Below are 144,179 nucleotides of genomic sequence, written 5' to 3'. Positions count from 1 at the left end.
CACATTCATTTGAGCATGAGAGTCAGGCCCTGTAATCACCTCAGGAGTGAGTATACTGCAATCAGTCCGCCTCTCGTTTTAACCTGCCTCGCTTTTTAGAGCGCTTTGTCAATTAGAATCGGCTTGATGCGAAAACCTTATTTTGTATTGAATTTCAGCATGAAAGAGATAATATTGACTAAGTGTGATTAAATAAGCCTGGTCACTTTTTGTGCTAATGGGCTATTCTCTGCATGCGTTGGCTTTTCAGTCCCTGGGGAAATTGAAACGTTTGTATTACATTCAAAACATGAATTTAAATTGCTCCCAAGAGGATGTTGTATATAAATCAAGTTTAGATGCACATTTTTGCAAAATAACACGTGTATTTGAAGATATATTATGTTTTTAAGATAATTTAATAATTTTCCTGCCAGAGATGTGCGTTTCCCATCACCTTAATCAAATTCTGTCATAAACAAATTTTGACAAAATCAGCTGTCTTTATTAAATAAATTAAATAAATCCTCTTTTGTCTTAAATATGTTTATTTTATTATGCTAGTGACAGTTTTAACAAATTATTCCAACCAACTATGACATCAATTTCCCGATGTGACATCACATTTCAAGAGAAATTAAACTATCAATCTCGACACTACTTGAAAGATGTTAAATGAAAGTTCAGTATCAGCCTTTGTCTTTTGCACAATGACACACCACAGATCTATAATTTAGTTTTTAAAGGAGCTCTATGTAAGTTTTTGATTGTACTAAAGCATAAAAATACCATAGATATTTATTAAACATGCAGATATTTATTAAACCTGCTCAGTTCACATATTCGTTTCTCTGAAAACCATTGCTACAGCCAGTTATTTAACTTTGAAATTTGTCAGAATTTTTGTTTCGGTCTGTGCAAGATTGCCAATTTACCCAATAGTATTTCGCCACCCCGGGTTGCCAGTTAGCGGAAAACACATGCAGCGAATTGCAGCCATGGAAGCCAGCGAACAGACTGGGTCAGAGATCGCAGATTCTACCCGACCTAAAAAGCCTCAGCATCCATCTAAAAATCTCTATGAACGGGAGCATATTAAAACGTGACATCAACTCATCATAAATTAATAAATCAACTAATTATCTTACAGTGTGTAAGTCCTCCTCACCTTCCAATGTCAATTGAGCTCGCTCCTGTTGCGTGTCTTCAAACTGGCAACCAAAACTCTCCTCCTTGAGGAGGAGAGGGCAGGGCAAACTATATTTTGAATTTGGACTGCAGTACCCATTTCGACCACTAGCTGTCATTCTTACATGGAGCACCTTTAAATTTAGACATCAAGGTTGAATGTGTAGTGGACCCAAAAGCTTTTGCACCCTCAAGACTTTTGCACACGTTGCTTAACATTCAACCAGTGTTGTTTTCTGTACAATAAACATCCCAATGCAATGTTATCTGACAAGGCGTGAGCACTGTTGGGGGTAACACATTACAAGTAAAGTTACGTAATCAGATGACTTTTTCAAGTAACTAGTAAAGTAACACATTACCTTTAAATTTACAACAATATATCTGAGTTACTTCTTCAAATAAGTAACGCATATTACTTTATTTTCCCATCACACATCTCCTGTCCCCATGTGGAGAGAAATAGGAAGTAAGTGCAGAGGAGTGTGTGTGCTGTGTGAACATGACAGTTATCATAGTTTTAGACAAAATGTGAACATGCATTTCACTTGCACACATTTGTTTCATTATTCCTCAAAATGAATAAAAACAGTGAAATGCAAACACAAAAAATTACGCAAACCTGCAATATAGAGTAGTCAACATTTCAAGGATCAAAACCTTTCAGCAAAACCTTCTTCTTAGACAACTTAGTTCTTAGGACAAGTTTGATGAACTTTTTTGATCCACTTCAAATGTTGACTACTGTACAGGTGCTGGTCATATAATTAGAATATCATCAAAAAGTTTATTTATTTCACTAATTCCATTCAAAAAGTGAAACATGTATATTATATTAATTCATTACACACAGACTGATATATTTCAAATGTTTATTTCTTTTAATTTTGATGATTATAACTGACAACTAAGGAAAATCCCAAATTCAGTATCTCAGATACTGATTAGAATATTAGAATATTAAATTACAAATTAGAATATTACTAGCCTGACGTGGTCATACTCAATTCTAGTTTGAATATGAGTCTGATGCTGCTCCATTGGGCTTTGATTATGGGGGCGTATTTCAACCGATCCAGGAAAGACCTCAATTGGATAGACCTACAACCAATCAGAGCTACAGAGTAAGTGATGTATGTTGAGCGACGCATAGTTGTCAACAGAACTCAACTGCACACATGCTGGAACTAGTAGAAGATGAGCGTAAACAATCTTTGCCGGTGTTGTAAAAAGAATAAGTATACACGGAGTACTTGCCAATTAATGAGCTGTCGATATCTTCTATAACGGACGTGATTGCGGAATCTACACATCTCAGTTCTTCAACAACAGCCATCATTGTTGTAAACTAATTCAACCCAAGCGCTCTTTGATGACGTGGCTGATTACGTTTCTGGTGATAATCTGTCAATCATCGCCCTGACAAATGTGATTGGTCCGAACAGTTTCTGTTCGGGCATAATTACTCCTCTACGGATCGAGTCCAGACCGAACTCCCCGACCTCAAAATGTTGTGGGCGGGGCTAAGTTCGGCTGGCATCCAGGCTAGAATATTACTATTACTACTAAAGTTTTCTCAACTTGTTTTTGTAGAAGATTTTTGAGTTCTCAAATTTTTGTTTTATAAACTGAATACAAGAAGTAGAGAAAACTCAAAAATCTGCTGAAGTTTGTTGCCTTAAACTTTTAAGTTTTCTCAACTTTTTATTTTTTACAGTGCATCATTGAATTATTATGTTCCTGTTTATCCCTATAAAATTGCTTTAAAAACAATTTGTATTGTATAAAAACGAAATAAATAAAGGTGAATTGACTTGACTTTCCATAACAAGTAACTAAGTAATGCAATTAGTTACTTTTTAGGGAGAAACACAATATTGTAACACATTACTTTTAAAAAACACAGGTCATGAGGTCAAAACAGCAGTACACAGAAAGAATGATCTGGATGGGGTTGTTGTTGCTTTACATGGATCTCTAGCATAATAAAACTAATTACAGAAATTTGTTGCTCTGTCCAGTTATGAAATATAAAAGTGTTTTTCATACACACACACACACACACACACACACACACACACAGGATGAATACCAAATTAGCCTATATTTAAAGCCCTGTTTTGATCATTAATGCATTACATTGAAGACAGTTGCACAGTAATTTAAATCAACAGCCCTACCACAACAATTTCCTCAAATGCATGCAAATAAAGCAGAGAAAGTGTGAATGAGAGAACGAAAGAAAGAGAGTTCGGGTGTAGCGAACAATGTCAACCTCAGACGCGCCGGGTTGTGCGTCTACAAATAAGCCTTGGTCCCAGTCACACTCAAGAGTGTATTATCATTGTTATTAACATGTTTCGCACAAAGCGGATCTTATTTCTGCCCAGGTTTCCCTGCACACACCACGCACACATACACACTGCTCCAATTAGGAGGGAGTGTTGTGTAGCGTCAGTGTCGAGGGATTCAACTTTCTTCTGCGCTGTCAGGTCCCATCAGAAAGGCGGCTCATTAGTGTCAGGTTCAGCACTGCCACCGACTTTCCCTTCTCTCTTGCTCTCTGTCACTCTCACACTCTCTCTCTCTTCCTTTTTCATTTTCGCACAAACATTTCAAATGAGCCTCCCGTACTCTTTCATATCTATATCATCAGAGCATGGTCTTCAGCCTCCCCTAAATGATATCTTGTCCACCGGTCCAACAGGAAGAGGTGAAACGCATCCAAATCAAACCACAAGAGTGCGAACAAGGGTTCAAAACGATCACATGATGTCTGTTAAAAATGGTTTAACAATACCTCACAAAGATGTCTCTCACAAAACCTGTCAAGAACATGTCCCAGACATATTCACCCAAAAATCAAACACATATGTCTAGAATACTTGATTCTGATTGGTCAATCACAGCAATCTGAAGTCAAACGGATCCTAATAATGATGCTAAACGGCACAATTGACCATTGTGCCTGGTAACCAATCTCCTACACTGTTTCACCATTTCATTTCAATAGTTTCCTTATTCTCACATAATAAAATAATTTCAACTCAAATCAATAATTCATGTCCATCCATCAACCTATCCATCTATTTGTATATCTGTCAAGTTGCTACATAAGTAAGCAATAAGGTATGAGGGGCTGTGTATAATTCACGGCTGAAGGGCATTGTTACCCCTTCAGCCGTGACTTATTCATGATACAGCACTAGCTTCAAGTACCTTATTGCTTTTATAAAAAGTTTACCACACAATACAAATATTAAAGCCAAAAATATGTAACAATGCAACTTTTATGAAGTAAACTCTTACTAAAAGCCTTCCTTCCGCCGGAAAATAATAGTCCCTGGCCGCGAACAGCAACAGAAGTTACATTATTATGCCATTAGATGGCGGCAAATACTGTCTTTATGAGTGTGTCAGTCAGTAGCGAAGACTTTTACATTGAAAAGACTGAATTGTTGTGAACACTGAACAAGACGCAACTGACTAATGCTTTGACTAGTGCTGTCAGTCACGGGAAAACCAATTAACTGTTAAAAGGACAAGATAATACATTGGACATTTAAACAGATTTTTTATTAAGAACATAAGACTGACCTGAAGGAAAATGCTAAATCTGAATGCAGGTAATAAACTCGCTCAATCGATCTCTTTCTCCCAATACTCTACATAATACAGTAAGCTTCAATGAACAATATCAATTGAGAACAAACAGTTTACATGCTAAGGGTGTTGTGTAGTGATACACAGAACTGTTGGGCGAAGTGGTCATAGCTGTGTTTTAATAAAACACAGCTATTGACCAATCAGAATGGAGGACCGGAACTAACCATTTTATAATAAGCAGGGCAACTTACAAACATTTATTATCAAAAAATAAATACATTTATTATACGTGTCAAGATCCTGATCACACTTTCATAATTTATGTTGCAATAATAATAGAAACATAATATAATACATTCTGCATTACATATTTTGCTTATAAGGAAAATCAGGAATATTTTTAAGGACCATTAGATTATTGGTATTGTGACATGAATTCTCATTAGCATAAAATATAGTATTTAAATTGCAAAGTGTTATATGTCAGGGTAGCATTGCATAAATAAATGTGTAAATAATAAAAAAAAAAATTTTATTACAGTAATAATTCTATGGAATATTATTATTATTGTATTGTATTGTATGTGTGTGTGTGTATGTATTTGTTTATTTATTCACTTATTTATTTATAAAGCGTCACTGTAGAATAGTGATGCATTGCAGTAATTAAAAATGATAAAACGTGAAATGTGCTTAATTGTCATAAAAATAATGTGACTATGCAAAACAAATCGTAACATTTTCCTTATGCAAGATATCCCCTCTTCTTTTTCTTATGTGAGACTTGCGCTTATATTTTCATAACTAACGTTACAGAGCCTTACAGATGGGCGAACCGTGGGTTTTAAAACAGAAAGCGCTGGCATTAGGCATCACGGAGTATTTTTACTCTCGTCAGCAGGAGAGGTGGCAGAGGCAGACTGGCAGTGAGAGTAGAAGGAAAACAGCACTAATGGTCTCAATGTGTCAACAGGTTTTCGCCAAGGACTCCATCTGCAGCCACACACACACACAGGCGCATGGTTGAGCGTGTAACTCCACACACATAGCTCTATACCTAAAGAAATCTTCAGGATGAATTTACACTCCACACACTAGATAATTAATCCTAATCTGTTTATTTTTGAATCTCTGTTATGCCTACAGTGGTTTAAATGAGTCTATTATTGCTGTATACACATCACTGCACGCTTGTCAACGTTGTGTATAGTATAAACCAGGTCGGAGCCATACTCAGAACTTGTATTCCGAATTTCACAAAAAGAAAAAGAGAGAGCAGTTAAAAGGTGGCAATATGAGAGAGATTATTGTGGTGTTACACTTAAAAAGCAAAGCTACTTATCTTAATACCGCTGCCATCTGAAGCTGCACCAAAATATCATTTCAATCACATGCCAAAAATAAGTGGCCGACTTGAAAATGTAGCACAAATGAACACAGCAAATATTCCAAAACTTATCTAAGCAAGGCAAAGATAAAAAAAAAAAACAGAACTTTTGTTTATCTCAAGTCTCATCTTCCCCATCGCCTATCGCCCATAATCCTCTCTCTCTCTCTCTCTCTCGTTCTCTCTTCAGGCAGCACAACCCCATTCCTATTAAACCCTTTAATTAAGAAAACAGGCTTTGAATTCAACTGTGCAACCCCATCTCCGGATGCCATGTTGGGGAACATTCAAAACTCCCCTTTCCACCGCCATCTCTTTCCCATTCCATACGTTTTTTTTTTTTGTTTTTTTTTTTCAACTTCTTTCTTTCTCTCATGCCCTGAGCCCCCTTCACTCTCTTTCATTCTCTCGCTCCGTCTGCACACTTCCACTATCAAAGACATGATAATTAGTCACAGAGGTTCATCTGGAATCTATTATACTCCTTTTCTTTAATTAATTGTGCATTATAATTATAGAGGCGCTCCTCGGTACCATGCACTCGTGCACCCGCATGCATGCTTGCAACTTTGAAGCGTACTCTGGAAATGCCACATAGATAAAAGCCGGCAAGTGTCAAAAAGCAAGCAAACTTTTTCTTCCCTCCTCTCCCCTCCACTTTCCCCTCTCCTCTTCCCTTCTCTGCGGCGTGCGTCTTTTCATGCCATTTGTAGCGACCTAATGAGGACATTTCTGTCAAAAAAATCAATCAAAGGCACGGCTGGGAGCGTGTTATAAGTCACAGGTATCTGAGGTGCCTCTTTTCCGGCGGATGAATAATAATAAAAATAAAATAAAATAAATAAATAAGGAGTGTGTTTAATTCTGTGACACGGGGGGCTGCTGGCGAGGAGGGGGGAGTTGAAAGAGGACATGCTGGGGGAACAGAAGCTGGTTGAATTCCCTAATCTCCGAGATGGCATAAAGCGAACATGCCAAACACCTTCGAATTGTAAAGAGAAAAGTGTGACTCATTTTTTCCCTTCCTGCCATTTCTTTTTTAGCTCCATTAAAAGGCTTTAAGACAAAGTGTTTGTGCATGTAATAAACATAAGGAGGAGATGCACCACAATGGGCAGTCCTCCAGCCTTCCCAGAATGCCTCGCTCCGTGCACATTTTAACTTATCTCCAGCGAACAAAGATGGATGTGTCTCGGTGCTTATTAAACCATGCTTTTTAAGCTCTTGCATGCCTTGTTTTGAAAAGCAAATCTCTTTATGCTTCAGATTGACGGAGCAAACGCGCGAGAAAATACATGTAAGGGAGAAGAAAAATTCTCATTTAACTTCAGCATCGTGCACATGATGATTACTTGTTTTAATGCGGATGCTTTGAGCCCGAGCAGGATCCTGGGTTGCCTCTCATGTAGGGCTTAGCACTGTATTCTCTCAAAGGGGTGCTGATCTCTTAATTATTTAGCAGGCTTGTCCCTCTCTGATCAAACAATGGCGTGACAGAATGTTTCCACACAACCTGAAAGTGGCTTATAATCTCACTGTTCCGAACCTGAGTGAAAAGGGATGAAATCCAGCCCTGACAGGTGGCCGATTGTTAGCGCACTCAGAATGTGCAAAACAGTTTGGCTCCAGCACATCCGCATTATGAAAATGATGCAGAGGAAATTGAAAAGACACTTCACAACGAGAAGTCCCCGAGGACACCGCTAACATAATGTTGATATTTAATTTATTAAATTAAGGCAATGAAATAGCGGATATTGCATGAAGTACAGGATCGCGCAGTGCAATCTCAGTTTCCAAATTAAGAATGCTTAATTATTTATCATAAAGGACGATTGAGAATATTGAGGTCTAAATGTGCTGCACTGAATAGTTTGAGTAAATTACTCTATAATTATACTAAATTATAGTTTAGTACATAGGGGCTTATGAAAAAAATGTTAAATTAGTCGTATCACTGTTAAACATGCTGTGAAGTAGCATTCTGAAAAAAGGACATTTGTAGCTTATGCTGTGAAAAATAAGTGCCATATTATTTTTGCACATCTATTAAACCAGCTAATTAGTTTGAAACATTTGGATAAATTTCGAAATATTCTGGAAATAGTTATTCGTTTTAAACTAAATAAATCAAAATAATTATAAGACATTTTTTTAGATTTTGAAATTGTATTTTTGCTTGCTGATTGCTAAGCGCTACGTAAAAGCCCACTCCCAAGTCTGTGTCCCAGTTCACCTATACTATGTCCTAAAAGTATGTACTGTTTTGTGAGGAAAAAGTAGATACTTTTGAGTGTGTACCAGAATATTAGGCAAGCTTTGGGACATACTACTTCGTCATAGTTGGGTCTTTAACAGACTGTTCTGTCGCTTAGTTATGTGCATCCTATCACCGTTTAAACTGTCAGTTAAAATCCTTCACATTCAGTTAAATTTAATTTCCTACCATTTCAGAGATAAATGTAGTAGCACGTTGATCTGTCAATCGTGTGTCTTTCATGCGGAGAACTCTCCACATGTGTTTGCATTTAAAAGTTCATGACCAAACGCATCTTTATAAAAGCTCATAATACTGTTGCAGATGATATATAATGTTGGTAACATTGAATAAATATTCTTTTTCAGCAGGTTAGACACTGATAATTAACTACGAGTCAAACCCCCCTCTACTTAACCGTTGGACTCGCACATCTGCCATTTTTGTAGTCATTAATACCTTTTATTTGTGTTTGTAGTTCTAATCGAATCCTCGTCCAACACGCAATGGGTTGTGGGCAATATTAGCCGTTAGAGTATGCATGGATCTACACTTCGGATTCTAACCTGGAAAAAGTAGACTATTCATGTCTTCGAAATACTCATTTCAACATACTATAATTCGGTACACACTAATTCTAATTTCGAATACTATTTAGGATGGATAGCATGCGAATTGGGATGGAGGTCACGCAGCATATGACTTTCTTTTCTCTAGATGCTTCGGGTCCCTACTTTAGGGCATTTCTTATATTGTTAATCATCAGTTATGTGAAAATCATAGGTCCAACTGCTTTGACAAGCCACAGGATTACAGATATTAAATCAGTAGCACGAATGGTGCATGACACTAAATTCAATATTTTAGATAAGAAGTTTGTTCAAATCCATAACCGTAAACTGCTAATGTACATATATATGTACAGTACTGTGCAAAAATCTTAGGCACATCAGTATTTACACCAAAAATGGTTTTAAGATGGTTATTTATATCATTTGCTGTAGTGTATCAGTAGGAAATACCAGTTTACATTTCAAAACATTCATTTTGCCATTAATTGTAATAATCCAGTGAGATTTTTGTCTGACAACAGCCAGTGCTCCACACAGTGATCTGATCTCCCCGTCATCGAATCAGTCTGTGATTACCAAGCGGCAACCTCCCCGTTTCTTGTGAAGCCAATACAGAAGTGAATTAAACTGCAATTCATCGACTGGCCACTAGGGACTGGCTGCAGAAGTGAGCAGAATCTCATTGACCATCATGTTAAATTAGCCAAGTTTACAGCAGAAAAAAACATGTTTACAGTCTGGTTCATATTGTGGTTTTGGTCTATACTGCGAATTTTGCCCTTCATGACAACTCTGAGGGGGGTGAATTTTTTTATAGCTCATCTGTTTAAATTATATTAAGCCTTAAAGTTCTGCATAATTAAGGGCGTGGTCACTTGAGTGACAGGTATGCCGCTGTCTGTGAGCGTCATGTTACCTCAGCAGCTCATTTCAGCCACTGAAATTGGCATCTCAGACGTATTTGTGCCTTTTTTCTGGATTATTTTATACAATATATGGCTTGCTGCATACTCGAGACAGATGTCAGTCTGTGTACATGTGCTCGCATGCGGAACACACATTGTTGGATCGTCGTGGCATTGGCTAAAAGTTTTGTTTCTGAGATTTACTACAATCCAGGAGGATATACAACTCCGACAGCACTGCTTGGATATAACTAAAACTGCTGCACTATTTTGAAAAAATTATACTTTGGATACGTGCTCATTAGTTTGAGAGAACATTTGAGATATATACATCTGGTACATATATATATATATATATATATATATATATATATATATATATATATATATATATATATTTTACCCAAGTGCCACGGATTGGATTCATCTCGCGATCTCTATTTCATTATAAAGGTATGAAATCCCATTTGATTTGTGTTATTTGCGCACCCCACACAAATGAATTAGCCTATTGGTGTTGGAGCATCTATAACGTTATCGTAAAAAAAATCACCGTAGATTGACAGTAATCCTTTAGTACTTTCTAATGATATTGCTATCTTTATTAATATTTTAGATAGTATCTAAGATAGATAGCTAGAGCAGGCGTGGTTTCAGCAACAAGTCGCATGGGCTCCAACTTCGTCCCGCCTCTTTGCCCATTTTCAGTTGTCCGTGAGTGACGTGCGGTCACGTGCAGCTAAGATGGCCGCGGCCTCATTTACGCGTCAAAACTGCTGTTCAGAACTCTTTGGGTGACGTCACGGACACTACGTCCATATTTTTTTACAGTCTATGGTGATTACATGAAGAAACAGATGAAACTGAGACAAACTAAATCCGGAAGAACTGTGACCGTGTCTCCAAGACGCTTGAAGAAAGCAACCTGCAAAGATACAGTACTGTGAAGAGTTTTAGGCACTTGTGTAAAAATGCTGCAAAGTGAGGATGCTTTCAAAAAATATTATCATAAATAGATTGTATTTATCAATTAACTTCTATTAAACAAATCAAATCAATATTTGGTGTGACCACCCTTTGTGTTTAAAACAGCTTTTGTCCAGGTACACTTGCGCATTGTTTTTCAGGTAGCTTTGCAGGTCGGTTAAAATACTGACATGCCTACTTTTGCACAGTACTGTGTATACTGTATATATATAAATATATATATATATATATATATATATATAAAATTAATTATTTGTGAAATGTACTTTCAATTTCAGACTGAAAATTGTTTCCTAGCTTTTTTCAGGTATTTTGTTGTTCAGTGTAGATAATGGAGAAAGTGAAATAGTGATGTGAACTAAAAGTGTGGTTACATTTACTGCGAAATTTAGTGAATTTTTGCAGACAAAATCCAATAGGAATCTACTAAAAATATCCAGATCCAGATTTCCCCATGCAGATTTTGCAAAAGGGTTCAAGCTGATTCAACGCTTTGACCAACAGAAAGCTGCTTGGTTTGTAAGCGACTTCTGTGTGTACATTATTTTCCTGTGAAATTTCACCAAAATTTCACTGAATAATAATGGAAGACACAAACAAAAATGGTTGAATAAATAACAAAAAAAACTTTAAAACATTGTTGTAAACGCCTTTGTTTTTCTCTGTCTGTGTTCCCTCATTATGGTGAGAGGCTGATGTTTGCTTAAACATATCTCCACAGCAGCACTCTCGAACCCTCTGGGTCAATTACCTAATCTTAATAACCGTAATTGCTGAGCTTGGAAAGTAGCTGAGCTATTAATTCTAGTGTGGACCACTGGAGAATCGAGGGCCGCTGCCAGACATGACATATTCAAACACACACACACATAAGCACATTGATGTCAAAGCCGACGGTTAACAAACACATCAGAGAGCGAGTTTAACTACAAGACAGACCACACAGACCACATTGTCATATATATATATATATATATATATATATATATATATATATATATATATATATATATATATATATATATATATATATATATATATATATGTTCGTTATTCATCAGCCCCCTGCCAGCGACGGGGGCTTCTTGGATAATTAGCAACACATCGCACCCCCCTCTGCCTTCTTTACTCTGTTAACAGGTCGAGCACAGAGGAATCCCCAGCACACAGGGGAGAATCAATCGATCCCTGTGCGAGAAGATTGATCCAGGAACCATCCCACTGCCTTTAATGAAGCTGTCTGCCTGGGAATACAGCTCTCACACCATTACCCAGCAGCCCTTTCACCACAGGAGGCCCATATCAGACTACAGCTACTATGCGAATTACAATGTGAGCGAGGAAGGGGGCATACTGCCACATCACATATTAACACACTCACACAATCATCTCAACATGATGAGGAGGGGTCGGATCTGAGAGCAGACATCGGAGGTGACCTGAAATCAATAGTGTTGAACTAAAAATAGGCAGGAGGGAAATGTCAGCTGTCATTCTGATACTTAAGACCAATTCCTGGTGTAGTGCTGAAAAACGATCCGTGCAGAGAAACTATTCGTCAAACCTGCGTGAAAACTAGACTTGCGATCCATCACTGAAAAAGATAAAAGACTTGTGTGGTTATGTACTGCAAGATAAAATGAAGAATTACAAGTTCTTGTCATGTAGCTGCCATAACTGTCTTTTCATGCCCTGACTGAATCACATGCCCGTTTTGACTCAAATTAGTTCAGCTACAGTAATATCACCAGATCCAAAACACAGACAATTGGGCAGATTTCAAGTACTGTAATCAAGTCTTGTAATCTTTAATGAAAATAATTTTTCCTCTCTCTTATCAGATGATGTGTTTACTGGCGCGAGGGCGGGACAACCTGTCACTCACATCAGATCCACCATTACAGTAGCAAACCACAACCATCCAATCAATTCATGGACAAAATCAAGTCCCGCCCTACATTTGTTCTTGTTCAAGAAGCCATTTCACTCGGATATACATCACAATAGGGAAGAAAAACTATTGCAACTTCAATTTCATGCCAAATTTAAAGGTGCACTAAATGATCTGGGAAATGCTAATGTTAGCCTGCTAGCATTGAAAGCATACAATCCCACCCTCCCAAAGCCACGCCAAAACACATGAACGCACACACACACAGCTGCTCTCGGCAAAGCGTCACAAGAGACGGCATTAAACTACCTATTGTCTCAAAGTACATAACATTACAATAATAATAAACGTAAACAACTTCGAGAGCTTGTACCTGAATGCTACAGATTTCTGTGTTTTGATACTGTTGACATGGATACACATAATTCTGAGACTCCAGTTAGAACGTCACAGGTTGCCATCTCTCATAGTCAGTGTGGTTCTTTACACCTCTGGTTACTCTGCTGGACTCCTGTGGGAAATTGAGGAGAAATTACTTCATACATCTACTAAAATCACCTTGGCACCAAGGTTAAAACACCACCTGGTTAAAAGTCTTTGCAATAGCTGTGAAGTTAGTTCTGAGAAAACACATCATTGTATCATTTGTTTCCAGATGCACTTGATTTTTTTTATACTAAGAGGTGTAAAGAGTACCTGAAAACCACATTTGAGTGAAGTACAGATACCTTACAGTGAAAATTACTTCATTACAAGTAACAAGTCACCAATTCCTGTACAACTTGAGTAAAAGTCTTAGGCATGGTTCACAGATAGGGCTTAGATTAGGGCATTTAGAATTTTTTTTTTACTGGTGTGCACGTTGAGACAAAACAATGGTTACTTTCAGTTAAAACAGCTCAAACATGTAGTGTGGGACTACCTTACCTGTGAAACCGGGGTTAGAGTATCTGATTTTAACAGTATAAGTATTTTACTCATACTGGATGTAGACTGGATGTAGCTCAAAGATGTGCTAGTACATCTTTGAGACATGCCAATAAAAAACAAGAAACAGTTGATTTGTGAGAAGAGGAATCATATGTTCTTTTTCTAAAATCAAAATAAACCTCAACACCTTAATATTGCAGTATATCAAGGTCGACAAACAGACTCTTAAACGTCTACAGACACTCAAGTCTCAGTTAAGCTCAAGTGCTCAAAAAGAGCATAAGTAAACCAATATCCTTCAAAAACTTCTCTTCAATATAACAAATAATTAAAAAAAAAAGTTAAGTAAAATGAAAAAGCCAAAGCATATTTGTCATCAGCCTCATCACTGAGTGCAGCCATCCTCATCTCGTATATGTGACACCTGTGATTCAGTAACTAGCGAATGTAATATGTCCAAATTACATTCATACAACACACATTCATACTATTTTAAGCGATCATTTAAATCTCAAAATAAGTACTTACTCAAGAGAGTATGCGATTTCAGACGCATTACTCATCACAAATGTATTGGAGTAAAGAGTACATATATTTATTCAAAACTGTAGTCAAGTAGAGAGTAAAATTTGCTTATATCTTTTATACTTATATAGTCAAACTACACAATAGTCAAAAGATACTTCAGCACAGAAACTAATTACATTTATTCAAATACTTTTCATCACTGCATGGTTATCTGTTATCTAATGCAATATTTAGTATGGCCTAAGTGCTAAAATAAGCAAGTTTTGGGGTCATTCAGTGTTGCCAAGTCCACGGTTTTCCCGCGGAATTGGGCTACTATAAAGGTGCAATGTGTAAAATTTGGGAGGATCTATTGACAGAAATGCAATATAATATACATAATTATGTTTTCAGTGTTGTATAAAGACCTTACATAATGAACCGTTATGTTTTTATGACCTTAGAATGAGCCATTTCTATCTACATACACCACGGGTTCCCCCTCCATGTCAAGTCGCCATTATGCGCCAGCATGTTTCTACAGTAGCCCTAAATGGACAAACACTCCATAGAGCGTGTTTAGTCACTATGTTGTTATTCTTCTAAATCGTTCGTGTTTTTAAAGGCAGCTTGCATCGTCGCTACATTGAATAAGCACAAAGTAGTAGTAGTAGTAGCAGTAGTCGTTGTCTGGTTTATTAGAAGCAGAAACCGTTCTTTGTTAGAAATAAAAAGAAACCTCATTGCTTCACACAGGCTCTGCTGTCTCAGATGACGACATATATTTGTCTTGTGTCGACCAGACGGCCACTGTAGCTTCTCCGAAAGGGAGGGGTGTGAGGGGTGTGTGCCGTTAGTTGCAGTTCGCAACCTTACCGCTAGATGGCGTTAAAATTGACATATTTCACCTTTAACACTGTTGCTGCAGGTTGTTTTACATGTCTGCTGGTTGAAGTGACACCAAATTACATGATGTTTAGCCCCTGGAATGCAAATTTTACCAGAAGAACCCCATCAAAAAAAACAAACAAAAAAAACAGATTTTTACTAAGGGATCCACCCTGAAACGTGATTGAGCTAGTCTTGAGTAGCAGTTGACCCTTCTCCAGGAGTTTGATTGACAGGCGATCTAACCAATCATAACGCTGAATCTGCCATTTTGTCCGACAAAGCAGTAAGGGTAGTTAGCAGATTAACGTAGGTTGACTTGAACTTGAAAATGGTGTTGACGCCTTTCTGCGATTGAAACAACATTATATGATGAACATAATATATGATGTTCATTTGTTTATAAATTAACTAGTAGGAAAAGATGATCGTTTCACGAGGCGCTACAGCAATCTGTCGCGACACATTAACACATTCTTTAAAAATGACAAAATTTGAAATTGAGACTTTGTTTCACATCAAAAGTAACCTGCTCTGTCTTGTCTGTCACTATCCTCTTTGCTCCGCGATGTATTTTTCACTGCGTGAGAACATGATGTGTGGCGTGAGAGCGGCACTGCTTGTCGGACGTAGCAACGGTAACTAAAGGGGGCGGGTCTTTGCGAACAGTCAATCAGGTGGGTTTCATTATGAAAACCTGGCAACCCTGGGGTCACTGTATAAAACACTGCATCTTTTAGAGTTCAATGCTGCTCTTGATATACTCAGGTACAGTATACTAAAACACAGTCTAGATAAGTATATCTCTGAATCATTGCGCTATGTAACCCCCAGTCTCTCTGTGAGCCCATTTATTAGACATGTCAGTATATAATGGTGCTCTTTAGTTCTTAAGTATATAGAGTCTGTTCACAGGCTGGGGCATTTGTCATCTTAATGACAGTAATTTCCTCTTCTGTTATCTTGCCTGCTCCAGCCTCAAGTGATCCCGACACCCGATACTGACTTCGGGCCAACTCCGCTAGTGGACATCTGTCACTCTGACCTGCGTCACAACACATCTCGTCTCATTGGAAACTCATGTCTGGCACGCGGCGACACAGGCACGTCAGCGTTAATGCCGGCATCTCGTTCTTGGCAAGATTTACAAATTTACAGACACATTGACCTATTCCTTTAGCTTTAGCATCAATGTCAGCGTATGCCCGCGTCGCACAACAATGACACGCTGATGTCAAGAGTCGTATCGAGCTGACATTGAAACGACGGCCCTCCAAAACTTCCAGCTGTGGCCTCCGGATATGACGTTTTAACCCTTGGAGCGGGAAGACTCCCAACATGGCTGGAGGCGGGAAGCACTAGCACATGAGAGAGAGAGAGGAAGAGAGAGAAAGAGAGAGCGCGAGCGGCTCACGCTCGGGCTGCAGTGGTTGCCATAGAGACAGATGAGGAGCGAAAGTGAAGCAAAAGCACTAAAATAAGAAATGGCCACAGGTAATCAGCGGCGAGCTGTCGCAATAATGTTGACATCTTGCTCATAACTAGTGACTGAGGCAAGAGCTGAAAAGTCAGTGTCTTATTTTGTAATGACAGAGGTATAGAATCACAAAATGGGATAAAATTAAAGTTTGTTGGAGTTCAGGCTTGGGAAGTTTGTTGCAATGAGCTAGTTTCAAACTATTACAAACTATTATTGTACTTTAAGAGCATTAAAACAAACTATTGTTTCTGCAGCGACTTTCAGCATGTTTCCTATAACAACGTCTGACGTTTACGTTTTACATGGCATGAGAAAGTCACATAAATCATGTGAAATAGAATCAGAGCATTGAGACTGAAATGGATTTCAAGAAATGGATTTGAATAGGATTTCAAACAACATATAAATGTAGCTTGAAATGGATTTGTAAAAATCACATTTCATGTGATTTTTGGCCGTTCACACATGCTAAATCTGATCGGATTTCAATTGGATTTGGACTGACAGTATGAACGTAGGCCATGTCATTTATTCAACTAATTTGTTCAAACGGTTCAAACTGATTCATTCAGGAACGAAGCAAGAGACTTGCATCCGAAATCATGTACTGAGTAGGTACTACATTTGAACTTGAAATTGAATGAATATGGGCAGGGCCAGATTGGGACTCATTTTCAGCCCAGTTTAATTCATGACTATTAAAATAATGTAATTAAAACCTCAGTATATAAGTCTGCAAAAGTGCACTGTTCTCTACAGCCTTGTAATGAAATTGAGAAATTTAGATCTTTATTAAAGTGGATTTAACATAAAATTTTGCTATTTTATATAAATGTAAATACTTAAATTATTACCAATTGAGGCAAATAAATAACAGAAAATACCATAAATCCCCCAAAGTTGCACAAATTTACAGTAAAATATTAAAGTATTACGTTTGTTTAAAAAAAAGTTACATTATGTTACAAAAATCACGCTTGGGGGTGGCCTTTGCGTTCATTAGCCCAGGGCCCCGCGAAGGCTTAACGCGGCACTGTCTATATACCATGCTATATGAAAATGGTAATCAAACAGCACCATGGCTTTATCATCACTGCATCATGGTACACCGTAGTGCTTTTTTGTAAGGGGAGAAAAAAATGAGAACCCAAGTGGTTGCTATGGCGAATAAAACTTTTTCATCATGAACAGCAAAACAGAGGGATGAAATTAAGAGAGAGAGATGGACATGAGGGAGATGTATAATATTGAGCGCAATATCAGGGGCACAATAAAATCAGCTCTCAGGAGAAAGCGCTGCAGTCAACAGCTCTTATGAGCCACTCAAGACACTTTTGTTGTACAGGTATTGTGTGGGCAAAACTTATTCAATGAAGCGATGACGTTTAGTCCATTTTAATCCAAACCATTTCTGACCTAAACTGCACTCTTAAATAGAGCATAATATCAGTTTACAATGCCAGCCAGAGGTTTTAAAAAGATGACACGTTATCCAGGAAGAGCTGCAACGGAGTCACGGATTAATCCTCAAGCCTCATTTACATGGACAAAACCTAAACTTACAAAAGAGAGTGATTTTGGATCACTTATTTATAGCTCCCACCTTTGAGCTGTGTGCACTTCACTGGTGAAAGGGTGTTTGTGGGTGTTTGTGTAGATATTTGATCATGTCTGAATGGTAAGAAGTAGGCGGACGCCTGAGGGTTTTGCTGTCTCTCCCTCTCTTTATTTTCCTCCACTGCTCCTTCATCCCAGAGCAGTGGTTAAGCCCGTATTATCCCGCCTTACCCGGGCTTACATTATCATTATCATCCCTGTGTACCAACACTATTGTTACCACAGGGCAGCACTCCAACGTGTTAAGAGGCAAGCTTAAAATCTCTTAAAGAGCCAGTAGATTAACACCATTCAATATTTCTCAACGTTTTCATTTCTACACTTATATTTCCAGGGCTGCGCTTCACTGGTAAATAGCACTTGGGTCATTTTGAGCCTGTTTATTCCTGAATGTTTTTATACTTGTGTTAAAAGAAACAACTGCACATTATCTATAAGTGTTAAACTCTAGTCGCAGCTTGTGTTTGTGCTAAAGACATGAATGATTCCTCAGATCATGTGGTTGTGCTAACTTTTCTAAGTAATAAGACAAGGCCGATGAAAAACATGAGCTAAAAAATCCCATAGACTTGCATTGAAAGAGAGACAGTGATGTTTAAAGGTAGGGTAGGCAATTTTTATATAAACACTTTTTGTTATACTGGTTGAAACTCTCTTCACATCTTGATACATCAATCCAATCATCCAATCATTGAATTCAGTCCGAATTAGAGCTGCACGATTCTGGATAAAATGAGAATCATGATTTTGTGGTTTCAAATAGAGATCACGATTCTCCCACGATTCTGAATATACAACTAAACAAAATAACAGGTAATTTACTAGAGGTTCTGACAAAATATTAATTGCTGGAAAAATGTTTAATTAATTTGAATGAATTATTTAAAATAATGGGTTTGAATGAATTGTATGACTCATTAATAAATAATTGTTTAGATACTAGATGAATCAATGTTTTTGAACGAATCTTTGGAATGAATGATTCGATGACAAATACACTTGTCGCCACCTAGTGGCGTAAGATGTAATTGCTAGAACTGTTATTTGAAGCGCCATGCTAATTTCAAAAGGTGGTTTGCTCTATTTTGATCGTTAGACATCAGTGTTTATAACTGTAAACTTTTATCTCAGTACTTCTGTGAAAATTTAAATATTTGTAACACAGAAATAACTACTATGTGGTTCAAAACTGCTCTCTGGCTCAGCGCAGCAGCACGAACACAGATTTGAATGTTCCGATATTAGCGCTGGGACAATGCATCGTATCTCGATTCGCGATACGAAGAATCTGGAGCGATTCTGATATTTTCCGATGTATCACGATTCTCTCTCGAATCGATTCTGAGCTTAGTTTTTAAACAGCAGATGGCACTACTATACCTGCTTTAGAAACATTTGTACACTGCCTGCTTTCAGTTCCTTTACACCCACCACTTAAACCTAAAATAATCATTAATAAAGTTCGAAAAGCAAATTACAAATCTCACATCATAAAAGCATTCTGAGCCGAGGTGCAAGTATATTTAACCACTTACATGACTCATGAGCGCAATGACAACGAGCGCTGTCCAGCAGTCTTCTTTGTGAGTGTTTGAGAGTATGCAGTTAAAAACTAGCCTAGAGCGCCATCTGCTGTTAAAACTAAGCTCAGAGTCGATTTGGGAGAGAAAATATCAAGATCGATCCAGATTCTTTGTATCAATCGAAAATCGATTTATAGTCCCAGCCCTACCCAATATAATTGTGTCAAAGGTTTAATTGACACGGGTGAATTGTTGTCATTAATAAAATAAGATTGCATGGGTGTTTGAATCAAGATCCTGATCTTTTTATAATTAATCATGCAGCTCTAGTCCAAATGCAATGACACAGCGTCCTATCTGCCTGTCAACATATGCATTTCCATACCTCTGTGCATCTGCTCGCACAGCTCATTCCATAACACTATGCAGAGTTGTAAACAGACAGTCACTGAGCACCAATAACAAACAGTAGCTTTCCTCCTGAACCAAAACAACGAGCTTATGCTGTTCACACCATGTCGTAACCGTAATTACGAGATGGCAACCTGTGATGTACACGTCCTCAGACTCGGATTTATGCATTTCTATGTCAACACTATCAACGTTGAAATGAATCTGCAGCAGTCAGGTGGTACAAGTAAGAGCTCTGATTGTGTGCATGAGGTAATTTAATGCCGTCTCTCGTCTCGTGATGCTTTGCAGACTCTGCTGTGAGCGTCCATGTGTTTTGGAGGAGGATTGGCTTTGGAGACACTCTGAAGGGAGGGTGGGATCTCATGCTTTCAAAGCTAACTAGCTATTGCTAACCTCTACAAAATTGCCTACCCTACATTTAAAAAACAGAATATTAAGGAGAATTGGCTATGGCTTATTTTGACTTAGTAGACAACCAGCTAGCTTCCATTCAAAACATAGTTAGCAACCATCCAAGACACCCTTGTAACTAACCACACAGAACACCCAAACAAAAGTATAGCATTGTGTTAAAACCTGTTCAGAACATTCACTGAGCAACACCATAGCAAACAACTTGGCAAAATGCTAAAAACCATTCAGCAACCACATAGCACAGTTCTGACAAGCACCCATAACACCCTATCATTATAGAAGTGAGTTTCACATACACAAACACACACACTTTCTTGAAATGTACAAATGTTTTTATTTATTTTTTCTATTTACTAGCTCTATACCGTAGCTTATGCAACAGACCTTATGACTTATGACAGACACAGATCATGCAGAAAACGAACGCTTAGTAAATGTTGCACTTGTAACACTTTCGCCTTCCCTGAACTGCATGTTCCATATCCTGCTAAGGAAACCTTTGCAGCTTTGTTCTGAGTACCCAACTATCCTCATATTAATACAGCCGGCTGCAGGTGGAGGGGAGAGAGACCAACTCTCATGCCATTTACAGCTAATATGATTTTCACCACAGAGCAGCAGGCACAAAACTCTGAGGTTAAAGAGCGTGTTTATATATATAAAAAAAAGCACATACGTGCTTAACTTTGAGCTTTTTACACCCTTTCTGGCCAAAAAAACTCATTGCAGCTGTTTTTTCTGTGAATCTACAGCCTGCAATGCTATTGTCAGGGCACCAAGGGCAACAGAGAAAAATACAAGTTACGTATGAAGCTGAAAGAGAAAAAGAGGAAAAAGCAACAGTAACATAACCTTGATAATAAAGGTTCAGGTTTATTGCATCAATGGTTCCATGAAGAGCCTTCAAAGGGGACCTATTTTGCCCCTTTTTACAAGATGTAACATAAATCTCAGGTGTCCCCAGAATGTGTCTGTGAATTTTCAGCTCAAAATACCCCACAGATCATTTATTATTAATTAAGATATTTTTTATAAAATCCAATGGTTCGTGAGGCCTGCATTTATACTGGGTAAACCCAGCCTGATCTGCCGGCGATTTGATTTCGCCCGGCAACTCAGTCTGGAAACCCGTACATTCATTTCTACTGCTTCTGTTACACTTTTGCGGGAACCAATCACAGACTGGCTTATCCACCTTGCTTGCTATTGGCTTGTATAACACGATGAGTCGATGACGATAGAGAAGTGACGGCAAGCACGACCGCCAATCCAATTTCTTTTAACCTCTCGATGATGCTGAATGACTTCTTTAGTTTAGCAAACAAATCGCTCGAGTGGGTGAAAATACCACTCATTTTCATGTTTGTTTTTTTTTTTTTTTTTGCACAACCTGCAAAAATCGCTCGATGCCATTGCTATATATTGCCATTGCTACAAACCAATACAAACTAAACCTGTCTGGAGTTTTCGCGTCGCTCTGCGTCACCCGGATCGTTGATCTGATTGGTTGAAGGACTATCCAATTGCGTGAATAATGCTCACTGATCATGCCTCTTGTGCAGTAGAAAATACATACAGACTCCCCAGACCAATGTTCAATTTTAAATTGAGCTTGGTCTAGTGATAGCCAGATAAGCCTGCATTGAGAGTTAACATAGACTTTCAAACGCCCAGAAAAGGTACTAAAAATATATTTAAAAACAGTTCATGTGACTACAATGATATGAAGCGATGAGAATACTTTTTGTCTGCCAAAAAAAAACTAAATAATGACTTTATTCAACAATATCTAGCACTCGTCACTGAACTAAACACTGCTTCATGAAGCTTCGAAGCTTTACTAATCTTTTGTTTCAAATCAATGGTTCGGAGCACTGCCAAAGTCACGTGAACCATTGAAATGTCAAAACACTTACGACACAATGAAGCCTTGTTTACTGAAATCACGTGACTTTGGCAGTTTGAGATTGTTTGATACATGCTCTGAACCACTGATATGAAACAAAAGATTTGTATAGCTTCAAAGCTTCATGAAGCAGTGTTTAGTTCAGTGATGAGTTTAAAAGTCTAAGTTAACTTGCTCTCAGTGCAGGCCTCAAATATTTTTAATTTTATCAAAAATATCTTAATTTGTATTCCGAAGATGAACAAAGGTCTTACGGGAGTGGAATGACATTAAAGTGAGTAATTAAAGACAGAATTTTTATTTACATTCAAAGGCGTAGCTTGATGAAAGCAAGTTTGAGCGCAGAATATTGGGACATGTGGTCTTCACATCACAGCCGGTGCAAAAGAATAGGGATACCACTCGGGAAGAAAACATGTTCATGGATGCGATTATTAATGTTACTGTAGTAATTAAGCAGAGCAGGACCGAGTGTTGTGGGAGCTGAACGGAGCCACTGGAGCGATCGAGCAACACATGCCACGAGCAGCAGAACTTTTATTATGCCACAGTCGCCGGCGCTGTTTCCGCTTTTCCGGTCATGAGTATGAGGTAACGCAGCTCTGTTTATCATATAAGATACATTTGAGAGGGTTGAAAATTATGTTATAACGTTACTATGTGCGTTCGCTCGGCGGCTGCTGTGAGACACTGTTGCACACTGCAGATCGATTTTAGAATATCACATTAAATGATGGATGGCTTGTGTTGATAAATGGCATGCAATTAATTTTAAAACGTATTGTGTGATGGAGAAAATTCTGTATTACTGTTACTAAAAATAAAACTGCATCTGATTATGCTATGTTAGCTACTTGACAAAATAGTGTTTTTCTCTGAGGCATGGGAAAGCACGGTACTCGCAAAAAAAATCAAGAAAATTAGATTTAAAAAATAAGACTAAACGTGTTGAGCTATATAACAATAATTAGTTCTGTCTATAAACGTAACCAAACATACAACAGATATATTAAAGCATTGTTTCCATGGTTTTTACAAAATAAAACCGGAAACTGAGGGTAACGCGGGTATGACGCAATTGACAGGCGACTCCTCACACGTCCCAGAGAGCCTTGGTTAAAATTGCAATTTTCTCACTATTTACAAATAGTTGGAAACATTTGGGATATTGTGAATACTCAAGTGAACAAAATATATAACACTGGCCTAGTGGTTTTTGAATATTTTACTGCAAAAATATTACATATTGCACCTTTAAGTAGCTTTAATAAGAATACATTTCTTACTTGATTGCTGCTGTTAAATGCTCTGGTGACGAGATAAACATGGCAGACTGTGTACAGTTAATTCAGGAAGGAGGTAAGCTAATAGGGCAGATTCCATTGCCAGTCATGGACGGGGCCTGTTCCGCTATGACATCACATTGGAGTACATCCCTGAATGGCTCATTTTGAGACACTTTCAGATTTATGGGGAAAATAACAAATGGAGTTTTACCACAATAGGGCGGTTTTGTTCACAAACTGCAGGCACATAATTCTGTTTGAAAACAATATAAAAGTGAATTTTGCGTAATAGGTCCCCTTTTAATATCCATGGAACCTCCATGCACAAACGATTGGTTCTTTATAGTGAAAAACAGTTCATTAGATTACTAAAATGTTTTTCACACTAAGACAAAATGGTTCTTTTAAGAACTGTTCACTAAGCCAAAATGGTTCTTCTATGGCATCACTGTGAAAACCCCCTTTTGGAATCTTAATTTTTAATACAGAGTATTATGTAATAATATGTAATAATATTTTAGCCTTTTATAGGACAGAAACTGGAAGCACATGCGCTACTTAACAGGCTACGTCTCCAACATAATGAAAGCATTTAAAGATATACATTTGTCCCAGTCATGAGCGATCCCATCACATATAACATGAATGGTACTGGGAGCACAGAGGAACATTCAGTGCTTTCATGCAGGTTTCAACCTGTGGAGCAGAGGCTTTATTGGTAGGTGGAAAGGTTGTCCCTGGACTGGGATCGGGGGCGGAGGTGGAGGTGGAGGGGACTTTCTCCTAACAACAGGCTGGGGAGATGGAAAGCTCCATCACCAGCAGCGGCCATCCCAAATCGCCCCCTCAGCAGCGCTCCGGAGCTGTAACGGGAGAGCCAGCAGCCTCCTACGCCAGTGACACACACACACACATACACAAACTAGCGCTACTCCTTTCAAAGTGAATGCTTTTGGCTCAGCTTTGAAGATCGATACTTTCTAACCTTCTTTTCATTTATTTTAAAAACAGTACGTGCCCTTTTCTTCCTCTGTGTAGGCATATGTAGCAAAAGGAGTCCATTAAAAGTCTTTCCAATAGAATTGTTCCACTCAGGAGGATTTAGCTTGGATACAAAGCGATGGTTATTATTATCAGGTTAGGTCAGCTTTGACTCAAACTTTCTTTCCTTGTACATTAATGCGGTTTATGGTACATTTCTCCCTCGCAGTGTGAATTACGGGTCTTTTTTCACCTGCGCGCAACAATCTCTGCTGCTGCTTTCACTTGTAAGGCATTTCACAAGTCATTTCAAAGCCAGGTGTTGATGACACACTCCGCAAGCGGCTTCTCAAGGACAATGCGCTGCGCTCGGACAACATCTCCAAATATTGAATCCGCCACAATAGTGACAGAGCGTATGTCTGAGAATAACTCTCAGGCGCCATCGCAACTCTGAATCTCCCGTGTTTCGCTGTGCAAGCGTGCAGCCCATGGATGATTCATTCTGCAATCTCTCTGTGCATATCAGAGATATTGACTGCTGGAGAAAAGCTTTCAGACGTAATGGAGATTCATTTTTCCGATGGCATTAAGAGGAACATATAGCTCATATTTGCACTGGCCTTCTCCGCTGTGAGCTATGAGATTTCAAAGAGCGAAAGAACAAGTCAAAAGGAGACGGAAATATGACACAGGCATTGATCTGAAAAATTCGAAAGAGAGAAATGTTCAGAGAATGCAGGTTGGATTTTACTGCCTCAACCTTAATGTGCTTTGTCAGGATCTATGTATTAGATGCAACAGTTACACTGTATAATCTAAAAAAGTTGGAGTCCAAATCATGTTCCACTGCACTGTTACTGGCCTGTTCTTAGTAATGGAAGACTACAGGCATATAAACAATTCCATGAGTGCTGTAGCTCTGTCGTCCATGACAACACTGAGTGGGACGAGTTATAGCCTTCAGGCTCTCCACGGCAACCAGCGGCACAATTAAAAAAAAAAGCAAACAAACACAAAATGAAACACCCACCCTCCATCTCACCTCCACCCGCTACTCAACTGTGCAAGCTATTCTTCTCAAAACAAAATGCACAGGGAAGTCGACACACACCAGGGGAAGAACATCTATTATTTACTAACATTCAACATAATACATGAAGGTAGTCCTTAATGTTACAGGAGATGTGTGAGAGTTTCAATGTCCCTTGTTGAGCTACGAACCTGGATTTCACACTCCTTTACATGAGAGAAGTTCCTTTTAAAGAGACAGTCGACACTTATGCACTTATACAATGGAAGTCCATTGTGAGCACATTTTTGTATACATTTTTAGCGCTTTTAATACAGATGGGGACACATTAATTCATTAAAAATGAATTATATAAACAAATAATTATATAAAAATTGTTATAATTGTTTTTCATTAAAACATGGATCTTTTGGTGTGATGCAATACAATGGCCAAATTCATTAATATACATAAAACAAAAAATGCTTTGACTTGTTGTCTATTCAATGCTTTCATCTACAATGATTGATAAATATATATACTTGAATTGCTCCTGAAATATTCTATTAATAAACACTTCAATAAATAATTTAGCTCATAAACATTGCAACCACAATGCCTTAGGACTTTTCATCATAGATCTGGATTTATTGCTTGACCATAAAAGTTTACATGCATTTTTCTCAAACACATATACTTAGAACATTAGTTTATAACTTGTATCAGAGGGCAGGTTGGTTTGGAGACTATGTGGAGCGAATGCGCATGCTGTTTAGGAAACTATAACTTGGGGAAAACATTAGCGTCAGATTATTGATGTAATATTTATGAAGTAATATCAGGAGGCTGTTGTTCCATTATTTAGAGCGATGGAGGGAGCAAGGAGTGGAGGAGGAAACAAACGGCTGGTGTTAAAAGACTCATGCGCCAAACTGCAGGTGGGTGGAAAAGGGCTTCCCCGGTATTACTGACGCACAGCTTACATAAACACTCACACACACATCCTCACTTCTACAATGTGACCACTTATTGCAGAACACAGTTAAACTACAACAAAAGCCCCATCTGATAAAGACAACACATATAAATATGAGATTTGAGAAGGTAGGTGCGGCCTCAAAATGTTTGGGGGGATGTGGGTGTGGCCACAGTGTTGTTTTTGGTAAAAAAATGTTATCACTGTAATATACAGGTGCTGGTCATATAATTAGAATATCGTAAAAATGTTCATTTTTTTATTGTAAATTATTTTTAAAAATTAAACTTTCATTTATTCTAGATTCCCTACATGTAAAGTAAAACATTTCAAAAGTTGTTGTTTTTTTTGAAAATTTGTTGATTAGAGCGTACAGCTAATGAAAGTCCAAAATCCAGTATCTCAAATTATTAGAATATTTACATTTGAGTTTCATTAAATGACCATCCCTAATTCTGGGTATCTCTTGTTCTTTGAAACCACACTAATGGGGAAGACTGCTGACTTGGCCATGGTCCAGGAGACAATCATTGACACCCTCCACAAAGAGAGTAAGTCACAGGAGGTCATTACTGAATGGGGTGGCTGTTTACAGAGTGATGTATCAAAGCATATTAAATGCAAAGTTGACTAGAAGGAAGAAATTGGGTAAGCAAAGGTGCACAAGCAACAGGGATGACCACAAGCTTGAGAATACTGTCAAGTAAAGCCGATTCAAACACTTGGGAGAGCTTCACAATGAGTCGAATGAAGCCGAAGTCAGCGCATCAAGAGTCACCACACTCAGACATCTTCAGGAAAAGGACTACCAAGCCACTTCTGAAACAGAAACAATGTCAGAAGCATCTTACCTTATCTTACCACTTCCAAGTGGTTTGCTGACCATGATATTTCTGTGCTTTATTGGCCAGCCAACATGCCTGACCTGAATCTATGGGATATTTTCAAAAGAAAGATGAGAAACAGTCAATCCAACAATATACAGATGATCTTGAAGTAGGGCTGGGCGATATATCGAATGCTTTTGTCACGCGCATTTCGTCAGTAAAGCCGGTTCCCTGATTACCACTAAATCGCCATCACCTGGCGTAGTTCACTGACAAGCCACACAATATCGCGTTCAATATCGACGGCGATTCATCTGCGATATGAACACGATATTGCGTGGCTTGTAAGTGATCTACGGCTCTGTCTATTAAATGCCACTCCATTTGAAGGCAGGTGATGGCGATTTAGTGGTTATCAGGGAACCGGCTTTACTGACGAAATGCGCGTGACAAAAGCATTCGATATATCGCCCAGCCCTATCTTGAAGGCTCAATAGTGACTCAGCAGTGCCACAGGCTGATCACTTCCATGCCACACTTCACTGATGCTGTAATTTGTGCTAGAGCAAGTCATTTGCTGTAATATGTGCTGCCCACCAAGTATTGAGTGCACAAATGAACATACTTTAAAGAACTTGAACTTTTCTGTTTGGCAAATCCATTTTTTGATTGATCTTAGGAAATATTCTAATATTTTGAGATACCAGATTTTGGACTTTCATGAGCTGTATGCTCTAATCATCAAAATAAAAAAATAAACTTTTGAAATGTTTTACTTTACATGTAGGGAATCTAGAATATATGAAAGTTTCGTTTTTAAAAATAATTTACAATAAAAAAAATTAACTTTTTGATGATATTCTAATTATATGACCAGCACCTGTATATTTAAACTTACAATCCACCCTTCTTTATGTCATTTTTCACTGTTGATTCTGGGATTTTCAAGTATTTACTTCATTTTAACACAATAGTAACAAGCGATGGCTGTGCAGAAGTGGTCCGTGTAAACTCCAAATCCCGCTATTGCGCATGCTCAGTTTTTTTTTCTCCACTGTGCGTGTCGACTTTTACACCTAAATGTAACAACAGATATTTCAGCAAAATTAATATTTTTGCGCTGAATATTAATTGTCTCCCTCTTTATGCGTCCTGTCTGTTTAACATGCACGAGCATGCTCTCATTCGGTAGTCTAAAGTTTAATGCAGACTGTCAGGACGAGGCTTCGTGCTAAATGGAAATACACGCATGAATTTGTAACACTTACAGATAAGGATATAACCGTAAAATGAAATTTTGTGCTGAGGAAACATATCACACATTAAACAGCACACGCATCTCTCAAAGCTAATGCATTAGCTTGAAGCTAAAGAATTCTCATGTTTTGAGCAGCTTGAATCACGTACCTTTCCCACAGCAGTCTCCTCCACTATTTTGAGAAGCATTTTTATCCATAGAAATACGTTATTCAGTGCTGTAATTTGACACGACTGGCGGAAATTTTCCATGCACGGCGGGCAGACGCTACTTATCGATAATGACATTCGTTGTCGATTATTTTTATTATTATTTATTATTTTACCGATTAGTTGATGCAGAAGCATGTGGGTTTTTTTTTTTTTTTCAGCACAAAGCCAATAGGGCCCAGAGATGTTCACAAGTCTTTTATCTGGAGTCCAAGTCAAGTCTGGAGTACGGTGTTCATATTAGGACTTCCTCACGCCTCAGTCATACAACGAAAAGGCGTCATGCCTCAGACTAAAAGGCTTCAGTCATCGGACAAAACGGCATCGCGCCTCAGACTGAAAGGCTTCAGGTCTCAGGAAAAACAACGTCAGGTGTCAGGTCTCATACAATTAGGCATCGAACTAAACAGCCTCAGACCAAAAGGCTTCAGACGAAACGGCCTCAGACTAAAAGGCATCAAACTCAAAGGCATCAGACGAAACGGACTTAGAAAGAAGCGAATTGCCCCGCCTCAATGTGATGTCACGTGCACGCAGTTTTCAGTTAAATATTACACTGAGTTGTATAAAACATATCCCACTGAGATTATTTTGTAAATTTGTATTATTCACTAGTTTTATTTGCATGTAGGCTATAAAAAGTTAGCAAAACAACACATTGCAACTAGCTTGCATTGCGAACACATATGACAATTAACCATGGTTAAAAGTGTGTTAACTATGATTTTTTTTTTTTTTTTTTGGATTGATAGGCTATTTGTATAACAATAATTTTACTACAAATACCTTAAACTATAGTATAACAAAACCATGGTTAATTTGTGGTTACCATGGTTAACTACAATAACCATTTTGTTTTATTTCATTTTTATAAGACAGGTAAAAAAAAAATATATTTTGAGCTATTTGAATGCGTAGTTATAAGTTAAGCTGCTTTGTGTACGTAGATTACCAAGGAAACGGCTTTATTTCTGCTGTTCCAGCGGCACCTACTGTCAGAGAATCGATTAGGCAAGGCGATTTTATTTATTTAGCACATTTCATACACAATGGTAATTCAAAGTGCTTTACATAAAAAGGAAACAAATACATAAAAATAAAAATGGAATGCATAAAAGATTACAATAAAAACAGAATACCACTATCTTTGGAAGAGTCACATTTTCATTCAGCCCGTTGCTGTTTTTCTGCAGACCAATGTGAAAATCGGCATGTTCTTTTCTGTTCTTTTCTTTTCTTATTCACATGAATACCATCAACAGATAGATTCTACATAATTAACATGCACACATACACACCTTAAATTAATTTGGGAATAGTAACAGTAAAGAAAAAGACAACTGAAGGACGACATATGATGGGATAAAAGCCAACAGAAAGTTAGGCTATACAAAAAAAAAAAAAAAAAAAATGATGCCTTTTGGTCTGAAGCCTTTTGGTCTGAGGCTGTTTAGTTCGATGCCTAATTGTACGAGACCTGACACCTGACGTCGTTTTTCCTGAGACCTGAAGCCTTTAAGTCTGAGGCGCGATGCCGTTTTGTCCGATGATTGAAGCCTTTTAGTCTGAGGCATGACGCCTTTTCGTTGTATGACTGAGGTGTGAGGAAGTCCTAATATGAACACCGTACTGGAGTCTTTTGTCACGAGTCCGAGTCGAGTCTCGAGTCATTAAAAAAAAAAAAAAATCTCATAATCAAATCCTATTTTTTTATCCTAGTTGTATTATATAGACAAAATAATATGATCTTTTTATCACCTGTTTTATTTGAAATTAAGGTCCTATGATGTAGAGATAATGTACATCCAGCTTATTTTATAATCCATTACAATGTACAAAACAGTCGTCTTGGCAACATGAGTATTCATTTTCAATACAGTCGCTAAGTGGACGCAAGATGGCGCCAGTGAGTCACGGTTTGTTATACAGCTTCGTTGTTATTGACAACAGTCATTATCAGAAAATATCAAACCTCGTAATGTTTAAAAATGTCGATAGAAAACTCTACACATGCTGATTATGATACGTTAAAATATGATCTTTAAGTAATAAATTGATTAACATCTCTTTCTATCTCTCTCTCTTATGGACACACAAAGAGAAAAGCTGCACATACTACGAAAAGATTGATAAAACATAGTGGTACATTTAAGATCTAGATTTTTTTTTTTTTTTTTTTTTTTTTTCATATTTTAACAGGCTGGCAATTCAAATTAACCATGCAGCTACACCACAGTATACTAGCTAGCTGCGTGAGTTAATGTGACTAACCTTGTGGATGCGATGTCTCATAAAATTTGATGGTGTTGTTGCGGTGTCTTTAATTGTTTTCCCACATTCTATGCGTCTAGCTGATCTGACGTGATAATAAACAAACGAAAGAACATATGGCACGGTGGCTCCCGTCATGTTTCATGGGACTCTTATGACATTACGGAGTTTATGCGCACGCACATCAAATTCTATGACAAGAGTCCGATTTACCATAACACGTAAGGAAATAGCCTATATGTGACGCAGATATTATAAAACTATGTAAACACAACACAAATTCTTTATTTAGTATATGTAGTTAAGGGTAAAAGACTTGAGTCGTTTTTAAAATATTCCGAGTCTTTTGTGCCGAGTCGAGTCAAGTCTGGAGTCATTTCAGGTCGAGTCCGAGTCTGAAGTCTGTAAAAATGCGACTCGAGTGCGACCCGAGTGCCCATCTCTGATAGGGACTATAATCATCATCTATACACGTCTATGGAAAGATTCAAGTTTTTTTTTTCCATTAGCCAAAAGTACAGATACAGTTAAAGGTGCTAAAGAGGATGTTTTGTTTTATACATTTTTGCAATATTACTTGAAACTGTCTTTACTAACTGATAAAAGACTATTTATTAGGTGCACTAAAAGGAATAATATTAATATACATCATCTGTGCACGAGGTAGGGCCTTAAACACATCAGCCAATCGTTTACGCGATTGGCCCTCTGGCTTGTCAATCACTGCCGTGACGTTCCTTGTGAGAGACGAGCGCGGCTGTGCGCTCCAGTAACTTTCCACACTCCACAGGCGCCGCATGCAATGTTTTTGTCCGGAGACAGGAGTAACAACTGCAGATTATGAGTTACCTGCGGTGAGTCCGACATAATGAATCCACTAACACAACACAGCGAATGCCGGTGGTAAACACTCGTGTTCCAATACGAGTGTTTACGAGTTTTGGGAGGCGTTCCTTCGAAGGAGGGGGGTTGTTCTTACTCATGCGCTCATTTCAAAAACTCAGTAACAGTCTTTGGTTTCTCAGTGGATGAAAAGATCCTCTTTAGAACCTTTAAAGATAAACTGTCCAACCTGATGTAGGCCTATGTAACAAATGCAGAGCATCAAACATGAAAACAACATGCTTTTCACACTAAACCCCAGCACTACTCAGGACACACATCACTACCTGAACCTCAGCTATTTGTAGCCACCCAACATTTTATGCTTTTCATAAAGTTGAGCATTTCTGAATTTTTCAACTCTTGGAGCTAAACAGTGGCTCTCGAGGAGCAGGATTGGACACCTCTGCCATAAGCCCTTGCTCACTTGTGGGTAAATTAAGTGCAAACACTGTGAGGTGCTGTTGTGATGTCACAATCATGTTGCATTGTGGTCTATGGATCTTTCTGAAGTGTACATATGAGGAAACTCCCTCTCTTGGTCAAAATCGAGGGGTCGAGGGTCAGTCCAAATAAACTTCCCTCATCCACTTGAAGTTGAACACAGTTCAAAGGGAAGTGCTTAAGTTTGCGAGTGTGTTTAAAAGTGGAGTTAAGCACAGCCAAAAACATGAGGACTTTTTAAAACTTTATGGATACAGTTATTGTTATTGATGTGAATTAACCTTAAGTAAAAATTAAAAATTGTTTTATGAGTTTGAGTGCCCATATAATCTTAGCATAAGTGATATGGCTTGCTGTCTGCTAGAGAGACTCGGAGAGGATATTCTACTCAAGCTCTGATTGCCCCCTATAACAGGCAAAATTGTACAAAAGGAGGAGAAGGGGAGGAGGAGGGATGCCGAAAGAACTAACAGGAAGAGGTAAGATGCTGGTTCTATACCTTGATATTAATTGGAAGATTAGAGGGGCGTACTCCTCACAAAATTATATTTATTAAGTACACATAAATAGGGTTGCAAAGGGGCGGAAAGTTTCCGGAAACTTTCCACGGGAACTTAACCTGGGAAATTTTGGAAATATTCCAATTTGGAAACTTAACAGGAATTTATGGTAATTTATGGAAATTAATTGGAAATTTGGGGAAATTTATATACATTTATAATATTTATATAAAATGTATCATATAAAAACAAATAAACATTTTGTTTGGTCATAACATGAAATAACAGTTATTTATTTTTCACATTCAATTAATTCTAATTTAGTAAATATTTAAAATAAATGTATATTTATTGCAGCAATTGTTATTTATTTAAGTGTCACATGTTCCTTCAGAAATCATTCTATGATTTGATATTCAGTTATTATCACTGTTGGAAACAGTTGTGCTGCTGAATATTTTTTTGGAACCTGTAATACTATTTTCAGGATTCACTGATGAATAAAAAGTTAAAAAGAACAGAATTTATTCAAAATAGAAATCTTTTCTAACAATATCACTTTTTATCAATTTCACACATCCTTGCTGAATAAAAGTATTCATTTCTTTCAAAAAAAAGAAAGAAAAAAATAACTGACCCCAACATTTTGAACAGTAGTGCATATTGTTATAAAGATTTCTATTTTAAATAAATGTTGTTCTTTAAATTTTTATTCATCAGAGAATCCTGAAAAAGTATCACAGGTTATAAAAAATATGCTGAAAATTCAGCTTTGCATTAGAGAAATACATTTATGTATATTTGTATAAATTGTAGTTGTTTCACAATATTACTATTTTTTTCTGTATTTTTGATCAAATGTTGATGTTATGGACTGGGGTAATGCACAGTGCACGCAGGGGGTGTTGCCTCAATAGCCGTTTAGTAAGTAGTGTGCTGTGTGAATGTGATTGAGGAATGTGCAGGGTAAAAATTCAACTAAAACTACATTAAATATGGTTGTTTTAACCAAAATTTTGCAGGAAGATGTTTTTTCAACTACCCTGTTATAGGCTAACCTGCAATTTTGCAAATTCCCTGTTTAATTCCCATTAATTCCCATGGAAAGTTTCCAGCTCCATTTTGCAACTCTACACATAAAATGTTTTGCTGCACAAAAGTGTCACATGATACTCCAAATGAGGTTGTGCGATTAGGAGTGATGCCGATGTTAACGCCATAAAGGTTTTGACCATGTTGTCTACATCTTTTCAACTATATGTCTCCATGTACATAAAGTTTCAGATGACATTTTCATTCAGTAAGCTGTTGTGTTACTTATGATTTCTCTTTTGAATATCCTAATTTAGCTTACTTATGTCAATCTGCTTTTGAAATACATTTATCCCTAAGAAAATGAAATAACCCTTAAAATAATTAACGGAAAATGAAAAACCTTTGTTTTTCCAATGCAATTAAAAAGCTGTCGACAGGGTTTCCCGCGGCCATAATAATAAAAATAATAAACCCAAGTGCTAGATTTATTGAATAATTTTTGTCTCCTTTACTGATTTTCTGTAGGATGCTTGTGTTGCCATGCAGAATGTTCTCTGTTTGGTTCATTCACATGTAACCGACCCCTCTCATGTAATGAGATCCGAAATGAACACAAACAAGGCAAGCACAACAGCTTCCTAACCTCTCCAGATCTCTTTCCTTTACATGACCAGCATGTTGGTGAGAAACTCTGCACCACTATCAAGCCTGCTTATATGGATGGGGATTTGTGTATTTATAAAGTTTGGATCCATCCAGCTAGTTCCATCATGACATCGCTGGAGGGGAGACGAGAATTGCCGCTGTATTGTAGTGACACCACAACACGCTATACAACAATGTGCCACAGGGACTCTCTCTCTCTCTCTCCTGCTGTCTGTTTTCCTGCGTTTACTTCTCTCCTCCTCATTGTTTCCTGTTTTCCCTCCATCCCTGCTTTCTTTCTCTCTTTCATTTTTCTAGCATACCCCTCTCCTCCGTTTCTGTGCTTGCCCACAGACCTGCTGCTGTCAGTTTGGTAAAGCGTGGCCTCAATGAGCCATGGTGACTCACTGCGTGTGTGTGCGCGTGCTCATCAATCTAGAATGGAGAAACAAATAGTTTTTTTTTTTTTTTTTACTGATCTCCCTCCTGCCCTGTGAGATCTTCCAGGCGACTGTCAGAACACTCCTGTGTCATTCATGCACCCTTAAGCAAACACACGGCTGTATGTGTGTGTGTATGTTGACATGTTTCCAAGTGCATGTTCTCATGTGTGAATTGTTCATTGGGGAGAGACAATGAATTTTGTCATGTCTCTGTATGGATGAGTGTGTGTGTGTGTGTGTGTGTGTGTCTGTGGTAAGTGAAACACTTTGAATTAGATCAGTAATGAGCAGCGTATGATGCGACTACACGGAGTTACAGACAAATGTTGCATTGCTGCACAACCACATATTACAAACTGCTCTGACATTTGTTTACTTCTCAGAAACGGCATGTGAAACAAACTTTCTTGCTCATCATCTATTAATTCAGTTCTCACTCTCACTGTGGCTGTAGTATCACTCCCTCTATGACCATGTACACACAAGCCTCTTTTTGCGGAGGTGAATCCTCTATCAAGGGTAAATCAAGGGTTCCCAACTTTTGCTGAACCCATATAACCTAAATTATGAACTGAATTACCTACTGAGATTTTAAGTAAGGTTTAAGTAATGTCTTAAATATAATGGATATAATTATAAATGTAATGTATATATATATATATAAATAATATAACTGAATAAAATAAAATAAATATTAAATCTGCAAGCAGCATTGATCGTGGCAGTTCATGTCATCAGTAGGTGGTACTATGACCATGTGATCAGCCCCTATAAACAAACATACAGCTCAAGTTTCTAAATCAGTCAGTCAATGCACACTGAAGCCTTTTCCTGTTTCTCTTTTATGGCATTGAATTGACTCCTCACTATGACACCAACCTTTGTTATATTAAACTTTCATCTTTAATCTCTTAGCATGTTGGCCAAGTTTGATGCAAATCACACGAATCCCCTTGGAAGAGCAGGATAGCCGACCGAGCAGAGGACCATGGTGGAGCTGGCAGAGATGTTAACCAACAGTTGAGGACCAGGGTGGAGCAGATGAAACCAGAAGAGGAGGGACTGTGGCTACTTTGGCTGTGATGAAGTCGTGATGTCCCTCCCAACCAATATGAGGGGGCAAAGATGGGCCTCTGTGGCCAAGACGAGGGAGTGAGGAGCTGTTTTCTGACCGAGACAAGTAAGCGAGAAGCGGCATCCGTGGTGGAAAAGAAAGGAGAGAAGGATGGCCCCAATGGCCGAGATGAATGAGAGAAAGGCGGCCGAGATGAAAGATGAAAGTCTCCTTGGTCGATATAAGGAAGGGGGCGAGGAGCAGCCTCAGTGGCCAAGATGAGAGAGTGAGCAAGGAGCAGCCTGAAACGAAGGAGCGAGAAGTGGCCTCCATGGAGATGACAAAGGACAGAAGAACAGCTTCCACGACCAAGAAGCGAGGAGTGGCCTCATATCCGATACAAGGGAAGAAGTGGGGAGCAGCCATGTGGCCAAGATGGAGGAGCAAGAAGAGGCCTCTGTGGCCGAGACAAAGGACAGAAGGAAGGCCTCCAAAGCTTTAGTGGTCAACATGAGGGAAATCTGAAGCAGACTCTGGAGGTTCTGGGATGATTGGAGTGGATTGAGGAGGCCAGGGTTGGATTTATGCATAGGCATTCTAGGTACATGCCTATGCTCCAACATCCAGAGGGGGCAATTACAATGAGAAGAAACCATGTGTATTTAGTCCTTTTTTTCATAACTCATTACTGTTGGTCACCCTTTACGCCAGTTTTGCAAATATTTAACCAATGAAAAGTTTTAACCTCTATCACAAGTGAAAGGGTTAGTTCACCCAAAAATGAAATTTCTGTCATTACATACTCACGCTCGTGTCATTCCAAACCCGTAAGACCTTCGAAATCTTCGAAAGAGGTTTTTTTTTTATCCCCTACAGATTGCAACATAATTGCCATCATTCAAGGTCCAGAAAGGTATTAAAGACATTGTTGAAACAGTCCATGTGACCTCAGTGGTTCAACCTTAATGTTATGAAGTGATGAGAATTTCATCTCTACTCTGTCAGACTTGTTCGCAGTTGATGCGGTGAATGCAGTTCAGTGCTTCCATGTTTATGTCAGAGTGTCTTAGTCTGGCATTTGTCATCGAGTCATAGCCGGTACTGTCTTAAATATCATGTGTGAAGCACTTCATCTTTTTATAACATGAGATTTTGGCCAAATGACAGAAAAACTGAGCACCCATATTTTAAGTTTCCTGAAAAGTAGCAGTTTTGGTACAAGATTTCCATCCAATAGCAGGCCAGGGGGCCCAAAAATTACTTTTGCCTATGTTACAATATGAGGTAAATCCAGCCCTCGTGGAGGCCCACCTCCACTTCTCAAAGGGTTAAAGGGAATACACTCAATTGAAGGGCCAGATCCAGAAACTGGCAGAGCATCCCTTAAGGACCATTAGCAGGCAGCAGCAATCTGAGGGGTTCTTTAATTCTGGCTCTGAAGAAACAAATGAGAGCCTCATCCTCATAATTTACTGCATTAGCCAAATGTAAAAACTCATGAACGTGTTTCTCGAGGGAACGATTGTCTTGGGTGAGGTTGATGAGGCTGAATTCTGTGAAATACATCCCCGCTGAGATCAGTGTGTGTGTGTGTGTGTGTGTGTGTGTGGTCTGGTCTTCTGTCATGGGACTCAGAGGCAGAGACAGAAGATAAACTCAAATGCAGGATTGAAGGGTTAGTGAGTGACAGGAATACAGGTGAGTAAACAGGTGAATATGGAACCAAGGATGCACTTAACTCAGAGTTGTATCAGACTTTTCATTGCAGATGCTGACAGACATTCAGATACCACACAAGGGAGGAGGACAACAGAGATACAACAGACAGTCAATGGAGATCAACACTGGAAAACTGACGAAAAAGAAACAACAAATGATGGAGAACAGTGGGTAAGTAATCCACAGGTAAGATTCACAGGAGTGAACAATGTCAATGTGCATCTCAAACAACTCCCTAGCTTATGCCGTGAACCATTATATTGTGTGCACAAATTCGGGCACTGGTAAGGACAGTAAAGGACCCTGGCTCACTACACATTGAGACACTTATGACTCACTTATGGTGTCATGACAACGTCCTCATTGTACAACATCACTACTGGTATTTACAACTGATATCTTTATTATATTATTATTTTTTTAATGTTATTTAAAGTACATTATGATAAAATATTTGCTTGTTACATATATGTGCAACATTTCAGCTGTAAATAAATTCTGTTATCTAGATTGTGTTCATTACCTGTCTAGCGATGTATGTTTATGCTGACATATAATTCAATAATAGTCAAATAAAAAAAATGTCACATCAATAACATGTCATTATGTGTAGACATCTCACATGATTTCTTATTTTGTACTTTAGTGGAACATAGTGAGCATCAATGCTCCCTGGTTTTTACAGTGCATTGTGCGACTTTTAAGAGGGGGAACGTTTCAGTTCAGATTTTGCGATTGAGACGGATCTTAAAATGGCCGACTCCCTGATCATCAGTGCCCTGACTACTAAACTAGGGAGCTGATTGAGATGAGCTCTGTTTCGCTGACTGTAGCTGTCTCATTTTGAAGGCTGCGCCCTCTGGAGGTCGCATTTTTCAGCCCCATGCGTCACTGAGGCTGCCTCATTTCAGTAAAGCAAATACTACATTTGAAAGTCATAAAGAAATTACGACAATTTGCACTTAATAAGGAGTAAAGGTTAATTTTATAATGGTTTCTTTTCTAAAATGAGACATTCTTGATTATGTATGCAGCTTAAAAAATGTGACCTGCGGAGGACGTAGCCTTCGAAATGAGACAGCTTGTGAGGAAGGTGAGGGAGCGCTGGGTGCACCCGTGAAAATTAGCAATTACTGACAAATTATCATTTGGCAATCGTTAGCATACTTTCTCTAGTCTAAAATGTATCATATTAGGATTAGGAGAAAGTATAGTATAGGGCTTCTAATTAAGTCACTGTATTATCATGTTCAGTTCGGATGAACATACTACGCAGATTTAATTTAACTGCTGAAGTGAATTTATTTTGTAGAAAGCAGTCATAAATCTGAAATTAACCAAACCCTTGGACATTATTTATGAAACAGAACAACAGATCAAATTTTTTAATAATTTACAAGACCATTCTTACATTAATTTAAAAAACAGTGGTTTGTAAAGCAATTCTTTCATTAATTGGGTTAGCAAATTACTTAACACTCACAATTTGACAGTCCACATGTTCTCAAGCCTATTTGCAAAAATTCAGATTGATATTCTGAGGCAGGGGTTTTAAAAATCAGTTCCTGGAGGGCCACAATCCTAGAGTTTATTCCCAACCCTGCTCCAATACACATACCTATAAGCTGTGTCCCAGTTCAAGGGCTGTGTCCTCCAGAGGTCACATTCGTCATCGAAGCAGTCACATTTAAGAAAAGTAACCATTAGTTTGCAAAGTAATAAAGAAATTACAGTATTTTACACCTTTACAAGGAATAACAGTCAATTTTAATACAGTTACTTCTCTTAAATAAGACATCCTTGATGACATATGCAGCCTTCAAATGCAACCTGCGGAGGACGCAGCCCCTGAATTGCGACACAGCTATAGGCAGCGCCCGAATACTGGAAAATGCTGCCTCTGGAGGACAAATTTCAAGGTAGGAAGGCATCAAGGCATGTCCGAATCCAGTGTTAGCTTTACTTCCTGTCTCATGAGATACCTTCATCTGATCGATTTTTGAAGTCAACACAGATGTTTCCTTCACTGCCTTTGATATCCCACAATCCTGTGCATTCCATTCTGTGACAGTTGAGCTAGAAAAATAAAGATGGCATCCGAAAGTTGCGTTTGCTGGTCAGTTTGTGTGTAAATGTACAATTTTGCCCAAAATTTTCCACTTTTGATATCATTTATAGAGAGAAATTACTATTGTAGTAATTAAATATTTGTTTAAATATTTCTCACCAAAGCTCATGTTATATTGCGGTAGATCATTAAGCTGTTATGCTGCCTCAGAAGTCTGTCCCAAATCAGTTTCGTAAGGTGCTTTCATGCACAAACACTGCCTTACAAGTCATTGCCTGATAAGGCAACAAGTCAGCTGCCTATGTTTTTGGATGCAGCCATGTGGTGCGTTCCAAACGGGATATATCGCCATCCGAAGGGCACTTCGGAGTGAAAACAATCATGGCCGCCGTATTGAAGGGTCCTTCCAATGCAGTGTTATAAAGTGCTTCTAGCAGTGCTCAAAACTGGCCACTTCAAAGGGCCCTTGGGAATGAAGGATTTTGAAGGATTTTGAAGGGTACAACTGATGGACACTTCGGGCCCCATGATCCTTTGCACAAGGAAGCATCACAGAATGGGTTTGCATCCCAGAATGGGTTCAGGAGGCTCAGAGTTCGATTTTACCTATAAATGTATGTATTTTTTTATACTACTGTAATATTTATATGAGTTACATTATTATGGTCAAAACGACATTGTAACCTTTATCAGTCCATTCAAATGTTTCAAATACATAGACACAATATACATTATATTTAACATAAAAGGCTTTGGTGCGATAAAACAAATATAAATAAATAAACTAACGTTAAACAAAAGGTTTAGCTTCCACAATCTACTCATCGTTCAGAGCTTGTTTTTTGGGGGATCAACTAGCATACAAAATGTGCGCCTCCTTGATTGTCTTGTTAAGATGATGCAGAAGTGCGTTCCAAAAAAAGTTTTTTGACCTCTACACCCTTCATCCCTTCCAAGCTCTCACTCCGGAGGGTAAACCCCTTGAAGGGATTAGGACATAGGGATAAGCCTTTCTGAATGAAACACAGGGATAGTTTTCAAAAAAGCCTGAAGGACTTGATTAGCTGGAACAGGTGTGTTTAATTAAGATTGAAGCTAAACTCTGCTGGACTGTGGCCCTCCAGTTTGACACCCCTGCTGTAAAGTATCTTACTTCAGTGCTTGTCTAATTTGAATATTCACATTTCTGAATGTCTCTACACTATGCAAATACCACAGGTGTGTCCATGTTTAAACCAGAGGATAGCACAGAAATTCAATTGAACCTATTTTTAAGCACATTTAAATACAACACATGTTGGCTGCGTCCGAAAACCTAGGTAGCTGTCTTGCTGCCTCACTATCTTATAAGAGAATGATTTGTACGGCAGCATTGTGCATGAAGGTACCTCACGAAATTGATTTCGGACAGACTTCTGAGGCAGCGTAACAGTTTAATGATCTACAGCAATATAGCGCGAGCTTTGGTGAGAACTAAAGAAATATTTAATTATTACAGTAGTAATTTCTCGATAGAAATTATATCAAAATTTAAATATGTTGATCAAAATCTTATGTTTATACACAAACTGAGCAGCAAACGCAAATTTCGGATGCCATCTTTATTTTTCTAGCTCAACTGTCACAGAATGGAAAGCACAGGATTGTGGGATATCAAAGGCAGCTAAGGATACATCTATGCTTCCTTCAAAAATCGATCTGAGGAAGGTATCTCATGAGAGAGGAAGTGATGCTAACATTGGATTCGGATGTGCCTTGATGCCTTACTACCTTGAAATGTGTCCTCGGAAGGCAGCATTTTCCAGTTTTCGGACGCAGCCGTTGTCATGTTGGGGAGTAGTTAACTACATGTAGCGGCGCTACTAGTTTAACTACATTTTTCAGTAGCTTGTATGTAGTTCAGCTACTTTTAAAACAATGTAGCTTTTCCAGTAGTTAACTACTTTTTCCAGCAAGTAGCGGTGTAACGCGACCGAAAGCTACAAGCTACATTCCGTTTTGCATTCTGTGATGCATCGAAGCAGCACAGCGTCTTCAGATCACAAACTAAAACCATGCATTACTGCCATCTATTGTTATATCACGCATCTTGCGGCTTGATCAGTTCATCAGCAGTTCATCGAGAAGAGAACAGTCTGATGATTATGTAAAGGACAGGAGTGGGTTCAAACTGGACGAATCGATTAGTAAAGGGTACGTTTATTTTTTAAACAAATGATTAAAACGCTTTCTATGTCGAAGCACATTCAGGCGAATAATAGCCTTTTTAAAATTGATTGTCCTGCTTTATTGCAGTCTATATCAAATTTATGCAAACTATTTTATTACAGTGGTGACCCGCCATAGTCTATCTGTCCCGCCATAGTTTTAATGAACCTAATTCATTAACGCTGTGTTTTGCATTGCTAAAGCATCCGTCAATTGAACAGAAAACAAAATTGCAATATAGCTTAGTGCGCTTGTCACACAGCTGATCTAATAAATAGGTTGCTCGGGTTTCAGAATGTTCACGCGAGAAGCGCATGATTAGCGTCTGCATGTGCATATTTTGCATATTTTTGTCCCATGTTATGGTTATGGTTGCAATTTTGAGCGTGAATCCTGTATTTATATATAGATATCACTTCTGAAACTGCAGAGTGCAATTGGTCGTTGGCCCTCTCATAGAATGAAAAACAAAACTTATATTAAAATTCTGAATGTATAATATAAAGCGTGCAAAGAGCGCTTCCTTTATAAATCACTAAAAAGTCATAACTCATCTCAGTTATAGCTGTCTACACTGCACAATGAGTTTCTTACATCGTGTCTACACTTTGTTAATGAGAGGCTTCACGAGCGTGCAAACTCAGTGCTGAATAAAAACTCTGGCGTTTCTTCCGGTGATTCTATCTAACTTAAACACCCCTGATTGGCCATTGCGTTCAAGAGATCAACAGTTGTGTCTGTGATTGGCTTGCTCAACGCTGCAAAAACATTTGAAATTCTCCAGGGCATAAACACAAATACGCACTGGAGCCTTTGCCAAATCTGTTCCGCCAATATGATATTCTTACAGTATCAACTGAGGGTGCTCTTGCTTGTGTTTGAGGGTGCTTAGGTGTGTAGAACCGGGCCTGCATTGGTGTGACATTTGAAGCAGTTTTGCACTTTGACAGTCAGGTGTGAGATATTTGAGTACTGTATCTTTTGATATACATTACAAAATAAAATGGTACGCTTTGAAATCATAATTGTAGTGCATTGCGTTGTTTTAAACTTTAACATTCTTCATTAACAGTTATTCAGTTATTTGTAATTGGCTACGTCATTTAAAAAAAAGATCTAAGTAGTTTCAGTGTAGCTAGCTACTTTTTGTTAGTAACTTGTAGTGTAGCTAACTACTTTTTCAAAAGGGTAGCTTGACTGTAGTTTAACTACTTTAATTTATGAGTAGCTTGTAGTTTGTCAAACTACAGTTTCAGAGTAGCTTCCCCAACACTGCATGTTGTTCCAAAGTGCTGTACAGGTTCAGTAAACCAATAAATAAAAGGACAAATTCACAAAACATCAATCAATGATAAAATTCAGGACCCTAGACACTATTAAATGCTAAAGAATAATAGTATGTTTCAAAGGGTTAGTTCACCCAAAAATGAGAATTCTGTCATTAATTACTCACCCTCATGTCGTTCCACACCCGGGAGACCTTCATTCATCTTCGGAACACAAATTTATTACAAAGATATTTTTGATAAAATCCGATGGCTTGTGAGGGCTGCATTGCCAGCAAGATAATTAACACTTTCAAATGCCCAGAAGATGCATTTAAAATAGTTCATGTGACTACAGTTGTTCAACCTTAATAATATGAAGCGATGAGAATACTTTGTGTGCCAAAAAAACAAAGTATCGACTTTATTCAACAATATCTGATGGGCGATTTCAAAACACTGCTTCATGAAGCTTCAAAGCTTTACGAATCTTTTGTTTTGAATCAGTGGTTCGGAGCGTGTATCAAACTGCCAAAGTCACCCCCCAGTGGTGAACCATTGAAATTTCGAAACACTTATGATGTAACAAAGCCTCATTTACTGAAATCACGTGACTTTGGCAGTTTAATACGTCCCCTCGAACCACTGATTTAAAACAAAAGATTAGTAAAGCTTCGAAGCTTCATGAAGCAGTGTTTTGAAATCGTCCATCACTAGATATTGTTGAATAAAGTCGTTATTTCGTTTTTGAATTTTCGTTTTTAGTTGCTTTCTGGGCATCTGAAAGTGTTAATTATCTTGTTGTCAGTGGACGCCTCACTGAGCCATCGGATTTTATCAAAAATATCTTAATTTGTGTTCCGAAGATGAACGAAGGTCTTACGGATGTGGAACGACATGAGGGTGAGTAATTAATGACAGAATTCTCATTTTTGGGTGAACTAACCCTTTAAGAGCTGATTTAAAACTGGACAGAGAAGGAGCAGCTCTGACATGCAACGGGAGACTCTGCCACAAACACGAGGCTGAAATCGCAAAAGCTCAATCTCACTTAGATTTGTATTTAGAACGGGGGCCACCTAACAGAAAATGATTGAAGGATCTTGACTGTTTTGATGGTGAATAGGGAGACAAAAGATTGCAGATATACACAGAAAGTGCATTTGATTGTATATATTTAGAAGAAAAATGTAGAAATGCCCAACTGACACTTGTCATCATCATACACTTCTGATCTATCTAAACAAGCACTTATTAATAAAAAATGAAGCCTGTTTTAAATATAGCACTTCACTCCTGTCTCTCTCTCTTTCTCTTTCTAAGTGCTTGTGGATTACAGAGAGGTTTCAGCACCATGGAGAGCTCTAGCAGCCACAATGAAACAAGAGAGGCATCTGATTATGAAGTGTTTCCAACGATGCCTTCTATCACCTGCTTTTGTATGTGTGCGTGCACATATCGTGTGTCAGTGTAGAACTGAGTGTATATCCTATAGTTTATGCTTGTATCTCAGTGTGTTTGCATGTCCGAGTATGTGTGGTGGATGATGACAGCACACCAGGTGTCCCCTCAGCAGGGGCTCCACGGTAAACATCAGTAAACAGCGGACCTGCTGACGAGCTCTGACCTTATCCACTCCTCTAAACTCCATCCATCCCTCCATCCCTCCGTCTCCCTGTATGCATGTATGCTCCACATCTGTCTCTCCTCTGCAGGGCAACTCTAATATTCATCTGCCCTCATTTGTCAAAGGTAGGGTAGGATGAATCTTTAAGCAGAGGAGAGGAAACGTGTGTGTGTGAGTGTTTCTGGTATTCCCTACATTATGGGGACCGAATGTCCCCACAAGGAATACCAGTAATAGTAATACCATATTTTGTCCAATAGTAACACCAGTAAATTTGAAACTTACGAGGACATGCTTTTGGTCCCCATGAGGAAAACAGCTTATAAATCTATAACTAAATTAAGTGTTTTGGAAATGTAAAAATGTATAAAGTTTTCTGTTTAGGTTTAGGGGTATGGTTAGTGCAGGAGGATAGAATATACAGTATGTGCAGTATAAAAATCATTACGTCGATGGGAAGTCCCCATAAAACCAGTGTGTGTGTGTCTTATCGGTCATAATGTGAATCAATATCAATGAAACAATATGAATGAGTGAACGGTAAAAAAATAATAATAATTTGAAAGAAAGAAAGAAAGAAAGAACTGAAAGCACACTGAAAAACTCAAGTTTAGAATACTCAAAACCTTTGAAGAAACTTATTACCTCAAAAAATTTAAGTAAACTAACTCATTTTTTAAGTTAATAGGACTTAAAAAAATTTCTGACAAATGGAGCGGGGACAAGAGCAGTGTGGTGCACATGTGTCTCTCATCATTAATAATCACCTCAGAGGCACATATAGCTCGATATGCTAATCTTGTGCAAAAACATACAAAATAACACTTTTTTAACATTTAAAAAATCAGACGCAAAGCATGCCGAGAATGAGAAATCTGCTGCAACACAACTCAATCATATTAAGTTCAGCTTACTACAATTTTGATTTCACACAACTTTTTCTCTAATAAGTACAATAAACTTTCATTATTATTTGAGTGAAACAAACTCATTTAATTAATTTCATTGTTCAGTTTTACAGTGAGGTGAGGTTTTTAGTTATCTAATAAAACATAGTTATTGGATTATAAAGTATCTAATAAAACATAGTTATTTAGTTTAATATTGCTATTTTTGCTGAACATTCAAATCCAAAATGTTTTAAATATTACATAACAAGTACTTTCTTTCTCATGGTATGTAAGATTTTTCATTTGTTTTTTAGAAATAAATACTTTTTTTCAAGAAGGGAGCATTAAATTGACCAAAAGTAAATTTGTAATGTTAAAAAAAATATTAAGCAGTGCATTTTTTTTCAAAAGTATATGTTTATAATAGTTTAAATGTCTTGTTTTTTTAATAAAACTATAAAATAGAGTGTAAATAGTAATTTGTTATGTTATGGTATATTATATATTTTTTAGATATGATACCATGGTATACCATGTTTTTTCGGGACATGGTAGCATGTTAAAGGGTTTTTTTTGGGGGGGGGGGGGATCTGTACTATACATGTAACATGGAAATTTTATTTATTTTTTATCTGGCACCACGTTCATAACATGTTTTTCATTTTATCATGGAAATACCATAGACTTTTGGACATCACTGTACCTTAGCACTGATACAATACTTTTTTTATCAGGGAACAGAAAAGGAGAGCAGTGTAAGCAGAGGTGCTGCAGAAGAGAATGAACATGTGATGCTGGAGACATATAGAACATGGCAACAAGAACGTGTGAGAAATAAAAAGAGAGCAAGAGACAGAACGATAGATAGAAGTCCTCCCAGCAGAGACAAGGTAATCTTGGCTGACCAACCTCGACCAAATTAGATAAATTGACCCTCACCTTTGTAGAGATTCATTTGTCTGTTTACTCGGATGCTGAGAGAGCCTGGAGAGCAGGAAGGTCAAACCCTCAACCCCTGTGTGGATGCCAGCTGTCTGATAGAGCGAGACAGACAGACAGAGAAAGAGAGAGAGACAGCTTCTCTCGGAGGGGCTGGGGAAGTTTAGGCTAAAGGTAAAGGTAAAGGATGGATGGAGCAATGGAAGGATGGATAGATCAGCAGGTCCACTTGACCCCCCGATTAGCTGAGCTCGCTTTAATTAGCGCTGAGCTAAGTGCCAGTAATTAGCCGCATTGTGTCACCTGCCAGAGGCCCTGCACCATCGCAGCACACGTTGCTATGGCTACCAGAGGACAAGAATGGAGGGGCAGAGGAAAGAAAGCTAGAGGAGAGAAAGAGAGCGAGAAAGCGACAACATTAGACGTGATCCAAACAAAAACAGCATGCAACAGGGAGACGGATAAAGAGTTGTTTTCATGTGAGAAAGTCCATTGCGATGAAATACTAAGGATAAATGACATAAAAATCAGTCATGCATGAAAGGCCATATAAAAAAAAATATTTTTTACTGATGCTTGATGTTAAAATAAAAGTGTATGGTGCTTAAAAATGCTTTAAAGTTTTGACATAATTTATGATTCAGGAATGACACAATTGTAATTAAGCACAAAATTCCAAACATCATCTTTTGATACTTAATCACATGGCAACAAACTTCCCTGAATAGCTGCATGCGCTATTGAATTTTTCAATAATCATTTCAAAAAATGTACAAGGTCTAGCTAGATTCCTGAAGGAAGTATCCTTGTTTGCAAAGCAGAGGTTCAAGTTAAAGGTAAGTTTAGATTTTAGGTTTTGGTTCTGTTTAACTGAAATACTGCTTCCAGTCACCATTGCTGTTATATCACTCAGTACAAAGAAATATCAATCAGCAAGACCTCACATATTTTAGTACGCAAATAGCGTATATACAATAACATCTGTTAGATTTTGAATGTTGGACATTATAACAATGTTAGATTTACAAAAAACTAATTTAAAATTGAGAAAGTATAAAGTTTGATGTATTATAGTGTACTATATTAAACTATACCACCGTTACTAAAAGTGAAAAAACAAAGTAATGAGTACACAAAAACAAACAAGTTATTTACGCTGGTGTATGTAACAGTACAGAGCTGCAGTGGTGTTGTACTTCAGTTCTACATATATTAAAAATGACGCTGTTCCTCAACAAATTTACCAATGAGATATCGTTTGTTTTCGTAAAAACTACGAAGACCAAAATATCAAAACTAGTGGGAGGAAAAATTCTTGTTTGTACTCATACCTGACCACAACATTCACGTTTCTGAAGGACGAAAATGGCAGGAGCTGCTAAATAAACAAGCTGAAAACGGTGTTTTGGGAGCTGTTCTGGAGACCGCCATCACTGTCTTTCTTGATCAAACAAGGCCCTCTGCTGGTCATACAGGATCATTCAATCCATTAAACTTTTTGATCCCCCGAAAATCTAGTCACTTAATTAACAATTAAAAATGTATGAATTTCATTTGAGATTCTGTATATATATATGCATGTGTGTATATATACATATATAAACATAATCTATAACTAGCTCTAAAACTAACTACCACTAAGTTTTGACAACCATAAAGTGTGTGCGTGTGTGTGTGTGTGTGTGTGTGTGTGTGTGTGTGTGTGTGTGTGTGTGTGTGTGTGTGTGTGTGTGTGTGTGTTGATTTTGAATAGTATATCTATTGTTTTAACATTTAAGTCTTCACAGACTTCATTGTGTGCAATGTTTTGCTTTAGGAGAGCATCTCAAATATATTTCTTTAAAAATACTACTGTTCAAATGTAGGATTTGTTTCTCCTATGTTCACCAAGGCTGCATTTATTTGATCAAAGAATACAGTAATATTGTGAAATATTATTACAATTTAAAATAACTGCTTTCTATTGTAATATATTTTAAAATGTAATTTATTCCTGTGACGCAAAGCTGAATTTTCAGCATCATTTCTCAAGTCTTCAGTGTCACATGATCCTTCAGAAATCATTCTAATATGATGTTTTGATGCTCAAGGAACATTTCTCCTTATTATCAATGTTGAAAACAGTTGTGCTGCTTCATATTTTTGTGGAAACCGATAATCTTTTTCAGTGTACTTTGATAAATATAAAGAATCTGAATAGAACGAACAGAATTGAACAGCATTTATTTGCAATAGAAAAATTTTGTAACATTATAAATGTCTTTACTGTCACTTTCGATTCATTTAATGCACCCTTCCTAAATAAAAGTATTAATTTCTTTAAAAAAAAAAAATACTGAGCAAAACTTTTTCTATATTTTTTTTACAATGGAAACATTCATAAAGGGATAGTTCACCCAAAAATGAAAATTCTATCATCATTTACTCACCCTTAAGTTGTTCAAAATCTGTATAATTTACTTTGTTCTGCTGAACACAAAGGAAGATATTTTGAAGAAAGTTTGTAACCAGGCCGCTTAGTTTGGGGCACCATTGACTTCCATAGTAGGAAAAAAAACTACTATGGAAGTCAGTGGTGCCCCAAAACTTTTCAGTTTAACACATTCTTCAAAATATCTTCCTTTGTGTTCAACAGAACAAAGTAAATTATACAGATTTTGAACAACTTAAGGGTGAGTAAATGATGATAGAATTTTCATTTTTGGGTGAACTATCCCTTTAAGCAACAGAATGCATGTATCTAAACTTTCTATTCGATTTGAGCTCTGAGATGGAAGACTATCTCTACACTCCTCTGAGCCAAATCTATAGCCAAAATAGACATCGCACTTGTTGTACATGCACACACACCTCCTCAAAAATAAATATAAATTCATGGCAATGAATGTACAGGGTGGATGGAGGAGAAAAACAAAAACTGTGAGCTGGTTAAAATGCAGCCAGAAATGTGCTTTTTCATTGCAGTGGGAGAGAGCTGTTATGTGGGCCTCTTCGTAGCCCAGCTGATGCAGTGTAACAGGGTTTCTCCTGCTGACGTCAGAACAGTCCGTGCAAACCCCGCAGTCTCTGGGGAAGCAAACAGAGAGAGCGAAAAACAGCGAGAGAGCCGGCCACCTAGCAACCCCTCGTCCTGCTGCCATGGAGAGGTGGGCAGAGAGCGGAAGAGACAAACCTATGAGAGAGGGAGATGATGCAAGCACCAAGCAAACTCAGGGATTCCCTCATCTGGGGTTCACATCAGCCCACGTCCCAGGAATCACCCCACACACCACGGGACTTCGGCAGTAATGAGATTCAATTACTGCAGAGCCTTATGTAACCAGCTAACTTTCACCAGTGTCACCAGTTTCACGCAAATGCATGACGGATACGGTGAAACACGAGCACTTTTGCTGAAAGTAGAGTTGGCGGATCTAATCGTAAAAAGACTTTGTAGGCATAAAAACTGTTGTTGGAATTAATGCTGAATTTATAGCCCTCAATATTCTGTAAAATAAGCTGCTATCTTGCACACAGAATTAGTGTAGCATATAATGTGGCATTTGAAGCTAATGTGTGCACTTGTGAGATAGACATGGCTTGAAATGTGATTGACTGAAAGTATAATTATTTCACATTCATTCTGCTTCTTTGTTTATTTGCACAGTTAAACTGGTTTTAATTGGTAAAGATAATTAGCTTTCTCATTACAGAGATTTGAGATACACACCATCAATAACATTCATTACTGCTCAATAAAGCTCTGTTTGTTTGTCATTATCCATCTATTAACTCCCTCAGTTTACAAACTGATAGAATTGGATTTTCTTGCTCCACCTAGTGACTGCTTAGAATTGGTCTGTGATCATGTTTCTATTAAAACTCTCACTTTAATATAGCCTTCAACTTGATCTTATGACAAATAACATGACTATTGCTTCCTTTAACAATTACTCTCTCAGAGGTCTATTGCATCATCGGATGTCATGAAAAGTATTTGCCCATTTCTGATGACCTTCATAATTGCATCTTTATTAAATTCAATTAAAATGATGGTTCCGGTCATGGATGCCGATACACAGTTTCGCTAGAGTCGTAACAGCCAGGATCCTAGAATTGTCCCCTTTCACCTCACCAGCGAATGACACATCTGCATTAACTGGCTTGAAAAGCCCCCAAAAGGAAATTTTACTTCTTAAAAGACTGGTTTTACTTTTTTAAAACTATGTTCCCTTTCAAAATGGTCCATCGACGTTGTGTAGCTAGCAGACAGTATGGGGAAACACCTTTATTTTAGAAATACTGAAGCCTGATTCGCTTAACACCATTGCCCTGCTTAAAGCAGAACTAAGTAACTTTTTTTACCTTAAAAAAAGTCCTTACGATGGTTAATTGACTTGTAGTGGTTTGAGGCGAGCACTAACCCCCTCTGGCACGTCTACGCCAGAAAACAGCACTTGCAAGTTGAGCTGCGCCGACCCGACACAATCTCGCCTCATGTTCACGTTCACGCGAGAGTGACAAAATGCTTTACGGTAATTCAAAAACAATGTATATATTATGACTTTATAAGACAATTTCGAAAATTACCCACCTTCATCGAGATTTCTTGTACTGTATTTGCAAAACTACTGCGCTGGTGAGCATTGTAGTCGTTGTGATCCAGAGCTGCGCTTGGAGGATTTACGACAGTGTGATTCACTGAAGGAACCTGTAGGGGGAGCTTCGCAAATCTTACTGAGTTCCAGAGTGTGAAAAGGAGTCAGAGCGACACTCCTCAGAATCTTTCTCCTTCTAATTGCAAGTCAGAAGCCTTCCCATATTTTATAAGCGTTCCGGTGGGATCTACATTATGGCTTGATGATCCACAGACCATCGTGGACTTAAGTGCCATGAAGGCTGCTTTCCAGTTCCCACTGGATTTCATCCTCCGCATATAAGCTTAATTAAGCCTGAACCTTGCTACCTGATTGCCTAATCCTAACCACATCCCCCAACCCTAATCCTAAACATACCAATACTAGGAGGGTAATAATTTGGCGGGGGTCAGAATTCAGCAAAACACTGGCGCCAGGACACATGACTTTTATAATTCTCACGGGTAACGGGGGGAGGGGGTTGGGGTTGTGCTCTAGCTGAGCCCGAACATATCATTTCCATTTTACTAAATACCCCAAGCCCCCTCCCCCCTTTATGCCGGGCCTGAAAATTAAATGCTGCGTGGAGTAAACCAAATAAAATGCTGCATGAACTCTCACCCCCGAAAGTTCCTGAAATTTGAAAAAGTACCTGGCGACTTTCTGGGAGAGGACATTTTTCCTCTGAACTTCATTTAGACCCGGATTCCCACCGTTGAACCACACCTAGTACCACCCCAAAGTCCCTATTTCCTGGAGAAAGGAACCCTTTGTGCCCCTTTTAAAATTTAATTTAGTTGCCATTTTGCTAAAATTGAAAAGGTGCTTTTTAGACATTGTTGCCCAAGATGAAGGTCAAACGATTATTTCCTTGAATAGGCCTATTGTAAAATCATAAGTTCTGCTAGAATGCCAAATACAGTTTTGTCAACTTTTAAGTTTTAACACATACAGATGACCTCAAAGCAAGAGACTAGGCCTGGTTTCACAGACAGGGCTTAGATTAAGCCAGGATTTGGCTTTAGTTCAGTAAGAGCATCTAAGTAGCTTTTATGAATGTGCCCTAGAAAAAAAAAACATTACTGGCACTGACATTTTTTAAGACATATCAGGACAAGTTACTTTCAGTTAAAACAGCTCAAACATGCATTTTAGTCTAGCTTAAACCTTGTCTGTGAAACCGGGGGTTAGATTTTTGTGGGCTTTGGTCCAATTTTATGGAGTCCTTAGTTTATATGTTAGCAACTAAGGGCACAGAATGTTCTCAGAACTTGGCTCATGTTCTGGCAAGGTTCTCTTAAAGTTATGAACAAACTTTCTTCCAGTATCATTGATAGAACGTTTGTTTAAAGTTATCTGGTTTAATGTTTAATGGTTTAAAATTTAATGTTCGAGAAACATTAGCACATATACGTCATTTGTGGAACATTTATTCTAAAATGTTTTAGTCATCTAACATTTTTACTTATTTCAGAATGTTCAAAGAACATTAAAAATAGATGTTCCCATAATGTTTGCAGAATGATCAAATGGAATATTCCCTTGATATTTGCATAACCAAGAAAAAGCATTTTAAAACATTTTTAAAACCTAGACATTTTGAACATTCAGAGAACATTTTTTTTATAACTTAATGGGAATGTTAGCAAAACATTCTTGGAACATGTTTTTGTTAGCTGGGAAGATGCTCTCTGGGCAAGATTCAATCTTCCATTTTGCTAATTTGCTCTTATGACATTTCTTCATTTAAAATAAGGGGCAAAGCTTTGTTTATCACCAGTTATTCTCATTTTGCCAAAACACAATTTTAAATAGGATAGCTAATTTAGCTGGTTTTAAAATTTGGGCATTAAAAAGGTTTGAATAAGGTTGTAGATTTATTCAGCAATAAAACTATGCTCAGTTTTCAGGATTTAAGACAAAAGTGTGAGTTACCTAAAACTCATTTCGTTTTAAATATCTTCAAATTAGGAATTTTACTAATAAGGCACAGAATGACTCCCTTGCCTTACCCAATCTGGCTCCTTTAGGGAAAAAAAAGACTTTAAACCACCTTAATTGTGGTAAACAAATTTCCGTGTTTTATAGACTAATCTCCACTGACTGCAGGTAATGGTGCCAAGATATAAATGAGAATATAACAGGATGAATGGCAGAGTATTTGCCTCAAGGCCCAGACCCAGACAATTAATATGAGGTTTAAACAACTACAATATAAATGGATTATGAGAGTATACATAACTATAGAATACACATTTAATCCCAACATTCTCGATCAATGTATAAAATGCAACCTAAACATTATATAGTGTTCTCCAGTTTTGGGAATAGGTTTTAAACTTTTTATCACTGGTTTTGAAACAAAAGGTTCCTAAATGTCCTAAATTCTGTATACTAAATATTTTCCCTGTAACTTGCACAGTTCTGGTTAGAAAATGTTGATTTTCTGTTTATTACAAGCTAAAATCACAGTAGCACATCATTGGAAAAATACAGAAAGCCCTCATTTTAAACAATGGTTACAGGAATTGTCTTATTGTTTGGCTTTCAAAAGTATAGAATCCTTTTATGATATTTTTGAAGGAAACTGTTTTCAGTGTAAACTGGCTTAATATGCATCATGTTATATTGATTTTTTTTTGTGCTTTGTTATGTTTCTGGTGGTAATGTTTCAAAATCAAAGACAGTGTTGGGAAAAAAAATTAAGCTAATTAAGTATTTTACATTAATGACACGTTATATGAAAATATATGTATAGGAATTATATCAAAAGTTGCATTCTGTAAAAGTTTGGCGGGGGGGGGCTGATGCATCCTCATCATCATCATCATCATCATCATCATCATCCTGCACATGCTAAACTTATATTTAAATAGGTTACAATTTAGGAGTAAAAGCACATTTCTTCATCATCCCTTATCTTACTCTAAATCTCGTCATACCTCCTATGTAATTACAGCTTTTTGCAATTCTTTTTAAATCAACAAAAATGTAATATTAGAACCTAACGGAAATGCAGCATCACCCGAAACAAGCAGTTTAAGCTTAAGAATTTACAGCTCCCAAACCATCACAAAACAGTTCTTTCTCCTCCAATGAAAAACTAAAGGCAGATATTAAATTACAGGAATGGTTGCTGTTTATGCAGCTAAAGGTGGTACAGTTATTACTCTCGTACAGAGGGGATAAAGTTATTCCATAACGTTATGAAACATCCTTATGATGTGCTTCAAAACCACTGGATGTGCTGGACTAGAAAATAAAGAATGGAGCTCTCCGGAACTGCTGCAGGTTTGCCAGGTTTATGATGAACAAAGTTCAAAAAAGAAAGAAGAAAAAGAAGAAGAAAAAAAAAAGATATAGATAGAAATAGCTAAAACCACATACTAAATGAGTTAAATGAATAATCCATTAGGGATGTAATTGCATTTTTATTGAATAATAATTCAAGGTCAGTTAGTACACACTTAGCAGCAATCTCTTTCTTTTCATTCTTTTAATATATTAAGAGCATTGAGAATTGGCACAAACAATATATTAATGTTGACTATGCTCTCACAGTTCAAATCTATGCAATAACACCAATTTCCAACACACTAGAGAAAATATAAAAGAAAAACTGAATACGTTCAATTTGTCACATCTCGCTCAGTGCAGACATCGGTGAATTAAAAACAAGTTATTGTCATTTTTGATTATGCAAATAAGAAATACTGAACAAAAGGGTGGGGGCGAAAAATAGGAACAAAGAAAAGAGTGCGACTGACTTGTCATTTTTGTGTGGGCTGGTGAGAACCAACCACACATAGAATTTAATTAAAAAGAAAAAAAAAAAACTTTTGTTTCTTTTTTAAAAACCGAATTACTCAAGAGACAGACAGAAAATGTCAAGTTGCCAATCAGCAACACTGAATTAAAGATCATGATGATAGTTAAGACAGCAATGTGTCATGACAACAGATGCATTACTGTATGTTATTTCTGAACCGTGTTTCTACAGAAACATCTATCTGCTATTAACTACATGTTTGAGTGTCTAATGCAAGACTGATGCATGTTTTGCACTTGTAAAACCATCATTAGTTGTTCTCAAACGCAACTGCCCCCATGTTTCATTTCTCTACAAAATAAGGCAGAGAGAAAACACTAAATTAAAACACCACACCCATGCACAAAACAAAGAGCACTTTTTACAAGAAATGTTTCTGTACATCCTACCCTACAAAAGTGACAACTTAAACGTAAACAAAGAAAGGAAAAATAACTTAAAAAGCCTATCACAGTAAGGCAGAAATTTTGTACAGTCAATAGTATTATACAAATGAACATTTTCAAATAAATTTCAGCTAAAATAACCGACTGATTTAAACAATTCCCCATCCATGTGTAATCATTCAATCTGACAGGCAGAGCGCTGTGCTCTTTTCCTGTACAGCAGCGCCCCCTACCAGCTCTAAGTAGGATTGCAAGTTGTAATTTCTGAACTCAAGATCAGTAACAAACACCAAATCCTTCATATCTGAACAGCTGTGCTGGGAAACACAACTGCCCACATTTGGATTTAGGGCTACATGCAATTTCAAATTAATATGGTTCACAGGGTCCAATACAAAAAAAACAAAAAACAAATTAATAGATGTCTTTAAAAATGGACCAGAGGGTTTTACGCCAGCATAATTTATAAAAGCACCTATGATTTTCAACAATGACCACATTGAACCATTTGCCAACTCTCAGGTGATGCCATATTTTGTGCTGCGCCGACCAAATCTGACAAACTGATATGAGTATGAGTTTCCTAAGCAAGTCACAACAACAAAAAAAACAACACTGAAAGGCAGATTATTCAAGACAGAGGGATGTTGCTCTTTTCTGTGGCCAACATGTGATTGTTTTCATCTTGCTCCCTACCAGATGACACCTGCAATCTGATCTACCAGATAATATAAATGTCTTACAATACTTTCAAAATGCGGAACATCACGCTATGCGAGTGTAAAATTAGCACAAGGGTCTGCTTATGCGAGCTGAACGCCTCCAGCCCCAGCTGACAAAAGCACTATTAATGGCAAGAGCGTTTGAGAGCCTGCAGCTTCCAGTAGACATCTGACCTCTTTGATCATGAATATTCACAACAAAACGCTGGATGTTCGGTGACCCGGAATAAGAACAGAACTGCTCTGGGCGCCTCCACAACTCTCTATGGATGCAAGTAAATCAAGTTTGTTGCTATTCATTTAATAGCCCAATTTTTCTGTTCTCAATTCTTGTTCGTCCCATAGCGCGTGTCCTACATGCTAAAAAAAAAAAAAGGGCGATCCGGCCTCTATTATGGAAAACATGGAGTTCTGGTATGGAATCTGTGGTTATAAGAGACAGAAGTGTTGATGAATGATCATGTGCAGGCGCTGCTTCCTGGTCTGATGCTTTACAAGGCTGCTCTCTAATAATAAGGCCTACAGAGAATAAGACAAGACCCAGCCTTACTTAGCACACGCACAGGAGTGATAACGTGGAAAATGGAAAACGCACGAAGCCTGATGTCTAAACATACTCACGCATTAAACCTACTAGATAAAAACAGCCTCAGGCGATGTTTATGTGTGCATCTGCGGGTGTCAGTACGTATCTATAGTGAAGAGCGCTAATATTTGGTTGTTAGTATGAGAAAGCATGTGATGTTTGTGTGTTGTCCAGGGATGGATGAACTCTGCGACTCATGGTGATTCAGCATTGTTGTTGGTCGTGGGTGTGGCTTTCTTCTTTGGCGGTTTCTTCACTGTCTTGGTGGTCGGCTGGAGATGACAGAAGGAAATGGTGGTTAACAAAAAAAAAAAAAAAAAAAAAAAAAAAAGAGCATTAATACCTTTTATGGTTAAAACAATTTATGAACAATTTAGTGAAGGCATGTGCTCACAACCGCTCACACACAAAGTCATGGAAAATGTAGGTTGATGTGACAGACTAGAGTGCATTCAGAAAGCATTGATACACCTTCATTTTGCTTTGATGCAGACTTAAAGGGTTAGTTTACCCAAAATGTCATCATTTACTCGCCCTCATGATGTTCCAAACCTGTAAGACTTTTTTTGAACTTCGAAACACAAACTAAGATCTTTTTGATGAAATCGGAGAGCTTACCGTTCCTCAATTGACAGTTAATCTACTACTTTGATGCTTCAAGAAGTTCATAAAAAGATTGTGAAACTAATCCATATGAATTAAGCAGTTTAGTCCAAATTTTCTGAAGGGATACAATTGCTTTATATGATGAATAGATTGAATTTAGGCTTTTATTCACAGAAAAACGTCAGCGAACATAAACAGAAGCTAAACCGTACATGCTTGACACGTGAGAACAAACCTCACTGGTTCTTGCGAAAACTCAAACATGCTGCGTAACACATGAGAATGAACCTCATTGTAGGGCTGGGACAACAAATCAATGCATAGTGATTTGTAGACTGATTCTGAGCTTAGTTTTGAACAGCAGATGGCGCTCTAGGCTAGTTTTTAACTGCACGCTCAAATGCTCATAAAGAAGATCACTGAAGAGCACTTGTGCGTTTGGCCAAAGAATGTACAATAACAAGAAGTGAAACGCAATAGAATGTTCCATTGCAACACCGCCGCCCAGCAGCAGCCCTGCGTTTCCGCCATTTTGGGGTGAAAGCGACTCGTCGGTCCACTAGTTTCTATGGCTGCTTTGGTTATAAAAAAAAATAAATAAATAAAAAACGTACTACATTAAAGCTAAAATTTAACCTGAATGATGACAACACAATAAAATACTATCACTAGTGATCATCAAATCCTTTTTACAGTTTATTTTACAGACTGTGGGTCTCATTCATGAAACACGAGCAGAACAAATTTTTGTGTAAATCGTGTGTAAAGTGGTTCTGGCGTAAATTTTCGGATTCATTAAATTGTTCGTATTTTCCAAATGTTAGTTGGTACGAAAGAAATCTACACCTGCTCCCAGCCACGCGTAAATAGTGCGTTTAACATCCGAACGTTTTGCTCATTAATAAGGCTGCATTTTAATTCACTTTAATAAGGTACATATTTACACAGCATTTTGAAAAAATATTATATATAGTAATTACATAAGTTTTTTTTTTACTTTTATTGTGAGAGCCAGTAATAGCATCTGCAAACGGAGCACTTTAATCAAATAATTAATTGATTTCAATAGGGTTGGGCAAACTAATGGCCCCTTAATTGTTATGGAAATTGTTTCCTATAAAATGGCCAAAATCCTTCGTTTGGTGTCATAATATGATGCCCATATATAGTTGTCAGTCGGATTTAATGGGCGGGATTTACGGTAATTGAGAAACCCAGTCAGTTTGGGATAAAATTCTTTGAAGTTCAAGTATTAGCATTATAAACATTGAATTAATACCAACATATGAAATTAAATTAAGGACATGCATCAAAAAAAATTGGGAATGTTGGACAATTAATATATAACAGAAAACAACAGCTTGTTTTTGCAGTGTTGTATGTTAAAGCATAAGTGTCCAAAAGTGGGAATTATGCGATAATGGACACAGCAATGCATCATGTATTATAAGATCATTATGTTTGTAGCGTGATCCGTTAAAACGTACAAATGTACAAGTTTGAGATCGGTAAGATTTTTAATATTTTTAAAATAAATTTTGTCTGCTCACCAAGATTGCATTTATTTAATTAAAAATACAGTAAAAACAGTAATATTGTGAAATATTATTACAATTTAAAATAACTATTTTCTATTGGAATATAATATAAAATTTATACTGCTCAAGAAACATTTATTATTATTATTATTATTATTATTATTATTATTATTATTATCAATGTTGAAAAAAGTTGTGTACTTTTTTTTCAGGATTCCTTGATGAATACAAAGTTCAAAAGAACAGCATTTATCTGAAATACTGTAAGCTTTTGTAACATTATACACTAACTTTCAAAAGTTTGGGGTCAGTAAGAATTTTTATTTTTATTTTTTTGAGAACAATTTAAAGAAATTAATATTTTTTTCAGCAAGGATGCATTAAATCAATCAAAAGTGGCAGTAAAGGCATTTATAATGTTACAAAAGATTAGATTTGAGATGTTCTTTTGAACTTTCTATTCATCAAAGAATACTGAAAAAAAATATTGTACACAAATATTTTGTACATCTGTACACAATAAATGTTTCTTGAGCAGCAGATCAGCATATTAGAATGATTTCTGAAGGATCATGTGACACGGAATACTGGAGCAATGATGCTGAAAATTCAGCTTTGCCAACACAAGAATAAATTACATTTTCAAATATTTTTAAATAGAAAACAGTTATTTTAAATTGTAATAATTTTTCACAATATTACTCATTTTACTGTATTTTTAATTAAATAAATGCAGCCTTGGTGAGCAGACGAAACTTCTTTTCAAGACATTAAAAATCTTACCGATCCCAAACTTTTGAACGGTAGTGTATACATTACAATTCAGATAGTGGAGTAATACTATTATTCCACTAGGTCTTATCTATATTGTTCGCTGCAAACATGATGATCTTAAAGTATTAATTATTAATTTACTATAAATAAATGTGTAAAGTTGCATAGAATGGAAATATTCAATAAAGTAGGCTAACTATGTTACCTCAGATGGATGAATGGTTGGATTCAACAACTGGTAAAATAAAACATATATAAAGACAATACAACATTTACTGTAGGAGCCATACAATTTACTGATGACTTCATTTGAAAAATGTTCTATTGTGCTTCTGATTCAGTTGTGAAATTCGCCAATTTTGGGTGCGTAAGATGTGAAAGATTCTATAGTCCAGTTGGCATTTTCACCCCATAATGGCGGCCGCGTTACCGGAGCGCCATCTAGTGTTGCCCAAACATCTAGTTGCCCAAAAAGGATCAGAGTGTCGCCTCTTTGGTTTGGCTGAGTCTGAGAATGTACGTGCACCTCAGAATGCTTTTATGACATGAGATTAATGTAAACAGCCCACTGCAAACACCCTTGTAATTCACTTGATTCAAATGATTATTTTATAGAAGCCTCAAGTGGTGTGTTTAAGAAATTGGAAGCAAGCCGAGTACAGCTGTTTCTACGGCCACCAAAGCTTTTTTTGCCAGCTGAAAACACTTATCTGTGAGTGCTTTGGCAACGCTTTTTTTTTTTTTTTTTTTTTCAGTTGAGATGCTTTGTTACTATGATATGGAATATCTGCAGCACGGTTACAGGTAGCAGGTAATTTGTTTCAGACTAAAAATGTCGACACAATGTAGAGTACTGGCCATGTATGTTCAGAGACCAGCAATATTAATTTCTCATCCATTTTGTTCCGTTCTCTTCTTGTTGATGTTGTTGTACAGTAAGAATTTTGTGAAAGTTGGTCGGTGTTGGATTTGCCCCACCCTCCTCCTCTCTGATTGGACGGCTGGCTACAAAGTGACAATGATGAACGCAGCGTTTTACTCAATGTTGAACATTTTTTACCGGTCACCTCCAGTTGAAGAATGTTGAGCATGTGAAAAAGAAGCTCAGTGCCTTGTTACGCTCCTGACATTTTAAAAAAACATGGTCCTCACATTGAAAACAACTGGAAAAGCACGCTAGCCACTGGAAAAAATGCCTTGGTGGACACACGACCTAAAGCACACAGTGCCATCTGCGGTTAAAAACTAAGCTTGATTCAAGAGAGAATCGCGATGCATTCAGAACATCTCAGAATCCATCCAGAATCATTTCTTGATTTGCTATGCATCGACTTATTGTCCAAGCCCTACCTCATTGGTTCTTGCACGTCAAGCAAAAAAAGTTTACCATGCTTCCGTTTACCACAACTGATGTCTGAGTTGATGAATGTTTATAAAAGCCTAAATTAATTCTCGCAATCACGTCTCTTAAAGGGATAGTTCACCCAAAAATGAAAATTTGATGTTTATCTGCTTACCCCCAGTGCATCCAAGATGTAGGTGACTTTTTTTCTTCAGTCGATCACAAATTATGATTTTTAACTGCAACCGCTGTCGTCTGTCAGTCAATTAATAGCAGTAGATGGGAACTTCAACTATAACAGTAAATAAAACTTGCTTAGACAAATCAAAATTAAAACCTGCGGCTCGTGACGACACATTAATGTCCTAAGACACGAAACGATCGGTTTGTGCGAGAAACCGAACATTATTTATATCATTTTTACCTCTAATACACCACTATGTCCAACTTCGTTCAGCTTCCTGTTAGTGAGGTCAAAAAACGCGTTCTGAAGACGGAAGTGATGTCTCGCCCATATACTTCAATGAGCGCGAGACATCACTTCCGTTGTCAGAGCGCGATCAGACCTCACTAGCCGGAAGCTGAACGCAGTTGGACATAGTGGTGTATTAGAGGTAAAAAATGATATAAATACTGTTCGGTTTCTCGCACAAACTGATCGTTTCGTGTCTTAGGACATCAATGTGCCGTCACGAGCCGCAGGGTTTCATTTGGATTTGTCTATGGAAGTTTTTTCTACTCTTATTGTTCAAGTTCCCATCTACTGCTATTATTTGACTGACAGACGGCAGCGGTTGCAGTTAAAAATCATAATTTGCGTTCGACTGAAGAAAAAAAGTCCTTTACATCTTGGATGCACTGGGGGGGAAGCAGATAAACATCAAATTTTCATTTTTGGGTGAACTATCCCTTTAAGAAAAACTGGACTAAACCACTCAATTCATGTGGATTAGTTTTACGATCTCTTTATGAACTTTTTGAAGCGTCGAAGTGGTAGTCACGTAGATGTCAATGGAGGGAAAGAAACAACTCATATTTTATTAAAAATATCTTAATTTGTGTTCTGAAGATGAACAAAAGACTTACAGGTTTGGAAAGACATGAGGGTGAGTAATTAATAAAAGAATTTTTTTTATTTTTGGGTGAACTAACCCTTTAAGGTGCGAACACATTAGCGAAATGTCTGAAATTTAGCAGGCAAAAAGGTCTATTGTCAACAAGCGATGTATGAAGCACTGCTCACACAGAAGTCACTTTCAAACCAAACAGCTTTCTGTTGATCAGTGCAGTAAATACAAATGACCAATCTTTTGCCCTCACGCAAAATTCCAGATCATGTGGATTCCAATTGAAATGTTTGCCAAACAAAAGCTCAAAAGTGCTAAATGTGACCACACCTTAAAATCTTTTTTTTTTTTTTTTTTTTATGTTCCATTACCCATAATGACAAAAGGATTAAGAGTATTTTGCTTTTTCAGATATTATCTTTCATGTGTAATATAGCGGTTTGTGAATGTACAAGGTCTGCAACGATCAAAGTGCACAATAAATGGAGTCTTCTAAAAGAAAGAACCAATTCTGTACTGCCTGAAACGAGTCATCAGTGGACCTGTTTACTCCTGGTCACTTCATGCATATACTCTGAATGGATAGCTATCCGTGAACAGACCAGGTGCCGCTTTCGAGTACGAGATGGACTTTCGAACCACTTGAGGAGGTGGTTTGAGACTCATTCCAAAAGAAACTAGACATTTGTAAATCCATCTGGTTGTTGAAACCACATATGTAAATTTTACTCCTCCCAAAACAGTAAAAAAAATAAATGTGAGAGAGTGTTACAGGCTTTATGACGTTATAGGCAGATATGACAGTGCTACTGCACCACGCATCACCACAAATGAGTAGTTGAGTATCTCTTCAGCAAGACAACGTGCAAACTGCTGCATAAATGAAACTGAAAGTAACACAATTATCCTCATTATAATTAGTGAGACTGAATGATCTTACGAGTTCTGATGCCGGTTTTTTGTTTTAAAATTAGCTGATGATAAATAAAATGCAGCTCATATCTGTTGCTTTCGTTGACATGAACTCAGGTAGGCTTGAATATAATGTGGGAATTGAAGATCAGATTTATATTTGTTTTGCGGTGACATTTATGTGGCCAATAAATCATATAGCTATCCGATCAGTAAAACACATGATGTGACCAGGTGTAAACAGGCCCAGTAATTCCAGTCTTACTAGGTTTGTTTGTATAATACAAGCCTGCGGTCTTCTTTGGCTGCCTGCAAACGTCTACTTTGAACCTCAAACAATGTAGTTGTAGCTGAGGCCTGGAAGAGTTTGGTGTGTGTTGTCGACATGTCAAAAAGACGCTGTTTTCTGCACTTCCAAAATATTAGGACTGGATTTGATACAAAACCGTCACCATTGTTACTGTTCATATAGGGTGGCCAGCTCTAGAAAAAGTCTCTTCCATCTAAGAAAAATGGAGGCCACTGTGCTCTTGTGAGCCTTCAATCCAGCAGAATTTTTTCCTAGCCTACCCTAGATATGTGCCTCGACACAATCCTGACACTGAGCTTTCCAAATAATTTCCAGTTAATTGAATTTGCCACAGATTTACTTCAATCAAAAGGTAGAAACAGAGAAATGGGATGCACCCGAGATAAGCTTATCACAAATCTGATTTTTGCTTTGTCATTATGGGATGTGGAGTGTACATAAATGTGAAAAAACCTAATAAATTAAATCATTAGCACAAGGGTGCAACATAAAATGTGACAAAATTAATTGTTCTGAATGTTTTCTGAATGCACTGTATTTCAGCGAACTCTAAGAGTGCTTTAAGAGTGACAATCACATATTACAAACTACTAGTGACAAAATAAGCTCTGAATTATGGGTATGGCAAATAAAACATCTAACCAGGGAACATTTATTTACTCATTTCAGTAGCTGCAGGCTTTTCATATTTCTTCAGAATTGAAGACTTGATAAATAGTGCACAAGATGTATGAGCCACTTCAATTGTGTTTTCATAGAGTTTTTAAAGAAGAGCAGCATGAAAATTCTGCTACACATGACTTTTGTGATCCATGAAAGAAGAAAAAAAAAGGCAACTTTTTTAGCTCTCTTACTGAATATTCCAGACACAATCAAAAAATGCTGAAATTGCCTCAACACTCAGAACAAAAACATGTGCTGCACATAATACAGTTTGTGAAAACACAAGTATAGGACACATTCAAGACATTTGTATCCATTTTCTAATACTTCCACCATTTCATGCTTTATAACACACTGTATTATCATGTGAGAACATGAACGCAAACAAACATGAATGGGACAGTTGACAGGCCAGTGCTGCATCATCACAAACGTTTAAGCCTTGCCAATGTAAAAATATTCAAGTGCACGAAAATGTGAACTAATTCATTACACGTGCACTGTGTGTGCGCAGAAAGCCATGTCTCAGACATCGCATGAATAATAAATCGAGCTCTCCTTCACATCTTCTTGTGCTTGAATGGATACATTTACACAAAATTGTCAAAAAATGCCCATCTTGTCAAGTGTCCCAGTAAACATAGTTGGTTTTAAATAAAAGTGTACAAAATGTATCAGTATATTGGATCTGTGCATTCGGTCTTAAAGTGACAGCAGCCTAATATACTGCTATCTGTGTTTTTAAATGTTAGAAAATACTCACTGCTCTTGAAAAATTAATTCTTAATAAAGTAACAAAAGTTACTCAATGTTTAATTGATATAGAAAAGATTATGTAGTGTTATTTTACATTTCATTATTCAATTTCTGTACCTGAAAACTACTGTTAGACCTACTTGAAAAACCTACCTGAAAAGCATTGCTTATTTCATTTATATCATTATTCTATTGTATTTATTGTGCCATTGCTTGTAATTTGATCATTTGTTCTTATTTTATTACAGACTGCTTACTTGTCTTTAATAATGTTTTCAATTATTAGTTAGAATGGTAGTTTTAGCTGTGGTATTGAAATTGGAATAGAAAATTGTGGATTTTCACGGATATTAAAAATGTTGGTTTCATAATGGCTGGTAAAAAGGTCATCAGTAGGTGTGGGAAAAAGTTATTAGGCTCTATCTATGTGTAAAAGAAAAAAGAAAAAAAGAGGGTGTTAGGTAAAAAGAGCAATTGATTCATGTACCTCTGTCTTGGCAGCAGCTGGTTTCTTGGCTGCTCTGATGCTCGGGGTGCGTTTGGGGGCCTTATCGGCTACATCTTCATCTGAATGCTCAGTCCTGCTATCCGACTGATCATCAGAGCGAGAGCTGTGCTGTGATTCAGTGTCAGCTGGGATGGGTGTGGCACGAACTGAGGAAAACAATAATGATGGATACAGTTTTAGACATAATTCCTACTCAGCAGCATGTGCTGTACTGGATTTTTCCCTCTAGATAAGCAGCTGGCATGAATGTGACATGTTATCATTTGTTTTTTATTAGTTTGAGGCAAATTATTTTGAGTAGGTCTCTCAGGCCAGGGGTTTTCAAACTTTTTGATGCCACGGATCCCTGAATATGATGCTCTCTTTCTGCGGGACCCCTTTCCTAATTCATATACATAATCATGTTTAAAGACCCAAATAAATGAACCTAATCAAATCAGAGCATAAAATTTGTCTTGTGGTGTGAATATTGGCTCTCAGGCACTGCGGTGCAAACATACTCTCTCTGGCATTTAAAGCTTGCCAGACCTCATTCAAAGCGTGCAACACAAAGACTTCTTTAGAAGAGCCTTTTACTTGTCCATTCACAATGCATCATGTTTGACGCTCTGTAATTCAATGAAGGAGCTCTGTGTGCTAATAGAATCTCTATACATCTAATTATTGAAATCATCTCCTCTGTGGAACTCTGGATGATTCTACCACAAGCTTTGTTCATATTTGCTGTAAAGCCTCACGTGGGGGTCATGATCTTCAGCATCTTGCCAGTTTAATGACGTCACAGTGTGTGAAGAGACCAAACTTCATGGTCTTGATCCTGTTGAATGAGTGCTGAAACTCATCCAACAAATGGAGAACAGAGTGCAGTTGCGTATGAACAAACTCCAGCAGATTGACCCCTCCTCTCTCTCATCCAGTAGGCAGTTGAATCACATGCTGGTCACATCAGCATCAGCATTATAAACAGGCTGAGACAATGGCTGCCTGCAGAGAGGCTTTCAGTGAGTCAGCAAACACACATTCACACCTCACTGACCTGCCTGTGTGTGTTTGAACAGAACATTATAAATATGAGTAGTATTGAAATGGCATTGAAACAGGGGCATTTGCTAGAGTTATCTGTCACTATGGTTATTCAAGCATTAAAGAAGTAGATTTATTGTGGTTACATACCAACATTTTTCAATCCGCACCCGTCTGCTCCTGTATGTACAGGATTACATTTAGGGAGTCACACCTGTTACGATTTTGAAACCAAACACTGACTGTGTGAACATGGCCTATTATGTTTTAGTTCCACAAAGTTAAGTCCTCGAGATACTTCAAGCGAAATTGAAGAACGAACTGGTGTGACATTATCTCAAACAACATCAGGCCAAAACCAAGTTCATTTGTAGATAGTTTCAGGAGTTTGAAACAGCTTGCCAAAGCAAACTTTACAGAAATAACAGAGCTGGAGAATATATCCACATCGATAAAATCAGATGCTTTCTTAACTGCTGTCATTTTTTGATGCGTTTATTTTGGGACTGAAATGAAAGTGCGCAGCACATATTTTTTACATATTCATCTAAATGCCGCTCTCAGCAGTGTGGGTGGCGTTGCGATGTTTGCTAACAGTTTACAGTTACTGTTATGAAAGAAATGCCAAACTTCTTTTTACCCCTAAGTGAAGAACGAAAAAGAACTTCAACGTGAGTATATCAGGGCCTTTCGATTCTATGCGAATGTATTGTTAGGAGTAGGGATGACGATTTACATAAATTCCCATAATCAATCGTTGTTTAAATTGTTTAACAATCACTTAATGGATAAATCGTTAACCTTAACCTCTTAAATCTGAAGGGGGGTTATCATTTTAGTATAGTTAGTATTAGTATAGTTCCTAGCCATATCGGCCTAGAAAATCACAACTTTTCATTTTCCTCTTTGGTCATTTCTGAGCGAGATGCTAACGGTCTAATCAGATTCAATGACTTATGCTGAGCTGCTGCTTAAGTGCTACCGCCAGACCCGGAGATTGGCTGAATGGATTCAAAAACGGTAAAACTCAACTGTTTAACTAACTCTAGGGGAGTTGGAAAATGAGCCTATTTTCAAAAAAAGTGGAGTGTTCCTTTAACAACCACTTGTTTAACCAACACAAAATAGGTGTCAAATTAGTTTAGAAGCTTGGCTTTACAGTGAATATAGGGAATATGACAATCACTTAAGTTTTTTAAATTTGCTGACATAACAGAAGTGCTCTATTTTCATAGTGTGAAAAAAACTGCTTTACATGAAAATGTGATCTGTAAAATCGTCTTACATAGACTTATGTCATATATCACTGAAAAGGTCTCAACTAGCAGAATACATCAAGCATATTTGTTTCAGTTAGAGACCAAACTATACTATATATAACTATATACAGCCAATGCATGTGTAAACGGTATACACTTGAAGCTTTTGCACCACGTTTTTGTTTCTAGTAAATCACATATCTTTATTTAGAGCAGGTGTCAGGAACGAGCCCAAACACAACACTAGACAATGCATAGTGTATTAAATGACATGACACGCTGCTTGACTAAAGCTATAGGACTTCTGGAACGCAATGTTTTCCAACGTCATTTGAAATTTCAAACAATAAAAAACTGCATCTTGGGTGTGGTGGGTGGTTACAATGGGTAGGGACGATGTGTAGAGACCAATCGAACACCGTTTTACAGCTAGAGCATTGGATTGGTTTGATCACACATTGATTTACCAATGCGCCACAGAATAGGAGCACACATCTAAAACAGTGCTGGATGATCATCACTCATCCACCAGGATCTTATTACTTGTTGTTTATTCTCTGTACTTTTTATTTACTTTATAAGTAGTTCTTATGTTCAGTAAAATCACTTGTTTGGACCCTCGGTTAATTATGTTTCGTGATAAAGGCTAGCCTACCAAATCCATTGCATGGCTTGAAGACATTTATACATTTAGAGTGCATAACTACGGCGCTCTCGCTTCATTTTTCCTCGTGTCTGCTGCACGTGTTTTGAGCAACTACACTCTCTAATGATGACCTTGCTTAAATCGACCAATCGTTTTAATGATTAAGTTATGATCAACAATTAATAGATAGCAGATTAATCCTTAGCATCCCTAGTTAGGAAGATGTTACCTGTGCGTGTGACTGTTTTAGCACGAGGTAGCGTGGCTGCGGTGTGCGTGTCTTCTGTGCCGTCCAGGTGCAGTGCGACTTCGTTCTGAATCAGAGTCAGATCCTGCATGCTGAAGCTACGCAGCTTCTCTGATAACACACCCTGACCCTGCAGTTCAATAACACAACAGACAAACATTACAATTGCATATTCTTATTCTAGATGCACAATACTACTGTACTTTTACTGTAACTTTTCACACTATGCAACAAACATCTGCACCTCTGTATAGCACCTACAAGTCATAACAATAAGAATTTTTATATGCTGGACCAGTATTTCAGACCAGTATTTTTACTTGAATTGCCTATATTTTCCACCACAAAAGTATTTTTTACTTTTAGCAATTCTTATTTCAGAAAGACGTATTATTATACATTACTGATCAGAAGTTTGAGGTCAGTAAGATTTCTTTTAAAGAAATTAATACATTTATTCAGTGATTTCACCTTTGTGGCAGCTGTGACGGCTGCAGTAGCTGCAATGTTGAGCCCTCTCTTCCCAAACCGCATCATGGTCTCATAACTGCGGTCTTTAGCCTGGGTTATGTACTCATCAATTTCCTGTAAAACACACATATGTCATGCAACACAAATCCATTACTCTGCCTTAACTCTGATTTGTCAGGAAACCTGTTTGAAAACAACCACCTCTAACAATAGTTTTTTTTAATGATTATATTAATGTACCTTTTCTTTATTGGAGAGAGTGGGGTGCACAAACTTGCGGTACAGCACACTGGAGCCCTTGGTGTAGGGGGACAACAGCCAGACAACAAAGGCGATCTTAAGCTCAAAATAAAATGGAAACCTGGCAAAATGGGGTGGGGGGGTCAACATATAAATAATTAATACAACAAATCTTAAGATAAATTAATAATTATTAATAACAATGATAGGGATGAAGATGACCCTTATATAACATTATAAAAATAAATTGTGTAGTTCAAAAAAAACAAAACTGTAAAAAAATATAAATTTATCTAAAATAATCTAAAATACAGTATTGACAGTTGACTGACCAAGAGAGAAGCATATCTGTGATCGTCTCTGCTGTTGTAAATATTGCAAACACTATCCAGTACATCATCCATTTCACCTGAGGAAGGAAAAACACACACAGATGTTTTAATAAAGCACGTGTGCACATGACATCAGCATGCATCAGGTCACATGCTCTTGCTGAATACAGCCTTGTGCGTTATGCATGACTGCTTGCTTATAAAAAAAAAAAAAAAACAGTTGCCATTGCCATTGGATTTGCCAGTTATGTCTTCATCTGTACTGCCAATAAGATTAATAGCCAGTTGAGCAATTATCAAATGACACATCACTGTGGTGGTTGTCTTAAACAGTTTGTACATGTATATAAGATGCATATATTATATATTATATATATATTATATATATATATATATATATATATTTAATAAAAAAGAATTTATCATATTATAAGTATTTATTCCTTAAATATTAGGGGGAAAAAAAGCTCATTATCCCTTTTAAAAGTTATCATATAGCATTTTACATGAATAGGGTACAAACTGATGTCAAAGTATTTTTTGAAGCAATAAAGACACATTGTTCCTTACATTACTGGAACATGTAATACATTTAGTTTAATAAATGCAAATAGGATCCTTAAAAAATACAACCCGAATTCCGGAAATGTTGGGACATTTTTTAAAATTTGAATAAAACGAAAACTAAAAAGACTGCCAAATCACATAAGCCAATATTTTATTCACAATAGAACATAGATAACATAACAAATGTTTAAACTGAGAAATTTTACTATTTTATGCACTAAATGAGCTCATTTCAAATTTGATGCCTGATACAGGTCTCAAAATAGTTGGGACGGGGGCATGTTTATCATGGTGTAGCATCTCCTCTTTTTTTTCATAACAGTTTGAAGACGTCTGGGCAACGAGGTTATGAGTTTCTGGAGTTTTGGTGTTGGAATTTGGTCCCATTCTTGCCTGATGTAGGTTTCCAGCTGTTGAAGAGTTTGCGGTCGTCTTTGACATATTTTTCATTTAATTATGTGCCAAAAGTTCTCTACAGGTGAAAGATCTGGACTGCAGGCAGGCCAATTCAGCACCCGGATTCTTCTACGACGAAGCCATGCTGTTGTAATAGCTGCAGTATGTGGTTTAGCATTGTCCTGCTGAAATACACAAGGCCTTCCCTGAAATAGACGTCATCCATGTTGCTCTAAAACCTTTATATACCTTTTAGCATTCATAGTGCCTTCTAAAACATGCAAGCTGCCCATACCGTATATACTTATCCACCTCCATACCATCAGAGATGCTGGCTTTTGAACTGAACGCTGAGAACACGCTGGAAGGTCTCCTTCCTCTTTAGCACGGAGGACACGGCGTCCGTGATTTCCAACAAGAATGTCAAATTTGGACTCGTCTGACCATAGAACACTTTTCCAATTTGAAACAGTCCATTTTAAATGAGCCTTGGCCCACAGGACAAAACGGTGCTTCTGGACCATGTTCCTTTTTGCGTGATAGAGCTTTAGTTGACATCTGCAGATGATTTACAGACAGTGGTTTCTGCAATTATTCCTGGGCCCATTTAGTAATGTCATTGACACAATCATGCAGATGAGTGGTGCAGTGTCGTCTGTGGGCCCGAAGACCACGAGCATCCAATGAAGGTCTTCGGCCTTGTCCCTTACGCACAGAGATTTCTCCAGTTTCTCTGAATCTTTTGATGATGTTATGCACTGTATATGATTTGCAAAGCCTTTGTGGAATACTTTAAAAACAATGTTCCTCAAAGTCAAATTGCAATCTTTTTAAGCACTGTTTCAGATTGGATAGCCTCTGCCCATCTTTACCTCTGCGAGACTCTGCCTCTCTAAGACATCCCTTTAATAGCTAATCATGTTACAGACCTGATATCAATTAACTTAATTAGTTGCTAGAAGTTCTCACAGCTGAATCTTTTCAAAATTGCTTGCTTTTTTCAGCCATTTGTTGCCCCCGTGCCAACTTTTGTGAGACCTGTAGCCTGCATCAAATTTGAAATTATCTCATTTAGTGGATAAAAGTGTAAAATTTCTCCTTTTAAACATTTGCAATGTTATCTATGTTGTATTGTGAATAAAATATTGGCTCATGTGATTTGAAAGTCTTTTAGTTTTCATTTTAAAATAAAAAATAAAAAAAATGTCCCTACATTTCCAGAACTTGGGTTGTAAATATTCAATTTACTCAATATTTTTACACAAATTGTATTGTTTAGTACATTCATCAGGCTCAACCATTCAACCTCATCACCATATTGTATAAATAACTAACAACCAACATTTGGTGCCAAAATAGCTATCAAGACAGTTTACACTAAATCTATATGTAGCATAGTATATAAAATATTATAATATACAAATAATATACAATATACTAGGATCTTCATCATTTTCTGCTAAAGTTAACCACGTAAAATAAAATCTTGTCCACTTAATGGCAATATAATTGAATATAACTGACCATGACTATAACATAAGAGTTAAAAAAAAAAAAAAAAAAATCTGGTCAGTATAAATATCCTAATTGAAGCTGCACTGAAATACTTACATACTCCTTGACGTTTTTCGTCTTCACAGCCTTATAAGAGGAATAGGCAGGATAGAGGGTCCCAAAGGCCAGGCTGCAGAGAGAAAAGACCCTTAGTGAACACACTCCCAGCAGACACAGACAAGCTAACCATTACACTAACTCACTTCAGCAGCTAAAATTTCATTTGCACCGTTACCTCAAGTTACAGGACACAATTACGATACTTAAGAGGCTGCATTTAAGTGTTAGAGGATGGATATCTCTGGCTCATTCAAATCTAATCAGAACAGAAATAAACAATTTTATGAATCACACATCCAATATTGGTGTGGGGACTGAGCAAAATATTCAGAGGCTCTGTATTTTAGTGAAAAGCAAGCTCATAAAACTTTTCCCAGTCAATACCAACCCTACTGTACACACACCAGCATGTTTCATGATGCTATTGGAAAGCAAACACTGTGAATCTGAGAGCCATTAAAAGTGAATCAATTATGAGCGCATGAAGACGGACCTACACGCAAAAAGACCAGATTCCACACAGATGTCCTGCATGTGCAGCATGCACTCAGACACGTGCCCTCACGCACTCGCGCTCCTACACACAGAAACATGCCATTTTGTGCTGAGGCGACAAAATCTGAACGTTCTGCACTGGCAGATCCAGTAGAGGATGTCAGGATACAGGACAGACCACACCCACCCACTGCTGACAGCATTCTGATCACTGTGTGTTCTGGGGCTTAAAGTCACCATGAAACCAAAACTGACCATTCTTAATTTTTAATATTGCAGTGTTTATTATAAATGATTTATCTGTGCACATAATTTTATTTTATTTTTTAAATCACATCCCCTCGAAATCTTTAATAAAAATAATTTCTGACATCTCTTCTCTTTGATGATAGCCTCAGTAAACCTAAGGCGGGACAACCCGTCACTCACATGAGATCGACCAATAGCAAACCACAACCATCCAACTATCCAATCAATTTCCCAAGGACAAAATCAAGTCCTGCCCTACATTTTTTTCTTGTTTGAGAAGCCGTTCGAGAAGCACGCGGATTTAAGTCACAATCAGTGTTGCCAAGTCTGTGGTTTTCCCGTGGAATTTGGCTACTTTAACACTATTCTTTTTCAAGTCCGCGTGTTGAAGCGACCCCAAATAAAGTGATTATTTTACCCCCTGGCACGCGACTGGGCTAGTTTTGAGTAGCAACTTGGCGGGCTTTGTTGTGAAAACCTGGCAACCCTGGTCACAATAGAGAAGAAAATTATCACAACTTCTGTTTCATGCCGACTTCAAAAACATGCTTGAATTTATGGTTGTGCATATGATGCATTATACTCTGTAAATGTGTATGTTCATATAGACTGTGCACCATGTGTAATGCATAATGAAGCATGAGGACAGCGAGGCAGTCTGGCGCGTGGCAGACCGCATGCCCTCTGTCCCATTACAACTAGCCTGACTCCCATAATGCATCTGCTCATCAGTTAAAGCCACAGAAAAGAGCATTCCATGATATTCAGCAAAACCACAATAATGATGCCTGATGTTTGTTTCTAATGGCCTATATCCAGACCATCAAAGTCAAAACAATCAAATCAACCACTGCCATTTGTGCCCAAGCATAATTTGTTCAGCACATGCATGGCCTAAGTGTTTGATGTAATCGATTTATCAGGGAGTTAGTAATCGGAGTATGATCCAATGAAAATCAAAATCACCTGACTGTAAATCCCTCTAAGGAACCCACCTGAGACCCAAACATCACAAATTTGAGTCATATGGAACTGAATGGCCTCCTTCACATTACATAACATTACCAGCCAGGACAAATCAGCTGGGCAGGTAGGCCTTCTTACAGAAAAACCCTCTGAAACCCATCTTAGAAGTCTTTGATTACAGTTTGAGATTTAAAAATTAGCATTTGAAAGTATGATGACATCAGCATAGAGAGGAGATGATGTGGGTGTAATATAAACAGATGTGATGCCTGAAATCTGGCCATATGTTTTTTTGTTTTTTAATATTTCTATATTTCATATTCTCTATTGAAGTGTTTGTTACATTAAGTCACAATATCATACATAGGGTGAAAATCACACAACAAGCAAACACAAATGGTGAACCCTAGCCGTCTGGATGAAGTCATCGCTTTGTTTTATCAATTTAACCCTTAATGCAATTTAAATGAGTAGATAAATATCTTTAAATCCCTCTAAATGTTAATATTAATGCATTTAACTGAAAAAATAAGCTGAAATATTCTCTATTTCTGTCCTGTATCCGCAGCAACACACAACACAAAAACACGCGCACGCCGCATATACACTCACACCACCATCCGCGAAATGATCCACGACACCATCTTGATCTTTGCGAGGACTTTTCCTTATTTTAGTCGATTATTCAGCATCTCCATTCCGACCACACCAGTGATGCTGAATATCACGAGGAACCTCAGCGGATCTTGTGTGTCTGTGTAACAGTATAGCCGTTATGATGACGGGGAGCCGCTGCATATGCGCTCACTCAGCCCGTGTCTCTTAAAGGGACAGTAACATCTTTACACCTGCTACGTTTATTAAAAAACAAACATTCATTTATCGGTTTCATTGCTGCCCTGGCAAATATTTGACATGGTATCCATGGTATCCATATCCATAGTACATAGTTATTGTCAGTGTTTCAAACAGAAGAAAAAAACACTGTGCATTTTACTGTCATATAGCCTATGGTAGCCTATATGTACATGTGGACTTACTTTACCAAGAATGTCATAGGTCAGTTTCAAAAGTCATAATTTGGAGCTCAACATTTTGTTAGTCCATCTTAATTCATATTCATTTTTCATTTTTATCTATTTATATAACATGTGTGGCTTTCTGACCTTTAAAATTGTGCATTGGTGTGTTGTTTAAACTCAAATATTCAATGTTTTTTGAATAGAAACTACAACCAGGTAAACACTTTTAAATAAAATGCATGTTTTATTAGCTGAAAGCAACTTGCACTGATATAGGCCTATCTTAAAATAGGTCAGTGCTATTGTTTTGTCTCAAGATGCACACCAGTAATGTTTCTGTGAAACTAGGCCTTGATGTATTGAACATGATAACACATAAAACTACATTCTGGTGTACAAAAACAAGTAGATATTGGTTGGTTCAATTTATTAGCCTGCAAATAACCTTTGGTGCTTGGACCCCTATAATAATAATATTTCCAAAGAATCACTTAAAATATTTTATTAGGTACAAATTTACTTTATTGCTGAAGGTTAAACGTATAAATAGTTTACCAATGAATTATTATCTGACAATGATGCCTAATGTGTGTCGGTGTTCATATATAACACAAAGTCCTATTCAGCTATGATTATTCCTACATGATTTATGTTATATGATTTATATTAATGGTTGCTTTATCCTATATGATTATGATCTCTGGAATCACACAAACACAATAATAAAGGAATATATAATTTTAATATAAGCTGCAACTATATAATGAATCAAGATTGTTTTAATACCCCTCATAAAAAATACTGATGATGGAATTCACCATCATATTTACATGCATTGTGGTTTAAGACCATATTTTCATGTATATGGGCTTAGACACAAAAAGAAATTAAAAAGAGACGTAAAAATAAATGAATAAAAAAGGCAAGAAAATATCTGCACAGGCTCAAAAAAATAGGCTAATTAACCTTCTAAACACAAAATTAGCAATGAATTACAAGATTATCACAAGTGTATTAAGGAAATATTATAATTAAATTGTATCAACTAAGTGCAGCAAAATCCCCTCCATTTTTATTTGTGGTTTTTTGACGTGTTTTTTAGATATTGTACCAGTTAGTTCCCTCATGAAGAGAAGAATCTCCATATTCATGGAACAATCTCAGTGACTTCACAGTGACACGCGTTCTAAATATTCGCAGCTTCAGCTGCAGTCCTCCTTTATAAACGCTGGAATTCTCTCTTGAGCTCAGTGTGTCTCTAACTGCAGGATGGAAAAAGGTTAGACTCAATACCGACGGGTGTGGTGGGTGGATGCAACGGGGGCCAAGAGGGTCCCAACTGGTGGGTCCCAAGTGGTGGAGTGTGGTCGGGGTCGGGTTGGGGGTGAGATAGTGATTGGCAAACGTGGTTATTCTCTCTAATCAAATGACCTTTTTATTAGTTGATCACTGTAAACCTGCTATAAACCTTAATACACCAAATGAAGATGTGATAAACAGGCACGAAATTATAAATTGCATACAACCTCTACATTTGATTACTTTATTAAATGTTACTATTTCTTGGCCCTCGCTGCCAGGGTGTGGTGGGTGCCTTGCAGCGGGTGCTAGTGGTGAAGGTGTGACAGTGATTGACAAAAGGGGGCAGCATGGTTATTCTGTCTAATAAAATGACCTCTTTAGTTGTCGACACCTGCTATAAACCTTAATACATTCATTTGAGTAACCTTAATATGATGACCTCTGATCAAACACAGGTCCAAAATTATAAATTGCACATAAAATGTCCTCTACATTATGCAATAAACAAGTTACAAAGTAATGCAAAGTGCCATGTATCTTTTGAAAATATAATTTGTGTCTCTAAGTGTATCTAAATAAACATTATGCTATATATTAAAAGAGAAAAATTATTTTGTTTTTTGGACCACATAATATTCAGACAATTCTGGCAACTGACAAACACACACTCTAAAAAATGCTGGGTTAAAAACAACCCAAGTTGGGTTGAAAATGGACAAACCCAGCGGTTGGGTTAAATGTTTGCCCAACCTGCTGGGTAGTTTTATTTAAACCAACTATTGTTTAAAAATTGCTATATGGCTAGCTTAAAAATAACCCAAAATAGTTGGGAAATTAAAAACCACATGCAATTAGAGACAACAATAATAGACAAAAGGTGAATGTTTATTAATAAGCTTTAATATTTTATTAATATATATTTAATAGTTTATTAATATAAATGTATTAATAAGCAATTTAATAAATGTGTATTGTTTAATAATTTAATAAATGTTAATTTCCATCATACTTTGGGTTAATTTTAATTAAGCAATACAGTAATTTTTAAACAATAGTTGAGTTGACATTTTTGACAAAAAAAATCTGATTATGCCTCTAGCTATTACCATGTTCCAGCAACTGCTTGGCTCTACGGAATCAGAAGTCAAGATTTACTTGATAAACACCAGTATTGGTTTTTAGTGAAAGTGAAAGTGACGTGACATGTGGCCAAGCAGTTGGCAGCCATTGCTGCGGCGCCCGGGGAGCAGTTGGGAGTACGGTGCCTTGCTCAAGGGTCTCACCTCAGTCGTGGTATTGAGGGTGGGGAGAGCGCTGGATATTCCCTACCCTCACAATCCCTGCCAGACCTGAGACTCGAACGCATGACCTTTGGGTTACAAGTTCGACTCTATATTCATTAGGCCACGACTACTTTTAAAAGTAATGCACAATATTGCATTACTCCCTAAAAAGTAACTAATTGTGTTAATTGTGTATTACTTTTTCTCACCTGGGATGGGCTTGCTTGTTTGTTTTTTGATAACAAAAAAAGTTTTTTTGGGTTATTTGGGTTATTTTTGGCAAATGTGAAGACCCTTTCACACCAAAAGTGAAATGAATAGCCTCAGGATGAAGGAAGTGCAAATGTACACCTGTACAGTAGAGGGCACAGCTCAAACAAACCTTTCAGCTGTGCCAGCATTCTGGATTAAAGAAGAATAGGATACAGGAGAAGGAAGTTCAACACTCATTTCTAAATCTAAAGTAATTTCTGCTTATTAGTGCGGCTGACTTGGATCATTTAAGCTCAGCAACAAAGACATTGGCTAATAAAGTGAGATTAAATAAATAAAGTATATTTGTTTAATAATTTAATATATTTAATTATTACAGGTTTGCATAAAATTCTAAGATTGCATTTCACTGTTTTTATTCATTTTGTAGAATACTGGATGTTTTCATGCAAGTGAGATGAGTAAATGCATAGTCTAGAACTACAATAACCATGCTCACACAGCACACACACACGTTTGTTTTTGTGAATTGTGGGGACTTTCCATAGGCCGCAATGCATTTTATACTGTACAAACCGTACTTTCTATCCCCCTACCCTAGCCCTAACCCTAACCATCATAGGAAACTGTGCACACCTTTATTTTCTCACAAAAACATCATTTAGTATTTTTATTAATTAATTTACATTGTGGGGACCGGTGGCTGGTCCCTACGATGTAGGTGAACTCAGGTTTATATTACATCGTGTGGACATTTGGTCCCCACAATGTTATATTAACAAACACACACACACCTCTGTACTTTATTTCTCTCAACATGGGGACAGGAGAGCTGTCAGTCAATAGACTAAATGTGAAAAAGTAACTTGCTTTACTTATTTGAAAAAAATAACTTAAATATTTTGTTTTAAATTGAAAAAGTATTGCGGTACTCTACTAGTTACTTGAAAAAAGTAATCCGATTACATAACTCAAGTTACTTGTAATGCGTTTCCCCCAGAACTGATAAACACTAAGGCTTTCTTGATGCAAAGTGGAAATTTTGGCTGTTATTCAAAGTAAACAGACAATATTTCAAAAGCTTTAGTTTATTGCAGTGCCATCCATGAACCACAAAAATGTTTTATAAAATAAAATAGTAAGCATTTAACAAATAGATAGCTAAGAAATTCATTGTGTGATTTCCAAACAACAGGGCCAAATCCTTTCTTGTAAATCTTTATTGTGGAAAAAAAAAAATCATACACACTGCTAAGATCAATATATATATTGGTACATATTAATGAGCAGTAGTTCTGCAGAACTGGAATTGTTGATTTTTGAATGACTGTTCATCAAAGCCATTCTAACCTCATGTTATCAGTGAAATATTACCTAAATGACATCTTACAAAAAAAGCAAAGGACATGTTTTCATCAAAAAGACAAAAAAAAAAAAAAAAAAAAAAAAAACCTTAAAACTAAAAAATAAAAAACTTTGGTCTAGTTCCCTTCCATGTTCTTCTCCACCTCTCTAGGAAAAGGTGGCGGGAAATCTTTTAATCATTTTAATTTCTGTTGACCCCCATCTTAACTAAAAGCTCTACTTCATTGAAGAGCACAAAATGAATGTTCTCTAAGAAGGAAACCCAGTGCTCACTTTTCACAGAAGTCATAGAAAAACCTTATTGAAGGCCTTTTAAAAGATTCATGTCAGCTTATAATCACCAGCTCTCTGAACAGTCCAACAAACTTTAAACGCCAAGCAAAAAACATTTTTTTTTAAATACAGAGAAAAGGATTGTAAAACTAAACAATGCTTTTGTAACACTGATGAAGCAGCACCTTCATCCTACCAAAACGCTGAGAGACTTTCCATTATAAACAGCTTGTTTTGCGAGCACACTGGCCTCATCTGAACCCAAACACTCTAACTAAGAGCGGCCTAGCTTGGGCTCATGGGCTTTTAGTGTTCCCACAGCATCCTTCACAGCATGGTAGATGATGTTCTTCACCTGTGAACAACAGAAATACAACATTAAATCAACAAAGTGCTTGGCAGAAAATACTGACAATTTTATATTGTGCTCCACAGGAGAAAAAGTCATATCAGGTTTGGAACGACATAGAAATACCTGTAGCTTGTCCTCGTGGTTAGTGTGAGTGTTGGAAAGGTGCCGGAACTCTTGTGTCAGTCTAAAACAGTGCTTCACGTGTTCAGGAGAAACAAAGTCCTCTGCAACCTTGATACAGCTGTACAGATTATGCACCTGGCAAAACCATAATGAGGAAATTAGTATTTGTGTGGCAAGTAGGGGTGTGTGATATGTATCATCTATGATAATATCGTAATAAAGCAATACACCCTTTGAAGCAGAGGTTTACACTGAATTTAGAACTGCTAAGGGGCGTTTTAGGCGTGACAGAGCAGCCAGGTATGTGGAATAACCATTATAAAATTCAGTAGGATTCAGCTAGAATGCCACACAATTCCATATGAGTTTGTCTTATATTTCTATATGATAATGTACAGCAATATCACACAAGCTGAATGTCAGCATGATTGTAAATGTGATCTTGTTTACAGAACTGTTGTAAAAAAAAATCTAACTTCATATTGTTGATTAATTTTTAGAAAGAATATTGTCTGTTTTTGCTCTGTTTTGCCCATGAAAATAGTTCCAAACTAATCCCGACACAGCCGTCTCTGAGCAACACAGTGGTGTTTCATTCCATTTTTGAATGAACCAAGGATTCATTCATAAAGACAGTCACTGCATCCAAAATCAAACACTTCCCTACTATATAGTATGTAAAAAACAGTACGCCAAAAGAGTAGCATGTCCGAATACACAATATTTGAAAAACAGTAGGTGAAAAGTTTCTGGATGACCTACTACTTCCGCAGAGATTCTGATTTAATGGACACTTTTCTATCCCATGAGGCCACGGGAGTAGATTTATGAATGGAATTGAAGCGATGCAACTGACGCTATGTCACGTGACAGTAACAACATGGCGGAAGTAGTACTTCTGGATTTCATTCGCATTACCCATATTCATACTATATAGAAGCATACTTTTGACGGTCCTGAATTCAATTTCAAATTCAAATGAGTATCTACTCGGTACACGATTTCGGATACAGCAAGTACCTTGCTTTGTTCCTGAATGAATCCGTTTGAACAAAATCGGTTGAATGAATGACTCTGTTACTAATTCAACAAGGCAGTGGCTTGGCGCCACCTATTGGCGGTTTTAGTTTCATATTTAAAGTATCATTTAATTTTTTTAATAATTTTATATTTTAAATTCCCGCTGTAATCAATAATGTTATGCCTTAAAACTAATATTTGATCACCGAAATGACATATTTAAATGTTTTTTCCTTAAAATAGCTTGAATGTAACTCTACACCCTTGCCTTATTTAGTATACGCTATTCTATGAATATGCAAATTAGCCCCGCCTCCACAGCAGCTCATTTGACGATCACACTTTGTTGTGATTGGTTACAAGGTAGTTTGTGATATCAGAAACGCCAGCGATTTCAAAGCGCGTTTTTAAGACAGTCTTTAGATCGCTGTAGTTAAACAAAATACTTAGCAATGGTGTTGACATTAATTTGCACATGGTTTGTGTTAAAGCATATTAAAAACACCACATAAACATCATTAAAAACTTGATTTTCACCACAGGGGGACTTTAATGTTCAAAATATGTTTAAAACAATATCATAGCATTATATATGCAACTGTAATTGCAATGTGAATGCTGCTTTAGATTTTACATAACACAAATTCAGCAAGTTGTCTAATTATCGTTATCAACAAAATCCCAGAAAATACTTGTGAAAATAAAAATGCATGTTTTTGAACTGAACTCTGGTGGACATCATCTCAGTAACTAACCTGATGTGGCGCTCCAGCTGGGATGAACACAGCATCTCCCAAAAACTGCACAATGGACCAGCCCTGGACTCCATACTCCTCGAACAGCCTGCGGCGTAGGTTCTGGTCCAGGTACCAACTCTGGTCATGGATTGGATCGTGATCTGGTGGGTTCTCTTGACCTTGTTCTTCTCCAACCTACAATAGGTGAAATTAACTTAAATTATTCATACCGTATTAAAAACATAAAAAGTAGAGAGCAATGCCCAAATGTGACATTAAAAATGTCCTCAAGGCAAATGGGTTTGGAACCATGAGGGTCTTCATTTTTTCAAACTAATACTTTAAAAGCAATAACGTCAAACAGACAACGTCATCCTTTCACCTTTCGCAGGAGCTCACGGATCTTTTCGGCGTCTTTGGCGGCGTAGATGTGCCAGAGAGCTCCAGGTTTCTCCTTGACCTCGTAGACTCTTTTCTTAGTCATGTCATCCACATCACCCTCTTCAATGGTCATCATCACCTCTGCAGTAATAACAGGTCGGTCAGTTAAACAATCAAAACATGTATAAAAGTTTTTATCCTTTCAATAAGACAGCTAACTACAGCTGTACTATTCATACTGATTACAAAAGCCTCTTTTATGTCTACACTATGGCTTTAAATGATGGACAAAACAGTGCAAACAAAGCGTGCAAGTGAATTACAGCAGTATTAGCACAGTGACAACGCTCGCACACAAAATGTAAACCTGCAGAAATTGCAAATCCCAAACTCGAGCACAGAAAAATATGCTTGTGCACAGAAATCAACACAGTGCGAGAATAAATAACAAAACTGCGAGTCCTGAAAGGTCTCATGCGCAGAACTGACCACAAACACAGGTTCTGTTCTGCACGCATGCCGGATCTGAACAAACGCAAGCTGAAATCTTCACGCACATGAGTCCGTTTTGTTAACCGATGCTATTGTTTGCTGGCCTTCTCTGGAACTCCTATTTTGATTGGCTGCTTTTATTACAGTGAAGGGATACATTTTCTTGCATATGTCTTAGAAGTTTTAAGATTCTTTGTGCATTGGAGCAGTGGATTTCCGGGTTTTTTGGGGGGTTTTTTCGGGAGACTAACAGCAAATTAAAATTTGTCAACCATTTCAAATGAAACATGAAGGTTGTAGTATTAATGTTGTCCACTAGAGGAAACCACAGGATAAGGAATCTTTTAAGCCTAATGTTTTTCTATCAGTTTCTACCCCTTTGAATAGAAATGCATTGATCTGGTTCATTTGTAGAACTATGTTGTACTGACACTATAGTTTTATATAATCAGTGCAGAAATGTTTAAGGCTTAAAGATCATTAAATGATAAACTTTTATAGACCCTAATAAAACATTTTTCAAATTGCCAGACATGATTAAATATATTGCTGTCCATTTTAAAAGATACAATTTTATGTGCCTTTTGTAGAAAATACATATTTTCAGATTTCTATAAAAGACACACGGTTGTGGTATGAATAAACCAACACTATTTTGAGATTTGTTTAACAAATGTCCAATATCAAACCAACGGCTATTTATGTCTAGATCAAGAAAAAACAACTTATGTCAAGATTGAGAAAATTAAGTAGAGATAATGAAAATACAACTTACACCAAGATTATAAGAAAACAAGAAAAAATAATAATGCATGGCCTCTTAGGGCTTCCATAGTATGGTGCTGCTCCAATTTTACTACGGCTCCAATTTTAACAACTAAAACGTATGAACTTAGAAAGAAAACTACTTTCTGCCATCCCATTCCCAACATGGCCCATTTTGAGTGTCTTCATTTGGAGAGGGCCAACAACAGCCAATCACAAGAGGAGGACTCTGTTAACGTAATACAAACAGCCAATCAAAATAAGAGTTACAGAGAAGGCCAGCAGCCGATGACATTTGTTAACATAGGTTTGGACTTGCGTGCAAGACCTGTCACAACTCACGGTTTTATTTCTCCTCACTACGTTGATTTCTGTACACAATCATATTTTTTGCACTCAAGTTTGGGATTTTCAATTTCTGCAGGTTTTTCCATTTTAATTGCGAGCTTTGTCACCGTGCTCACACTGCTGTAATTCACTTGCACGCTGTTTATGCGCTTGTACTGTTTTGTCCATCATTTAACATTATACTACACAAGGTCTCTAAGCATTAGTTGAGCAAGTAGATTTAATATTTTAAAAGTTTAAGAGTGATTACAATTGCCTAACAATAGGGCTGTCAAAATTGTTAACACATAAAAATTAATTCAAAATGTTTAGCACTTATGTTATGCTGTTAACACTATCACTTAATCTGACAGCATAACGGTTTCATTCTGCTATTTTCAACCACATGCTCTCTCTCCCTGCCCTCCAAAGAAATCACCAAAACAAACACGCAACCTGATTGACAGGCAGAAAGAGTTTATGATTTGTTTAACTGATTGGTATCAGCTATCCTAAGCCGAATCCTTTATTTTATGTGAGCTGTAATACTGGTGTTGTGCAGTAGGTGGCGGTATGCATCTTCAAGTGGGTTTGCCAATCACCATTAAAAGGAAAAGGAGAAGCTCAACTCAAATGAGCATGTGATGTGCGAGAACCAATGAGGTCTGTTCTAGTGCATCACTTCTGTTTCCACAGTGAGCCTCTTCCCCAGAGAAACTGTCTGCACATCCCTGCATAAGTTGGATTGTATATTTGAATCGGAGGCCCAAAAAACCTCGATCAGGACTGCCCTACTCCTTACTTGCTGTTCAAGTCTGCTGCATGCAGACAGTGTGACTCAAGGTGATTTCACACTGGCAACTTAGTTCGAAACGGGGCATTGTTCGCATGAACAATTTTAAATATGAACGCTGTCATGCGGACCCGGGTGCGCACCAGGATACCGAACCCGAGACTACCTGTAGGAGGTGGTCTGAGTTCGGTTGCACTGGAACTGTGGTGCAATTCACGTGAATGTGAAAGCAACTCCGACTCAGGTGCGCACTCGTTCGGGTAGAGAAGTGACCTGTGCATGCGTTTTAGCTGATGACAACGTCATTAGTTCAACAAAACACATGTAGGGGATGACAGTGGTGATGATTTACCTTGGAGACGAGCGAAAGTGAGCGTGCAGTGTAATCACGCATAGTGAGTGCAATCAGAGCGGCAAATAAATGATTCACTATCTGCTGTTTTTTCACTTGCAAGCAGCAGCAAGCCACCTTCAAGCAATACACAGAAAACCCAAGTATCATTCACTCTGCTGCACATAATAGCACCAAATTAATAAAAACACAATATATCGACCAGCGCATTGTTTTCTGTCATATGCCATGCACGTCTGTGATACCGTACGATCCACGCAAACAAACCAGGGTTTGACAATCAAGTTGAGTGTGAAACCAGACCAAAGCTATAGGACTGGAAACAATCGCGCTCCGACTCAGGCCGCAGCAGACGTGCCTAGTGTGAAAGCCTCCTCAGTGATATATGTCAGGTAGTAAGGACATATTACAACATTGGGATTCCAAGAAATTATCACCTACATCACCTTCAGTTACTCGCTCACATGCAAAACACTTATTCAAACATAATCGAGCAGGGCTTCAGAGCATGTTACACAAGATCAAAGGGTTAGTTCACCCAAAAATGAAATTCTGTCATTAATTACCCTCATTGTCGTTCCAAACCCATAAGACCTTTGTTAATCTTCGCAACACAAATTAAGATATTTTTAATGAAATCCATGAGCTATCTGGCCTCCGATAGACTGCAGCACAATTACCACTTTCAAGGCCCAGAAAAGTAGTAAAGACATTGTTAAAATAGTTTGTAACTACAGTGGTTCAACCTTAATGTTATGAAGCAACGAAAATACCTTTTGTGTGCAAAAAAAAATAAAATAAATAACTTTATTCAACAATTTCTTCTCTTCCATGTCAATTTCCTTTGCAGTTGACGTAGTATACGCAGTGCAGCGCTTTCGGTATTGGCCGACGGCGTTCATGAGCACAACAACGCATACGTGTGATGCTGACGCAGGAGCTGGCCAACAATGAGCCACCGTTTTGACATAGAACCCAGAAGCACTGCACTTTGTTTAAAATGTGATCAGCGTAGAAGACTGACATGTACAAAAGTATTCTTGTCGCTTCATAACATTAAGGTTAAACCACTGTAATCACGTGGACTATTTCAATGACGTCTTTACTAGCTTTTTGGGCCTTGAAAGTGGTAATTGTGTTGCAGTCCATCAGAGGCCAGATAGCTCATGGATTTCTTCAAAAATATCTTTAATTGTGTTACGGAGATGAACAAAGGTCTTACGGTTTTGGAGTGACATGAGGGTGAGTGATGATAGAATTTTCATTTTTGGGTGAACTAATCCTTTAATACAACACAGTGTGGGAAAATTGTTACTATTTCTCAATGTGTGGCAGAACTACCAAACACAGTAACTACATGTTTTGACTTTTTATCTTAAGAAGTAGGGCTGTACGATATATCGCATGCGATTGTCATGTGCATTTCGTCAGTAAAGCCGGTTCTCTGATTGCCACTAAATCGCCATCACCTGCTTTCAAATGGAGCGGCATTTAATAGAGCCGTAGATCACTGACAAGCCACGCAATATCGCGTTCATTATCGAAGGCGATTCATCTGCGTTATGAACACGATATTGCGTGGCTTGTCAGTGATCTACGGCTCTGCCTATTGAATGCCGCTCCATTTGAAAGCAGGTGATGGCGATTATCAGGGAACAATCGCATGCGATATATCGGTCAGCCCTATTAAGAAGGAACTGAATGTGATCGCTTTTGAACTACAAGAAATTTGAGATTAATTGAAATTAAATATTTTAATCTATTGACAGCCCTACTGACCTACTGATAAAGCAAGTTGAATGAGGGGGAGGGGGGCAATAAATAAATAAAAAAATCTGACCACAGATTCCTGGAATAAAAAAAAAACAATCCAATTCAAATATTTTTTAAAACATTTAAGAAGGAATGACAGGATCAGCAATCACCACTGAAAAGCATGGAAATAAAAAGTTTTTCCTATAACAGATAAACTATTTAAAAGGGTCATAATAATAGTCACTGCTGAACACTAAAATTTTCAACTAATCAGTCCGATATTGAAAATTGTTCCATTCATATTATGAATTAGGATTAACCAGTTCACTTAAGACAACTGGCTCAAAAGAGTGATCCATTCAATCCGGTTGCAGCAGTTGACAGCCTTCGTCTTAGGAACAGACCCCTCCAGTGAGCTATGATACAACTTCAGAAGACTTGGAATATAGTGCACAAGGCCACGACACACTAAGCAGACAGTCAACCAATGTCGGGCCATCGTTGAGCATCTGTCAGTCTAGATCCTGCAGTTTGTTCTGCACCATTGGCACTAGTCAGACCCCGTCTGCAGCTTTTCCGTGAACTGAGCATGTTGAATCGCCGTCAGAGTCGTCGGTGAGAGAGATCACTGATTGGCTGTTCATCTTATCGAAACAGTGCACAAGATAAACGAAAGTGAAGAGGGCACAAACAGAATGCTCTTCTCATTTTTCTCTTCTGAAATTTTCATTGAATCCATCTGCAGCAAGATTGGTGTGAAAGTAATAAGCAACTGCTGCTTTGTTTACAGTTTGTAGTCCTCTTATTGGTTCCTCTTTTGAATAGAGACTTCTGCAACCTGCTGGTATGAAGAGTTATTTACTCTCAAGCAGGCACAGAATGTACATGTAAGTTGGCCATTGGCTGTAGTCTCTGCGGCGTGTTCTGGCCCCAATGCAGGCGAAGTCACAGTCAGCCTTTGTCGTTGCTTGTTCTTTGATGTCGTTTGGTGTGTCTGGGCCTTTAACTATGTATATACCAGTGTTTCCCAAACCTGTTCCTGGAGGCATACCAACAGTGCACATTTTGTATGTCTCCTTAACATTTTTGCTGTGTTCGAAAACGCCCCCTATACCCTCATTCACTATTCCCTTCCCTACATTAGTCCACTTGAAGGAGTGAATGAAAACAAGTGAGTGAATTCAGACACCGAGAAGGGCAGTCGGTTTGCATGGTTTGTGCTTGCTGTTTAATAATCATTTGAATCTTGGCTAACTGGTAGCTCCGTGATTTTTTTTTTTTTGCTGTCATGAAAACTAGCATGTATAAACTTTAATTAAACAATTTAATGATCAATTAAAAAATAATTTATACCTGATATTACGCTGTTGCCACATTGGGAAGTCAGACGTGGGAATTCATTTGGCGCACGGTGCTAGTCGCGACTCACAGTGCATTCTGGGTATTCTCTAGCTGTTGATTGCACATCGGTTGTACTCGTTATTGCGGTGCATTGTGGGATTTAAAGGTGCTAAAGAGGATGTTTTGTTTTATACATTTTTGCAATATTACTTGAAACTGTCTTTACTAACTGATAAAAGGCTATTTATTAGGTGCACTGAAAGGAATAATATTTAATATACATCATCTGTGCACGAGGTAGGGCCTTAAAAACATCAGCCAATCGTTTACGTGATCATCGCGTAAACGATTGGCCCTCTGGCTTGTCAATCACTGCTGTTACGGAACCATGTAATCCTGTATATTGTTTATTTGGTTTACTGTTATTTTTGTGTGTGTGCGTGTGCGTGTGTGTGTGCGTGTGTGTTTCTTTTTGCTTTGTTTCTGTCAAGCGGGATATCACGGGATGGCTCCACATCTCTCTGCCGGGATTGGGATACAATTACTGAGCGAGGGTTTAAAACCATCTCTTCCGTTTCCTGCCGGCGAGCTGTTGCGGCTTCGGGCCAGTTGCACCTCTCCTGCCTCCTCTCCAGCCGCAAGACCACCATTTTACGTGCATTAACTTTGATTCTGTCATGTTTTCTTTGGTTTACAGTGAAGGTGTTCTGTAGGGATGACCTGCCCTTTTCTTTTGAAACTAAGTTCACTCTGTTTTTGCTACTGTAGTAAGGGTAATTTGTTGTATTTTATTTTGATACGTTGAGGGAAGTTATTTTGGATATTCTTTTTTTTTTATTAACCCGTTTTGTTTGTTATTTTGGGCCTTGAGTCTTACTGAAGTTTTTGCACCCACTGGTTTAAGTTATCCTGAATCTAGTGATTTGTCCATCAATTTTCTATGTTTTTTTTTTTTTTTTTGTCTGACAACTGGGGAAGGCATCCCTTTTCCTTTTATTTAATTTATTGCAATTAAACCTAGATGGGTCGCAATACTGCCGTGACGTTCCTTGTGAGAGACGTGCATGGATTGGCCCTCTGGGTTGTCAATCACTGTCGTGACGTTCCTTGTGAGAGACGAGCGCGGCTGCGCGCTCCAGTAACTTTCCACACTCCACAGGTGCCGCATGCAATTTTTTTGTCCGGAGATAGGAGTAACAACTGCAGATTATGACTTACATGCGGTGAGTCCGACATAATGAATCCACTAACACGATACAGCGAATGCCGATGGTAAACACTCGTGTTTACGAGTTTTGGGAGGAGTTCCTTCGAAGGAGGGGGGTTGTTCTTACGCATGCGCTCATTTAAAAAACTCAGTAACAGTCTTTGGTTTCTCAGTGGACGAAAAGATCCTCTTTAGAACCTTTAACAAGTGCACTCGGTAACGTACACTATGGTTTCGGACACCACTACAAATGGCTGTCCCCTATTTAAGGGTAATGGGGGTGATTTCGGACACAGCCTTTGTCTCTACTAACAGACAGAGGAGATGAATCAGGTGCGTTTGATTAGGAAGAGTTGAAAAATGTGTACTGTTGTGCTGCGTCCCAATTTGCATACTATCCTAAATAGTATTTGAAATTAGAACTAGTGTAACCTAAATCGTAGTATGTTAAAATGAGTATTTCAAAGATCCCCGGATGGTCTACTTTTCAGTTAGAATCCAAAGTGTAGATCCATCCACACACTAACAGCTAATATTGCCCACAACCCATTGGGCATTGGATGAGGATTCGATTAGAACTACAAACACGGCGGACATGCAAGACAAACCATTAAATAGAGAGGTTTAGATAAAGGGGCTTGAGTGATTAATAATCAGTACCTAACCTGATGAAAAAATATTTATTTACTGTTATCCACATTATATTTAATCTGCAACAGCACTGCAAACTTTTATAAAGATATGTTTGGTCATTTGGTCAAATGCATCATTATTCAAACACACGAGGAACTGGCAGATCAACATGCTACAACATTTCTCTCCGATACGGTAGGAAATCTAATTGAATTGAATGTCAGGGCAAGTTAAATGGTGACAGGATGCACATAACTACGCAACAGAGGCTGTTAAAGACAGAGTTATGACAAAGTAGTCATGTCCCAAAGCTTTTCTGCTACACACGCAATGAACTCTGCTACTATGAACTTTTAGGGCATAGTAGGCAAACCGCCAACAGGCCTCCAGGAACAGGGTTGGGAAACAATAGTCTATACAATTACAAGCTACGGTGAACTATTATTGTAGAGTGGCATGAAGATTCTCAGAAAAAAAAAAAAAAAAATCTCCTTTTGTGTTCCACAGATGAACTAGAAGCATATGGGTTTGAAATATAGTGAATTTTCATTTTTGGATCAACTATTCTTTTAATAAATAGTCTTTTTGGACTGAGGAGGATGATGTTTAGATTTCTGAAAGTTACAAGTAACTATACATCAAACTCATACTTGAAAAGAAGCAATGAAATTGTGGTTTTCTTTATTATATGACCCCTTTAAAAAAATAAAGCTAACTCAATCATCAGGTGGTCTGAAGGGGCATCAACACAGTGAGATGTGACAAAAAAAAAAAAAAACACTATGGTCAACACTATGTTTTGGTGTCCTGGGAAATTCTCAATGGAGTATAAAATTATGCACTGAGAGGTGCACTATCCATATCCATTACCCATATATTGGTGTTTTATTATGAACTATCAACAATTATACATCATTTAATGTAAAGAGTAGTAAGAGATGGGTTAAAGCAATTGAAGTGTAGAACGAGAGAGCAAGAAAAGTGGGAGGGGCATGCCTGAGGTGAGACAAATAAAAAAAAAAAAATGCACAGACCTTTGAATCCAGCGAGGTCTGCTTCTGTGAATGAGAAATGGTGCCACAATCAAAAGTAGCAAGACCCCAAGAGCACAGGCCGCCCTAAAGGCCTTGACTGCATCCTGCCCACTGGCCTGTGAGTGGTTTGGATGCTATAAGGGTACTACAATTGCTTATGATCTGCACAAATTTTACCATGAGAGACCTCAGTCAGAGCAGATACTATATTTAATGAAACCAACAAAAATACAGCTATGCGGGAAAGACATTCAATATGTCATATCAATCGTGAACAACACTATATGTCTTTCTGCAAACATAGATGACATCTCGGACCTTACAACATTTTGAACAACCTTTGGCTGTACTTCAAATTAAATACAGAATCTTCTCTTAATAAGGTCTGCCATGGTGGCCTCTAGGAATCTACCTATTGAGGGAGGCTTGGGACTATTATTCACTGATTTAAAACATTGTAACACAAAGTTAGGGGTCTGAATACTTTTGCAAGGCACTTTATCTATTTTGTTATCTAGTTTTTTCCTATCCAATGGATGGAATCCTATGGATTCTCTAATTCTAGATTATGATTAAAGGGACAGTTCACCTAAAAATGAAATTACTAAAATTATTTACTAATCCGCATGTCATTCCAAACCTGTATGGCTTTCTTTATTCCACAGATTAAAAAATAATTTGTTAGACAGAATGACCCATTCAATATTCACTTTCACTCTATGAGGAAAAAGATTCTATGAAAGTGACTTCAAATTCTGCCTCTCCTTTCGTATTTCATGAAACAGGTTCAGAACAACATGAGAGTGAGTAAACAAAGGAAAAAAAAACTTCCATTTTTGGTTGAACTAACCCTTTTAGGGCAGGATGTGTTTTCGGAGAAATTTGACAGCTTGTGAACACAGTATGGATTTTTCATTTTTTGGATTTTCATTGAAAGTTTGAAACCATTATTGGTGATAACATTTGATAAGATAACTTTTTATGTCTATATTTTGTCTTTACCTTGAGTTACTGATTATGAAGGTTTTTTTTAATAAAGCAAAATAGACTACAAAAATACTCAAAATGCTTTATACAGTACAGAAACAAACAACAAATCTGGGAGATACAAACTAAAACATAATATTATAATTTAGCAATATAAGTGAACAGAAAGAATAACTGAAATTAGCAATAGAAATGTTTTATTTTGAAATCTAGTAAACCTCCTTAACACATATATAAAAGCTTAATGCTTACCATGTTCTTGGTTACTGTCTCCTTCTGGGACGCCCACATAAACCATTACGTTGACAGCATCAGATACGTCCAGATGCAGGTTAGTGGTGCCAACCTTCCTGTCTTCTGTGGAGATCAGACCTAAGAGAGACACGGCAAAGGAAAAAAGAAATGTCAATGTATTCCTCATCAGTACTGGCAGGATTTTGAATGAAGATCCCTTACCATAGGCATTGTACATTTTAGGGCCCAGATCTGGCCGAACGAAGAAGTTTGGAAGACGTGAGGCCAAGTTAAGACGTCCGTCCCTCTTTGTGTACTCTGGCAGAGGAAGGTTGTCCATGAGATCATCAAACCTGCAAATGGGAGAACATAAGTAAGCCATATCATAAAAACTGCCAAACAAACTGGCTGCTCCCTATTAGATATAGCTCAGATGAAGATGCCAAGGCACCAAATGACATCAGAAAACCTACCGAGTGGGCATCATGTCTCTGAAATCTTCTCCAGGAGGCCAGTCTTTAAGTTTTAGTACCATAGGCTGGCCATCTCCACCTTGCAGCCGTTCTACGGAAGAAAGGAGAATATAATAGACCTTCAGGTTAAAGTGGTTTCATGGTTAACTGGTTATAGTGACAGTTAGAGACGTTAACAATTAATCAATAGTATGGGTGTGACAATATCTTGTAATCGTTTATCATATAAAATGTGACAAGATTTCTCACAGAGTTGAAAAACTGTCTCGCAATATTGCAATGACGGAGTGTTAGGGTGAAATTAGGATAGAATAGGTCACAGTTAGGTTTACATTACGCCTCCACTGTCGTTTTACTTTTTATATAAATAAAAACCATTTAATTCACTTCATTTCCACCCAGCTCATCCAACACAAGCTGCAGAGTGGTACGTAGTGCAGAAGAAATCAGAGTTCACTGATCGTGTGACGAGAGTAAGTGACAAGATGACTGACAAGACCATGGCGGAGGATTCGTTGCACAACAGAGCCTAAGCATCTGACAATCGTCTTATCTTGTAAGACGCTCAGCACGCTCAGCACCACCGATCCCTATTCACAGAGCACGTGTGATCGCAAAAGTAAAACGCGAGCGTGCATTCAAACGCAATTTCAATACCCGCATCTTTAAAGCGGCTCCCTGATGAACTATGAAAAGCCAAGCCAAGTTTGAGCATAAGGCCCGAAAAGTCTAGAAATGCTAAAGCATCTGAACTCACTGGAAATGACCTGGAATCCATCCCAGAATTCTCGGACTTTGACATCAGAGATTATGGCGCAGTTCCTACAGTTGACCAGGTCTACATCCTGGTCTCCAAACTCCTCGCTGAAAGCCTCAGGCTTCCATAAGTGAGCCTTCAGCTTCTTGTGTATGCCCGAGACCAGCACAGGCTAAACAAAAGAAAATGTTATTAGCATCAGCAGAACGCAAATGATAAAACAAAGGTGCATCCATTTGACTGTCATTGCTCACCTGTCCTTGTTTCCAGCACTCTCTGAAGATCTTCCAGTTGTTGCTGTTGCTGGGGTCCTGTAGGCAGAGTAAACGGCCATCACACAGCCAGGAGTGGGAGGTGTGGGGGTCTAGTACACTGAGGCCCATCACCCCCTCTCTGCGGGGAACAGTCCCAGACTCGCCGCCTTCTGCTGACCCTGACACACGCCGACCTTCTGCCTTCTTTGTCTCTACTACTGATGCAATGATATGATCCAGGAAATTAGGAAGACCTCCCTTCATTTTATCAGTCTGCTAAGGAGGAAAAGAACAAAACTATATAAATAAAACATATTTATAACATTTCATGTCTTTTATGTCTCAATAATATTCACATTTTAATACACACATAATAAATTATATCTATCTATCTATCAAATATATATATAGCCAATTCCTCACTCAAGCACACATAAAAAATTGCCGGAAATCACCAGCAAAAGTAGATTATGAATGTGTCGGGGCAAAAAAATAGCAAGGAGACATTCATTATTTATTAATAAACTAGTGTTTTCTGAGTCAGCTTTGGCGACAAAGATGAAGTTGAAGATGCACCTTTCATACGGATTACTTAAGCAGAGAGTATTTCTTTTCGATTTGAATTGGTTCCTTTAAAAGTAGACATTTCAACCTTTCTAAAGATATACTTGTCCTGTCTTTGAGGCAAGTAGCCTATAGTAGCCATTTTTGTGACGCGCTCCAGATCAGGGAGACTGAGACAGCAGAAAGCGCATCCTGTTTGTTTTCTTTATTTTACAAAAGGCACAACGTTTACTTGTCATTATTATGAGTTTAAACAGATAAAAGTAGTTTAAAATGATGTATTATCTGTATGACCAAAAATTAGTATTTTAAGTTGTTTCCACTGTTATAAAAAAAAACAAAAAAAAAAACACAACATCATCTAGTCGACAAACAATTACTATAAGGGGGCAGCCCTAATTCATAACAAATGTTTATTATGAGAACAAAAACAGCTTCACATGATTTAACCAGCAACTTACACCAGCAGTGGAGAACACTGAAGGGAAGGGGACTCCTCCCTCCGTGGGACCTTGCGGGAGCTTCCCAGGGCCAGAGTTCAGCAGATCTCGAAGGCTAGTACCCTCTGCTTTGGGTTGGGATGGGCCAGCACCCAGCAGCAGACTATTGAAGAGCTTGGGGCTGGACCCCGAGGGTTTGGAAAGGGTGCTGAAGGAGTCTAGGCCAAATGGAGCACGAGGGTCACGACCCATCATGGAGCGTAGAGACTCTGAAAAATGATAAGACAAGAGGGAAAGCCTAGATCACTCCATTTGATTTACCAATACGGATAATGTTTATGTTGAAGTGTCCAGTGCAAAACTGGTATTGTTTTTTTTTTGCACAATGGAATTGTTTTTTTGCACAATGGCAACTAAATTATTAGACTACAACAATGATATAAGGGAAGCAAAGATAAAAGAAAATAAAAGAAAGCTAAAAACTTATCCTTTTATTTTAGCTTTTAACTAAAATTAATGTAAAAAAAAAAAAACCCTGATTTTTGCATTCTTTGTATTAGGTTTTTCTTTTATTATTAAACATTGATATCCATCTTTTGCTATGCATTACATGTATACTAATTTAATCTATTATGATAAAGTGGGTTTCCTGTTATATTATTTATGGTATTTTTTGCTTTTGATAAACTTTTTGCTTGATGTAATGCTTTTTTATTGTAAAGCACATTGATCTGCATTTCTTGTATGAAAAATGCAATACAAATAAAGCTTAAAATAATTAATATAGTTTATTAATACAAAAAATATAAAATAACATTTTTGCATAAATATAAGAATGAATATAAATATATATTGCATTTATAAATATAAATGATGTATAAACACGATAAATAAAATGGTCCACAATAATTTTGGTGAAATTAAAGTTCAGGTAATTGAGGCAAAAACCAATTGAGATCCACTATTATAAAGTACCTCCACATACTCTCACCTTTGGGCTCCTTTTGTGTGGCCAGGTCAGCTAGCCAGTGCAGGGCTGAGGAACTGGCCTTGCTATCTTTTGTGGCTGGTGTCGGGGCAGCAGGAGCAGGGCTAGATGCGCTGCTGTTTATCCCACTGGTGTTTGATGTTGTGTCAGCAGTGCACGCCTCTTCAGCAGGTTCTGTTTTGACTACTGCACCTGCTGCAGTTTCCCCATTCGGACGGGTTGTGGCTGACGTGGAGGTGGTTCCATTACCCGAAGTCTGAGCTGCACCCGACTGCACCAATTAAGAGACATAAAATGAGATATTGCAAGAAAAGTCTAGAAAATAAAAAACAATATGTTTCTGCAATAGTTAAGAATATCAAAAAGACAACTTGCCTGTGAAAGGCCATTTGGAGCACTGGGCCGCACAAAGGGTTTGTTATGTCGACTAGTGCAGGGACAGTTCGCTTTGATGCCCCATTTACCTCTGGCTGCGTGTACCATGTCACCTATGCTGTACAAGGCTAAAGGAATACAAGGAGACAATATAAATGTGCTTGTGGCTCCAGTTACTGTCATTTAGGGCTGCAACAACTATTTGATAAAATAATTCTAGTTATCGATTAGTCAGGTCTGCCCACCCCTGCCAGTCGTGTCAAATTACAGCACTGAATAATGCATTTCTATTGAAAAAATTGCATCTAAAAATAGTGGAGGAAACCAAGTGAGCTGCTGCGGAAAAAGTACGTAACAGGTTGGGCTGTGATCAGGGGGGAAAAATCAAATATATTTAGCATGCTAAAAATATGGATCTGTCGGCCGACTCAATATCCTGTGGTGTCACGTGTCGCGATGCAACAGCCAATGAAATATACACCGATGTCTATGGAAGCAGCAATAACAATCCATTCAAATAGCCGATAATTTGCCCGATGTTTATTCATATCAGATACACATTGTGTAAGTAACTATAAAGCTCACTATTCTTCTCCCAGTTCACCAGCCACATGTGTGTTTATCGGTGCATGCATGTTTGGTGCAATTGGATGAATTAACATGCTGTAGCCTATAAATCCAACTGACAGGACTCTCTGAACTAAAGCACAAACAAACAAGTCGGCCCCCATCTCACGTTATAGATTAAGATCAAGATCATGATCATGATGTAGGTTTTTAAATGATGAAACACTCGCACATATATGAGAATCAGAATATCAGATAGTTGATGACATGGTGAGAAAAGCATTACATCTGTCATACAGTGTGGCTGCGGTGTGTCACATGACACACAATCATGACGTGTCGTCATGGAAACAATAAAGGAAACATTCTAATGGTGGCCTTAACTCTGGGAGGTCCGCCTGAATATTTTAAACTTGTGTGTGAAAGGGTTCATTTAATTTTAATTAAATTGAATACAAAATTTTATCCAATTTCTTCCCAGTGTCCATTTTCAAATAAAGTCATTGGGTGACAGAGTTGTTGTCAGCTTGTGTAGTGTGTAACCCCCTGTTGCGGATTATTTACGTAGTGTCACATAGTGTGAACACCACAACCACTTCAAGACTCCACAGACTTGCTTCAGTAGTCTGAACAGTAAAGCGATCTGCCGACGTTTAAAGTCCCGTAGTGTAAAATTGGCATTAAACTTCAAACTTTACTGAATGAGTGCGGCACGCGCACCCACGTCAGACAGACGGAACAAGGAAGAGTTTGCTGAAATATCTGTTGTTTAAAGATAAATTTAGTTTTAAAAGTCAACATGTCATTCAAGTATTTTATGAGTAGTAACAACATTGAATATAAATCTAAGAAGGCTCTTATAGCCTATATTTACAGGATAAAGAAATGCAAGAGGTGATTGTGTCCAGAGTGAATGTGTGTTTTCTGCAGAACATCTTATTTATCCCGTTGATTAACACAGATTTTTTTTTAATTATCTTTATTACAATCATAATTTTTAATGTAGAGATTTAAACTATATTCACTATACAGTGCTTAACAAATGTTTTAGACCTCTGCCACCCAAATGTAAGGTTTGTGCCACAGCTGCCCTAAACTATCACTATTGGTGATTACCAAAATCATTTTTCATGTTTCTGTAATGGTTAATCCACCAGTATGTGTAAACTCTTTAGTCACAGCAGTATTTCTAAAGCTACAATATAATTATTGTTATCCATGAAATTTTGGGTAAAGCACTTTATAGTTGTTTTTTCTTTTTTCTAATGCCCAATTACAGTCAATAACAACAGAGACCGTTATTAATGACTATTTAGTTTTTTCAGTATGTTATTTGTCTAATAAATGGCAATAACATTTTTAGTTTTAACCAAGTTTTTGATAGATTCCTAAAATATTTGTGTTCTCTCTTTATGATGACAGGTAGTCTAATAAATAAAGCACTGTATGTTTTCATAGCATTCAATTGGTTTGAAGTACATGGGGCAGGATGTGCAATCGTGTTTTTTGTCCAACATATTTTTATCCAATTAATCGAAAAAATAATCGGGCAACTAATCGATCATCAAAATAATCGTTAGTTGCAGCCCTGTCATTTCATTTTTTTTTTTTTTTTTAAATATACATACATTTAATAAAAATAAATGCACTAACCTGTGCCAGGTATAATTTGAGTGGGCATGAGGTTCTGTGGTTCGTGTGGCTGGCCTTTAGCACACTTCAGCCATGAGAACACCTCTTCATCAGGACTGTCCTCTACTGAAAGAGTGGAAAGAGGAGTCAGAAACATGCTGTAATGGATGTACATGATACAAGATAGTGGTCTTGTATCAAACAGGATTAGAGTTTGACTAGTCATTAAGGTGGCAGGATCCTCGTCATATCTACCTTCAGGTGGCCTGTTCTTGCGTAGCCGGTAGCAGTCAAGACAAACTCCGAAGCCGCATTTGCGACACACCCAGTGGATGTTGAACAGTGTTGTTTCACACACGTCGCACATTTCTCTCACTCCCCTCACAGCTCGCTTCCATGCCACTTTTTCTGCAAAATCACAGAGAATTATCAGATTTTATTCAAGTCCTCAGAGTTTTAAAACAGTCACTTGCTTTTCATTTTTGTTGTTTTGTATTATTTTAGTTGTTACTATTTTAGTAAACATTTATAACATAAATGTTAAATTTTTAGTTCTTTTAACTAAAATAAAAAATACTTTTTTTGCACTGCTAGCCTTCGTTTAGGAACAGTTTCAACTATGATGTCCTAAAGTGCTAAAACTAAAAGTGACCTTGAGGTCCTAAAAGGTGCTATAAAAATATAAAATTAGTATTATTATTATATTAATTATTTTTTTGCTGATAAAACAACATATGGAAAAAAGTTTCTAAATGCCTTCACATGGCCTCATTCATAAAACTTGAGTAGAATGTGTTTTCATTGAAAAAACATTCAATTTAAAATAATTTGTTCAACTTGCATTTCATTAATGAGGACTGAAATATAACAACAATGATGGAAGATACATTGTTTTTTTTATAATTGCTCAGATACCAAGCAATTCATTCACGTGTCCACATTTTTTCCAAAATGTTAAATGTGTAATTTCTAGCCCTGGAAAAGTCATGTAAAATCTTAAAATTTCATGAACATTCACTGGTTAAAAAAAAAAGGTGTGAAACTTGAATATTCAGCTCTAATTGGAATCTTCTGTAATCCTGAAATGTATTAAATTAAAATTGAGTTAATTGTTTTTAAATGTCCATAAAACAAGGTTAAGAACCACTGAACAACTGTGCAAATTGTGTTTGCTTTTATGTTAGATTTTCTTATGATTTATTCAGATTATAAGTTAATGTGAAAAGACCTTTACTTAAATGTTTTAATAAACATTTACAATTACTTACGATGGGGCTCTACCATCATCATGGCCTCTTTCTCTGACATGACCAACTGGCAAAACTGGTCACCCACGTTTGCTAAAATATATTTGGACGTGTCCAGGTCAAGTCCTTCCTGTGCGACGAGGGAGGGGAGCCAGAGCCCCATTGCCATGCTGTCACTCTGCTGCGGGCTCAGAAAGCCTTCCACACGAAGGACTCCCTTCTTAGTAAAAGCCAGCCTGTTACAACACAAGTCAAGATGTCAGTGTCATACCTTATGCAAGAGTTAAGCTAGTCATACCAGAAGTTGTCTGGATCTTATTCACCTGCGAAAGTGGAAGAATCGGCAGGCCACATTGGGGTCATCATCATCCGAGTCCTGCTCGCGGGATTTCCTGTAGCGCTCCAGACGGCACTCACGGCATTTATGCAGGTGGGGAGCGACATTAATGCAGGAGCCGTCTTGCAGGAAGGACTCTCCGGACTGCTTCAAGCGCCGAACCTTACTCTGGTCCTTCAACACGGACTGTCCCACTAGAAAGAAGTTCACACATTAACTCAAAATTAGATGATCATGAATGCAGACTGATCTATCAATACTGATTAGTGGTCAACCATTGTGGATTATTGATGGCGATGCTGATATCTTAGAGAGCAGGGTGGCCGATGGACAGAACTGTTAAACAAAGACAGTAAACGAATGAATAGAGTGCTGCAGGGATGATATTTTTGTAGGCCGGAAACAAGGTAAGATTTTAGCACCTCCAGTTCAATGATAATGAAGTCAATGGGTTTTTAGTTAAATGCCTCAAATAAGGTCTGTAAAGAAAATAAGCTCAATATATTTTCACGTTTTATTCTATGTAGTGTTGTCAAAAGTACTGACCGCGATGTCAAGTTGGTACTGAAATTTTAAAATGTGACACTTTATTCATAAACACCTTTCATTGGTGTTTGTGTTCACGCGCTCAACATATATGTCTGTGATTGGGTGTTTACGAATTCACTCAACAGCACTTAAAGAGTCGCATTTTTAAAATTTCAGTAAAATTTACTTGTCTTGAAAAATTCTAACAAGTGGCCAAATGGAACTACAGAGGTTCTCGTGACATTAAACGTCACGCCAAACAGGTGAACTCATCTACTCATTAGTCCGCTTTCACAGCCTCACTCTGTTTAGAATCACACTCTTGCAAACTATTCTGACTCAAACTTTCAGGGAAAAAGTTTTTAAATAAAGACTGAATGAGCTGTCAGAAGCTTAGTTATGGCAATGTTGTAAGTAATGTGTGGCACTCATTGAAGTATATGTGCGAGACATCACTTCCGTTGTCAGGGTGCGATCAGACCTTACTAACAGAGTGCTGAACGCAGTTGGACATGGTGTTTTAGAGGTAAAAAATGATATAAATACTGTTCGGTTTCTCGCACAAACCGATCATTTTGTGTCTTAGGACATCAATGTGCCGTCATGAGCGGCAGGGTTTAATTTGGATTTGTCTATGCAAGTTTTTTCGACTGAGTTCCCATTTACTCGCATTATACGACTGACAGACTGCGGTTGCAGTTAAAAAAAATCATCATTTGTGTTCTACTGAAGAAACAAAGTCACCTACATCTTGGATGTGCTGGGGGTAAGCAGATAAACATCAAATTTTCATTTTTGGGTGAACTATCCCTTTAAGACTCGAATATTCAAAAATATCTTCCTTCATGTTCCACTAAAAAGAGAAACTCATACAGGTTTGGACCAACATGAGGGTGAGTCAATGATGACAGAATTTTCATTTTAGGGTCAACTAATTAATGAATTACACAGCACGCAGTAGTCAAGCACGTTACCTTTAAAGGGTTTGCTCCGCGGCCGGCTCTTAGCCACAGGCTGTTTTTTTTTCTTATCCTCATTGGCTGCAGGAACCCCAGGTTTCTGGCTCTGGCCTGAATTGTCCTCCGCCTCACTCAAATCAGACAGGTCACTGTTGCTACTGGACTCTGAATCCCTTTTGGTAGACTGACCACGTTCCTCCAAAGAAAACTTGGTTTGGTCAAAGGGCATAGCGACACCTTGTCCTTCAGTGCCGAGGTGGGTTCCCGTGCTGACATCTGAACCTTCTTTGTTTAGTTTGGACGTTTGTTGTCCATCCTGGGCTACCGATGTGAATGACGGAGTGGTCATGAGAGCAGGAGCAGCAAACTGGGGAGCTAAGATTCCTTTAGGAGGTTCTGCCATAGTGAACAGATTTGGCTTGGCATCATTACCAGGAGGATCTTGACTAAGTACACTGGTGCTGCCTGAAGGTGAAACAGCAGATGCGGACAGGGCAGATGACGACTTTGGAGCTGACAAGGTACTGAAAGGGCTGTGCGAAACAGCTCCACCATAAGCAAGAAATGGATTTTTCTCCTTTGATGCTTGAAGGAACAGGTTCTCGTGAGTTTCGGAAACCTTGTTGCCGGCAAGCAAACCAAAACTGCTGACTGGGCTCGAGCTGTTAACATTTCTAATCGCACCACTGGCACTTCCAAGTCCACTGGTTCCTAATCCCAAAGAGGGTTTCAGCACTTCCGCAGAGCTTGCAGCTTGAGCTATGGCTGAGGGAAAAGTGGCTGGTAGTTTTCCGTGTGCCTCCACCACCGCTCCGAAAGGCTTGTTCATTAGGATCCCATTGCCTGCAGGCTTGATATCAGGCACTTTTGGCTGCTCTTTCAGTGGTGCCAGGCCACTACCAGGTGCTGAACCAAACAGTCCAGCAGATGCAGAAGCCACAAATGACTTTTTGAAACCTTCAGCGGGTGCGGTAGGCTTGAACAGGGTAGGTGGCTCCTTGTTCAGGCACTCGGACAACGACGTGAAGGCCTTTGACTGGCCGTGCGTGATACTCTGGTTCTGAGACATGCATTGGAAAAACAGGTTCTGTGAGGAATCAGCGCCCTGCCTCTGTGGTTCCTTTGCAGCTCCAAAGGGAAAGCCAAAAGGCTTGTCCTCCTGGGAAGAACCATTGGTCTGTGTGGGAACATCCCCAAACACTCCCTCACTTGACTGTTTACCAAATACTGCAGCAGCTAGAGCAGGGGTCTTGGGGGTCTGAAATATAAATATTCCAAATAAGTGATGGTCAAAGACCATCCACAGAGTGTCCACAGAAAGATAAGGACAAATCTTAGTAAAAACCAATGTTGTCTAACAATTAAGTGAAATAAAGCTGAAATTAAATAAAACAATTAATATGAAAAACTTAGAAATTAAATTTTGCCTTGGCAACTAACTGAAATAAGCAGTATGTAGTAAAGTAGTAGTAAAATTATTGAAACGAAAATAAATAGAAAAACATTAAATAGTTAAACAATTATAAAAAAAAAAGACAAAACCACATAAAATTACCAAAATAAAAACAAAAAATATAAAATTTAATATCATTTAATATTATATATTGCAAATATGTATTAATTCAGTCCAATTCAAAATATTTACAAATACTATAAAATACTAATTATATATATATATATATATATATATATATATATATATATATATATATATATATATATATATATATATATATATATAGCCAATATTTATAAAAAAAAAAAAACAAAAAAAAAAAACGTTTTTTTGTATTCATGTTTTCATATTTTCTTTAAAACGTTATTAAACGTTTATTTAAATAATTCAAAAATTTCTCAATATAAAAAGTATTTCTTATAAAACATAAATTAGTTCATAATATTACATTTATGGGGACCCTAAAGACCCTCACAATTTTGTGTCAAGGTCTCCATTTTTTGTTTTGTTTTTTACATGACTGATTTGGCGTACAAAGGTTTTTCCAAATTCTATATATTAATATTTCAACAAAACACCTGCACAGCTCCCCCCCGAAATAAATAAATCTTATGCCACTACTTTTTGAAGACTTCCATGCTTGCTTGTAATAGGGCTTCTTCTATAAGGATATATTCTGATATTAGGACAATTGTATCACCCAGGCTTTACTGACCCAAAATATCAAAACAAGTATGTTTTTAAGTTCTGAATTTAAACATCACAGAAGAGGTGTTATTATATTATATTATATTACATTTGTATATATTAATTACATTTTTAATGAATTTTTGAATTCATTAATAGATCCGAAGGGAAAAAACAAACATCATGTCCTACCTGGCTTGCTTCTGGGGTTGATCCCCACATACTGGGCTTTTGGTTTCCGTCTACAGGAACAGAAAGAGCCACACTTGAAGCATTGTCTTGGGAAGGTGACGAAATGGTCACAGGACCTGGAGACACCAGGGCAGCTGTTTTAGGATACCCTGAAAGAACACCTCCCTCCTCCCTCTCAGTTGCTGGGAGTGTGGGAGATGATTTGGGGGCAGGAGCCCCGGGCACCAAGCTGGGCATTTGACCCAAAGAAGGAAAAGTGTTAGAAAAAGGCGATGGGGCAGGCTTCAATGGAGGTGGTGTTGGAGTGGATGCAGGAAGCACTGCAGATATCCGTTCTTGGTTTGGGACAAAACTGCCATTCTCCTTGACAAAACCTGTGCTCCTTATGTGGGAGTGATCCTGCTGAGAGGAATTGCTGTTAGAGGAGTCTTGGCTTGGGAAAGCTACTGGACTACAGGTGCTCGACACCCTCCCACCTACGCCACCCCCTCCGTCTTTCCCCTCCACTACTCCCTCTCCCGGCATCTCTACAGGTGTTACCATAGCCTCAGCGTCCTTGTTGGAGCCATTCCCATTCTGGCTGTCAGATGCACCCTCCCCGGCTCCTTTGAAACGTTTGAGAGTAACGTCTTCATCTCCTCCAGATGCTGTTCGGCGCCGCCGACTGCCCTCACCTTTCCCACCATCACCCTCTTTCTTGCGTCTATCTTGGCTCTAGAAGATATATGACATGGTAGAATGACCCATGCACAAGATCAATTATGAAATGCATATATATCTAACAGCATCCACAGTGCACAGCATAAATAGCATAAATGTGTACACCCCCTCTGAACAAATACAAAAAATTTATTTTCTTAATGATCACTAATACAATTCATGGAAAGATGGCAAAAATGAAATGTATGAAACATGCATTTAATAAAAACAGAGAAACATATTTTACAGATATTAATGACATAAGTAAATTAGCCAATTTTGTTTTAAATGAAGGACTGCAGAAATGAGTACACACCACCTCAAAAAAAAAAAAAAAAAAAAAAAAATGGATAATATTCTAGTACTTAGTATGTTTCTCCATAATTTTAAGTATACTGCTCTGACCCTTCTTGGCACACAGTGTACTTGTCTTGACAAATTGTCACATCTGTCCTGTTTAACTCCTGGATTTTGAGCTTCTTAAATGCCCTGATCAATGGGGAGTGAGTGTTGCTCAACTCTTCTCTACAGAATCCCCCACATGCACTTAAGAGTGTTAAGATTGAGTGCAATGTGTGTCCACAGAAGGCTTTTAACTTTGGAAGAATGCATATTGTCATTGTCATGTGGAAAAATGCCCAACATGGAAGGAAATGAGGAGAGTGTATCATTTTCTGTTTAAAGTGGTGTGGGAATTCATGAGAGCATTGATAAAGCACAACTCCCTCACACCTTCAGCACTCATACATCCCTATATCAGAGCTTTACTACCGCTGAACTTTACTGTGGGAACCAGGCACTTCTCACTGTACTCCTCCTCTACATTACTGTAAGATCCAAAATGATTGACTTGATCTCATGAGACCAGATTATGGATTCCCAGAAGTCTATATTTTGTAAATATGGGCCTTGGAAAAGGCTAACGGACTTCATTGTGCTTTGGCTACAGTAAGTAATCTACTAACTCTGAGATAAACGGTCACTCTTTTCATAGCTTTTGCTGGCTCTGAGACACTCGCTTGGTATTTCTCCTGCTCTTTGTCTAGCAAAAAAAAATAAAAAATAATAATAATAATAATAATTCACTCACTAAATGAAAGCTTAAAATTAAGGCCTGATTATTTCAGGGGGCTTGTCACAAGTCTATTGTTTTTTGAATTTCTGTGTTACTTTTGCTATATTTTCACACTTAAAAAAAAAAAAAAAAAAAAAAAATATATATATATATATATATATATATATATATATATATATATATATATATATATATATATATATATATATATATAACTGTTCAAAAGTTTGATGTCAGTAAGATATTTTTAATGTTTGAAAGAAGCTCATATGCTCAACCACGGCTACCTTTATTTTTAATATATTTTAAAATGTAATTTATTCCTGTGATCAAAGCTGAATTTTCAGAATCATTACTCCAGTCTTCATTAATTCTTCTGTAATATGATGAATTGCTGCTCAAGAAGCAATTATTATTATTAATTATAATATCAATTATTATTATTACAATGTTGAAAAAAGTTGTGCTGCTTAATATTTTTGTGGAAAGTGTGATACTTTTGTTTCAGTATTCTCTGATGAATAATAGTTCAAAAGAACAGCATTTATTTGAAATAGAAATCTTTTGTAGCATTATAAATGTCTTATTGTCGCTTCTTAACAATTTTGCTCTTACTGACGCCAAACTTTTGAACATTATTTAATGACCATGACCAAACTGAATGCAATATGTTCTCAAAAAGACTCCTAAACAAAGTGTTAGTGGTATAATTTCCAACTATTACTGCTAATATTTTAAATCATTTTTTGTAAATCAAATTTAACATTTAATAAATTCCTCCTTGGTGCAAATAAAAATAACACTCCAATTTAAATCAAAAATAATTCCTTTGAAACAGGACACAATCTATGCTCTAATAAACAGTAGCAGAGACAGAAACCTAACATACCTCATCTAATTGTTCCACAGCAAGCATCACATGGATAACTCGAGGGTCGACCACTTGTGTCTCCTCACCCTGCAATGATAAACCATGATTGACACATCAAGCCTAAATCAGCTTCCATCTACTGTACCACATGAATCAGTCAATGGTAACACCATTAGTTTCTAAACGGACAGAGTACTGACGTTCACACAGACCTGGTCCATGGTAATCTCCATAATGTGAGAAACAGGATCATGCTGAGATACCAGTCCCAGGGCCCAGGGCTCCTCAAACTCCGGCTGGTACACCTGTACTCGCCGACCCTGAATAGTGTAAGATCCTGCACAAAACATAAAAGAAGTAAAGCTTATATTATCAGCTTAAAGTGGTAGCTTACCCAAAAATTAAAATTTTGTCATCAGAATTTTCATTTTAGGGTGAACTATCCCTTTATATATTGCATGACTTCATTTCAGGCTTTGCACAGGTAAGTTTACTCAGGCACGTTTATAGAGTTGGAGTTTATTTATAGTTTGATGACACTGACCTTTCCGCAGGATCTCCTGAAGCTCAGAGTCTCTGTGCCAGCTGCTGATGGCAGCTTGAAGTGCCGGCTGCTCTTGTAGCAGAGAGTGTCTAAAATCTTTTTCAGTCTGAAGAAAGAAAGATCATCTGTTTCATCTATTTCAATTTGAACTTTTACAATGCAAAAGTTCTGCATTAGTAAATATATAAAGTGATCAGAATGCAGATCTTAAGATGGTCACCAACCTCAAAAGTGTGCAGTGTATTCCCATTAGGGAGAAATGCCAAAGTTCTTGGTCCAAAGAACTCGACAGGAACCAGAGATCCCAAACCCACACGATCAACCAGCGGTTTGAACACCTGAAGATTGAGACAAAAGACAACATGTGGGTTCGGGAAACCAGTATCGCATGCACAAACGAGTTATTAAAACTCTTTATTCATTCACTCTTACAAGAGTTCTAATCTAAACAATTGCCCAAAAATTTTTCTAATCAAACTATAACTACAACAAAAAAAAAAATTAATGACTGACAATATGGAGATGGTGTAATACATCTGCTGCTCTCGACTTGTATTTAAGTCACCATGAAATAAAAATTCACAATTCTTATTTTTGGAAATATGCAGCGTTTTTTATAAATTATTTATCGGTGCATGTCGTTATGTTTTTTTTTTAATTAATCTTTAATCAAAATAACAACCCTGTCAACCTGTCACTCACATCAGATCCACCAATTGCAAACCACAACCATCCAATTAATTCCCCATAGAAAAAAATCAAGTCCCGTCCTACATTTTTTCTTGTTTGTGAAGCTGTTTAACTCAGATTTAAGTCACAAATAGGAAAGAAAAAGACTAGCGATGACTAAGATCGGTCTTGGATGATCAGATCACAAGTGGCAAATGATGGAAAAAAATACCAGGATGGAAAGAGTGGAATCCCAGTGTGCATCTGTACTCACCAATGCTGGCCATTGAGTTGCAGCCGCTCCTAGAGCAGCGGAGAGGGAAGGGTCGCTGCAGCTGGCCCAGACGATGGCACTCTCCATGAGAACCGCACGCACCTCGTCCCCGTACACCTGCACCCATGAGCGCTGCCGCCAACGGCTTTCTTCAAATTCCACAAACACCTACAATGAAGATGGAAGGTTGGCATCTTTGCAGAACACCAAAAGTAAAATGCTGCACTCTACCCAACCTTTTTTGTCTTATTTACCACAACAACTCCATCATAGGGCTCAGGTACCCCTTCAGCACTGTTAAAGGGTTAGTTCACACAAAAAATGAAAATTCTGTCATTAATTATTCACCCTCATTTCGTTCCAAACCTGTAAGACTTTCGTTCATCTTCGAAACGCAAATTAAGATCTTTTTAATGAAATTTGAGAGCTTTCTGTCCCTCCATAGACAGCTACGCGACTAATACTTTCACTAAAGACATCATAAAAGTAATCCATGTGACTCCAGTGGTTTAACCTCTATTTTATGAAGCGACTCGTGCGTTGTTTGAGCAAAAACACATAATTTACCACTTTATTTACAAAATTTTAATCTCCAACTTGTGTTCACCAGAGCACCATGACGCAGATGTTGTTGCGTGAACGCGGTAGAAATTGGTAGTTGTCAATGGAGGAACAGAAAGCTCTCTGATTTCATTAAAAAGATCTTAATTTGTGTTCCGAAGATGAACGAAGGTCATATGGATGTAGAACGATGCGAGGGTGAGCAATTAATGACAGAATTTTCATTTATGGGTGAACTAACCCTATATTATTAAAATACGGTGAGTGAAACACACTTATCAAGTAGCTTTCTCTCAAAAATGAATCATTCCATTTTATAATTCAGTTAAAATAATATGTCATTTAAAATAGTATTTAGTTTGAGACATTTGAAGGGCCAAAAAGAAGCATCAAATAGTCTTCTGGATTGATTCCAGTAAAGAACAGATCACTAACAGATGGTAGAAATGAACAGGATTAAATCAAACCAATGCACAAAAAAATATTAAATCTGCATATATTGTCTACCATGTATTTCATTGGTTCTGTACTTGTACTCCACAATCTGGCCATTAAATTGAATCTAATGTAATTTAATCCACGACCAAAGACTGACAGAAAATCATATTTTAAATAAAGTTTGCCTTTATGAATATTGAATAAATTATATTTCCTAAGTATGTATCCATTTAATCTAAATAGAATTAAACCATTTATAAAAGCTCTCATTCTCCATCATTAAAAAAATGAATACAACTTCAAAGGCAATATGACATAAACAATGGTCATTCCCTTTGTAGTCATAACGAGTATGTTTAATCGATCTGATGTATGAATTTATCGTGCTGAATGTATTTTAATCACAACGGGCCTTTACTGAATCTACTGCGGTGTAAAAAAAACTAGTAAACTGCCTAACAAGACAGCATCAATGACTCCCAAAAATACAGTCGGCTCACTAGGATTTAAGCCAGCCCATATCTGCAGCTAGCTACTTAGCTAACTAGCACTCCAAAACACATTTAATTTCTCTCTGCATATTTCTCCCTCAATTCAGAATAAGATGCAACCTAGAGTCATGTCTTATTGTGTTACACTTTGAAACTGACGAATGCACCAGTGTTTATTCGCACGGGCTGGTTTTGTTTGATGTTTTGACGGTGTGTTGTTGTTGTTGTGTCGGTCTCACCTCCACCCCCGGGCTGGCCAGCCCGATCACACTGACCGCCCGCACGGTGCCGCGGAGCCAGGCCGCCTGCTCCATCCCACCGCCCGCCGCTGCAGCCGCGGAGCTCTCGTCATTGAGCAGCAGCAGCAGCCGCTTCCCGATCAAACCGAGCGAGTCCCCCATATTACAACCACCATGAAGAAAGCGACTTCCTCCGAGCTCCGCTAAAATCCGAGATCAATCGTGCCTGAGCTAAATCAGTCAATTATTATAGCCACATATATGAATGACTGCAGCTTATGCGCGCAGGATTTGCACCGTTAAGCTGAGACGATTGAGAACGCGCTTAACTTGGAAGGTAAGGTGTTATTGTTCGAGCTACAGCCCCTTGTCCTCATCCGCCATTTAGCTGTGCAGTAATCAAACGCACCCCTCGTACTGCTGCGGGACTGCGCTTCACTGGCTACCGGAGAAATAGAGCAGCGCCCCCTGCTGGACACTGTACGCGCCATACACAGTGAACGCACTCTCTGGAGGTCTGTATGGGAGGGTCACGCCAAACTCTCGCGAGATTTATCTGCGCTTATTTGGAGTCGCGCAGCAACGAGATGAAGCGTCCGCGTTTTAAACCTACTAACAATAATTAACAGCTACAGACTTCCCCCAATTTTATTTTGTGTAAATATGTTTTAATGATTAAGACTATTCCCAGTGGCATATTAAACATATCCGAGCCAAATCCTCTACTAATGATAGCCTACATACAACCTTCAAAATCCCTAACTTTTTAATGGCCTCTCCTTTGTGAACTCCTTAAGTATTGGATCCTCCATATAATCAAAACAGCTTAAACCTCACCAGAGACCTACACTCTTAAAATAACATTTTCAAAAGGGTGTTTTTGCAACAATCCCATCAATTCTGGTTCCCTGAAGAACCTTTCAGAGTCTTAAAAGAACCATTTTTTTTCTTGGTGTAAACAACATTTTAATAACATTTTTGCACTACAAACCATAAAGAATCCTTTTGTGGAATGAAAAGGTTCCATGGATGTTAAAGGTTCTTTTTGGAACAAATGAATGCCAAAAAATAACCTTTATTTTTAAGAGTGTGTCATGGCACAGCATCAGGAAATACCTTGAAGTTAAACATGTTAGAATTTCTAACAAATGTCTAATTATTAATATCTAATTATTCATCAGTGTTATCCTGTAAATGATAAAGATATTATTCAATATATATGTATATATTATATATATTATGTATATATTATATATGTAGATATTGATCTTTTTTATTGCATTTTCCCCTTTCATTTTGGATTGACTTTTAAATGTACATGATAGAAAGAAGAAAAACACTTTTCATAAAAACATCATTAATTAATATTCATCATTAACATCGTTTTATATATATATATATATATATATATATATATATATATATATATACACACACACATATATAAACTGAACTAAATACAGTGCCCTCCACTAATATTGGCACTCTTAATAATTATGAGCAAAGGCGGCTGTGAAAATAAATCTGCACTGTTTATTCTTTTGATCTTTCATTCAAAAAATTCACAAAATTATAACCTTTCATTGAAGTAAAACAATTGAAAGTGGGGGAAACATAATGTGAAATTTATTCCAAGAAATTCTTATGAGTAAAATATCTCTGAAGTATATTCCTATTCATATTTATTTTTTTAGCACAACAGGGCCATCATGAACATGAAATTGTCCAGCCATGATTTCCTGTTCCACAGGAGTACAAATATGTGTAAACACAACAGCCAAATTCCCGTAATCATTCATCACAATGAGTAAAACCAAAGAATATAGTTCTGATGTGCAACAAAAGATTGTTGAGCTTCACAAATTAGAAAGTGGCTGTAAGAAAATAACTAAAGCATTGAAAATCCCCATTTCCACCATCAGGACAATAATTCCAATCAACTAAAGATGTTACAAATCTGCCTGGAAGAGGACGTGTGTCTAAATTGTCTTAAAGCACAAAGAGGAAAAGAGTTTGGCCAAAGACTCTCCAAGGATCACAGCTGGAGAACTGCAGAGATTAGTTGAGTCTTGAATCTCAGAAAGCCTAAAAAAAATGATCAAACAGCACTTACATCCCCACAAGATGGATGTTTCAAGAAAAATCATCTGCTCTCATCCAGAAACAAACTCCAGCATATTCAGTTGTCAGACAAGACTGGAACTTCAAACGGGACCGGCTTCTATGGTCAGATGAAACTAAAAAAAGAGCTTTTTGGCAGCAAACCCACCAGATGGGTTTGGTGCACACATGGATAAAAAGTGCCACATGCCCACGGTCAAATATACTGCTGGATCTTTAATACTGTGGAACTATTTTTCTGCTGGAGGTCCTGGACATCTTGTTCAGATACATGGCATCATGGATTCTATCAAACACTAACAGATAAAAAAATCAAAACCTGACCGCTTCTGCTAGAAATCTTATAATGGGCTGTGGTTAGATCATCCGTTAGGACAATGATCCAAAACAAACATCAAAACCAGCACAAAAATGTGTCACTGAGCACAAAATGAAGCTTCTGCCATGACCATCCCAGTCCCCTGACCTGAACCCTAAAGAAAATGAGTGGAGTGAACTGAAGAGAAGAAGCACCAACATGGAGCAGGAATCTGAAGGATCTGGAGAGATTCTGTATGGAGGAATGGTCTCTGATCTCTTCTCAGGTGTTCTCCAAACTCATCAGGCATTATAGAAGAAGACTCAGAGCTGTTATCTTGGGAAAAGGACGTTGCAATAATTGGATGCCAATAATTGTGGCCAACGTGAAGTTGAAAAACATTTATTTCATAATGAGCTTTTCCCCCAATTTCAATTATTTTCCTTAAATGAAAGGTTAGAATTTTGTGAATTTTTTGAATGAAAGATCAAAAGGATAAACAATGCAGATTTATTTTCACAGCCGCCTTTGCTCATATTTACTAAGTACATTCTAGAGCGGGGATTCCCAAACACATTCCTGGAGCCTCCCCAGCACTGCACATTTTGCATGTCTCCTTTGTCTGACACCCGTTTCAGGTCTTGGAGTCTCGACTAATGAGCTGATGATCTGAATTAGGTGTGCTTGATTAAGGAGACATGGACATGCAGTGTTGGGGACGCTCCAGGAATGTGTTTGGGAACCCCTGTTCTAGAGCACTGCTGGAGATATTTTGTCAGGAGAAACTTTGTGTTTTTTCTGGTAAAAACAATCCACTATACTGCCTGTAAAAGTCATGTAAAAATAGAATGGCTTTTCACACACACTTTTCACTTTATTGACTTAATGTAAAATATCCTCACATATTAATGTGTCAAAAACAGAAGGGTCCTCTATTGTTGGTGATCTGAGACTCACCACACATAGCATGCCATCTGTCTTCTCTTGAGATGATGATGATGATTCCTGGAATTCATGAACAGGTGGGATGAGAAGATAGACGGGGGAGAATGAGAGAGGGCGTCCCACAGGGAATGATCCCTGGTGTTGGCTGATAAAGCATCCCAGCAGGATTTGATCTTTGAAAATCATGGAACTGTGAGAATTCAGTGTTTCTTTTGCCAGCAGGGGCCGCAAGAGACCATTCTCAATAGGCACTGTTTATGAGGGGCCTCCATCATGGTTAGGAAGAAGATTTCAGTCTCTTGGTACTATAACCACTAGGATTTTTGAGATATGTTTGGGATACAGATGACTGCTGAGACCTGACAGGAGCATCTTATCTATGGCAGGCAAATCTCTGGAAATCTGAATAAAGTCATAAATAAACAATTTTGACATCCGTTTTTTTTCTTGAATGATGAGTTAAGGTAACCCGACAATCTTTTTGATGTTTGGGTTAACTACCCCTTTAATATTTTGATAATTGTCTAATTATATTCCAATTATAAAAATTATTTTTATAATTAGCCTCTCTCTAAAGCTCCTAAATCTAGTTTAATTCAAAGGTTCGTGTAACTGTGACGATGTAAAATGTGTTTTCTCCACTAGATGGTGACATTTCAAAACAATCAGTTCAGCTTCGCTTGGCTTGAAGTTCAAAAGATGCATGGCTCTCATGCAAGACAGCGGTAAACAGGATAATACAACATTATTATTTCCAAAATAATTAAATGTTAATAAACGATAATAAATACCAAATTTTAGATTCACCTACGGAGCCCCTAAAGGGACGTGGTGGTGGAAAAAAAAATTGGGATGGGAGGATTTTTTTTTTTTTTTTTTTTTCAAAGTCTTTTGCGTTCCCTCGCAAAGATATGATCGTTCCCTTGCTGTGAGCTCGGACAAACACTTCACCTTTAATGTCCCGCTGGCTGGCAGTAGTGTTTCGGTCAACTCCATACGTTGATAATGCACACAAATAATGCGCGGCTCATTTAGTTTGAACTTGTTGGACTCAAATATAAAGAAATGCAGTCAGTGCTAAACTCAAGGAGTTCAGTAAAGTTGGCAATATATTCACAGATTCGAGCTTCCCGGATCAATAACTCGTGAGCTAAACGTTGTTAAAACACAAATGCAGCTAGTGTGACCTAGACAACGAGCTACAACAACCCAATTTTCCTCAAATGTGCTTTATAATAAATTGGTCTCTATGAGCAGGCGGCGGAGACAAGTCTGAAGGGACCGTCTGAAAAGTGCAAAACCCTTTTGCTCATTTTATATTATGAAAAATACTCAATAACTTCACTGTAACACTGTACTGTCACCAAATTCATACATCACTGCTCTCCTGCTGGTTGTACTGGAACACTTCGTTTGATTTTTTTTTTTTTAAATGCATAACCTTTATGAGTAATTATTATGAAACAACATCAATAACTTCACTGTTATTAGTAAAAATATTAAATAAATTGTAATGCCATCAAATTCAGAAAGCAATTATGCAAAAGCTGCTGTAAGTATGTAAGCTGTGTACCAAAATCATGTGTAAAGAAGGCCTTTGAGTACTTGCTAAACTAAGTGTTGTAGTTCCTATTACCATCAGGAGAGCAGTGATATATGTACTGAATTTGGTGACAGTAGTGTGTTACAGTGAAGTTATTGAGAATTTTTCATAATATAAAATGAGCAAAAGGGTTTTGGGTTTTGCACTTTTCAGACGGTCCGGTCTCCGCCGCCTGCTCATAGAGACCAATTTATTATAAAGCATATTTGAGGAAAATTGGGTTGTTGTAGCTCATTGTCTAGGTCACACTAGCTGCATTTGTGTTTTAACAATGTTTAGCTCACGAGTTGATCCGGGAAGCTCGAATCTTTTGCCAACTTTACTGAACTGATTGAGTTTAGCACTTACTGCATTTCTTTGAGTCCAACAAGTTCAAACTAAATGAGCCGCGCATTATTTGTGTGCATTATTAACGTATTTTACTAACTGAAACACTACTGCCAGCCAGTGGGACATTAAAGAGGAGGTGTTTGTCCGAGTTCACAGCAAGGGAACGATCATACCTTTGCGAGGGAAAGCAAATTTCTTTGCGATTTTTTTTTCCTCCCATCCCAAATTATGGCTCCATAGATTCCTGCCTATACAGCACATAAAGACGTAGCTATACCAAAACATACAGATGCTGGTCATATAAGTAGAATATCATGAAAAAGTTGATTTATTAATTCCATTCAAAAAGTGAAACTTGTATATTATATTCATTCATTACACACAGACTGATATATTTCAAACATTTATTTCTTTTAATTTTGATGATTATAACTGACAACTAAGGAAAATCCCAAATTCAGTATCTCAGAAAATTAGAATATTACTTAAGACCAATACAAAGAAAGGATGTTTAGAAATCTTGGCCAACTGAAAAGTATGAACATGAAAAGTATGAGCATGTACGGCACTCAATACTTATTTGTGGCTCCTTTTGCCTGAATTACTGCAGCAATGCGGCGTGGCATGGAGTCGATCAGTCTGTGACACTGCTCACGTGTTATGAGAGCCTAGGTTGCTCTGATAGTGGCCTTCAGCTCTTCTGCATTGTTGGGTCTGGCATATCGCATCTTCTTCTTCACAATAATCCATAGACTTTCTATGGGGTTAAGGTCAGGCGAGTTTGCTGGCCAATTAAGAACAGGGATACCATGGTCCTTAAACCAGGTACTGGTAGCTTTGGCACTGTGTGCAGGTGCCAAGTCCTGTTGGAAAATGAAATCTGCATCTCCATAAAGTTGGTCAGCAGCAGGAAGCATGAAGTGCTCTAAAACTTCCTGGTATACGACTGCGTTGACCTTGGACCTCAGAAAACACAGTAGACCAACACTAGCAGATGACATGGCACCCCAAACCATCACTGACTGTGGAAACTTTACACTGGACCTCAAGCAACGTGGATTGTGTGCCTCTCCTCTTCCTCCAGACTCTGGGACCCTGATTTCCAAAGGAAATGCAAAATTTACTTTCATCAGAGAACATAACTTTGGACCACTCAGCAGCAATCCAGTCCTTTTTGTCTTTAGCCCAGGTGAGACGCTTCTGACGCTGTCTGTTGTTCAAGAGTGGCTTGACACAAGGAATGCAACAGCTGAAACCCATGTCTTGCATGCGTCTGTGCGTAGTGGTTCTTGAAGCACTGACTCCAGCTCCAGTCCACTCTTTGTTAATCTCCCCCACATTTTTGAATGGGTTTTGTTTCACAATCCTCTCCAGGGTGCGGTTATCCCTATTGCTTGTTTTTTTCTACCACATCTTTTCCTTCCCTTCGCCTCTCTATTAATGTGCTTGGACACAGAGCTCTGTGAACAGCCAGCCTCTTTTGCAATGACCTTTTGTGTCTTGCCCTCCTTGTGCAAGGTGTCAGTGGTCGTCTTTTGGACAACTGTCAAGTCAGCAGTCTTCCCCATGATTGTGTAGCCTACAGAACTAGACTGAGAGACCATTTAAAGGCCTTTGCAGGTGTTTAGAGTGTGGCACCAAGTGTCTTCAATATTGAACCTTTTCACAATATTCTAATTTTCTGAGATACTGAATTTGGGATTTTCCTTAGTTGTCAGTTATAATCATCAAAATTAAAAGAAATAAACATTTGAAATATATCAGTCTCTGTGTAATGAATGAATATTATACAAGTTTCACTTTTTGAATGGAATTAGTGAAATAAATCAATTTTTTGATGATATTCTAATTATATGACCAGCACCTGTATATGTAGCCATGCCATATCTAGGCCAGATGTACCAGTTATCTGCCACATTTGGCCCAAAAGTTCTTGCTATCTAAGCTCCTATTTGGCATTATTCTCTAATTTAATTATTCATTAGGCCTACAAATCCAGCGTTAGCATCAGTTCTGGCAGGTCACGTCAATCAAGCTTGCAGCAGCTGACTTCAAGGTGGCTCACGTCTACCTAATAGGCATACAACGCACAGCATCTATATATAAGCTCCTCAGTATTATCAGCAGCTCTTGCATTTCTCAGGAGCTAATTACCCTCCTCCATCCCCAGCTCCTCTTTTCTTCAGTCAGGATTCCCCTGAATCAGACTAATTCTTGAAATATGTGTACATGTTAAATTATTGACATTAATTATATCTGCATATGTTCTGTTCTGTTCACCCTAGGGGGGTTATTGCTGCTCTCCCTGCTCTTATCCAGGCTAAATGGATGCAGAGGGAGTTCTTGCCCAGAACAGAACCATACCGCCAATACAAACTCTATGCAATTATCAATCATATTTGATGAGTGGTCTTGACAGAAATTATATAATCAGCTGCATAACAGAAAAGTTTGTTCCCTTTCTGCTGTAATGACAGCAGCACTATAAACCCCACAAATTTGTGCAGAAAACAGATTCATGTTATCTAGCATAATGTTTGAGAGGGTCATTCCTATGTTCCCCAGATTTATATGACACATAATGAGCACATGAAAAGGGTCCCATGTTTTCTGTGTAAATAGCACATTCCTATAAAAAATGTTTGTAATATTAACAGTAAAACACTGTAAAAATGCTATAGTAAAAACCTGTTAATTGGTAACGGCAAGTTCTTTTACCATACGGTGAAAACCTGTGATATATTTAACAGACATTTTATGTAATTTTATGGGAAAATACTGTTAAATGAACAGATTTTGGAAGCAATCTTATAATACAGTGACAAAACGTAAACTGTCATTCCTACAATTGTCTGCGTCACTGTGTGACTATTAACATTTAATGGTATTTTGTTTATATAATAGTTTCTTGTTCGTTTTTGTAATTAATTATGTATATTAAGGGTTTATGTTACATCTTATGTTGTTTAAATGATGTTTGTTGGTTTACTTTAGTGTCATGTTTGATAGCATGGTGGTGTTTTGTATTTGTGTGTATGACACTGTGTACACCTTCTATATATTCAGTATTTTATTAGTATAATATACAGGTACAAAACAGGTTTTATTACATTAGATGGAATATTAACATTATATAAGTTAATGAAATATAGATGTTTAACAAATTTAAGTTCAGCCCCGTTAAATATAAAATGTTGCTACCGTGTTTTTGTGTTTACGGTAATGTGCAGACAACCACAGTTGCTTTTTTTTTTTTTTTTTACTGTAAATTTCACAGGTTTATTTTTTTTTTTTTTTATGTGAGAAGCTGAGAAAATATATTCCCAAGGCCTGTATTTGCTTAATATGGGTTATTGTGAGAACTCAAAAGGGTCAAAAGGGTGTTCTGTTCCCCAGCACTGTATGGCTCTCAACATAGTAAGCCTAGATTGAGGAAATTGAACAAATGCTTGGAGTAATGGAATCACAAAAGACTATAGCTTCCTTATGTTAGGGTTAGAAGTTAATAGAGTTGATAGGGCTGTGGGAAAATGAGTTCTGACCTTTTAAAAAGTTTACTTAATGTGTGTTAACAGACCATTAAACTGGGGAATATAGGACCCTTTTTCACATGTTCATAATATAAATCTGGGAACATGGGTATGCTCCTGTTTGAGGACATTTATTACTTGTAATTATGTTAATGTCATTAAGGAAAATGATTATAAAATGCTAATACAAAAAATGCAACAAGGAGGAGATGATTTGAGAGAGAATTTCATAGTTTATTATTAGAAGAAACATAAAATGCCACATATACACTACCGGTCAAAAGTTCTGAACGTTTTTGAAAGAATTTTCATTCTCAACAAGGCTGCATATATTTGATCAAAAATAAAACAGTAATATTGTGAAATATTACAATTTAAAATGTTTTCTGTCAGTATATCTTAAAATGTAATTTGAAGCTGAAAACAGATGTGCTGCTTCATATTTTTGAGGAAACTGTGATACATTACCATTCAAAAGTTCAAGGATTTTTAGCATTAAAATGATCAAAGATAACAGTAAAGACACATCTAATGATACAAAAAAAATATTTCAAATAAATGCTGTTCCTTTGAACTTTCTATTCATCAAAGGATCAAAAATATGAAGCAGCACAAATGTTTCAACATTGTTAATAATAAGAAATGTTTCTTGAGCAGTAATTATTTAGCATAATTTCTGAAATAATTTCATGTGACACTGAAGACTGGAGTAATGATGCTGAAAATTCAGCTAAATCTAAATATATTAAACTAGAAAACAATAATTTTAAATTTTTTTTTTTTTTTTTTTTTTTTTTGACAAAATAAATGCAGCCTTGATAAGCACAAGAGACTTTCTTTCTTTCAAATAAAAATCTTCATGATTCCAAACATTTGACTGGTAGTGTATACAACATCTAAACGGTCCCTTATTTGATAAATGACACATGACAGTTTGTTTTTGTGTGATTCCTCACAAGATAATATTGTAAACTGTATGCATACTGCATTTGGTGCATCATTAGGCCTGTATGAGAAAGTGTCTCCAAGTGTTATTTTACTTCTAATGAACTACCGGTTGACTTCTACAGCCTGCACCATCTGTCAAATCACTCAAAACCAAACTAGGCTACTTTAAAAAGGTTGCTACTGTTGTGAGATCAAGAGGAAGGCTTATGTTAATTCATGTAGTTATGTTAAAAAACAGTGGTTGGGCAACTGCAAGTCATCTATTCCACAAATCTATATTGGCAAAATAATGTGCGATTATGCAAAGATACACTGAGATTACTGCGAGTACAGCACCCGTAATCAAAGTCTCTATTAACAGAATACGAGCCGTTCTTTTCCAGTGAGGAGAGGAGCCAATGCAGCTCACTGGACGTCCAGCCAGGCGGCTCTCCCGCATTCTGCGGCAGTGATTCAGCATTGGCATGAGGTTAAACTCGGCTCTCCGTTTGGACAGCGTCGAAGTGTCTATGCCAGCAGTGTGACCGGCATCACTGATATGCGAGGCAGTTGTGCGGCGTGCACTCCTCTTGTTCCTCCAGCTCGGGGCACGGCGTGCCACTGTTGGCGGGTTTCAGCAGGATATAACGGGTGCGATGGCGCAGTCCACCCCGAGAGCACGGCCCCAGACACAGGCCCCAGGACGACCACATCGACACCTCGCAGTCCAGTGGCGTTTCTGAAACACATGCATGGGTTTGCATGAAACACATCACGAGGACCGCTAGTCTGGAAGCAATTCATCAAGAGATTATGTTTATGCATGGGCAGATACAGAAAAACAGGCCACTGCCGTACTCAGACCGGCTCAGATATCCCAAATAATTAAAGAAATGTGTATTTTACCATAGGCCTATGGACTCAGTTATGAAGTCCCATAGCAACTGGAAATGGAAATTGTAATACTATAAGTGCTTTTTCGGTTAATACCTTTCATGTAGTGTGTAACATAGCTGTTTGTGAATGTAAAAGGTCTGCAAAGTTTCAAAGATCAAAGTGCAGATAAATGGAATTATGTTTCCATCCAAAGTTACGAATTTAAATTGTGCGCAAATTTGGAATATCGCAACATTTGCAAAACTTGAGTTACGTAATCAGATGACTTTTTCAACTAGTAAAGCATTACATTTTTCAATTTACAACAAAATATCTAAGTTACTTTTTCACATTTATTGACTGACAGCTCTCCTGTCACCATGTTGAGGGAAATAAAGTGCAGAGGTGTTGTGTGCTCTGTGTGAACACTGTAGTTCTAGACTAAACGTGAACATGCATTTACTCATCTCACTTGCATGAAAACGTTCATTATTCCTCAAAATGAATAAAAACAGTGAAATGCAATCTTAGAATTTTACGCAAACCTGTAATAATTTACCATATTAAATTACACAAATATACTTTATGTATTTAATCTCACTTTATTTGCCAATGTCTTTACTACTAACCTAATTCAACTATACTAACAAGCAGAAATGACTTTAGATTAGATTTAGAAGTGTTGAACTTCCTTCTCTTGTATCCTATTCTTCATTAATCCAGAATGGCAGCATAGCTGAAAGGTTTGTTCGAGCTGGGCCCTCTACTGTGCAAGTGTAAATATGTATTTCTTTCAGTTAAGGCCCCTTTAACACTTTTAGTTTTTTTTTTTGTTGTTGCCAAAAATAGACCTTTCTTTGTTGTTATTAAAAACAAACAAGCCCAGCCCAGGCGAGAAAAAGCACCGCAAAAGTAATCTAACACATTACTTTTCATAAAAAGTAACTAAGAGAATTAGTAACTTTTTTTAGGGAGTAAATCATTTAACTTTCCCCAACACTGTTTCTATCCATAATTATCATGCATACATAAATACACACACATACATGTATATATTTAAGAAAAATGTTATATTTATATATAAAATATTTATATATAATATAAATTATATATAAATTTATATATATTTATTTATACATGCATATATTTCTTAAATAAATGCATGTATGTGTGTGTATTTATATATACATAATTATACACAGAACACACACACATATTACGTAAACACAGACTTTTATTTTGGACACGATTAATCGCGATTAATCATTTTGCAGCCCTATAACAAATAACCTACGCTAACCAGATGAAACACAATAAACCCTGTCATGTTATCTTGCATTCAGATACCTGATGTTTGTGAACTCAATTGTGTAAGGCATTTTTGGGAGGGAATTACACTGATCCACTTTAACGACAGAATTTACTCATGCATTATAGAATGACCAAAACAGCATTTCAGATGCTGTGCAGCAAGATCAGTTCACTGGTTGGTTCAGTTATGCTATACTATCGTAAAGTCACGTCTTTTTTGATGCACATCAAAAAAAGTGTTTCCATCGTAGTTTATGCACGTTTTTGTATCGCATAAAAAATGATCCGACTCATTTGAGCGCATACGTTTTTAGAATTTATACGCATCTTGGCCTTTCCATCCAGCGGTTTTTTTATGCGATATCCCAAAATGCGCATAAAAGTAGATAGATGGAAACATAGGTCTCCTAAAAGAAAGAACAGATTCTGAACTGCCAGAAACAAGTCGTCAGCAATTCCAGTCTCATTTCCTGCACGAACCTACATAGGTTTGTAACACATTTGCATAATGCCATCCTATGGTCTTTACTCCCTGCCTGCAAATGATGTCCGCTTTGATCCTACTGTTTTCTGTGCTGCCAAAGCAAATCTACTTTGCATACATTTCCAAAAGATGAGGACTCGGGCTTGAATTGATACGGTAAAACCGACGCCATCGTTACTGTTCGTATCACTGTGTATCGAGCGCTGAGGAAGATCCGGATCTGAAATTCAGATGTACATATGCATGTAAACCTGTTTTTTTTTTTTTTGGAGACAAAATTAGCAACCTTTAAAATAGCATAATAGGGGTGCTTTAAAAAGAAATTGAAACCAGCACATTAGTTAGTGGAACAACACGCATGCTAAAATTTTTGTGGAATCAAATAAAAAGTGTTTACCACATGTGGCGTGCATTAAGGTTCATCAAATCCGAACTGTTTACTTTCACCAAAAACACTGCAAAACTTTAAATCGTGCAGAATGCTGTGGTAAACCATAACATCTTGAAGCACATAGCACTTCTTTTTTGGATTTATCAGCCAAATAAAAAGAAGATCACAATTAAGAGACACAATACTCTACCCTGGCATGTGTCAAATGTGTTTGTAGATCTACCTGAGAATCTGTGAGGTTTGGTTGCTTCAGGCAGGATGTGATTGGACACCCGGTTCTGTTGACGGACAGATGAGCGGCCCTGACGCTTCACCCAGATGGTGGCCAGAGGCGGGAGTTCTGTTAGCCGAGGGTAATAGAAGGAATTTGCTGGGTGGTTTGGCTTCTGAGAGGTGATCTGCATCAAAATAAAACAACAGATACATGTTAAAATTTTTATTTGAATTAGTTCAAATACATTAGTGGCCAAAAGTGACGTCCAGCCTACGAAAATTGACATCCTTACCTTATGTTCAAATATTATTAAAACTGTGATATGTAGCATGTGATGATACAATGATACATGCCATATATATAAATATATATATATATTATATATATATATATATATATATATATATATATATATATATATATATATATATATATATAAATAATACAATATCTCACCATAGTGATATTTTCAGGGGGTGTTGTTGGAAAGTTTGGTGAGGAGAAAGTGAAGCCGCTATCTGTGCCAGCATCAAATGGGTGCAAGTCAAAGGTCACTTCCTGTTTCCACTGCCCACCCTCACAGAGGTTCAGACTGTCAACCCCCACAAACCAGTCTGGACTGGGGATCACTTTCACTATCAGAGACAGCTGTGAGAGAAAGCACGACATGATCAGTCACTCTCATGTTGAAAACATACACACAGACATTATCAACGCTGATTTACCTTGGCAATGTACTTCCTTTTTTCAGCATGCTCTGCTAACATAATTGGCTTCATAAGTCACATCTGAAACTTTTCTTTGTAGCCATTTCCAGTATTTTCCACTCCTTCCTGTGTATGTTAGGTTAAACCATCTGGGATTTTTTTAAATGGTGATGAATGTTTCCTTTTTGACTATGACCTCATCCAGGAAGATCCCTTCGGTCAGAGCAGAAAGAGGGAATAGCCACACGACATAGTCGCACAGAGCGAAACGAGCCATACTGTGACAATGGCTATTTCAGGATGAGCGCAAGCCTAATATTGAGCCAAAGATGATTCATCAGACATACAATAAAACCTGACCGATCCGGTCTGCTTGAGTTCATTTAAGGTGTATCAGTCAAACCTCTCAAAGTAGATTCATATTTTCTGAACAAAATGTGCGTGCAAAACTCACCACCAGGGTTGCCAGGACATTGCTGTGCAGTTGCTAAAATGTTCAGAGTGAATTTTAGTGTGTTGCTAATGTGGTTGCTAGGGTGTTGCTAGTAGTTACTTACTGGTGCTAGTCAAAAGTCTTAAAAACAAAAGTTCTTTATTGGCAGCGTTGATCAATTTTCGGTGTAACGCAATACAAGTAAAACGGGTGAAAAAAAGTACACTTCTATAATGTACTTAAACTAATTTTGTACTTAAGTACTAAAAAAGAATTTTTAGTATTAATATAATCTTAAGAACATCTAAGTGTACTCAACTGTGCTATTTTGAGACACCATGAAATATGAACTAAAATGTGCCTTTAATATACTATCTCTGTATTTAAAGGTGCCCTAGAATCAAAAATTGAATTTACCTTGGCATAGTTGAATAACAAGAGTTCAGTACATGGAAAAGACATACAAGTGAGTTTCAAAATTGCTTCCTCCTTCTTATGTAAATCTCATTTGTTTAAAAGACCTCCGAAAAACAGGCGAATCTCAACATAACACTGACTGTTACGTAACAGTCAGGATCATTAATATGTACACCCCCAATATTTGCATATGCCAGCTCATGTTCAAGGCATTAGACAAGGGCAGCCAGTATTAACGTCTGGATCTGTGCACAGCTGAATCAACAGACTAGGTAAGCAAGCAAGAACAATAGCAAAAAATGGCAGATGGAGCAATAATAACTGACATGATCCATGATTACATGTTATTTTAAGTGATATTTGTGAATTGTCTTTCTAAATGTTTCGTTAGCATATGTTGCTAATGTACTGTTAAATGTGGTTAAAGTTACCATCGTTTATTACTGTATTCACAGAAACAAGAGAGGCGTCGCTATTTTCATTTTTGAACACTTGCAGTCTGTATAATTCATAAATAGAATTTCATTCTTTGTAAATCTCTCCAACAGTGTGTAATGTTAGCTTTAGCCACGGAGCACTATCAAACTCCTTCAGAATCAAATGTAAACATCCAAATAAATACTATACTCACATGATCCGACGCATGCATGCAGTATGCATGACGAACATCTTGTAAAGATTCATTTGAGGGTTATATTAGCTGTGTGAACTGTTTATGCACTGTATTATAATCGAGAGCTCTGGGGCGGGGAGCACGCGATTTAAAGGGGCCGCGCGCTGAATCGGTGCATAGTTAATTATGCCTCAAAATAGGCAGTTAAAAAAATTATAAAAAAAAAATCTATGGGGTATTTTGAGCTGAAACTTCACAGACACATTCAGGGGACACCTTAGACTTATATTATATCTTGTAAAAACTGGTTCTAGGGCACCTTTAAAAAATGTATTTAGTTACCACTTGTTGTACACTAATAGGTTCAAATGTACTATAAGTGGTAATTAAATACATTTTTTAGATACAGAGATAGTACATTAAAAGCACATTTTAGTTGATATTCATGGGGTCTCAAAATAGCACAGTTGAGTACACTTAGATGTTTTTAAGATTATCTTAAGTACTAAAGAATAATTTTTAAGTACAAAATTAGTGTGTGAAAATAGAGCACTTTAAGTACATTATAGAAGTGTACTTTTTTTCACCTGGGAATGCAAGATTACATAATCAGATTACTTTTGCCAAGTAACTCATAAAGTGATGCATTACTTTTAAATTTAAAACAAAATAGTTACTTTTTCAAATAAGTATTGCAAGTTACATTGTTGTCCCATTTAATGACTGACAACTCCCCCTGTCCCCGTGTTGAGAGAATTAAGCAGTAAGTGCAGAGGTGTTGTGTGCGCTGTGTGAACATGAAGGTTATTGTAGTTCAGGACTAAATGTGAGCAGGCATTGACTCATCTCACTTCCTCAAAATGAATAAAAAAAGGAAATGCAAACTATTAACCAATGTATCAATGTTACTGACCTTCAATGATCCAATTCAACTATATAAGCAAAAATGACTTTAAATAAAAATTATATTTGTTTATTTTATTTTATTTTTTTTAATTGCTAAAGTAAGAGTTTTGAACTTTCTTCTCCGGTATCCTATTCTTCTATGATCCAGCTGAAAGGTTTGTTTGAGCTGTGCGCTTTACTGTACAGGTGTAAATATGCATTTTATTCAGACTGAGGCTTATTCATTTTACTTTTGGTGTAAAAGGGCCTTTACATTTGCCAAAAATATTCTTTTTTTATTAAAAAACAAACAAATAAGCCCAGCCCAGGTGAGAAAAAGTAATGTAACATATTACATTCCAAAAAAGAAACTAAGTAACGCAATTAGTTACTTTTTAGGAAGTAAACATACTTTTAACAGTAACTTTCCCCAACACTGTCAATGGTCCCATGAAGAATCTTTAACATCCATGGAATCTTTCAGTTCCACAAAAAAGGTTCTTTAGAGTGGAAAAAGGTCCTTTAGATTATTAAAATGTTCTTCACACTAAGAAAAAAAATAACTGTTCACTGAAAGGTTCTTTGGGAAACCTAAAATGGTATTTCTGTGGCATTGCTGCAAAAAATAATTTAAGAGTGTACCTAAAATGAGATTATATAGGGAGGAAAAGGTGATTTTATGGAATGTCCTGCTTCTTAGATTTGTCTCTTGAGAAAAAGACCCTAGTAATCTCACGTGTCTCATTTGGAGTTTCAGAAGAGATCTCAAAATGTCCCACACTGCTCAGAATTGCAATCTAATGAAATCTGAAATCAAAAAAAAAAAAAAAAAGATCCAAAGGGGGTAGCAAGATGACTTAAAATTATTTTGATAAAAACTATTTTATGTAATAAATTAATTAAAATGCTTAACTCACCAAAAACCCATAAAAAATCAAGTTGTTCAGCTAGGAAACTGGCATACTTATTTTATTTTGTCCCTTCTGCTTTTTTTTTTTTTTTTTTTTTTTTTTTAACTGAGTAACAGTTCTTGAAACTTCTGGAACCATATAATTAATCACAGTCTTGCACTTAAGAGCAACCTTTTCCTCTGGACACAAACTTAAGCAACACTACATTTGAACTGGATCTCACGTCATAGTATGCATTTTAGTGTGAATTACTCACAATACATCATTCCCAAAGCAAACAATAAAAGCAGGACCGATATATTTAGTCAGCACTTCGCATCCATATTTGGGCCACGATTTTGGTACCTTGTGTCAACATCCAGTCTACGGCTGACTTTTCTCCAGGCTGGATTTACTCTCGTCTCTCCCTCTCATCTCTTCTCATTCTGTGGCTTTTCCAGGAATACCTCCTGCTATATCAATTTCTCTGGCGTGAGAGGCGAGCGGTGCCTCATCCCTCTGCTGTCTGTTCCGGCCCTGCGCTAATAGAGCTCAATCTCTCTTGAGGGCACAAAGTCACACTAACACATAATTGCCAAACCGATGCCCTGATTTGCCAGAACACTGTGTCGGGAAAAATAATACACAACTCATCTATTCCTCTGTCTGTCTGCATGTGCTGCTGGAACGTGCTGTGGTTTCTTGCATGGCTTGGGCTTTTGCAGAAATACACAGTGCTGCCACTGTCTGGATTCTATTAAATGCAAAAGAACCTCGAGTAATTTTGGACAGCATTTTGCTGTTTTTGATTACCTTATTTTCCTGTTGATTTGAAGCTGATGGTCATGCATGTGCAGGAATCTGAAATTTGACACCATGTCTCTTTTTTGGAGGTCTTAAATAATTAAACACTGTTCAATGTCGGCTGTAGCCCAACAGTGTATTTAGGTAGTTTCTCAGAAAATTACAGAAAGATGAAGGCAGCATACAGAGGTAAGCCAGTCTGAATCCAGTGTTCATTTTAATAAGAGTACAGTTTACTATTAAGAGTACTAATAAGAGTAGATGTTACTATTTTGTTAATGGAAATAAATTTACATCCACATCTACTGAACTATTCCTTTTATATTCCTACTATTCCTATTACAAATATAAAATACTTTGTTACTGGTGTTGGAAATATATTTTTATTATATATATATATATATATATATATATATATATATATATATATATATATATATATATATATATATATATATATATTTTTTTTTTTTAAATAAATATAAAATAAATATAAAATATTTTCCTCATATTTTGATGTTTTTTTAATGACATATATATATATATATATATATATATATATATATATATATATATATATATATATATATATATATATATATATATATATAAGGTCATTAAAAAAACATCAACATATGAGGAAAATATTTTATATTTATTTAAAATATTTTAAATATGAGGGAAGAACAAATCACTAAACTTAGTTAAGGTAGGCAAAAACCGCAAACTACAGCTACAGAGTTTATTTCACAGCAAGAAGCATACACTGACAGCAACATCATGCAATGCATGTGTTCATAATTTCTTTGTATGACAGATTACTAATAAATCAATTGACTCCAAGCTATATTTTTATAACAATTAACAATTTTTATAATATTTGAATAAAGGATGAAAATGCCAATTTACCTAGGCTGGACATCACTTTTGGACACTATACTTGAATAAATATTTTTTTTTGATGTCTTAGGTCCCTTCTTTTAGGTGAATGTGATTTTACCAAGTACAACATCTTTGTTGATCCTGGAACAACATTCTAATCAACCAATCAGATTTGAGGGAAAAGTTTACAGTTTATGTCAAGTTTAGGCTTACAACCAGGGTTAGGCGCTTCTACATCAGTGTTATTCACCTATCATTTCCCTCTGATTTTAGGGATAAATTATGGGTTTAGGGGTAGGAATAGAAATAGGGTTAAGTCTAAATTTTAAAAAATATGCTGATCCAGGAACATGTCTTACTTGGCAAAATCACGGTGACCCTTCTTTTATGTGATTAAGCACTCTGATCACTAATAAACGTAACACATCATTGAGGTATCATTCATTTCTGTAGCACAAACATTCAGAAGAAATTACTTACTAAAGTTTAATACTATTAAATATGCTTAATATTAGGGTGTAAGCAATCAGTTCATCAACAATAAGTGAACAGACACTCATAGCTCACACACACACCTCACAGTCTCATCCCAAGGCCACATTCATACTCTCAGTCGTACTTTACTGCCCTGCGGATCTATAAACAGCAGCGCCACAGCAGACATCCCGCCTGCTGTGGTTAGTGCCAGAAGGACTGAATGCCAAGCGCATCTGAGGGTAGTTGCAGTTTTAATAAGTCTTCTTTTATTCCAGACTTTGGCAATAAAGATATGTAGGTCACCAGCAGCACCAGAACTGCCTTTAGACCCTATAACCAACTGACTCATGGCTAACAGGAAAATAAATATTCCAGAAACTGAGAAGGAAAGGATCCAGCCTCTCCCTATCTGCAGATCTGGTGGGTGCAGGAAACGCAGCACAGGAGCCGGAAGGGAGGGAGTGAGGCTTGTGGTCTGGAGGTCCCGGGACTCTGGATGTGGTTTTGGAGACCTGCGCTCTGGTGAAGTCTGTCTTTGTGCAATATAGAACTAAATTGTAAAAGTCAGCATGAACTGAATGACGTATGCAGGACTTCTCCAATCACTTAGACATCTAAGTTGAACTAAATTGTCATATACAATATGCTAGTGCAAGTATATAACAATTAGTTCAAACTTTGACCTGAGGAGGGCAGTAATACACCTAGCAGCGTCTACACTGCCGGAATTCAAATAGAAAAGAAGAGAGCTAGTTCAAGATGAGCATTTATGGTTAAAACGTATATAATTTTAATTTTTTTTTTAGAAAATGAGCGATGGTTTCTCTAGATAAGACCGTTATTTCTCATCTAGGATCGTGTAGAACACTTTGAAGCTGCACTGAAACTGTAATTTTGACCTTCAACCGTTTTGGGTCCATTGAAGTCCACTATATGGAGAAAAATCCTGGAATGTTCTCATCAAAAACCTTAATTTCTTTTCGACTGAAGAAAGATAGACATGCATATCTTGGACATGGGGGTAAGTAAATTATCAGGAAATTTTAATTTGAAAGTGAACTAATCCTATATATATATATATATAAGCAGTGTTTCATGTACCACTTTACAGTAGCAGTGCTTCAATGTGATGACACAAAAACATGTACTGCTAAAAAATGGCAAGAAAACACCTCTTCATTGTCTTTGCGGGCTGCACACACTTTGTAGTGAACTTCATTAACAGATAACTTTTATGAACCGGTTCTTTTTGGTGAGTCAAAAACACACAGCACAACCAGTGTAGTTGAATTCACAAACAAATGGACTGTTTTTTTTCTTTTTCATTTGTTTATGAATCTGAAAATAACTCTCAGCTAACATGAGGCCCTCTGAGAAATCTAATCCCATCTCATCCACAACGCTTTTCATTGTTCATTTTGACCTGTGTCATGTACTGTTTTCGCATTGTGAGCAGATTCACCAAACTGTGCACAACAATCTTAACTTTTATCATAGAAATAGACATTTGCCATCAGACAAAAAAATAAATAAAATGAAACCAATAAGAAGATCCTGATCAGGGAAACTAATACAAAGAAGAATCTAAGAATCTAATCTTAATAATTAACTACACTGATATTTTTCACAAGGTCTTGACAAGGTAGATAGATAGATTATGCTGCTCACGTGAACAGCATCGGCCAATACTGAGCTGGCTGTCTTTACTACCTTTCTGGGCCTTGAAAGTGGCAATTGTGTTGCAGTCTATGGGAAGTCAGAGACCCCTCGGATTTCATCAAAAATATCATAACTTGTGTTCAGAAGATGAACGAAGGTCTTATGGGTTTGCAGTGTCTTGAGGGTCAGTAATTAATGACAGAATTTTCATTTTTGGTTGCACTAACCGTTTAAGTCTCAGTGCTTTAATATTTTGGCCATGCTTTAATGTTAAATTCAAACGTTTTTGCTGCTCTTCAACTTGATGCACAAAAAACTTTATTTATTTATTATTAAAGTAGCATATAGTATATTAATAAAAGAAATAATCTCAGTGTAGTAATGATAGACCTACTCTAATAGACAGATTTAGAATCGGTTGATGTGTTTAATAGACAGTGGATATTGATATATTATTATTTGCTATTATTATTAATATTATTTTTAAACAGTAGATGATTACTTTGTGGTAATGTAAGAGTATTGCATATTTATAGGCAAAATGTTTATGTCAAGCCATAAATTCTCAGGAATGATGCATGGATGCTTGCTTTGGTGTTGTCACAGTCCTCATGCCACCCTATAAAACATTTTCTAGATCAGCCGCTGACTGTGAGGAATGTGCCTTACTAGTAGCCATCCTGGTGATCATTATTTACTTTCTAATCTAAAGTCAGCATATCACTAAAAGAGGCAGATTTACCTACTTCTCAATTGGGGAAATGGTGATCTTACCAGAGGACTCCTGGGCGTCAGGAGTAGTTCTGTGGAGCTGTGGCCGATGCCAGAGGGAATCCCAGCTGTGCGGTACATGGACCCCACCGCTCGCATCTTCCTCGCCTCCTTCGCATCCTTCACCAGATCCACTGTGAGCCCCTGCTCAGCAAAGCTCCTCATGCCATCGCTCGCCGGTGCCCCCTCCTGCCACAGCCGGTACTGCTCATTATGGGTCACGGCTGCACAGATTCAGAAGTAAAAGAATAAAGGTAAACTCAAAGGAAACATATTTAAATTGATCATTTTCTCAGGCCCCGTGATTCGTCGGGCAGGTTCTGTCATGGCCTGTTGAACATTACTACCACTCCATGAATTTTTATTGCTCATCAGATTTCACAAAACACAAATACAGCTCTGCCACCTTCTGTGTGTGCTCAACACACCTCGAGCTGTTTAAAATAAAGCCAAGCAGAAGCCCCAATGCCAAGAGAATAAACACCTAAAAACAAAACCTTCAGTGAGAAAAACCAGACCTGCTATGAGTCTAGTGTGCACCTATAGTGCAGGGGTGACAGAGACTGTTATGTAATATATTAACGTACATTTTCATTCCCTGAAGTTAATATCAGTGCTTCAAGGCGGCAAAAGGTTAAGGTTTTAAACGTTTGTTTTTGGTTCTGGTTCTGTGTCATTGCACTCAAAAATCACAATGCACTATACAGTGGTTAAAGAAGAAAGACCAATCAGTATGAAAACACCAATCACAAACTGGTATGCAAATATTACAACACAGTCTTCAATCACTGTCACATGGCATTTTAATATACATGTAATTCAAAGGGAGCTTTTCAAACTTTAATCGTAATATATCACACCTGAGTAGTAAGACGATAAAAATCGTGAAGCAGCACTTTTTTGCTTCCTTTTACGTTGCATGTAGATTTCTGTGATTCATAGCAAAAACTCTATTCTCTCTCCATAACTGACTACATATTCAAGAACATTATATGTGCGATCACATTTTTGCAGGCAAAATCCAGTCAGTTCAACAGGAACCTGCGCAATTAGGCAATACATTTCGTAATGCAAATTCGCCGCACTGACGAACAGAACCCTGCTTGGTTTGAAAGTGACTTCTGTGTGAGCTGTGCTTTGTGCATCACTACACTAATGACAATGGGGACTGGACCTTTTTGCCAACCACAACTAATGACTAAACTACTATTCCAAAAGTCACTTCCCACTCCTTAATAGGAATCTGATCAATAGCTCTCGAAAACCAGAATGACATGTGGAATCAAACTAGAGTTTTACCTTTTCTGATTTATACATTTTCTTGTCTGTGTAAATCATGCCACCTGTTGATTGTTGGTGGTTGTCAGGGTGTTGCTATGCAGTTGGTATTCTGGGTATTATGATGGTTGCTAGAAAGTTGCTATGTTGTTGGTTACTGGCCCAAGTTAAATGATTCCAACACCAACGCTGCATCCGAAATCGAATACTTCCTGTAACAAAGTTTAAAGATCAGGGAAGAAGGAGGTGGGAACCGGCAAACGTTTAAAGGGGTCCTTGATTATGATTTCACTTTTTTAACTTTAGTTAGTGTGTAATGTTGCTGTTTGATCATAAACAACATCTGCAAAGTTATGACGCTCAAAGTTGAATGCAAAGGGAGATATTTCCTTAACAGAAATCACTTTTTAAGGACTACAACAAACAGATGGTAGGGACTACAGCGAGCTTCTTCCTGGGTTTGTGACATCACAAACCCCAAGATTTACATTAACCTGCCCCCGAGAACACACAGCAAAGGGAGCAAGGCTATGTTGGGCTGCTTTAGAGATGAGGAAGAGTTGTCGTAGTAGTGTTTTTGCCTCGTCACAAAGGAGGGTCAATTCAATGCTGGATTTGCACAAAAGATTGACATTACGGCACATGCTAGTTGATGAGTTGAATCAACTCCACAGCAACTATATAAATGTATCCACCATAAATTTATCCATTCAGAAACATCCAAGTTGTAACTTCTTCTTGAGTCTCTCCATCAGTGTCCGACTCCGGTTTGAACAATGTAAGGCTGAACACCGTTACTGACAATCGTCATTTTGGCTGCGTGAGATTCTCCATTTTTTGTTGTTGTTGAGCAACCGAAGTACCAGCTGTTAAAGCTCCGCCCTCTTTTGGAAAGCAGGCCTGAGCACCAGCGCTCTTGCATTTAAAGGGGCACACACAAAAATGGCGTGTTTTTGCTCACCCCCAAATAGGAGCAAATTTGTCAAGCTATAATAAATGATCTGTGGGGTATTTTGAGCTGAAACTTCACAGACACATTCTGGGGACACCAGAAACTAATATTACATCTTGTAAAAGTGGCATTGTAGGTCCCCTTTAACATAAACCTGTGGCAACCCCTCACGGACGACTGTCGCATATAAACATAATAAAACACCAACATAAATGTCCCAGGCCTGGTCTTCTTTTGTCACTCCTCCTTTAATCATTCTGGAGCTCCTCCATGAGACTCAAGACCTGTGTGGCATGCAGGTGACGCTCATTAGCACTTGCGCCACCGGCTTTGCTCCATTCCCACGGCTCTCTGCCCCGCCCTGCTTGCCAAACTTCCCTACTATATAGTATATGGAATTGTAACAGTACATCAAAAGAGTTTATGCCCGAATTAGGCATGGGTAGGTATGAGATTTTGACGATGTGTTAACCTTAAGCAAAAATATCACGGTTTCACAACTTTTTTCCACTGAACACAATATATTTTATTTTTATGCTTATAGAATATAAATAAAATAAATGATTTTGCAAACAATAGTACAAATTAATACAATAAAATAAATATAAATGAAATAAACATGGCTTTACGTTTTTCAGGTATTCAGGTAAGAAATGATACATAAATGAAAGTAATCAAATGTAAAATAACTGGATCATTTCCACTCAGCAAGAAGTGAATTTTGACATAATTTTGTATGTATTTGACCGTTTACGCGCAGAAAGCCATGGAAAAAAAGTCATTTTGATACTTGCGAGTTGTTGAGACGTGGCTTTATGAGAGCGCTACTAGATAAGTGGTGCACGCTCTTTTGGTGTGAGCGCGAAACCTGCGGTTATGATTGAAATTATGGGCGATACAAGCTCTATTCAACCGGATCGAATGAGATGAGTGTGAGAGAGGAGGTGGGTGTGTGTCAATTCGCAGTCGGTGAGAAGAGAAAGTGAATGTTCTTAAACATGTCTTAAAAGTTAAGGCTGATTTATACTTCTGCGTTGAGTGTACGCCGTAGCTATGATGTAGGCTGTTTGTACCACGCGTCAATTATACGCGGACCGCAAGCGCTGTGATTGGTCTGCTATAACCCCTCCCTCAGGTAAAAAAACTGGCGCGGAGCAATCGGAGAAGAGCGAGCGTTTTCAACTTCCATAGGAATGAAAAAATGCTCTGTTTCAGGGAACACATGCAGTCATACTGCAACAAAAGCCGTTACCTATTTGCCGCTTCTATTTGTATTTGCCGCTTCTCTGACAACATACATGACAACCTGCTTCTTCTTCAGCTTTTGCCTTGATACTCAACATGACCGCGGACACTGCCAACTAGTGGTCTGCATGCACGTCGACGCGGACAACGACGCAGAAGTATAAATTGAAAACAGACGCATAGTCTATGGCACAGAGGCTCCGGCGTAGGTCCAACGCAGAAGTATAAATCAGCCTTTAGAAGTGCTTTCTCCTCCAAGCCGTGGCTGTCTGAATGTTTTCGGTACTTGAAAAATTCTATACGGCAGACTTGATCTTTTTCTAAGGGGAAAAAAAGTTCCAGGGAGGAGGAGGGGTGGCGTTAAGCCGCCTTTCCACTGCACATGACATTTGCATCCAATTGTCGCATTTCGCCCCCTAGCGGCAGTCATACGGAACTTTGAAATTGATCGTGAAGCTACCATCGGCTTATTCACCATGGTAAACTGAACGATTTTAAAGAATGTAACGTTACTGCATGTATGAATATATCCACATAAAGGAAATGACCCTCAATACATCTAAAATTAAAACATAGATTTGATAGAGCTAATGAACATAATAATTGATTTAATTTTTCTGACATAATTATTAATAACCACCATTTTACATTAATAGTGTTTACAGAATAATGTTAAAGTGTTAAAATATTGGTAATTCTAACTTCACGCTCATAGTTTTGATTAAAATACATATTTCAAAATCGGATCCGAAATTAGCAATCGCATATGATCGGAACTCCACGCTGCCCCCGAACTACTCTCCATTGGAAATAAATGACTTTCGGTCCAACAGCTGTCGATTGCACACAACCTGAGGGATTCCTGCACTTTCCATCCTTGACGAGACATAAAAAACAGCTCATACCCTAGGAACGGTATCCACCTTATTTAAGTGTGGGCACGGCCATTTGTACAGCTGTACAAAACAACTCATTATGCTGCTTGATATTAGCAATATTTCTTACCATATTATTTTATTGTATTTTCTTAAATATAAAAACGCTGGATTGTAGCACAAACAGTTTTGCAGTTTACTGCACTTTAAAATTCTTCTCGTTATTTCCCTATAGCGGCTAATAAATCTGAAGTCTCGCACATTTAGAGAAAACGCCTTACTTCTGAGTTGAAAAATAAGGTGGATAACAGATTTTTTTGTGGTTTTGAAGCTGTGACTTTTTCAAACCACAGTAAACCTGGAATCCGGTAACCGGCCCATGCCTAGTCCAAATACATAGTAGAAAAACAGTAGCGAAAAGTCCCTGGATTACCTACTACTTCCGCCGAGATTCCGAAGTGTGCATATGATGGACACTTTACTTTCCCATGAGGGCAGTAAAGCAGTAAAGCGACGCAACTGATACTGGTAGGTCACAGTGACAACATGGCTGATGTAGTAGCCTACGTTCAGACAACAAACATTTTTAACAGTTGCGAATTAAATTCAAATTGTTAATATAGTACCTACTCAGTATGCGATTTCAGAAGTCTCACCGTATGAGCAACATTTTAGAACTTCCTTTTTAGAGCTTAACAGACATGGTCTTTAATAAATCTTTGATTAATTGCTTTTGTTCCCTTTTTGTAAGTCACTTTGGATAAAAGCATCTGCTAAATGCATAAATGTAAATGTGATCACTGTAAACTGCATCAGTATGGAAAGAGCTGCATCTACTTTCATGGAACAACAGGTTTGGAACGACATAATCATGAGTAAATACAGACAGAATTATCATTTTTTGAGTGAACTACTCCTCTGAAGACAAAACGTGCCCAGTTTGATAATTCACCTATTAGCTCTTGATATCACAATAGAGGTTTTGAAAGAGGAAGGAGTTAAGATAATGTTTCTGAAATTATTTCAGCCTCTCTTTAACGTCCCAGTGTGTTCTTCATAACTACAAACCATTTTGGTCTGGCAGACCCCGAGCTGGGAGCGAGAGTGCAGGAGAATGAGAGAAAAAGATACAAGTGAGAATGACAGGAAGGCACGGAGCACATTTGGCATGCTGACACGTCTAGTCCTTCCATGCTACACGTCTGGCCCAAACGTGGATAGAAAAATCGAAGAGACCTGACCTCAATCAGCTAAACCACAAACCTCTCATGCTTTCATCTCTAAATCTCCATTTTTCCTCCAAATTGTCTTATCCTTCATCCGGAGAGTTCATATCTATGGCACAACCTTTTGATTAGATACAAAAATGTGCGGTTTCTGAACATAATTGTAATACAACAGTGATAAATGGATAAAGAGAGAGTCATAAAGCCATCCAGGAGGCAGCAGAAACCACACAGACATCATCTCAGCGCTCCAAAGCCACAGCCTGAACTTTCAGGATCTCTGGGTTTCAAATGTTTTGGCTGAGGAATCCACGTCTGCTGCTGGTCTTGGCTCATGTGCGGTGGCATGTGATGGCTGGTATACCGGTAACACCCAGAGAGCGCATTCTCAGAAAACGTGAGCACACTGCCATCGCATTAAAGTCAATGACCATTGCAGGCCGCATGCGTTGTGTATTTATGGAAGGAGCATAAAAGAAGAGGGTGAACCTGCAGGGCAGCCCGTGTCATCTGGCAACGGTTATAACTCTCGTTCTGCTTTCCTCATTAGACTGCCCCGCTCCCGTGGTGTGGCAGGTAATGTGTGCATGTTTGGGGGGGTCGTCAGGGCAAATCACAGGGTTAACAGACCAGCTGTGAGTATTTAGTGTCATGACATATGGTGAGGTGGAGAAGTTCGAACAGCCTCATCCCTAACAGGACGTGGAGCCAACACTGGTGGTCAACCTCAGAAAACAAGATTGTCAACCAAACACCTCATCTCTCACAAAGCTCACACTCTCACTTTCTGACACCTCGCAAGAGTCTTACCCATGAGCTTGGACCACTGAGCAGGTGGCCGGAACAAGGGATACTGTTTGGGGAAGGTCTGTGGACTCCAGTGGCCGGTGAACACCAGGATGTAAGAGGCGGGTCCTCGAGCACTGCACTCTGTCCCATTGTTCAGGTTCACTGGGGCCGCGCAGGACAGCGTAAACCTGAGCAGCACGACAAGCAGCTGCTGCAGCCAACCAGGAACAAAGATCTCTGATGACATCATCTGTGTCAGGAAAAAAAGAGCAGGAAAAGTCATTAGCCAAGTACAGTGCACTTCTTTTAAAGAAAACACATTTTATGGTTAATATTAATGTAAAGGCCATGTAGAAAAAATTCAAACAAATTTAAGTTTTTCATCCTACAATAACTGATCCACTCATGCAGCAAATATGTATTGCAATAGGAAATTACATAACTTTGGTTCCTGACACCTTAATCCTCTGTCAAGGGAAGCATCTGAGATTTGCAGCTTGCTTCAGATGAGAGCACATTCAAAGACACTAACCTGATATTACAAAGTTACTTTAGAGAAACCTCTCATACAGGTCTTCTGAAATTTATGAAAATGAAGTCTGTCATCCTTTACTCACGTCATGTTGTTCCAAAACTTTCTTTTTTTCTGGGGAACTGAGCACTAATTTGAGACTGTCAATCTCCAAAAATAGAGACATACACTGCCCTCCAAAAGTTTGGAAACGCCCTAGAAAAGTGGGGTTTTGGACAATATTGGCATGAATCCTTTTTAATTTGTGACACAGCACAAACCATGAAAACATATTTTATTATATAAACAGTTTATACGTAGAAAAAAACTAAAATTTTCGATTCATCAAAATATCCACCATTAGCAGCTATCTGACCTAAACTGGGTTCTAATGTCCCTTTAAGACAAGTCATTTCACTCGGCGGCCATCTTTGAAACGCCTCTCGGGCATCCTGGGCATCATCCCCTATCTCTTTGAATGGGGAAGCATCAAATTCTCCAAAACCGTTCGCCAACCTTACGATTAAATTTCATATTTGAAATCACCAATGAAATCTAACAACAACCGGCTCATAAATTTAGTTTCTAAACGCTCGAATCTTGACAAAAAAAAAACTGTATTTTTCAGGCTGGGTCAAGTTTGCACATGCGCAGACCTAAATGCGCGTCTCTTCGGAGGCGCGCGTCTGACTGTTTCCATAGAAACCAGTGATTCTAACGGCCGCTGAAGTGACGCGATGACTTTACCAGTCGGCGATTGGCTATTATTTGGAAAGCGGGACTTATTCCGCCATATTGCGCGTTACACTTTCCCATTCAAAACAATATGAGTGACACGTCTTGTGTTATTCTATAGTCTTTGGTTCTAATTGGTTCATTGTATTCTAAACTTAATTGACATTGTTGAAGCTATAAGGTGTGCTGACCCAAAAATCTTTTACAAACCTGGGCCAAGTTTAAACCAGTATCCAGGCATCACAGCTGGCAAAGGGGCATGTCTGACTTTGACATGTATATATTGTCATTATTATGTAATCAAAATGAAAATTATTATTGCAGGTCTTCAATGATAATGTCAAGTTACAGTCATGTATTTGCACCAATTATGCTGATATCGTCCAAAAGCACACTTTGCCAGGAGTGTTTCCAAACTTTTGGAGGGCAGTGTATAACCATCATAAAAGTAGTCCATATGGGCTGTATTCCAAATTTTCTGAAGTCATATGATGAAATTAAAGTTGTTATTTACTGAAAATCTTCCCCTCCACTTTAGCTCTGAAATGTTTCATGTTCAAATATGGAAAAGCAAGATGTGTTGCACCAGGTTTGAAGTTAATGACGATCCTGTGAGATGCATAAAGCAGTTGACACTGCATGTCACTGACTTTTAATTTGTGACGTGTCTTGACATGTCATTTTTAAAGTGCACCTGTTATGCTTTTTTAACCTTTCCTTTAGTATGCAATATTGCTGTGTGTGCATGTATACGATCTTTTGCATAATGTCACCTACTGGCTGTTTTGGCTGCCTTCAAAGAATAAGTTGTGTAGGTGATTTCACTATGTCGAGGAGCATGTGTATGTTTCTGAAACACTCTTTGACCAATCACAACAGACTGGGCTGACAGACCAATCAGAGCAGACTGGGCTTTTCAGAAAGGCGGCTTTGAAGAGACGGGAACTAATACATTTCAGGCAGAGGGTGAAAAGAGGTGCTGCAACAAAGAAAATAATGTGTTTTTGAACTTCAAATCATTCAAATGTATACTAGCAAACACTAAAAATATAATTATGAACATGCATAATATGAGCACTTCAAAATTCATCAATATGCACAAGATTTTATGGTTGTTTTTTGTCCGTTTTGAAGCTTGTTAGTGCCGCCCCCCTTTCATATTCAATGTATAAAAAAGAGTGAGGTGAACATTCAAAATATTTAATTTTGTGTTTCAAGAATGTCAGTCATTCTAACATTGGAACAACATATGTGTGAGTAAATTTTGAGGTGAACTTTCCCTTTAAAGCAAGACTCACAAAGACCAGTCAGCTTCATAAACTTTAGACTTACATCATGATTTAAATAAAACCTAATTAACAGCTGCTGAAGGCATGTGATGAACTCAACATCACCACGGCACAGATTTACCCAGAACCCCACAGTCAACCCCCTCTTATAACAACAACCCTAGGCTTGCTGTTTATTCCCAACTAAATTAAAATAACACAACAGAAAGGGGTTGTGACTGATTTATTTTCATCCCATATATCCTGTGATTGAATGTATTACGCAAGACCAGCTTAGACCCCAGCAGAAGGTTTAGAGCATGACTGCATGAGATACTGGGATCTGCCACTGTCTTTTAATAAAGAGGCGAAGCGACAAAGGGCACAAGTTCATCACCGCAGGCTCAGACTATTGCTCTGGCCCTGTCCACTGGATCCCCATAGTTTATAACAAGCCATGATCAGATGACAGACCCGCAGATCAAAGACACAGGCTCACAGCGTCCCTGCTTCTGGTATTTTTATGCCCGTCTGTTAAAATTTGAAGTCATTAATGTAGGTTTAGGTTGGACCAGTACTTCATATATATATATCTGAGAGGGTGACTCTGATGTTATTGAAGAAAAACAGCGGACAGAGTTATAATAGTGCTCATAATGAACAGATATATTAAGATCCATGAGGAGAGAGGTCTAGAGTCACCAGAAATGACCTCATGTCTAATGGACATAGTTCTGGAGTGAGAGAGCAGCTAAACGCTCCGTGTTTTAAAGCCGGCTAGACCGCAGGTTCAATGGGACATGGATAAAATCTTACGAGCGAGGACTGAGCGTGCACTCCTTTGTGGTTTCCTTTCTTTTTCTTCAGAACTCACAGTCTCTTTCTCCAATATTTGGCAGATCAAGTTTCGGCATCTTTTGGAAAATCTGAAGTGTCACTGCACTTTCACACATACAGACTTTTCCAACTGCATTTTTCCCCATTTAGAGGTGAACGGTGTGTGAACAGAAATGCCGGCAAATCAGCCACAGCAATTTGACCGCTTGAGAAGTTGTAACATTGCTGGAAAAATTCTGAGTCGATGCATGCCTTTACGAGATTAAGGAGCTCTTACACAAGAAATCTGACTTCAATTCTTTCACATTTCTTAAAGGGTTAGTTCACCCAAAACTGAAAATAATGTCATTTATTACTCACCCTCATGTCGTTCTACACTCGTTCTGAACACAAATTAAGATATTGTTGATGAAATCTGATGGCTCAGTGAGGCTTCTATTGTAAGCAAAGCCATTCAAACTCTCAAGGTCCATAAAGGTACTAAAAACATATTTGAAACAGTTAATGTGAGTTCAGTGGTTCAATCTTAATATCAAAGCGATGAGAATACTTTGTGTGCCAAAAAAAAACCAAAATAACGACTTTTCAACAATATCTATATGAGCCGAATTCAAAACACTGCTTCATGAAGCTTCTGAGCTTTATGAATCTTTTGTTTCGAATTAGTGATTCAGATCTCCTGTCAAATGGCTAAACTGCTGAAATCACGTGACTTTGCCGCTATGATTCACTGATTCGAGTCGTAAAGCTCTGAAGCAGTGTTTTGAAATCGGCCAATATGGATATTGTTGAAAAGTCTTCTTGTCGCACAAAAAGTATTCTTGTCGCTTTATAATGTTAAGATTGAACCACTGAACTCACATGAACTTTTTCAAATATGTTTTTAGTACCTTAATGGACCTTGAGAGTTTGAATGTCATTGCTGTCTATGGAGGCCTCACTGAGCCATCGGATTTCATCAAAAATATCTTAATTTGTGTTCTGAAGATGAACAAAGGTCTTACGGGTGTAAAACGACATGAGGGTGAGTAATAAATGACATTATTTTCATTTTTTGGTGAACTAAGCCTTTAAGGTGCTGACACAACATGTCTTCATATTGGTTTTGAAAAAAATATTTTTAAGAAAAAAATTTTAATTTAAAGCAAGAAACTAAAGGCAAAACTACTGTGTTATCATGCACTGGTCAATTTTGAGATTCATTTTGCATCCATAACATGTCTTCTTTCAGACTAGTGGAAAGAAAACATGCAAAATGCACATTTAAATTCTTCTTCAAGTGTTTATCTACTATAGCACTTATCTTTCAAGGCTTTTTTTCTTTTTTTTCATGCAGAAACCTCCACTTCAGAAGAATTTACATATACCAAGTTTTACAGTTTGTTCTGAATGTCAATAGTATTTTCTGATTAATGTGATAAAAAGAAGCAAAATCCCATCTGAAACAAGAATTTTTAACCTTATTGAATGTTCAAATTTCTTGGTTCTTGGTTGGTTTCTATAAGTAAATTGGTGCAGATTTAATTAGATAATGTCGCATTTAAATATTTAAAGAACATTTAGGAAAACTTGTAATACAAATCAATTGGCTTTATCAACTGGGGATATAACTATAAGTTAACATTTTACCACATTTACAGACTCTAAAAATGTCCTGTGGTGTAACCATCAACTAAAAAGTAATAATAATAAGAGTAACTAGTAATTAACATTGAAAGTACACATTTTAATCCTTATTTTAAAAATGCTATTTTTCATGCTAAGGTTTTTTATTATTGTTATTTAAAAATGTCAATAATTATTTTTTGGTGGAGTTACACCACATGACATTTACAGCCTGAATTAATATTTCCATGTCATAAAAACGTGAAATTATCTGATATTTAAAGAGACTTATTGACCTTGGCTCACAGTCATGAGGATCTGTGGAGGTCATCTCAATGACATCATTTCCTGTTTGTTTTTTGTTTTTTTTTTATACATGTTGGCCGCACCACATGTAAATCATGATTATCTACATTTTTGGAAAGAAAACTGGACAAGCATTGAAACAAAAGAGCTGCTTTTCTTCAAGGTAGATGAATAAATTAGTCAACAGGTCTTGGAACAGTTTGAGATTCTAGATTTCTGGCATAGCTGTATAAAAGCCATTTCTACCAAATAACATCACAGAGTTTTAACTGCATTTTAGTGCTGATGTGTAAACGGTACCAAAAAAAAAAAAACGCTGTTGAAAGTGTGAAAAGCAGATGTGGCATTTGCCAGAAAAGGTAATCCAGCGTTTTACTGCAATTTAACAGGTTTCATGTGTGAAAGTGACTACAACCTACGACTACAACCTACATATGCTACAACTGCACAATAATGTTTGTCCTGAAAACAAACCGATGTTTATTAATGTGAGACATTGAAGAAACAATGCCGTGTCTATCTAGTGCAGTCATCATTCATCATCCGCTTACTATTAAAACATTATAAATATTATGATCTCCCATCTCCAGTGACATTATGCACATGTACAAATGCAGAGTCCCACGTTTTCCACATTATCTCTTTCTCTTGGGCTTGGACTGTGAAATTAAATCAAATCATCTATCAAAACTGAGGCACGTTTTGTGAGTTGGGATGCATTTCCGCAGCCCTGCACTTGCCAGTGGTTGCAGATGCTGCGTGACACTGACCTAAAGCAAACCTCCCTCTGTTTGCCCTCTCCAGCGCAGTGTCAAAAGACACCAGTATTCTCAAACATCCGAGAGACACAGCAAATCTCTGCTCTCAGCACGTACCAGACACAATAAAACCAGGGGAGACGGAAAAGTGCCAAAGAAAAGAGCTTGCGGCTTTTCAACACTTAAGCTTAAACTTACAGGGAGAGCAATTATGAAGCCGCAGTGCGCTTGTGCTGAAGAAAGAGGTCAGAAATTTTGCATTTCACTCACATGCAAGCGCAAAACCTTTAGAGAGTAAGAAATGAATGGGAAGAGGGAGAAAATAGTTAAATAATAAGAGCAGAACATGTGTTAAAACACTTAAAGACTGCAGCATTGTTCCTCAAAGAGACGTCAAACCTGCAGAAGAAGAGTGTGGGAAGGTTGCGGTATAGAGGCACAGCAGGAAAGTGGAGAAGCAGAAAAGCAACCCTTGCCTTAACCTTTGCCACAGCAGCCGGCATGAGCGCGACACACACACACACACACACACACACACGCAGTGGATGACATGCTGGTTAACAGCTCACTCTTACCTGGCTGTGATGGTAGACAGCAGGACAGGGTTTGTGGAGATGTGCACTACGGATCAAGATACCTCACTTTCATGCTCTCTTTCCCCTCCTCTTTTTTTCTTCCTCTCTCCTCCCATTCTTCACCCCCACCTCTCCATGTATGGGTACACACACACACACACACACACACACTTTCTCTCTCGTGTAACAGTCTTGCTCTTTTTCCTGTGCTCTCTGTTTATCTCTTTTTCTTC

At 37.6% G+C, this 144,179-nt stretch overlaps 3 protein-coding genes across 7 annotated transcripts; all 3 read right to left on the bottom strand.

Annotated features, from left to right (window-relative positions):
* Positions 1–55,030: 55,030 nt before the first annotated feature.
* reep2 (receptor accessory protein 2) lies at positions 55,031–74,863 on the bottom strand. The gene is made up of 8 exons (XM_067382878.1): positions 74,723–74,863; positions 72,398–72,470; positions 69,824–69,900; positions 69,492–69,612; positions 69,252–69,365; positions 68,763–68,910; positions 65,585–65,751; positions 55,031–57,401 (listed from the first exon to the last, which is right to left on the bottom strand). The coding sequence occupies exons 1-8, from the start codon at positions 74,752–74,754 to the stop codon at positions 57,324–57,326; spliced, it is 810 nt and encodes a 269-aa protein (XP_067238979.1). The 5' UTR covers positions 74,755–74,863; the 3' UTR covers positions 55,031–57,323.
* A 4,166-nt stretch (positions 74,864–79,029) lies between these two features.
* Positions 79,030–109,817, bottom strand: kdm3b (lysine (K)-specific demethylase 3B). 5 transcript variants are annotated; one of them, XM_067367725.1, is made up of 26 exons: positions 109,419–109,817; positions 107,690–107,857; positions 106,971–107,084; positions 106,747–106,852; positions 106,415–106,539; positions 106,221–106,289; positions 104,098–104,271; positions 103,558–103,959; positions 101,238–102,480; positions 99,722–99,929; positions 99,420–99,634; positions 98,407–98,559; positions 98,173–98,277; positions 95,953–96,080; positions 95,581–95,848; positions 94,611–94,858; positions 93,586–93,861; positions 93,332–93,503; positions 92,575–92,665; positions 92,324–92,454; positions 92,120–92,239; positions 90,881–90,904; positions 82,183–82,322; positions 81,819–81,995; positions 80,044–80,178; positions 79,030–79,923 (listed from the first exon to the last, which is right to left on the bottom strand). In XM_067367725.1, exons 1-26 carry the CDS (start codon positions 109,578–109,580, stop codon positions 79,843–79,845), a joined length of 5,235 nt encoding a protein of 1,744 aa, XP_067223826.1. In that variant the 5' UTR covers positions 109,581–109,817; the 3' UTR covers positions 79,030–79,842. The 5 variants fall into 5 exon arrangements, with proteins under 5 accessions (XP_067223826.1, XP_067224631.1, XP_067221857.1 ...); XM_067368530.1 differs by having other exon boundaries at positions 103,558–103,956; XM_067365756.1 differs by having other exon boundaries at positions 103,558–104,271.
* Positions 109,818–118,509: 8,692 nt separating this feature from the next.
* spon2a (spondin 2a, extracellular matrix protein) lies at positions 118,510–143,966 on the bottom strand. Its single transcript, XM_067382877.1, has 6 exons — positions 143,947–143,966; positions 137,373–137,601; positions 130,990–131,210; positions 122,905–123,096; positions 122,458–122,632; positions 118,510–119,911 (listed from the first exon to the last, which is right to left on the bottom strand). The coding sequence occupies exons 2-6, from the start codon at positions 137,599–137,601 to the stop codon at positions 119,724–119,726; spliced, it is 1,005 nt and encodes a 334-aa protein (XP_067238978.1). The 5' UTR covers positions 143,947–143,966; the 3' UTR covers positions 118,510–119,723.
* Between the last annotated feature and the right edge of the window lie 213 nt (positions 143,967–144,179).

Source organism: Chanodichthys erythropterus, chromosome 1 (assembly GCF_024489055.1).
Source record: "Chanodichthys erythropterus isolate Z2021 chromosome 1, ASM2448905v1, whole genome shotgun sequence".
Lineage (NCBI taxonomy): Eukaryota > Metazoa > Chordata > Actinopteri > Cypriniformes > Xenocyprididae > Chanodichthys > Chanodichthys erythropterus.
The sequence above is the reverse complement of the archived record's forward strand: the minus strand, read 5'-3'. Positions and strand labels throughout refer to the sequence as shown.

Coding starts and splice junctions, on each gene's coding strand:
- reep2 (XM_067382878.1), bottom strand. CDS start 74,754: ATGGTGTCGTGGATCATTTCGCGGATGGTGGT. Junction 72,471..74,722: donor ATCATTTCGCGGATGGTGGT/GTGAGTGTATAT, acceptor TTCTCTCTGCAG/CCTGGCCTTTGGGACCCTCT. Junction 65,752..68,762: donor TAAAACAGTCACACGCACAG/GTAACATCTTCC, acceptor TGTTTTCCTCAG/TTCGTGCCACACCCATCCCA.
- kdm3b (XM_067365756.1), bottom strand. CDS start 109,580: ATGGGGGACTCGCTCGGTTTGATCGGGAAGCGGCTGCTGCTGCTGCTC. Junction 93,504..93,585: donor AGTGCTGGAAACAAGGACAG/GTGAGCAATGAC, acceptor TCTTTTGTTTAG/CCTGTGCTGGTCTCGGGCAT. Junction 92,455..92,574: donor AGAGACATGATGCCCACTCG/GTAGGTTTTCTG, acceptor TCCCATTTGCAG/GTTTGATGATCTCATGGACA.
- spon2a (XM_067382877.1), bottom strand. CDS start 137,601: ATGATGTCATCAGAGATCTTTGTTCCTGGTTGGCTGCAGCAGCTGCTT. Junction 131,211..137,372: donor TCAGTGGTCCAAGCTCATGG/GTAAGACTCTTG, acceptor GAATCTGTGCAG/CCGTGACCCATAATGAGCAG. Junction 122,633..122,904: donor CCCCTGAAAATATCACTATG/GTGAGATATTGT, acceptor ATTTTGATGCAG/ATCACCTCTCAGAAGCCAAA.